We start from the raw sequence: 144,179 nt of genomic DNA on the forward strand, positions 1-144,179 counted from the left end.
GCTTCTGAAGTGATCTGATGATGGTCAATTACCTAAGAGCACTGTGGTAAGTGTGAGTGACTTTGTGTCGTCATGCTGCAGTGATATGGGACAATTCTCTAGTATCCTTAAAAGTTGGACACCAGGAAACAACTCCAAGACCTCAGAACAGGACCCAAAATCCAGGACTGTCCTTACAGATCTGGGACTGTTGCAGACAAGTAGTAAGATCCCACAGGGCCCAAGGCCGGTTAGCACTTTAGGGTCCCCCTTCATTTATCACCTATGGATGGCGAATGATGACAAAAAAATTAACTATACTGTCGCCACTGTCTAACGCCTGGGTCCTAAGCGGTACCTTATGTCATCTTATGGTTAATCCTATTTTGGGCTGTTGGGAGATGTGCAAAATGTAGGCTGATTCAGAACAACTCTCACACTCAGCCACAGTTTGTCTATTTTAACCTAGATTTTGCAATTCTTAGCCGGCTCTCCTGATTTATAACACTGACACATATGCTCTAAATCCATAGCTCTTGTTCCTGTACTATTCGCTTACAGTTTTTGTGTTGCATGTACTAACTATGTTCTATGTCTTACTACAAACAGGCACACCCCTGCCTAATACTGCGACTGTTATTTTCTTTATGGATATTAATGATTTTGTATTATTATATATGATGATGTACTTTCACTTGCAAGGACAGCAATAAAAAGCGACTTGAATTACAAAAAAAAAAAAAATCTTTTTTCATTTGACTAAATTTTAAGTGTTCAGTAAATGCACCCTCTACCAGAATTTTGCATAAACTTTTTACAAATTTACAAACAGCCATACAACAAACACAAAAATAATTGATCATACTGCAATAGATTACAACTCCAATCATGCTCAGATATCCTTTGCATTAGATGCCGCTGATCCTATTTGATAAAATGCTTTGCTGACTCTATTCTAAGGCATAGGGTTAAAAAATCCAACTGAGTTCTCCAAAAAGGCCAGCGGGGAGTGTCTTGCTTTGAAAGGAGGTGTTGGCCAAAGTTACAACATAGAAAGGCCTCCAGCTGCCAAATTCTCTCAGTGTGGGATGAGACCAAGCTGAGTTCCTGAAACCAAGGACCCTGCACACCACCATGGCTACTAAGCCGGCATATATCGCTGCAGATGTAGTAGAGAAGTACTTAGACTATCCAACTCTGATCCCACTGCTAGAGAGGGCACTCATTAATTTCTCCAGTGGCAGGGAAGGTGGTGTTGTCCAACCAATCCGGACCATTGTTCCAGTGAGTAAGCACAAGGGGTAAGCATATAGTTATACTGTAATCCATTACTCTAATGAGTCTTAACTTTTTTTTCTTTAAACAGAGAAACAAATTGCATAAACTGGTGCCATTCGGGAACATTGGGACCGCAAAATCTGGACACTGAACACCATACTGTATTTATCAATATCCAGATGTTACACTAACATGAATGTGTTTCAAATTTCACTCTGTCTGGATGCAACCAAATTATTTATTATTGCCATTTATACAGCGGCAGCTTATCCCGCAGCGCTTTACAATATTATAAAAGGGGGAATTTAGCAATAAATGAGACAAAGACAAAATGTTACAGGAACAATAGGTATATGAGGACCCTGCTTAGACGAGCTGGCTGAAACGCAGAACCAAATGTTGGAAATATGCAACCAAATTCTCAGATACAACAGAAATGGCCAATCTCTGCCTGTATATTTAGTCTGCACAGTATGGTGTAAACCATTATGATGGCTAATTCTATTAGAGAAAGGGTTAACTCTGTGTAAGTATTCAAATGCCCCAAATCTAAAAGCGTATTTATTAAGTAAAAAGTGTATTTATTAAGTATTTGTTAAAATGTATATTAAGGCACTAGTTTTTTTTTATATTATATATTTATTAACATTTCATTAATCTTTGCTGTGTTTTAACTCTTTGCTCACTAGCAGAGCAAGCAACTAGAGCAGATTTCTGTCGGTTCACTTGTAAAAAGTGCTAAGTTTATCTTGTGGTTTGTTTGTTTTTTTGCCTGCTACCTGGTTTGTTCAGAGTGAATCTGGCTGAAATCTGGTGTTTGATAAATATGCAGATTCTATATTTTCTATATTAGCCCCACAAATCCAACAATTAAAAAATGACCTAATTCAGCTATTCTTCAATGGAAATATAATGCACTATGGCTACCAAATTAGACTCTACTCCGAAGATTCTGCCCTGCACTGTTAAGGGCAGTGCTGTTACAGTAAACCAGTTTATTGTGAACATATGTCATGCTCTGATAAATAGACAGTAATAAAGCCACAATTAAAAGATTTCAAATGGACAAAGAAGGACTCTTTAATTTTAGAGGTGTGAGTGGGGATGTAGCCAAGGACAGGGCTGTTCTGAGAAGTTTTAGGTGACTTACTGATAATTTATACAACTCAAATGTAATTAAAAAAAATCTTATTTACACAGACAGATTTCTAAACACATTCATTGTTGTTTAAAGACCCATTACTGTGAGTATTATTGCTGTGGATTTCTGCTCTACACTCAGGAACACCAACAATATGGAGATCCTAGAAAAGAGGGATATTAGGATAGAAAAGAGTGACAGAGGGATTTGGGCCCATAATAAGGACTGTCCGTCCTAAACAGGGACACTTTGGAGGTCTGTAAACCTGTTGTAGACATTGGTGGACTCTTTAAAATAAAATGGGACCCAACTTTTGGTCCTGACTCAGATCTTAAGAACAACTACTGTACTCGAATTTTAGTGTAGTGTAGAAAATGGGAAATAATGCTTCCAGACTGGCTGCTGTGGCCTTTAATTTGAAATTCACTATGAATTCCCAACAGTTTTCACTTTAGAGAAAAAAAAACATCAGGGTTACATACTAATACTGAGAAGTTTTGGAAATTTAAAGTTAATTTCAAATTTAAAGGGACACAGTAGGCACCCAGACCATTTCAGCTCATTGAAGTGGTCTGGGTACAGTGTCCCTTTTGCACTTAGTGCTGCAATGTTAAACATTACAGATCCAGAGAACTGTAATGTTTACATTGCAGCACTAAGTCTGCCCTCAGTGGCTGTCTACCAGACAGCCACTGGGGGGGCGCTTCCGGAATCGTTACAGACTTTTGAGGACATCCAGCATCAGATTTTTCCCTTAGGAAAGCATTGATTCATTGGTTTACTATGGGGAGGTCTAATGCGCGCGGCATTTGCGGCACATGCGGATTAGACTCTGCTCATTGTGGGACGGAGGAGGGGGTGGAGCTTTTTACCCTGCGCCAAGGGACATCCACGCTGGGATCAGGAAAGTAAATAAAAGGTTTTTAATCCTTTATTTACCAGGGAGGGGGGGTGCGAGGGAGGGGGACGCAGAGGGATCAGCAGTGCCAGGAATACAGCTTTGTATTCCTGGCACTACAGTATCCCTTTAAGGCAAAATTAGCTGAATTGGAAAAATGTATTTCACTTTGAATTCCTGACAATTCTCTCTAGTCAATAACCCTGGCTGTGTAGACAACTAGGTTGAAATTCCTTAAAGTCTAGATTCATAGTTACATAGTTGTCTAGGCTGTAAAAACAGACTAAAGTACATCAAGTTCAACTGTGAAACCCCATTCTGTTTTGCTGATGATCCAAAAGAAGGCAAAACATTAACAAACACATAAAAACAATTACAACTTTTTCTAGTTCTGCAATATCCTTCTTTAAAATTGGTGCCCAAAATAGCTCTGTATATTTAAGGGAGAGTTTTACCATTGATTTGTAAAGAGTCAAAATTATATTTGGATCACGTGAATCAAAACCCCTTTTTATACACGAAATCCTCTTACTAGCTTTTGCAACGGCAGACCAGCATTGCATACTCTTAGCTAGTTTGTGATCTGTAATTGTTCCCAAGTCCTTTTCATTTATTATTATCCCTAACTCAACCCAATTTAATGTATAAATGGCTTGTGGGTTCTTTATTTCAAAATGCATGACTTTGCTTTGTTTCTGTCTTGAAACTCTTCTGCCACTCGCCTGCCCAGTTATCTAATTTAATTTATTCAAACCCCCTCTGTAAAGAAGGTATATCATGTCCAGACTGTATTTTGTTACCTAGTTTTGTGTCATCTGCAAACACAGACAAACGTGTTATATATGTGTTATAAATGTGTTATAACTGTAATCTATGTATAAATGATCTTCAAGATCATTTATAAATAGATTAAAGAGAAGTGGGCTCAGGACAGAACCCCGAGGCACTCCACTTACCACGTTTGTCCAGTTTGAAAATGTTCCATTTACAACTACTCTTTGCACTCTATCTGCCACTGTTCTATCTAACAACACAATTTTTGATTAAGTCGGATTATTTCAGTTTTACTATTAACCTTTGGTGTGCAACTGTATCAAAGGCCTTAGCAAAATCCAAGTAGATCACGTCTACTGAAACACCTTGATCTATACTTCTACTAACTTCTTCATGGAATTACATTGTTTGTTTGGCATGACCTGTCTTTCATTAAACCATGTTGATTCCTGCTAATGATATTGTTGCTCAAAATTATTTCTTGAATATTATCCCTTAAGAGTCCTTCAAATAACTTCCCAACCATAGATCCAGAAGTATAGAGCAACAGGATACACAGTACAGGCCTCACGGTTGGAGCATTGTAACTTTGTTTTGTCTTTTGGAACATAATTGAATATACCTTACTCTTCACCCTGGACTGTGTAGCCTTTGGCTCTATATTTCTCGTTTTTCTGTTTTTTTTTATTGGGAGCTAGCGGATCTTCAGCACAGAGCTCTGGTATATCAAAATACTAGTGTGCAGTACTCTACTACCTGATCTCAAACATAGATGTTAAGCTCATGGGTCTGTAGTTTTTGGGTTGAGCTTTTAACCCCTTTTAAAACATAGGGTTTTAAAAGGGTTTCTCCAATATTGAAAGAAAATAGTCCTAAAAAATGAAAAACAGTGGTATATATATTTCAACACTAAGTTCCCTAAGCATCTATGGGTGAATACCATCTGGCCCTGGGACTTTGTTTACATTAACTTTATTTCGTTTCTGAAGCACTTTACAATGTGTTAACCAATCACCTGTTTTCTGTAAGACTTTTGTAACAGGGATTTGCAAATCTACAACCATAGATTCTTCTTCCCTATATACCGAAGAAATAAATAACTATTTAGAATTTCTGTCTTGTCCCAATCCTCCTTGATTAACTCACCCATCTCACTTTCCAATGGGCCAACACTTTCACTCTTAACCATCTTGGCATTAACATACTTAAACTTTTTGGGGTTGGGTCTAGCCCATCTAATCACTATTTTCAAACTCTGTTGGCATGCTTATAATTACCGTATTTATCGGCGTATAACACGCGCCGGCGTATAACACGCACCTCATTTTAAGAAGGAAATTCCAGGAAATTTCCCCCCCTCCCATAGTATTCCCCCCCTCATTCCATAGTATTCTCCCCCCCTCATCCCATAGTGCCCCCCCTTTTCATAGTATTCTCCCCCCCTTTCCATAGTATTCTCCCCCACTCCCATAGTATTCTCCCCCCCTCCCATAGTATTCTTCCCCCCTCCCATAGTATTCTCCCCCCTCCCATAGTATTCTCCCCCCTCCCATAGTATTCTCCCCCCTCCCATAGTATTCTCCCCCCTCCCATAGTATTCTCCCCCCCTCCCATAGTATTCTTCCCCCCCATAGTATTCTCCCCCCCTCATCCCATAGTGCCCCCCCTTTTCATAGTATTCCCCCCCCTCCCATAGTATTCTCCCCCCCTCCCATAGTATTCTCCCCCTCCCATAGTATTCTCCCCCCCCTCCCATAGTATTCTCCCCCCTCCCATAGTATTCTCCCCCCCTCCCATAGTATTCTCCCCCCCTCCCATAGTATTCTCCCCCCTCCCATAGTATTCTCCCCCCCTCTCATAGTATTCTCCCCCCTCTCATAGTATTCTCCCCCCCTCCCATAGTATTCTACCCCCCTCCCATAGTATTCTCCCCCTCCCATAGTATTCTCCATCCCTCCCATAGTATTCTCCATCCCTCCCATAGTATTCTCCCCCCCCTCCCATAGTATTCTCCCCCCCTCCCATAGTATTCTCCCCCCCTCCCATAGTATTCCCCCCCCCTCCCATAGTATTCTCCCCCCTCCCATAGTATTCTCCCCCCTCCCATAGTATTCTCCCCCCTCCCATAGTATTCTCCCCCCTCCCATAGTATTCTCCCCCCCTCCCATAGTATTCTCCCCCCCTCCCATAGTATTCTCCCCCCTCCCATAGTATTCTCCCCCCTCCCATAGTATTCTCCCCCCTCCCATAGTATTCTCCCCCCCCCATAGTATTCTCCCCCCCTCCCATAGTATTCTCCCCCCCTCCCATAGTATTCTCCCCCCCTCCCATAGTATTCTCCCCCCTCCCATAGTATTCTCCCCCCCCTCCCATAGTATTCTCCCCCCCTCCCATAGTATTCTCCCCCCCCTCCCATAGTATTCTCCCCCCCCTCCCATAGTATTCTCCCCCCCTCCCATAGTATTCTTCCCCCCTCCCATAGTATTCTCCCCCCCTCCCATAGTATTCTCCCCCCATAATATTCTCCCCCCTCCCATAGTATTCTCCCCCCCTCCCATAGTATTCTCCCCCCCTCCCATAGTATTCTCCCCCCTCCCATAGTATTCCCCTCCCCCATAGTATTCTCCCCCCCTCCCATAATATTCTCCCCCCATAGTATTCTCCCCCCCCTCCCATAGTATTCTCCAAGACCCCCCTCCACCCCCCTGCGTGTTATACGCCGATAAATACGGTACTCTAGGATGCAATTGACGATTCTAATTTAAATGTTTTGAATGCCATTTTCTTATCTATTATCATTTAAATTACTCTTGTTTTAATTAGTTTAGTTTAATTTATTTGTTTCCCAATGGTATATATTGAGAAATGTACTTTTGTAGAATTTGTTTATAGACCTTCCATTTATCCTCAGTGAATATTTATTGTCAGTCAATTCGTTGTAGAGATCTTATTGAATTCAGATTTTTTTTTAAACTAAGGGTTTAAGTACAGCCAATAAAATGTTGGGATCTTTTTTAAATTAATCTCAAATAATACCATATTATGGTCACTATTTTCCAAGTTCTCCCTAACTTGAATGTTTGAAAATAAATCAACATTATTAGTTATGACAAGATCCAGAAAAGCATCTTGTTTTAGTTGACATTTCTACTAATTGAGACATGAATTTACTGTTTATCAAGTTCAAAAACCTGTTTCCCTTAACTGTACTACTAGTCCCTCTGGCCCTATCAATGTCTGGATAATTAATATCTTCCATGATTGACAAATTACCCAGTTGTGCAGCCTTATTAATTTGAGATAGCTGTTGCTCTTCCCTATTAGCATTAAAAGGACACTATAGCAACAAGAACAATTACAGCGTATTGTATTTGTTCTGGTGAGTAGAATCATTCCCTTCAGGCTTTTTGCAGTAAACACAGTCTTTACATAGAAAATGCAGTGTTTACATTACAGCCTAGGGATACCTCCACTGGCCACTCCTCAGATGGCTGTTAGAGGGGCTTCCTGTGGCAGTGCTGCACAGTGTGCAGCACTGCCATTCAGTGGCTCCACCCTCTGCATGGAGACACTGAACTTTCCTCACAGAGATGCATTGATTCAATTCATCTCTCTGAGGAGATGCTGATTGGCCAGGGCTGTGTTTGGCTTCTACTGCCTCTGCCCCGCCTCTGCAGTCTCAGCCAATCCTATGTGAAAGCATTGTAATTGGCTCTGATTGTGTCAGCCAAGCAGGCAGATCAGGGGCAGAGACATCAGCAGCAGACTTGAATAGAAGTGAATGTGAATGTGATTTTACTTTGTTGGTGCCAGTGTGTGTTAAGAGACACTAAGGGATGGCGGGGAGCGGCGCCTAATGGCCCCATGGTAGGGAGTCAAACTGTTCTACACTGGTTTGACAACTACTTACAATGGCAGTGAAAATACATTGTTTATATTAAAAATCCAGCAGGGACAGGTTATAGACGCCAGAACCATTACATTAAGCTGTAGTGACTATAGTTTCCCTTTAAGGCTGACTGGACTACAGGAAACACTGCCCAAAGCTTTACCCCCACCAGTCTTTTTAAGCTCCAAAAAAGCACATTATAAGTGAGGAAGACAGGTGCCTAATGGGAAATCAAGTTCTGTGTGCCGTAGTGGTCATGGTGTTTGGAGTGTTCCTTTAACCCCTTAAGGACACATGACATGTGTGTCATGATTCCCTTTTATTCCAGAAGTTTGGTCTTTAAGGGGTTAATAATGTACCAATAAAGAACAATGTGCAATATTCTGTGTCTATTCTACTTTGCTTTGTACACTAAAATTAAGTTTTAAAAGAGAAAATTAGACAATAGGATACTTTTGTGGTACAAAACAGAAATATTAATAAACGGGAAAAACAAAATAATGGAAAATAAAAACAAGAAAAACAATGGAAAAGCCAGTGAAGTTATAAATAAAGAATACCCAAATTGATCATTTACACCAGACAGAAAAAAAAGTCACAAAAAAGACTGATTATTCTGAGACACTGATAAATCTCACCGTGTCTACAATAGTGTCCCTGTAAATCTTTCTACTGTCGCTAAGGATAGGCAAGTATTTTCTAAGTACTCAAAGGTTGATCACATTAGTTTGACAAATGTTTAATGTTTGGCTAGCATTCAGACACTTATTTTACACTTGTTTGGGCAAATGCAAATGACATTATTCCGGTCTGCTGGCCAGGTTAGCTACAGCTTCTGGTTTGTACATTGAGATACAAGCAACCAGTGGAGTCCACATATCCAGATCTCTGGGAATGAGAAGCAGAATGTGACATGTTTTCCTACATTATGTATAGGAAATAGTGTCTTAAATTCTGCCCTTTATTTATTCTATGCCTGGATGTATAAGGAACGGCCAGTAGAAGTCCACCTGGCAAGCAGATCCTCTGAAGTCAGGACTCTTATGTTCCTTATGTAGGTGTGTTTGTGAGCAAGAGATTCTAATATTCTAATTATGTATTACTCTAACACACTTATCGGTAGTCATTCTAATGTCAATAGATTTTTTTGCAAGATAAACTGGGGGGAATGTTTTGGTTTTTTTTTTTTGGGGGGGGGGGTGGGGGGTGAGGGGGGGGGGGGGGAAAGTCCACTTGTACAAATAAGATAATATTAGGTAATTTTTTTATATTTTATCATAGTTGTAGCCCTCATCTTTCACACGTTGAAGGGAGAGGGTGATATTTGGACAGAATGGGGAAAAACACCCCAAAATCCTCGATACACCAATCCTTCTGTCAAAAAAGGGCTCACCCCAGGCATTCAGCAGTCTGTCAGACAAGGATTTCGTGGGTAAAACTCATACATTTTTCCAGATGTGTTTTTTGTAGTAATATGCATTCTGGACTATATATAGCCCGTATACACTTTTCTGGCTTTTGTGCTAGCTACAAAATACATTGTAAGCATTTGAAACTTTAAAATACTGACACACTGGATACATACATCTACACACAACGTATATACTGAAAGAGACTCTATAGGCACTCTGACCACTGGCTAACCGTAGCTGGCAAGCCATATAGTAGATGGAATATGCCTGTACTCTTTTGTTTGGAATTTAATTCACATTGAGGTTTATTGACATTTGCAAAGATATTTAAGGAACACTCCAAGCATCATATCCACTACTGCATACTGTAATAGTTATGGTTGAATGAGTGCCCCACCGGGATAAGTAAACTGTTTTCTCTCAGACAACTATTATTATTATTATTATTATGTTATTATTTATATAGCGCCAACAAATTCCGCAGCGCTTTACAATGGGTGGACGAACAGACATGTAGTTGTAACCAGACAAGTTGGACACACAGGAACAGAAGGGTTGAGGGTCCTGCTCAATGAGCTTACATGCTAGAGGGAGTGGGGTAAAATGACACAAAAAGGTAAGGATAGTATTAGACTCGTGACAGTTGCAGGAGAGGAATCAGTCGGGAGCTATTAACAGTTTACGTAATTGATACGCTTTTATGAAGAAGCGTGTTTTTAATGTTTTTTTGAAGGAGTGGAGACTGGGTGAGCATCTAACGGAGGAGGGAAGGGAGTTCCACAGGAACAATGAGCTGGTTGTGCAAAATTGGCAGTGCCGCTATTAATAATTTTTATTATGCACTTTTGTTAATTGTAATGAACCTTGGCCTATTGATTAGTGCTGTCTCATTACTTGATTTTTAGTTTGAGAAAGAATTTTCACAGCAAAATGATCTTGTCTATGCGATGGACATATACATATTTTTTGAGAAACTTTTTTTGTGTGTTTTAGTTTTTTAGGTGTGATGCCTGCTTATAGCGCAGCAGATGATGCTTTAACCACTAAAGTGGTGACTTTCTATGAAAATAAAACCAGTGGACCTCCTTCCCATCAAGCAACTGTTCTTTTATTTGACCCAACCAATGGAATTCTGAAGGCAGTAAGTATATCTCATGTTGCTGCAGAGATTCTTTTATTCCTCCTCTAAAGGACACTACCGAGTCAAAACGTTGACATTAAAAAAAAAAAAAAATACAGAACATGCTACTGTACTGCTAGCACTATGAGGGCTTATGATAAAGTGAATTTCAAATTTAAGGTCAAATAGCCTATCAAGAAAGATACACTAAGTCAGCTTTGCTTTTAGTTTGACTGCTCTGACCTTAAATCTGAAATTCACTTTGAATTATTTAGTAAAAATCCTGTACTTCTGAAATTCGAGGATGTGGGGTGAAATGGGATTATTGCATCGTTTAACTGCTGTCTTATAGTTTGACAGACCTTTTTAGGAAACTATGCACTGGGCCGGACGATAGCATATGTAAATTGTACCGCCATGCAGCCAGAGTGGACCAAAGTTAAATGCAAAAATATAACTTGCTCTATGCATTTGCAAGTAGTTTGGTAAATTTATTATTATTTTTTAGTTTTTTCATTTAAGAATATGACTCATATTTTCCTTTAATGTATGCATAAAATTGAGAGTGCCGCCTTACATGTAAAGTATAACCAGACTCGCTTTGCTAGGGACCTGGAATCCTATTTCACATGCTGTGTGATGTTCTGATTGTTCTTACAAATTAGGACCCCAATGTAATATTATTAGATACACTTTTCAACTATTTTAATATTTTCGGAAAAAAATTTAATATTTTGTAAATGTAAACTTTTTTTATATCATTTTTTTTTTTTTAATATTGTTATATTGCGAAAAATCCTTTTAAATGTGTATCCAAAAATATAAAATAATTTGAAAGGTTATTCAAAAATATTACACGGAGACTAGGTGTCAATATAAAGATTTCCTGCAGGAGGAGCTCTAACCTTTCTGCAAAATAACCTTTACAGGGTTCTTTAGCAAAGTGAGAATTCAACGAGAATTAAAAATTTAAGGTCAAAAAAAGTCAAATTGGAAAAATTCATTAACCATAACCTAATTTTATTCAAATCCACTTTGCATTCTCACTTTAGTGAATACCGTTAGTATTGCTTATTCATTATACTTCAACATTCACAGCCATGTTATTGATATTATTGAGTCACTAGGAGTCTAATTTTGGGGTGCATTTAAAACTGAATTGGCAAATTTGGGCAGAAACAGCTGGTTTGGAAAAATTCTCCAGTTTAACAATAGTCACATTTTGGCTATTTTTGCCTCGATTTTGCAATATGCATTTGAGTTCAGTACAAACTAGAGCAGGGGTAGGCAACCTACGGCACTAGTGCCATGCACGGCACTCGAGGTGTCTTTCCACGGCACTCAAGGCTGCTAGAGCCAAACAGGGTCTGGCCTATCAGGAGTCTCAGTGAAACTTCAGATATCTGCTAATACAAAGAGGTAGTGAAGGACAATCCTCAATTTATGCATTGCAGCACTTAGAGGAAGTGATCTCTGATCACTTCCTCCCAGCACTTGTGAATGGGAATCCACACTGTAGTAGAGCAGCCCACAGCTGATGTTGCAGCTCCTGTCCTTGACCTGTACCTGCCCAGGCTGGTCCCCAATGGAACCCAGGGAAGTCACCCACACTGCTAGATATACACAGACCTGCATAGCCATACAGTTTAGGTTCACCCACACTTTATATAAATAAGAAAGGTTAACAGTGCAAATACTGCTGTTGCATATAATGTGCATAAAATTTGAACATTTTCAACAATTGAAAATTCCCTGTGTTCTCCTCATCTCCCCTTCTCCTCACCCCCGTGTTCTCCTCATCTCCCCTTCTCCTCACCCCCATGTGTTCTCCTCATCTCCCCTTCTCCTCACCCCCATGTGTTCTCCTCATCTCCCCTTCTCCACCCCCTCCTGTGTTCTCCTCATCTCCCTTTCTCCTCATCTCCCCTTCTCCTCACCCCCTCCCTGTGTTCTCCTCATCTTCCCTTCTCCTCAGCCCCCCCGTGTTCTCCTCATCTCCCCTTCTCCTCACCCCCTCCCTGTGTTCTCCTCATCTCCCCTTCTCCTCACCCCCCTCCCTGTGTTCTCCTCATCTCCCCTTCTCCTTACCCCCCTCCCTGTGTTCTCCTCATCTCCCCTTCTCCTCATCCCCCTCCCTGTGTTCTCCTCATCTCCCCTTCTCCTCACCCCCTCCCTGTGTTCTCCTCATCTCCCCTTCTCCTCACCCCCTTCTCCCTGTGTTCTTCTTACTCATCCCCCTCCCTGTGTTCTTCTTACTCCTTCCCCCCTCCCTATGTTCTTCTTACTGCCCCATGTTCTTCTTACTCCTCCCCCTCCCTACATTCTTCTTACTACTCCCCCCTATGTTCTTCTTACTACTCTCCCCCCTCCCCATGTTCTTCTTACTCCCCTCCCACCCTCACTGTGTCCTTCTTATTCCCCTCCCTCGTGTCCTTCTTACTCCCCTCCCCCGTATCCTTCTTACTCCCCCGCCTATGTTCTTTTTACTCCCCCCCCCTCCCCTCCCTATGTTCTTCTCACCTCCCCTTCCCTGTAGCGTGGCCGAGCTCAGGGTGCACTTCCTGTCAGTCCGGCTGGGAACAGGGAACTGAATCTCCTGTACCGCATGGTACCCGGCCGGACTCACAGGAGGAAGAGGAGCTCGGCCACGCTACAGGGAAGGGGAGGTGACGAAAGAGGCAGTGCTGCAGCCGCCTGAGGCTCTCTATAGAGCACTCAGGCGGCTGCAGCTTTATAGGAAGCGCCGGCCCTGCTTGGGGGCCCAGGCCAGCTCGTGGCCCCAAGCAGTTGCTTGGTTAGCTTGCCTGGTAGCGACGGGCCTGAGGATCGGCACGCTACGGGACATCACAATCCTATATCGGCACAGTGCTGCTAAAAGGTTGCCTACCCCTGAACTAGAGTATACTTAGCCATCACTGACAGACAGAAAATGCAACAATTATCAACATTGACCATCAGATCCTTCCTGGAGTTGGTTTACAGATTAATTTAAACAAATGTTGACTTTAAAATGTAGGTCTTAAAAATCCCCCGTCATTATAGCAATGCTATGATGTCACTGCATTGTCATTGTACCACAGTTTATGAAAATGGACATTATTATGATGCTAGGTATACTGATGTACCCAGTGTGGTAATAACTCGAGGTACCGCAGTGTACCCCTACAATAGGTTTAGATGTCTAGGGATAAAGGGTTACTCCAAAAGAAAAAATCCTGCGTTTTAAGAATACACGTTTTTTGTGAGCGTAACCCTTCCTATACTGATCAAACCCCCAAAAAGTACATAATAATATTGAATATAGTTAAAACTTACCTCCGTTCCAGCGCTGAAGCATTGTTCTCCCTGAAGGCTGATCTTCCTTAGCTGATGTCACTCAACGCGAGGGGACGGATGTTGAAGAGGATGGTTGAGGGGAGGACATGGCTGCATGGATTGGGGGCCATGCCGCTATTGGCTCTCTGACACCAGCGTGCTGTTCATACTGGCGTCAGAAGCCTGATTTGCAAAGAATTCACTTTGTCCTGAGCTGACTAATGATGCAGCCAGAGATGGTGGTACATCTCCAGCAGCAAATGGTTAAACTTTGTATCTGCTCCATTTTTTTACATAACGAAATTCTACACATACAGACTCTAAACACAAGGACCACTTCAAATTAGTGAAGTGGTTATGGTGCTTGGAGTAACCCTTCTAGTTATAACTGCAGTCTAGTTCTGACAACACATTGCATTCAATGTTCAGAATGGCTGTTATCCTGTTCCTATACAGTGTGTTAGTTAATCCTGCTACTCATGTGCAGAAAAGCCAAAAATTTTTATTCACTATATTTTTTCTGTATCTTGTAAAAGCAGATCCCCTAAGGTAAAAGCGGAACTTGGCACCCAATTTAGTATTGTCACGCTGGAATCAGAACACTGGAGGTGTTTTCTCTTTAAGCAGATTTAACCTTATATGCGGAAAGTATTTTTTGAATCCAGTAAATAAAAATGGATATTACTATTAAAAGTCCTGGGGTGGGGGCGGGGCCTGACCGCCGAGCAGACTGGCCGCACAAAGCCAGAGCTCTGTACAAGAAACTACAAATAACCGACTTATTCCTAACTCTGTACACTGAATTTACTAATCTGAAGCAGCAGAGAGCTAGTGTTACCCCGAGACCCAACTGGCGGGACCGCCGGGCTCGGAGTGGCACCATAAAGCGGACACAGAGTTGCGGCCTACCAGCGGATGCAGGCGCGGGAGAGACGGCCGACCTCCCCGCCGGCGGTTCTGTGGGACAACGCTGCGGTGAATACGGCTCCGTTCACCCCCCCCCCCTTGCCGGTGAGGGATATCCCGGCATTACCAATCGACTGATAAGCTAACAGGCTCTGCCTCACGCGGGACTTACTTGATCCGGTTCACCGCACTGAAACACAGTCAAAGCCAAAATGGTGACTACCATACCTCTAACATGCGGCCTGCTGAAGAATTACGAACAGCGGTTGGACACACTATTTAAAGACCTCTGGCAGAAACTATGGCGCAGAGGGGCACAAACTACAGGGAAGACCAACAAGCGATGTCACTCACCTCCCGGTGGCCTGAAACACGAAGCATGCGGACCAACCTGACCAACCCCCAAAACACAGAAATCGGGAGAGAACAGAGCCACAACTGGCCCAGAGTCACCCAAAGCTTACTGCTGCCCTTCGGGGCTGAGAACTCGACAGGCGGGAGCTCTAGGAGGATCGTGCCCAAAAAGACCGGCCGAAGCAATCAAGCAACCACGACCCAAGCGAAGGCCCTCTCATGCAATTCCCAGCAAAGCCGCAGGGACCGCTGAGCACCTCATCGTCCGGAATGTCCGGCTGCGACACCCCGCAGGCCTACACAGTTTACCCACAGGCCTCAACCGCCCACCAACAGGTCGACTCAGGCAGGGAGATCCTCACAACGCCATTCTGGGGGACAACACTATTCCAGCAGAGGGCGTGGGTTAAGGGTCTCTCGAGATGGCCCAGCACAGGTGACCCAGCCAATGTCCCATTGCTCACGGCTCCGTTTATTGGACATTCCTGACAAACTTCGGGACTGTACCCGACTACACTGCACCTGTCGCCTGACGAAACACTGGCAACACGGCACGACCTATCTGCAAATGTAAGCCTATAGCCCAGCTGGGATAAAGGTCAAATGACTGCCTAGCTGTGTTGGCATGTCAAGCCTGCCACCAAGACAGATCATCATTTTTATTTATTTTTTCTGCCTTCTTTTTCTTTTTTTTAGCTAGCGATACATAGCAGAGCTATCCACACATCTTAACCACTAGCTGAAGTCCACAAGCTTTTGTCAGATCAGACTTTTACTTTTCTTTTTTCTATTTTTTGCTTTTTTGCATCTCTCACAATAACTTAGCTATGCACCAGATCTGACATGTTATGACAAAATCGTGATCGATTACCATTAATACTCTGTCTTATATATCGCATCTGTTGCCATGATAAATGTTGAATTATATACAGCAGTGTGACGCTGGACTAACATGTATAGGCGTGTCTATAACTATAACTCCAAAAGTCTTACTGCTCATGTTATAAGCGTATTTAAATTTTTATCTTTGGTTAGCTTGTTCATAATAGATCACAAGCTTATAAGCTGTTTCACATGTCATATAATAGCTGGTGCACTTAGCACATAGGTTATCGTTTATTAGTATTTTCTTTAATTTTATTCTGCAGTGAACTTAAAAAGCATAATGTTTCACTCTGTTATGTTACACTGCACTCAGCAGCCATGAGAGTAAGACCCATGGCGTCCAGGCAAAGTCACTGCTTCTCACATGTTATCTACACTATGCAAATCGTGCCTGATAGCTAGCAGGACCTTGAAACCAATACTATGACTCAAGCTTCCTCAGGCACTCATGACATTACCTTGTCAACCTATAAAAAAGCTCAGTATAACTCGATTGGTATATGGAACAAAAATAGCTGCACCTAACTGTAGTATCGCACGCACTCAAGCATGATGTTTTTTTCAATTTCTATTGTATTTAGATTGTTACTCTCGTTGCAATTGAATACCAGGCTAGATGGTAAGCCCGAAGGGGAACAATACATGACAAGCCCAGCATGGACCTGTATCCCTAGCCTATTGGTTAATCCTGTATTAGATACAAAGAAAATGTGCACAGTATAACAAGTCACACTGTCGTTTAACACTGTTTATTGCTCTGATAGCACCAGCTGTTGTGGCGGTGCAAATCTGTTCTGTTAACCCATGCACAACCTCCTGGGGTGGATTCCCATTTAAATTCATTATGTACAGATTGGCTTGAGTTGATATAATTTGCATGAATAGGACTGTCACAGAGGAATCATGGGAAAACCAGCAAATTTGCATAATTTTACTTGTCTGAGTGCAAATATATTATAGACATATTTACTTGTTATTTTTTCATTACCATTAACATCAGTAATGTTTGTTCAGATGAATACTTGAAAACACCAAAAACAGCCATGTGACAGTAAGTCAGTCACTCACTCACTCACTCACACGTAGCTTTAGGCAAAATTTACAAGCTAATTATTTGTGAGATTATCTTTTCTTACAGAGACCAGTTGTAATTTTTTTTTATTTAGTTTTTATACCAGGCTGTCCTGCACAGTCTGAGCATATGCCGCAAATTAACTTTACACCGCCATTGTGTTCATCAGGTGCCCGTGCCCTTCAACCCATGGGATGATGCCAACACATGCCTGGAACAAAAAGTGCCATATAGTTAAGTGTGGTTTTTGGTTATAACGTTTCACACAATCTAATGGTAAATAAGCAAATTGTGCACGTGGTGCATTAACTGCTCAAGGGTGAGTGTTACACAAAGCCCCAAATTGCACATTTTGATTATTTACCACTGCGTTGGGTCATATGATTTTTTCTTTCTGTATTTTTTGGTGCTGTGTGTTGGGAAAATCCCATATTAGTGCAGTAGCAGCTGGTTACTATTCTTATAACAATAATGCAGTTAGCGCCTGATTAGTAGTTTGGTTTGTCTTTTTTTTTTTTTATTCTTTATTTTTCCAGTGCAAAGCATAATCATTACAACATTCGTTAAAGATTAGATCTGTAGCAATTAGTGTGTAAGCAGGATCGCAGTGTATTCTTGCACTTATTTTTAATAAAATGTGTTTGTGTCGGCCTTGGTCGCTAGTGTGTCGCCCCTTCTTTCTGGGGTGTTCAGGTATAGTGTGTCCTAGCTGATTCATGGGTTAGGGTCGGTGTGCTGTGGTTGCCCACATAGGGATCTGGGGTTGGAGCGTGCAGCCTCTGGGCTTATGTTGTAGTGTGTTGTGTAGCCTCGTCGGGTACATGGCATGTGGGTTATGTTTGCGTGTGTCCCACCTTGTGCGGTGTTGGGTTCGGGAGGTTGAGGGGTGTCCCACTCCAAGCCTTGTGTTGCTCGTAGTGACTCCTGACCTTGGGAGCAGCGGGGGTGTGATAGGTGTAGAGGTTGTCTCTAAGTTTAAGTGTGGGGGGAGTTGGCAGTCTCCGTTACGGGTGATGGAGCTGTGGCTGTGTCCCCTACCTTGAATGTCGTGCTGGAGTGCTTGCATTGCCCTATTGTTTGTGTGGTTAGACAATTGCAGAATCTCAGGTATAGGTTATGGGGGAGGAAGGGAGAAACTGGGAGAACATGGGGGTATGCTTCATGAAGTCCTGATCAGACAGTCCCAGGGCGAACTTAGAGTCCAGCAGGCATGGTTAGCGGATCTCCGGCTGAGCAGTTGTTTCATATCGGGTTATCACTGGGGCTTGATCCTGGTTCTGCCGTCCCCGCGGTCCCCGATCTCGGGACGAATGGCGTTGCGTGTACCGGGTCCCAAGCTGTTGCGGCTCTCGGTCTTGTAGCGTCCGGTAAGTGTGCCAGGTCCAGGGCCGCCAGGAACTGGGAGGTGTCGTCCATGGAGGTGAGCGTGTGTACATTACCATTTCTGATCACTGTCAGGGACCCGTTCGCTCCCCATCTATAGCTTATGTTAGCTGTTATAAGCTGGCTGGTCACTGGTTGAAACGTTTTACGCCATAAGAGGGTTGCTTTGGTGAGATCCTGGTAAAACGTCAGGGAGGTGTCTTCGAATTGTAGGGGGGTTTTGCCCTTGAGTGCTGACATTATGAGTATTTTATCGTGTGTTGTGGTGCACCTGAGTATGACATCTCTCGGTACCATTGTCACTGTCCCCTTGGGCCCTGGTAGGCGGTAGATGTCCTCTCTAGCCAGTTTCTTGGCCACCGCATGGGACAGGAGGGAGGTCAGCAACCGCCTGACATAGTGAGGGATCTCGTCCACTGTGACTGCCATTGGGATGCCCCTTATCTTTATATTGGTGCGGCGGTGGCGGTCTTCCATTGCTGCGATTTTCGTGGAGATGGCTCTTTGATGGGACCAGATTTGTTGGACCGAGGACTGGAGTTCATGCATCTGTGTTTGGACGTCTGCGATGTCCCTCTCCGACGCCTGTACCCGGTCTGTGATGGCCTTCATGTCGGTTTTAATTGGAGCTAGTTCTGCAGCAAGTATTTTATGAAAGTCCGCCAACAGTACCTTTAAATCTTGTCTGGTCGTTGGTGTGGAGTCGGAGGGAGCTCCGGGTGGTTGCAGGTGAGTATCCATCGGCCTTGTGGCCCCTGTTTGCTCATTGGGGTGAGTGTGGGCATTAGGCCTGGTGCTGGCGTCGGGCCGCGTGGCCTCCGCGTGTGCGGGTTGGGACTGCACGGGTCTCTGGAACATCGTCCCGATATCTATGTGCTCCACTGCTGCCGTCTTCTGCGATCGGCGGCCCATGGCTGGCATGTGAGGTAGGGCCTCGGATGGTGTCTGGCGAGGGTTGTCGGTTACCCGCTGTAGAAGGAGCGCTTCCAGGCTAGGCAGAGATAGCGTGCGTGGGGTAGGCCCCGGTTTTCCGTCTTCGTCCGGGCTGGGCCTTTGGTTGGAAAAAAGGCATCAATCGTCTCGGGGAGCGTTGAGGGATGTGGCTGGCGGCTTTTGGGGTCTGTCTGGGCTTTTGGTTTTGTTTTATTTAAGGTTGTTTGGGTTTGTTCAGAGGACCTTGCAAGCATGGCGTCCGTTCAGGCTGATGTTCAAGCTCCGCCTGGTTTTTCTTTTTAAGTGTGGTTTATACTTACCTTTTCTGCCCTCCTCACCCTAGAAGTATATACTTTAAAGTGGTACTGTCACTTCCTTGGGAATTTTAATATGTTTACTCATCCCTATATTAAACAAATATATGCATGTTAGACAATGGATTTACAAAAATGTACACACATGTGGAGCACTACATATATGAAACACACATTATACAACAGACATTTTAACTATTTTTTTTATTTTTTTTGCAGTGTAGATAATTACAGATATGCAAGTATTGCCAAGATAGCACAGACAATCATGAAATATCAAACATGTAGTTGCCGAGACATGGCATGTGAAGAAATTGCACTGCTATTTTTAAAGAAAAAAAACATGATTAAAGGACCACTCTAGGCACCCAGACCACTTCAGCTTAATGAGGTGGTCTGGGTGCCAGGTCCTTCTAGGGTTAACCCATTTTTTCATAAACATAGCAGTTTCAGAGAAACTGCTATGTTTGTTAATGGGTTAAGCCTTCCCCCTATGTCCTCTAGTGGCTGTCTCATTGACAGCCGCTAGAGGCGCTTGCGTGCTTCTCACTGTGATTTTCACAGTGAGAGCACGCAAGCGTCCATAGGAAAGCATTGTGAATGCTTTCCTATGTGACCGGCTGAAGGCGCGCGCAGCTCTTGCCGCGCGTGCGCATTCAGCCGACGGGGAGGAGAAGAGGAGGATCGGAGGAGGAGAGCAGGAGGAGATCTCTCCGCCCAGCGCTGGAAAAAGGTAAGTTTTTACCCCTTTCCCCTTTCCAGAGCCGGGCGGGAGGGGGTCCCTGAGGGTGGGGGCACCCTCAGGGCACTCTAGTGCCAGGAAAACGGGTATGCTTTCCTGGCACTAGAGTGGTCCTTTAATCCGAAAGCAAGAGTACGTGACAGAGTGAGTTACGTTCTGAAAAAGGCTCAGGGTAATGAGAAAACAATTTTAACTGAATAAACATACTAGCTTATGTTTCAAAGATTGAAACCACTGGAACTAAGCACTTCTTAATGTTGTTGCACCATAATAAGAATAATAATTGAACAGGTATCAGCAGTGATAATAGCTGCAGGAGAAGTCACCATCACCCGATGCCCAATGCTGGGAGGCAACTGAAACCATCAGGAGGGCAGGGCAGAAGCGGCATTAAGGTAGGAAGATCCAAGTGTAGCTCTGCTGGCACGTCGCAGATAAGGACTTTCCTCCAGCCCCAGGCCAGCATCACTAGTCTGTGGACATGGGAGCCCACTGGGATCAAGTCCTTCCCATGGTCGGGGTGAGCAGAGGGTCGAGGTGGTAGGCGCCTTTTATGGCGGGTGATTATCTGCTTGAATGGTAGATGCCTGGAGGCAATGCCTCGATGGGCTCTCAGCCTAGGTAGGTAGACTACAGAGTGTAGAGGCGCTTGTGCGACATGAACGCCTTGAGGAATTACTCTCCATCCTGGCAGCGCTCCTCCCTCAGATACCTCCAGTTGCCCAGTTTGGGTAGCTTGTGAACGGTTCTGAAGCTTCAGCCAGAAGTCCTGGAATATCACATCCAGCCTCCGCAGGATAGATTCCAGGGGGTCATAGAGTGAGTTTGAGGCATGCTCTACTTATTGGGCAATATGGCAGCTGCCATATTGTGTACTTGTTTTAGGTAGTTTGCACCCAATGCAGGGTGTGTGACAGTCCAGTGGGGACCGGGATATCCCAGGAGGGGGAAGGTGGTGAGGTCAGAGATATCTACTGCGAGCAGGAGAGCGGCTCCCTCTCCCCAGCTTCAACGCCGACTGGCTGTCCAGTTCTTCCAGAGGAGTATAAGTCGGAGTGAGGCTTTTTTTTGTTCCCTGGTGCACTCTCGAACTGGGTAGTGCACTGTGGTGTTTGTGGTGACTCAGTGACCGGAGGTAATCCACAAAACTCAGCCAGAAGAACGGGAGCCTTTGCAGCAAGCGTCTTGCCAGCTTAACGGTCAAGCTCCACCCCACAGACATTTTATCTATATAAATAGTCACTCCACTACCCAAATAAAAAAGAAATCGAAATCATTGTTTCGTAGATATACCCTAAATGAAAACTTGCATGCATTCTATTATTATAAATCTAAAATCAGCTTGCAAAACATGCAGTTCTCTTGTCTGCTGCCTTTGCAAATGTTTCCCTTCTAACTCCGCCCAGACCACCCAATGCAGATCAACGAGAAGTCTTTGTAAGTCAGGTGCTCTTGGAAATTGCTGCCTCTTCAGATCAGCTGCATTGAGCTAATTAAAACAGGAAGTAACATTACTTGTTGTTGTGCTTAAAAGCCAAGGGGGTGTAACCAGGTTAATTGATCAAAGTTAAAATTTATAATGAAATCTGCACTTTATAAAAAAAAAAAAAGGGGGGGGGGGGCACGTTTTTCAAACATCAAGCTTTTCAGCAAACTAAAGTTGTTTAGGGGTCTGGAGTGTGAGCTCCTCTAGTGTTTCAGAGAAGGGGGCAACAGAAGTATACCTTGGGATATCAACTAGACCAGGCTTCCCCAAACTCTGGCCCTCCAGATTTTGCTGAACTACAACTCCCATGATTCTCAAGGCTTGAGTCACCAGTATGGATATGTAGTGTGAATACCAGGCAACTACTATGTATATAGTGTGTATACCTTTAAATCTGTCTTTTGACAGATTTAAAGGTATACACACTATATACATAGTAGTTGCCTGGTATTCACACTACATATCCATACTGGTGACTCAAGCCTTTCTAAGTGGAATTAGCTCCTGGGTTCACCCATATCATTGCACCTGTAATGATATAATTGTATTTCTACATTTTGGGGCAGTTTTTTGGTGAAATTTCTGCCTATACCCAGTTTTTGAGCACTCCATTCCAAGTCAGACTCCCTCATCCCTGAGTGTTGCTTTAGGCATACCAGACCAACCTATTCCCATGATTCTCAGCCTATCATTCATAGAATCATGGGAGTTGTAGTTCAGCACCATCTGGAGGGCACCATCTGGAGGGCCTGAGTTTGGGGAAGCCTGAACTAGACTGACAGTTGATATACACATCTGATTGATATTACCATCTTCTAATTAAAGGGACACTCCAGGCACCCAGACCACTTCTGCCCATTGGAGTGGTCTGGGTGCCAACTCCCACTACCCTTAACCCTGCAAGTGTAATTATTGCAGTTTTTTATAAACTGCAATAATTACCTTGCAGGGTTAACTCCACCTCTAGTGGATGTCTACTAAACAGCCACTAGAGGGCACTTCCTGGTTTCTAGCACAGGAAACCAGTGCTAGAGTGTCGCTGGAGGTCCTCACGCATGTGAGGACCTCCAGCGTTGCTCATTTCCCCATAGGAAAGCATTGAAATGCATTTTCAATGCTTTCCTATGGGGAGCGCTAATGCGCATGCGCGGTAGGTCTCCCCGGCCGGTGGGCGGGATCAGTCTCGCCCACCGGCTGACACAATGCAGAGGAGGAGCGACGGTGGAGGAGGAAGCAGCGACGTTTGAGGGCATTTGAGTACAAGGAGGTGTTTAAATCGTGGACCTTCCTCTGCTGCTCAACTACAACTCCCATTAAGCCTTTGCAATACACTTGCAAATGTTTGTGGGAGTTGAGGTTTGCTAGCCACTGGAGGTGCACTGTCATAATAGCCTGCAGATGAGAATATCTGATTTATATTACACATGTTTAAATCAAGGAAGCTGATTATTCATCAGTAGTAAGCCCAGAGGGAGATCTTCGTTCTCCACGCGTTTGTACCGCAGCTTTTCAGCAACATCAAAGTCAGAGCAGCATGCTGCGTTCTCTCACTGGCTTATAATACACAATCAATGTTCCTGTTCTGTTAACGTGCTGTTCCGATTCTGTCTTCTATTTAAAATTTAATTGGAATTTCAGCTGTTCTAACTGTACAGGAACGTTTACCAACAGTCGATTTGATTTAAATGGTAGTGTCAGCCAGGGCGACGGAAATTGTATGATCAACTTTAAGTTCATTTCTCCATGACAAAGAGTAGGGCAGTAAAGGCTCCAGAAACGCCGGAACACTGCGTGGAATTACCAAGGTCCCAGTAAAGATGAATCGAAGAATCAGCATAGCAATAGATTGCTGAGCTCACCAGTAGCTAACGTTTACTATTCCAATTCTAATTGGTTATTAAGTTCTGCAAGGAGAGCAGTGTGTCTTCAAGCTGTGCTCATATACTGTCGAGGGAAGTATTAGATCTGATTATATCCTGAAATTTGAGACAACTGCGTTGAAAATCAACCTTAAAGGGACTCTCCAGGCAGCCGAATTTACTCACCTGGTTCCAGCGCCGGGAGCCTCGTGAAGCCGCGCCCCCATTTCTTCAAAATGACGAAATAGGCGGGCGCGAGCAGGGAGCAATCAGACGCTTCCATTTGGAAGCGTCATTGCTCCCTTGTGCGCATGCGCGGCTTCTGAAGTCCTGAGAAGCCTCTGAAGCCCTGAGAAGCCTCTGAAGCCCTGAGAAGCCTCTGAAGCCCTGAGAAGTCCTGAAGCCCTGAGAAGCCTGAGAAGTCCTGATGGCACTACCGCGCATGCGCGCGGTGTGTGCGGCCGCGAGCTGAGCTGACTGACAGCTCAGCTCGTGGTCTTTGCCCGCCCCCCTCCTCTGCTGACAGGCTGGAGAGAGAAGGCGCGCACACAGTGCCTTCTCTCTCCTGCAGACATATTTTAATACGTCTGACGTGTACAGGGCCTTTTTAGGGCCCTGCATGATAGGAAGTCCCTCTGGTGGCCGTCTGAGTGACGGCCACGGAGGTATTCCTATCAATCAATGTAAACACTGTATTTTCTCTGAAAATACAGTGTTTACATTAGATTGCCTGCAGGGAGCTATAGTTAATACCTGAACAACTACATTAAGCTGTAGTTGTTCAGGTGACTATAGTGTCCTTAAGTTAGCTGAGAATGACAATGCTTTTATTATTATTATTTGGTATTTATATAGTGCAAACATATTTTGTAGCGCAGTACAATAGTGGGAATACAGACAAATAAGGAACATGTACCCTAAACAAAGAGGAACAGAAAACCCAGCATTTGAGCTTAGAATTTAGCAAATACAGTGCTTTTATACAAAGTGTTTAGCAAGATAACTCGTGAGCTTACGATCTAAAGGTAATAATGGGGAGTTGAAACACAAGGTGGCGGGGGGGGGGGGGGCAGGATGGGGTTGAAGCTGATGGCCAGATATCTGGGGAAAATTGTAAACATTGTGCGGGAGTTAAATAGTTAAGATCAGAGACATCTGAATGAACATCCTATAACAGGCATAGGCAACCTTCGGCACTGCAGATGTTCAGATGTTTTGGACTACACCTCCCATGATGCATTGCCAGCATTATGTGTGTAAGAGCATTATAGGGGATGTAGTCCACAACATCTGGGGTGCCGAAGGTTGCCTATTCCTGTCCTATAAGAAAAGGAGGGTTAGTGGTAGCAACATTTGTCAAATGTTTGATTTTGAGTTGTTAAAGCCATTCTAATGCCACAATTTGCTATTTCGTGCCCATTTTGTTTCCAAATTACATGACAGGTGCATAGTTACTATATGGGCAGGCGGAATAAAAAAAAAACAAAAAACATATACCTAACCCAATAAGACGCAGACACTAAGGTATATGGGTTAAAATTTCCACAGCTTTTATTAATTTATTTATTTGTAATAAATTAACATTGAAAAAGTAATTGCCCCCAACCCCGCAATACCACATTGGTATCCCCCACACTTATATATAAAAAGGCAAAGGCACATAAACACACAACAATATTTTTCAACCTGAACATAAATTAACATGCCAATGTTTTAATTAACCATGGTAATTAAATGGTTACCACCACACCCACCAGGTTCTGAGCCACCGACAAGCTCGAAACCTACCAAACTCACCAAGAACCATATCAACTGTTTCCAAAACCGGCATAAAGAAGGGCTTATTTTCCTAGCCTTCAGCTCACTATCCCGCCGCTGTGACATAACGTGATAACCGAACACCAATTTACCCACGGGAGGGAAGGAAAAACTCAAGGCAAGTTAAAAGTGATTTTTCCAAGATGGCTGACCTTTTCCACAGCAGGAAGGCCGTTCCCACTAGTGGTCCTGCAGGCTCTGATCGAGCCCCCTTCCTTGACCCAGCAGGGAGATCACAAAATCTCCCTGCCAGCTGTAACAAACTCCTTGGTGGTCCAGTGTGCTGCTTGCAGTTCCGGCGCACTGTGAGTGTCAGAGCACAGGCACCGGGTTCCCAGCCTGCTCTCTGACATCATCAAAGTGCGCTGGAACCGTGAGGGAGCGCGTCAGCCCCAGCAGCACACTGGACCACCAGGCAGTTCACTATCAGCACACTGGACCACCAGGGAGTGAACCAGCAGTACACTGGACCACCAGGGACCCACTGAACCACCATTACATTAATTATTGCCTCCCCTGCCTGCACAGAAGGTAAGCAGGAGGGGGGCAAAGCAAAATATATTAAATGTATTTTAAGTCTGCGTGTTTTCTCATCAATCTGTCACACTAACCTTCTAATCCCCTAACCCTGTCTCTCTAACCCCCTAACCCTGTCTCACTAGCCCCCCTAACCCTGTCTCACTAGCCCCCCTAACCCTGTCTCACTAATCCCCCTAACCCTGTCTCTCTAATCCCCTAACCCTGTCTCTCTATCCCCCTGCCCTGTCTCTCAAATCCCCTAACCCTGTCTTTTAAACCCCCTAACCCTGTTTCACTAGCCCCCCTAACCCTGTCTCTCTAACCCCCTAACCCTGTCTCTCAAACCCCATAACCCTGTCTCACTAGCCCCCCTAACCCGGTATCTCTAACCCCCTAACCTTGTCTTACTAGCCCCCCTAACCCTGTCTCTCAAACCCCCTAACCCTGTCTCACTAGCCCCCCTAACCCGATATCTCTAACCCCCTAACCTTGTCTTACTAGCCCCCCTAACCCTGTCTCTCAAACCCCCTAACCCTGTCTCACTAGCCCCCCTAACCCGATATCTCTAACCGCCTGACCTAATCTTAGTAGCCCCCCCCTAACCTTGTCTCTCAAACCCCCTAAACCTGTCTCACTAGCCCCCCTAACCCGATATCTCTAACCCCCTGACCTAATCTTAGTAGCCCCCCCCTAACCTTGTCTCTCAAACCCCCTTTTTTTTTTGGCGGGGGGGGGAGGGGGGTTTCCCCAGGACTTGACCCCTGTGGCTGCCTATTTATATAGCTCAGCTTCTAACCTTCTAACCCACCAAACCCTACATACCTTCGGCCTAGGCCCGCCTCTGAGCCCTGTCAAGGCCCCTCCCCACTAAGCTGTGCTTTTGTTACATGTGGCTACAAAACTACCAGCTCTTCCCAGCTAACCAGGTAACCCCTTCTTGGCTTTTGCTATGAATTTGACTGGTTGACTGAGCGTGATGGGAACTTGAGTAGTCTGCTGATTTTCGTGTAACGATTGATTTCTGTTTCTAATAGGGTTTATTCGCTAAAGTTTTGTTGGAATTCAAAGTGAATTTTAAATTTTAAAGCCAAAATAGCTGAATTGCAAAAAAATGTATTAAAAAAATCTCCCTGCTGTCTGAATTTTACATTTGGCTATTTTGACCTAACATTTGAAATATACTTTAAATTCACTTTGCATTCCTGACAGTCACACTTTAGTGATTAACCCCAAGGTATTACCCATCCCATTTTACCAGGGTAAATTCACAGAATCCCAGCAGGAGTTTGTATGGGAAGTCAGGTTTGAAATGTATTATTTGTAATCTACCGTAGTTATTTATAGCAGTACTGGCATGATCGATGTTTCAATATCATACTGGATTTGCAAAGGATGCACTGACGCCTTAGCACAGTCACTTTATAGATAATATGATATTTATTAACCATATGCTGTGTTTTGAGAGTCAACAATATAGATATAAATGTAAGCATTCTGTCAACTGGCTAGGCCAACAGTTAAAAAAACAAAGCCATACTTCCATGCTCATTCTCCACAATGTTGAATAATTTTATTTTCCCTCTCCCTACAATCATAAATTGTGTATATAACGGGCTTTGAGAAAAAAATAAAAAGAGAATGCAAAATATGTTAACTGTCACATTCTTATCTTGTGAAAAAGATAAATTACTTCCCAAAAGGAGGTAATGGTTGATCTTGTCACAGACAACATTTTTGGATTTTTTTCAAAACAAAGGGGAAATTCATTCAGGAAACCAATAGGGGTTTTTATGATATCAAATAAATTAGCCTGGACCCAAATTCTAGAAAATGTATTTTTTTTTAAATCTTATCACAGCATAGCAAGTAAAAATTACTATTTGGGAAATGTGTCTGGAAGTCCCTCATCGATGTGCGGCCACTATGTCCTAATCCTATGCAAACCCGCCTTCATCTTAAAAGAACACTCCAAGCACCATAACCACTGCAATGCACTGGGTGATCATGCATTTTCACATTGTGGTAAATATCTAATTAGAAAGTCCCTTGTTGAGAATAGTCTTAATTAATAAGATTTTCTCTCACCGTATTTTACATTTTCTTAATTAAAGGGCAATTCGAGCACCATACCCACTATGGATTGCTGTAGTGGTTCTGGTGCCAGCCAGGAGTTCCATTTCACCACTTCCCCCCCTTTGTAAGAATTCAAACAGTTTTTTAATGGTTTGACTTCTTACCTCGGGTCTGCCGAACACCGCTCTACACTTTCATTGCAGAAGCACTAACAGCTCTGCCTGTAAGTGGAGAGGCTGGTTATGTCCATCGCCAGATCAATATTTGTGCTGACAACAGACATATAGGCAGCATTTCATGTTGCGCTGTAGTGATTATAGTGCCAGGAGTCGCCTGGCTCCCTCCCACTGCCAATCTTCGCCGATATAACTAAAGCATGCATTCCCCGCCAACTCTAGAACAATCTGTTCAGTCCAAATTTAGATGAAATTCATACAGTGCATAAAAATAAACGTTAAAAAAGTGTTCACTTCCAGGCTGGCTTGTCCTTTTAACTATCATGCCTAAAAAAATGATTTGAATTGTAACTTTTGGGACAGATTGATTTTAGGACAGTATTAAACATGACATATTAAGTTGTTTGATGGCATGCTGTATTAAGTACTGTGTGTCATTATTTTTGGATTTAGGTAATTGATGGAAAAGTAATCACAGATAAGAGAACGGCGGCAGTTTCCTCAATCGCAACAAAGGTGAGACTTTTTTTTTTTTTTTTTTTTTTTATACGTAGCTTTAATCCTACATTATTTATTTATGGCACAATTCATTCATTACTGAGGATCTGTTTAGAGAAAATATCCTTGTTTTACATCCCAAAATTTTAATACAGATTATAAAAATTACATATGTGCTGTGTGGAAATTAAAAACGAGGCGCTGGACATTTTTAAGCATCCTCTAACAATGTTTATTCATGAGGTTTTAGAAATGCTATTTAGCAAGTTGTTAAATTCATCCACATATTGGAGCCTGGTGATAGACTGACCACATATTATTTTGTTTTGTGTCCGCTAAGGCACAAATAGAGAAATTTCAAGAGAATGCTCATTATTGTGAATTTTTATTTTCTCCTACACCATTCATTTTTATGATCTATTTTTTTTAATTTTCAGTAATTTTCCTGTCCTTATATTATCAGCTAGCAATTTCTTTAGTGATGGGTTTAGGTGGTCTTAGGGAAGAGGGGGGGGGGTCACTTTGAATTATTTGAGACATAGATTTTTCTATATATCTAGAATCCTTATTTATTAGACCTATTTTGGGCAAAAATTCTACTGTCCCTCCCTTTTCGATCATTGTCTTTTTAAGAGTGTTGGAGTTAGTGAATGACATCACGGCACAGAAGGGACAATAACTTTTTAAAACTACAATAATATATATGTTTATGATTTAGTTGTGTCGACTATCAATTTTAGTCATTAACAACTTTAAAGAATGATGATTTCATACTCCATTTACCTCTAATTGTTCTGTTTAGACTTTTCATTGCTGTGTTCCGAATATCAATGGCTAAAGATATCATTAGGACATTTCTAGATGCTTAAGTCAAAAAACAAAAAACGCGAGCAATCAGTATTTAGGTTTTCATAAAACAATCCATTTTCGTTCCAGCTGCTCAAGTCACCGCATGCTGAAGTTATGTGTATTCTGGGATCAGGCGCACAAGCACTGAGCCATTACCAGGCTTTTACACAACAGTTCTCATTCACAGAGGTAAATTAAATGTTAGTGGGGTCTAAATGGTTTGGAAAGTTGCCCTTTGCTTTGTGCGTGTTAAGCTCTACGTTTCTAAAGAACCTGTTAACTGTTTCACTGCGCCTCCATTAATATTTTTATTATACTGATCGTGATATAAGCTCAAATGTTGCTGTTTCTTTTTTTACATGCAGTGTGGTTTGTATTATATGAGATCCATTTACTTTTGATTAAGGAATACCAGACTTCAAGTACATTGTGTCAAGGACAGATGCCCTAACTCACAAACAATTAGGCGAATAGAACCCTCTAAACAGAACAGACGTATTAATGGACCTAAGTGTGGTTCGACTTAATGTATAGAGGAGGTAAAGGGTATAGAATAGTCAGTGCTGGTGCAAGGATATTTGCCGCCCTAGGCAAAAAGAAAATTTGCCGCCCCATTTGCTCCATCCACTCATACATACTGACACACGCTGACCCAAGCAGACTGACTCACACACACCCATGCAGAGTGATGCACGCACTGACCAATGCAGACAGGTTTACACACACTGACTCGTGCAGACTGACGCACACACACACTTACTCATACCGACACACACATACACACAGACTGACTAGTTCAGACGCACATATACAGGCACACAAACTGACCCATACAGACAAACACTAACCCATACTGACACAGACAGATCCATACAGACACACACAATGACCTATACGGACACACACAATGACCCAGATAGACACACAATGACCCAGACAGACACAGACTGATCCATACAGACACACACTGACCCAGACACACACACACTGACCCAGACAGACACACACACACTGACCCAGACAGACACACAGTGACCGATACAGGCACACACACTGACCCAGACAGACACACACTGACCCAGACAGACACACACTGACCCAGACAGACGCACACTGACCCAGACAGGCGCACATTCTCTGAAACACATACATTAACCCTCTTACCTTAATTTCACATGTCAGCACTGTTTATGTATTTCAGGCATCTTTAGTACGCCCAGTTGCCTGGCGGCAGATCATTCTCCCTGTCTTAGCCCCACTGCTATGTTCCCCCCATTTTTCCTCACTTACAGGGCTAAGGGCGGGAATGATCTAATAATGCGCTCTTGTGCTGCTTTCACAATGGATGTCTGGGAGCGGGGAAGGCATTGCGAGCTGAGGTGAAACATAGATGCCGCCGGACCAGTGTTCTACCGTGCGCTAGTCAGCAAGCATGTAAGTGCTCCCTTGCACCTGGTAACATGGCCGGCTGCTGCTCTAAATAATTAATACAGCTCGATAGGGGGGCAGCCAAGCAAGCAGTAAAGCCACTACCAGCCGCCTAATTGGCCTATAGGAAGCGCTGGCCCTGATAATAGTCAGATACTGGCTTAGGACAGAATTGGAGACAGATGGAAAATGAGTATAACAGAGTCAATTACCAGAAATACTAAGGCTAAAGGAATGCACTCTTGGGCTAACAATAACCATGGCAGAGCAATGAAGAGAGGTCATAAGGACGTTATATAGGCCCCTGTGCCTTTGATTGGCCCATGTCAAGTGTGATGTTAAAACACGACTAGTGTTATGTGGGCAAAGAGTACAAGCAGGGCACCCACACAAGACGTAGACCGCGACTTGAATAAAAGGAGAGAGACAGAGCATTCTGCCACATTGCAGACACTGGAATTGCCAGATCGGGAGAGAGCGCCCAGGACCATTGAAGGATGTCTGGCTCGCAAAGCAGGTATGTCCCATTGCAATAGAAATTAGAGATGAATAAATGGCCTTTGGTTCCGTTACAAGTATATACTTATTAATTATCATCTTTCATGTGAACGGGGGAAAAAAGGAAGTTATGCATGAATTCAGAGCAGGGTTAACCATAAGGTGCCCTTAGGTGGTTGCTTAGGGGCCAGGTACCTGGACATTACGCAGGTAATGCAACTGCAGGACGGGATTCTGAGCCAACTGATTTTAATCACTTGGATAATGCGAAATACAGTTTTCCTTGGAGACTTAACCGTTTTTCTTGTTTGTTCCATTTGGAAGTAACCAACTCCTTGATGGATTCATTCAGGGGAAATGCAAGCTTCTGCTTCTTCAAGTCTGCAAATGCACGTCTGTTGCTTCTGCTTAGGGGTTCCAACACAAAGTTCCACTAAAATTCTTTCCAGATAAATAAATGTATCCACCATCAAGGAACTTTGTAGCACTTCCATCTCACTCTCCAACAAATCTACTTGATCCAGAACATTAAAGTGACATCAGGGAACCAACAGACCCACTTCTGATGACTCCCAGAACAGCTTAGACTATCGGGATCCAAGGTTTTTTTCTGCTATTTTAGTAAGGGACCACCTGGCAAATTACCAGGAGTATTTGTGGAGAAGGAGATGAAGAGCCTCCCACTTCCGTAGCGTTGCTAACAAATAATTATTTTGCTTAGTAGCTTTATTATCACAGACTGTACAGTGTGTATTTTTTACAGCTTTTTCTACTTTGTGAATTTTCTATATCATCTTCAGTGCTGAAAATAGAGCTAAATACATATACCATAGAAATAAGTTTGTAATCAAAATAATGTTCACCTCTAAACAGATGTGATTTTCTGGATACTGAGGAGGAGGCTGTTTGGGTGCTAAAATGCAGATATACACTTGATGTATATTAAGCACTGAGGGTAGTGGTGTTCTGGAGATAGGCTCAGGCAGCGAGTGTAGTGGTATTATGGAGACAGGCTTGGAGACTATGGTGAGGCCTAATAGAAAGCAGTTTTTGGGAGATTCATAAGAGGTATGGAGCTGGACAATAGTGGTGTTATGAGATGTCTTCCCAGAGCTACTGCTCACCGAGAGCCAGGAGACGTATTTGTAATATTGTTAAGCGAGCAAAGCAGGAAGGGGAATTGGATGAACTTGTCCATCTAGGGAAAAACTTGGCTTGCAATGGGGTTTCAGGGGTTTCCACACTGTCATTCTCTGAAGTTCTGCCTGTGCATAACACTCAGAAAGACAGGCGAATGCGTGTTAGGGACTTTAACTTGTTGCTTGGTGAATAGTGTTGGAGCAAGGATTTGGCTTTATTTCTCATGGTAGCTCTCTTTGGAATGGAAGGTTTTACTACGATTATTTAAACTAGGAGGGGGGGGGTGGCAAAAGGGTGATAAAACATCAACTCAGTTGCCCCCCCAAACAAGGACAGAAGGTGCCTGTAGCAAGTGTGTTAAAAAATAATAAGCTTAGAGTCATGTCTACAAATGCTCGCTGTTTAGGGAATAAGATCCATGAACTTGTGGCAATAATGGCAACTGATAGTGTAGATTTAGTCGCTGTTACTGAGACATGGTGTAATGAGAAAAATGACTGGGACATAGCAATACCAGGGTACTCTTTATATAGAAAAGACAGGGAAGGCAAGAAAGGGGGAGGGGTGGCCCTGTATGTGAAGGATAGCATAAAATCTAGCCTAATAAAGGTTAGTGAGACGAACATAGAGTCTGTTCGGGTTACGTAAGAATTTGGTAATCACACAGTAACTCGTGTAAGTGTGATTTATAAGCCCCCATGCCAAATAGAAGAGTTAGATAATCTACTAGTTGAGGAAATAGCTAAAATGGCAATGAAGAGGGACGTTATCATCATGGGTGACTTTCATTTTCCTGATGTGAACTGGAAAACCTAAATAGCTGCTTGTGCCAGGAGCACTCATATTCTAAACTCCCTACTGGGATTGTCTCTAAAACAAGCCGTTGAAGAGCCAACTCGTAAAGAGGCCATACTAGATGTAGTGTTAACAAATGGAGATTTGGTATCCGATATTACTGTAGGTGAAAGTTAAGGATCCAGTGATCATCAGTCAGTGTGGTTTAATATAAGAACAGTGACTGAGTCACACCACACAAAAACAAAAGTTTTAGACTTTAGAAAAACAAACTTTTCTAAAATTAGAATATGTGTAAAGGAGTCATTATCAGACTGGAGTCCAAGAGAAATTGGATTATTTAAAAGTTGCATTGCTGAAGGCAACAGAAAATTGCATTAGGCTTGTCAGTAAAAGCAAAAAATTAAAGAAACCACTGTGGTACTCCGCAGATGTGGCAAAAACATAATGCTGTTCCCACCTATCTATCCTCCCTTATACACAAGTATGTCCCGTCTAGGCTCTTACGATCTGCTGAAGACTTACGTCTATCTTCTGTCCGTACTCCCACCTCTGATGCTCGCCTTCAAGATTTCTCGAGGGCTGCACCGTTCCTGTGGAACTCGCTTCCCTCCTCCGTTAGATGCTCACCCAGTCTCCACTCCTTCAAAAAAACGTTAAAAACCCACTTCTTCATAAAAGCGTATCAATTAAACTGTTAATAGCTCCTGACTGATTCCTGTTCTGCAACTATCACTAGTCTAATACTATCCTTACCTTTTTGTGTCATTTTACCCCACTCCCTCTAGCATGTAAGCTCATTGAGCAGGGCCCTCAACCCCTCTGTTCCTGTGTGTCCAACTTGTCTGGTTACAACTACATGTCTATTCGTCCACCCATTGTAAAGCGCTGCAGAATTTGATGGCGCTATATAAATATAATAATAATAATAATAATAATAATACATAGTAAAAAGCAAAAAGTTAGCATTAAGTAATTATAAAAAAAAAACAGAGTGAGGAAGATAGACAGATCTATAAGATTAGGCAGAAAGAGGCAAAGCAAGTTATAAGAGCTTCCAAATCACACACAGAAGAGAAAATAGCACAGTCAGTAAAAAAGGGGGACAAAACATTTTTAGATACATAAATGAGAAGAGGAAAGTAAAACAAGGATTAGTTAGATTAAAAACAAAAGAAGGGAGATATGTAGAAGAGGATAAAGGTCTAGCTGACTGCCTCAATCATTATTTTTGTTCAGTATTTACAGATGAAAATGAAGGAAAGGGGTCTCAGTTAGAAAAAAGAACAAATAGGTAATTTGTTACATGTGAGTTTACAGAGGAAGAGGTTCTATTTCAACTGTCAAAAGTAAAGACAAATAAGTCAATGGGACCTGTTGGAATACACCCAAATTTATTAAGATAGCTTAGTGATGTACTAGCAAAACTATTAACAGATTTAACCAAACATTGTTAACAGGAGTAGTCCCAGAAGATTGGAATATCATATATTTTTTAAAACACTGAACATTTTTTAGAACATGTTAGTATAGCAAATTTGAAAGGTTAGTATGGCCGAGTAGATATGTATATGTCTGAGTAAAGCAAGTCGTGGTCTGGTCTGAACGACCTTTGCAATTTTTTAATAGATTAAAGGATATGAAGGACATGTTTGCATAACTATATGAGGCATGGCATACAATATGAAGAATTATCAGGTCTCAAAATTACCTTAATGACCTGGCAAAGCACCACTATCAAACGAAACAAATAATGGAAAAATGATTAATTCTCCTTACAATGCTTTCTCCTTCCTGTCACAATGAAGATTAGGATTTGGAGCCGCACAAGAGAGAATGCTGAAAGGTTTGCAGAGGCAGTGGGAGGTAAAATACGTATCTGCTCAACACCACAAGAAGCAGTGACTGACGCTGATGTAATTGTAACAGCTACAATGTCCACAAAACCTGTGTTGTTTGGAGATTGGGTCAAGCCTGGGGCCCACATAAATGGTAAAATACTGAGATGATGTGCATCAGAGAATGTATCACTGATTATCTTATACTGTTAATAAGTCAGGTAGAAAATGTATTGAGTTTGTGAAATAAGTATTTTTTTAATATTAGTTGTATTTTCTGACTATGAGTAATTGTGATAATTCGTTATTTACTACAATTTGCTTTATGCAATGACATTATACATTCATGTATTAAATAGGCTCATAATAGCTCATTTTTCTTAATGTTTCAAAAAACCTTTAGAAGTAAGAATTTTGCTTTATTTCCCAATTCAAACAATAGAAGAAAAGAAAAAGACAATCCTTCCCATCGTGGATTATTGCAAATGTTTAAACCAAGGATTATTTAATAACTTGGGTATTGAGAATTGAACTGTATCTGTTTGTCCAAGCTAGCTCTTTCCGGTAAGTCCCAACTCCTATCAGCCAAGCTACTACTGTGGCCTCTTTCTGTTATTATTATTATTATTTGGCTTCTCTGGGAGGCTTCTTCACTTGTTGTATGGGGTCTTTCCAAACGTTTGTCCTTTTAAATCTTCTGTAAATTGTCCTGTACTTCCTGCGGCGTAGGTTTCTTGCGTATGACGTCTACATTGTGCACTTACGTCCAAGTGGTAATGGAACGCATCATTCAGTTCCATGGGTGGTGTTCTTCTGACGTTCCTCATCCTTTTCGGAACGCCTCCTCGTATTGACTGTGGTCCGAGTGATCTCTCCCCTACAGTGCTGGAACGCAACACTGTGTTCCACATCTGATGTTAGGAGTCCAAGGAGATCTTTAATGTGAAATGTTCTATGAATAGCTTTCTCATAAAGTCCATAATAGTGTATAAGAACAAAAGTGAACAAAGAAAAAAACACATATATATATGAATGTACAGTAATATGCATTGATATATATACGTAAAGATGTTCAAAATAATGTGGTAATAGCATAGAAGCATGCACTATAGAAAAGAAGAGAAGTCCGCCCCGTCCTATTGCTTAAAAGTCAAGTAATGGAATGAAAAATATAAAAAAAAATTAAAATATGGTATTGGAATATAGTAATTCCTTAATGTCTAAACAATCTTAAAGCAGCCTTATCAAGGAGAGTGGAATGAGGATGCTAAAAAACATACATATAAAATATTGTGGAATTCTCTTCTCATTCTAATATAGCGAAGAACTCTAAAAATAATGTCATTCTAAAATACCTAAAATTAATAAAAGTGGCAAATTTCAAAATCAGAATTGAGCCCATAAGGAATAAGGGTGTTAAAATTAAATAAAAATTTCATTTCTTTCTTGCCCAACTTTTTAATGTAGTCCCCTCCTCTCCAATCTTTCTGTACTTCTTTTATAGCGCAGAAGAAAAAGCCCTCTAGATCCTGATTGTGTAGTGCATTGAAATGTTGTGAAACCCTGTGAGTTTCTAAACCTTTTTTTATGTTCCTCACATGTTCGGCAATCCTTACATTAAGTTGTCTAATGGTTTGTCCTATGTAGAGGAGATTGCATGGACATCTTAAAACATAAATGACGCCCTTGGAATGGCATGTGAGATTATCTTTAACTTATTTATGTTTCTTGTTTATAACGTGGTCTAGATCTGTTAAATGTTATTTCTTACTTTTTCCCCCCCAAACGGTTACTTAGAAAGTGTTTAGGTTTTGTGGTTTCTATGCAAGATATTTTTAAGATTTCTTGTCCCTCTATAGATGACTTTTGGTTTGGTTGGTAAAATATTATTTTTAAATTGTATCATCCCTGAGGATGTGCCAATATTTTTGATGGCTTGATGGACTCTTCTATTGTTTCCATTATAGTTACAAATAAATGGGGCTTTATATTTCCTTTGAGTTTTATTTTTCTCTTTTTATGCAATGAGTCCTCTTCTAGGTATTTTTCTCACATTTTCCAAATCTTTCTCAAGATTTGATTTCTTGTATCCTTTTTCAATAATTTTTTTTTATAATTAGCCTATTCCGTATAGTGTGCAGTTCCTGCAAATTGTATATTTTGACAATTTTCTTCTATTGGTGTGGTTTAATGGGATACCACACAGGTGTTTAAGTGTTCAGTATTTGATTGTTACACACTGGGATTTAGTGTATTTCTGTTTCTAGTGATATTATATATTTCCCTTAGCAGTCTTTAACTATGTAGTGTAGGAATAGGAACAGTCCAAGGATGTACTGAGATCTTTTCCACTTGGAGATCAGAGTGAACACCCTTATTAAGCTTATTGTAAATGGTAAATTATTGTGATATGCTTATCTAGGCCCTAAATGTATAAATTCACACATCATCATCATCATCATCATCATCACTATCCTTCTTAATATAAATCACTGAATGATATCCTGCTGGAAGGTAGAAGGTATGATGGGATAGATGGTTTAACAGACAAACAAGGGTTAAGAGGGATAAGAGATCATGATGGATTAGGAATAGAAATGTGCACTTAGTTTCATTCCAAATAGAATTTCGTCTAAATTTAGCCCAATTTGGAAGCCTCACATTTCAGAAAGAGCAGCAACAACGAACGGATCCATAAAGCTAAGCAACAACGAACGGATCCATAACAAATTGAAACAAATAGTTTCGGAACCATTTGTTTTTATAAATATAGCAAATTATTCAGTTATTTACCACAACTGAAAGAGTAAAATTAAGTAAAGGACACTTCTTAATTTTAATCTTTCAGCTGTGTAGCAGATAACTCCCTAAATTTGTCTGATTGGTTATTTCTCCATGAAGAGCCTGAAAGTCTCTTCCAGGGTAAAAGGAGAAGACCCGCAAAGGCTGCTATCATAAGAACTGTAGCTTTTGCAAGCTTTTTAAAGATGTAGTCCCTATGACTACATGCATAAATAAAAGCATGCATGCATGAATCCATCCATCGGGATTGTGTCTACCAAACAGTGATGTTATTTTTAGAGTTGTCCTTTTTAGAGTGGTCCTTTAAGAGACACACAAGGTTTAAGGGAAGGTTATGCGATAAAGGGGTAAGGTGAAGTTAATAGACACACAATGGTTTAGGAAGTTAAGAAACACAAGGCGATAAAAGGGGTTAACCGACACAAAAGGGGTAAGATGGGGATTTGTTTTTTATTACAATTTCGGGGATGATTCCTGCAAACAATTCCATCCTGGAAGCCAAATAGCCTACTTATAACTCTGATCTTGTGGCAGGTATTTAATGCTGTTTGGGGTCGTTGTTGTCAGAAGTAAAAACTTGAGTAAATGAGAAGGGTCATTTTACATTAAGATTAGTAAATACCTTTATTTAACTGCCTAGAGAGGATGGGATATTTCTGTGTACTCCATTAACTGAAAATGGTTAAAACAATTATGATTAATAAAGCTTAATATATCCTCTAGTAGGTTGGGATGATGTGGACCATGTCCATTCTGTTAACTGTATATTAGACAGCGCTAGAATAGCATTAACCTAATAAAATGTCTAAATGTTGTAAGTTAGGCAGAGTTTATTGTTTATTTATGTAATATTTCATTACAGCTATAGGAGCTTGCCGTCCTGATTGGAGGGAGCTGGATGACACTCTGATGAAAAATAGTGTTCTCTATGTTGATTCCAAAGAGGCAGCTGCGAAGGAATCCGGAGACATTGTTATATCACAGGTAAAAGTCCATGAAAAGCATATTGATTTGACTGACATTCTCAGATAAATGGGCTAAAATATGGGTTCATACACAAAGAGTAAATCAAGCTTTCAGTCAATCCCTCCTCCTTACCTCTCATATTCATGTTGATCCTTAAAGGACCACACTAATTAAAACAAAAAAATAATAATAAATAAAGCTGACATGAGACCATGTGTACTGTAATGTGCTTTTTTTTGTATTTTAGGCAGCTATAAAAGCTGAGATTGGAGAATTACTGAAAGGAACCCAGCCTGCTCTGTCGGATAAAACAACTATTTTTAAATCAGTTGGTGAGTTAATTTGTCTTTCATGCATTTATGTCATTCAGTTGATGAAATTTACGATTTTTTTATGGATATCCTCACCTGCTGTAAATAAGGTCGAAGTCCTAGGTATTGCCGTAAACACTAACAAGGTTTTTCACTACAGCGAGAATTGTTAGGAGTTCAAGGTGAGTTCAAAGTGGATTCCACATTTAAGGTCAATGTGGCCAAACTGGTAGCATAGCGCACTTAGTGAATTTTTCCAGATCTGATATAATGGTCTAAAATTTGATGTTCACCTTGAATTACCCAAAATACTTAAAGGCCTTAACGTGAACCTGTAATCCAATTATAGCTTAATGTAGTTGTTCTGGTGAGTACATTGCCCCTAGGGACACCTCCAAGTTGCCACTCCTCAGATGGCCACTGGAGGTGCTTCATGGCTCCGTGCGGCACAGTAGGCCTTGTCGGTGTTACTCTTCGTCTAACACCCACCACTGGTCAATCCTCCCCACCTCCTCAAGTCTTCTGTGAATTTTTTCTGCTTTTGGAAGCTTCCCCAAGCAGGGCACACCTCCTGCGTGACGCCGACATACTGGCTTCATTGCCAGCATCCTGGTATCTGAACAAAGTGATATATTCCGGTTCCTATACTCTACATCCAGTGCTAGCAATGTCGTCCAGAGTGTTTACATAGCAACCACAGCTCATGTGCTGCGGTTGCTATGCTTGAAAGAACAGAAGCAACATCTGTAGGGGGTCTTTTATGCTTTCCCTTGTCAGTCAAATCTTCGGCATAATGTGTAAGCCGAAGATTTGACTGACAAGTGGGAGAAATACTTATTTGTAAATAGGTTTCTGTCCCGATCTATACATTTTCGATCAAAACTGCCAGCACAATGTATTTACGAAACTTGATGTTCTTTCAAAAGAGCATGAGTAGGTTGGGGCAGAATTGAGGTTAAAAAAAAAAATCTCCATTCCACTTTGCAGTCAGTAATAGGCTAGTGTTTTAGTGCTAAATGCTGATTACTATTTACCTTTTTTTCTCAAATGGTAGATCAGTCACTGAGTTACTTAGTACCCAACATAAATGAAATAGATAGCTGCCCACTTAATAATAATGATTAAATAGAAACAGAGTTTTAGGAAGGGCTATTTCTATTTTTTGTGTGTTAAAAAAATAAAATAAAAATTGTTTGCTTTTTAGTTGGTGTTTAGTGAGTGAGCTGGATCTTCTAACTCCAGGAATTACAATAATCTCATACCCATCTCATGTCATTCTTCCTTTAAATCCTCCTTCTATACTGCCCTCTGGAACGCACTCTCTGTTTGCTGTGTTACTAAATACACTGCCGTGCAAGACCTTTTCATATCTCGTTCCCTAGACCGGCTAGCCTTAACAGAAAAAATGGCTCTCTCCCTCTGACACCGCTGCCCCTCTCTTTATCCTTTGGTCTTCAATTTTCCCACAACCCAAGACACTCTGAAAGCAAAGGTGGTGGTGTAGGGTTTCTGCTCTCACCTCACCGTTTCTTAAAACCTCTACCCACCCCCCTTCCCTCTCTTTCTCCTCATTTGAATGTCATTCAATTCGCCTTTTCAAACCCATCTTTGCTAACATTGCCATTATCTATCGTCCCCCTGGACCTCCTCTCCTCTTCCTAACCACTTTGCTGCTTGGCTTCCCTACTTCCTCTCCTCTAATATTCCATCCCTAATTCTTGTGGACCTCCATATTCCCATTAACCTACCCTAGTCCTCAGTAGCCTCAAAACTGCTTTCAATGACCTCCTCCCTTGGGCTATCACAGTGGGCTAAATCCCCCACCCATGTAGCTGGCAATACCCTTGATCTTATTTTCTCTCATGAATGTACAATCTTTAATCTCTGTAACACTCCTTTTCCTCTCTCAGATCACCACCTCTTATCATTTACTCTCAATAGCCCCTACCCCATCATCCTCAACCCAACTCCCCTCAACTAAGAAGAAATCTGAGTTATATTGACCTCCAGCAGCTATCAGCTAATATTGATTCCCAACTTCAATCCATCCCTACTTTCTCCTGTCCCTCACTGACTATCTCCTCATATAACATTACCCTCACCTCTGCCCTGGACGCTGCAGCCATGCTCCAAACATGCACCTTGAGGAGAACACGCCCACAACCGTGGCACACTAAATCAACACCCTACCTGCAGAGATGCTCCCGTTCAGCTGAATGCTGTTGGAGGAAGTCAAGCACTCAGTCTGACTTCCTCGACTACAAATTCGTGTTGTGTTCATACAGCACAGCCCTTGTCCTTGCCAAACAGTCATACTTTTACTCCCTCTTTAGCTCATGCTCCCACAATCCAGGGCATCTTTTTAATACCTGTAACTCCCTTCTTTGCCCTGCTGTGGCCACCCCTCAAACTAACCTTACAGCCAATAGCTTTGCATGCTACTTAACCGACAAGATTGAACAGCTAAGGAAAGAATTGTCACCACCTTGCCCCTCTCTTTCTCAACCACACATGGATCATGCCTTTCCTACCCTTCAGACTTTCTCCCAGGCTACTGAACAGGAGGTGGCTGCAATTCTCCCTTCCTCTCGCCCCACCACTTTCCCGCTTGATCCTGTCCCATTTCACCATATCAGATGTTTCTCCTCTTGTCTTGTGCCTTCCTTAACATACATCTTCAACTGCTCTCTCTCTCTTCTGCTGTTGACCCTGCTGCCCTTAAACATGCTACTGTAGTACCTATCTTAAAAAAAAAATCTCTTGGCCTCTCCTCCCCTTCTAACTATCGTCCTATATCCCTGTTCCCCTTTTCCTCAAATCTTCTGGAACGACTTGCCTTTACCCGTCTGACTTGTTTCCTCAATTCCAGCTCTCTACTTGACCCTCTTCAGTCTGGCTTCTGCCCCCTCCACTCTACTGAGACTGCTCTTATTGACGTCACTAACGACCTAATCACAGCTAAATCCAAAGGGCACTACCACATACTAATTCTTGTTGACCTCTCTGCGCCCTTTGACACTGTTGACCATGTTTTTCTTCTCCAAACTCTTTGATCACTCGGTCTCTGTGACACTGTCCTCTCTTGGTTTTCCTCCTATCTTTACCAATGCTCATTCAGTGTCTCCTTTTCTAATGATACCTGCTTCCTCCGTGTTGTCTCTGTTGGAGTCTCCCAAGGCTCTTTACTTGGTCCCCTTCTATTTTCTCTTTATACTGCCTCTTTTGGCAAACTTATTACCTCATTTGGATTCCAACACCACCTGTACGCTGATGATACTCAGATATAACTCTCCTCCCCGGACCTCTCCGCTTGCGTTTCTTCCATCTCTGATTGGATGTCCTCCCGTTTTTTGAAACTCAATCTCTCTAAAACTGAACTCCTGGTATTTCCTCCTCCTAATACTGATCCTCCTCTTTTGTTCGTCCTTCAAGTGAGTGATACCCACATCAGTCCATCCTTGCAAGCGCGCTGTCTTGGCATTATACTTGATTCTGGCCTCACATTTGAGCCTCACATCCAGTCTTTTACCAAATCCTGTAGATTCCACTTAAAAAACATAGCCCGCATCTGCACCTTTCTTATACAAGGTGCTACTAAGGAGCTTGTCTATGCTCTAGTGATCTCTTGCATGGATTATTGTTACTCTCTCCTAATGGGTCTTCCCACAAGTCGTATTGCCCCTCTACAGTCTGTAATGAATGCTGCAGCTAGACTGATTTTCCTCTCCTGTCGCTCCTCTCACACCTCTCCCCTCTGTCAGTCCTTACATTGACTTCCTGTATCCTACAGGAGTAAATTCAAGGTATTAATCCACACCTGTAAAGCACTGACCAATTCTAGCCCCTCCTATATTTCTTCACTGATCCGCAGGTATGTCCCTTTTCGGTCTCTCCGCTCTGCCCATGACCTTCTCCTGTCTGCTGCTTACATGCGTACGGCCAACTCACGCTTGCAGGACTTTTCGCAGGTGGCTCCTTTCTTGCAAGACTTCTCGCGGGTGGCTCCTTTCCTTTGGAATAGCCTGCCTACAACCATCAAGCTCCCCCTAGTCTTCAATCATTTAAAAAGTGCCTCAAAAACTCTTTAGGAAAGCTTATGGCCTCCCAGAGTAACCTCTACCTCACATACCTGTCCCTTGTTCTCTCCTAAAGGGCAGCACTCTATTCTCTCCTCCAGCTCTGCTTCACTCCACCTTGTTTGATTGCTACCTCCTGTCCTGTTGTGTTCTACGCCCCACCTCGTATAGACTGCAAGCTCATTTGAGCAGGGCCCTCTTCAACCTATTGTTCCTGTAAGTTTTTGTAATTGTCTCATTTATTGTTAAATCTCCCCCTTTGATAATATTGTAAAGCGTATGGAATATGCTGGCGCTCGCTATATAAATACCAGTAATAATAATAATAATATATAATAATATTATTTGTGGATTTTGTAAGCCAGTGACTGAGCACACAAGCCAAAAACATCGTGCCACTATTTGGACTTTTTAACTATATGTATATAATATATGTGTATGTGTGTAATATGCAGAAATGACTCTATTAAGAAGGAATAACTTAGATTGCGCATGTTGGAATTTTTTTAAAACGTTTATTCACATAACATCAGGAAGTAAAGCATAATCAATACAATAACAAATTGAATTATTACAATATGTATTTAACTTCTATTTTACTGATTTCAGATTTTTATTTTGTCTTTTTTTATTTTGTAGGTATGGCAATCGAAGACACTGTTTCTGCAAAACTTGTATATGATTCTTGGACAAAAAATAATGAGAATTAATAAAGATTCAATTAATTTAGCACTCTTCAAGCTAGTAAAAATTAACGCAAAGGTTAGAAAATGACATGTGATTTAAACAGCAATTGCCCCATTAATTTTTTAACGATCTCTTTTTTTCACGCAATAAACCTTTCCCTGTTTCTTATTTAATGATGTACAAGACAAATATATAGCGAACTGCATATCAAAAAGATATCTAATTTTCTTTTATTAAATAAATACTTTTAAATAGTTTTGTAGATGAGATTTGTACATTTCATATAGAGAACTAATCATTGTTGTAGATGCGATACAATGCTAGTGAATGTAGTACCCAAAATATCAAAATTATACAGATATGTATATTAATATTAGACAAATCATTTCATATTCTTGTGTTTGGACAGATGATCTTCACACTTGCTTTTTCCTGGAACCAAACTGAAAACCGTCAGATAGCATCTGCTTTTTACATAATACAATACCTAATATAAATTCCTAGCTCAATGTCTTAATTCCAGAGCTAAACTGGGTAATTATCATAACCAGTATATTTACACAATTGTGTTAACTATACATTTATTAGTAAAGGAATACATTTTCTAAAGTATATTTCTCTATATAAACTTTATATGTATATGTTAAAGGACCACTCTAGTGCCAGGAAAGCATACTCGTTTTCCTGGCACTAGAGTGCCCTGAGGGTGCCCCCACCCTCAGGGACCCCCTCCCGCCCGGCTCTGGAAAGGGGAAAGGGGTTAAATCTTACCTTTTTCCAGCGCTGGGCGGAGAGCTCTCCTCCTCCGATCCGCCTCTTCTCCTCCCCGTCGGCTGAATGCGCACGCGCGGCAAGAGCTGCGCGCGCATTCAGCCGGTCACATAGGAAAGCATTCATAATGCTTTCCTATGGACGCTTGCGTGCTCTCACTGTGATTTTCACAGTGAGAATCACGCAAGCGCCTCTAGCGGCTGTCAGTGAGACGGCCACTAGAGGAAAAAGGGGAAGGCTTAACTAATTGATAAACATAGCAGTTTCTCTGAAACTGCTATGTTTATAAAACAATTAGTTAACCCTAGCTGGACCTGGCACCCAGACCACTTCATTAAGCTGAAGTGGTCTGGGTGCCTAGAGTGGTCCTTTAAGTAGAGCATTTTGGTGATGTGAAATATTGGATTGTATGTCCAAAGAAGGAAACCTTCATCTTAAAGGAACACTGCAAGCACCATAACAACTACAGCCCACTGTAGTGGTTGTGGAACCAGGAGTGCCCTGGTACTAAGGTAAATAGTTAGACTTATTTTAGTATGGTTTGACAACTACACTGGGTCTTGTCGGGTGCCTGTGGCTTTATACCATGCATCTGTTCCTCTCATACCAGAGTGTTGTGAGGGCTAGGTCTTTTATAGAGCCCTGATTTATGTAATTGAAAAGGTAATTTAGAATTATACAAAAGAGGACTAGAGTTCTATAAAGGAACTGTCCCTTCTAAAAAAGAATACTTGGGAGGTATGTGAATCTGCCTCCTATAACTTGAGATTACAAAAAAATCTCTGTTCTCTGTAGGTTTAGTTGATTTAAGTCAAGCACAAACTATTACTGTAAAACACTGTTTAAAAGGATGGAAAGAATAATGAAATATTTTGATTCGAATTCCATTTTCTTTATAATTGTAAATATCATCATGTCTGTTACATGTGCTGTGTAGGTAGCCACACGCTCTGCCTATTCTCCTGACATCTGTAATCATGACTATGCCTGTTTAAAGCAATTCTACAGCATAGGAATACAAAAATGAGAGTTTTGGACCTTACGGTTCTCTATTGGAAGTATGGAGTGATTCTCTGGAATTCTAACATATTTGACTACTTACAATTGGGGGAGGGGTGGCCCTAGAGGACTAATGGCACCATAATCACTACTGCTTGTTGTAGGGATTTTGGTGCTTGGCGTGTTCCTTTAAACTTGTTAGAATCAATTACATTGTTTACGGTCATCATAATATGTTTGTGCAGACCTTATGTCAAGACAAATTGTTATGCTAATCACTAAATTGGCAAGACATGGCATCTTTAAAGGAACACTATAGGGTCAGGAACACAAAAATGTATTCCTGACCCTATAGTACTAAAACACCATCTAGCCCCCCTGACTACTCCTTGCCCTGCCTAAATATAGTATACTCTTACCTTTATTCCAGTCTGCTGCTGTCGCTGCACCTGATCTGCCTGCTTGGTTGTCATCATCAGGTCCATAGGAAAGCATTGTACTGATTAAGACTGTCAAGGAGGATCAGGGGCAGAGTCAGCACATGCCTATAGTGTCCCTTTAAAGATCAAAACGTTTTGATATCATAAACAATCATGGTTAATAACGAGTTGAAATTATTATTTTGTTGCACTCTGTACCTGTCAGTTCAATAAGTACGGTAACATTTGTGACAGTTACCAGGTTTATAGGAGATTAACAACCTCAAACCATATTCATGCACAAAATAGAAGCGACAATTATGCTGACAGATACAAACAGTAATTGTTTGTTTCTTAGATGATGGAATTCTACAATAGTTTCTAAAGGACAATGCTCTCCAGCTAGATGACAATTTAGAAAAGATGTAAACAGATTTGTCTCTTGGAGTTGAGGTAGACCATTAGACTTAATGATCAGCTCTTTGCTTTAATTTTTTCTTTAAATAAATGTCTCCACATATTTGAAGAATGAATGACTGCTTGGAATCTTACATTGTTTATAGGCAGGTCATTACTCTAAATGTTCATTTTCTTCACATCATAAAATAAAAATTGATTGTGTTTATCTAATTGTTACATCTTAACCATATGACGGTTTCAATCAAAAGTGACATTTCAATAATATGCACATAATGGAGACGATGCACAATGTGCAAGGTGAATTAGTTCTGTAGGTGGTAAATCGTATTAAAATCAAAAGGCAAAAAATGAAATGTAATAATTTATATCAATATATCATATATGCCTCTAACTCTGCACTCTTATTAAATTGAAAAATTCCCCAGAAATTGAGTGAAGGTGTTTTTATTATACTAGGCTAGGAAAAGCCAATGATTGGAACTTACGCACAAATTGTTCAAATGTGTGTGCTAAGAGGTAATCATGTGCATCACTGGCATGAAGCACAGATGATGGGTTTCAATATCTAAGGGAACTCCAGACAATGGGCTGTGATATGGTCTTACATATGCAACGCTTTATGATCAACTGACACATAGAATAAATTACTGATGAGAATATATGGAAATAAGGAAGTGTGGTTTCGAAGTTGGTGGGGCATATGGTTAGGAAGAAAATCTAGGGATGTTCTGCCTTCAGAACAAAATTATTTTGTGGTATAAGTTAGGTAGGATTGAATGGCATAACAATGGAGTTTAAAGAACGGGAGGTGATGAAGAATATGAGGCATGGAGTTCTGAAAAAGAGATGGTGGCATAATTGTAAGGTAGATAATTTGCTTCTCATGGGACCTTCAAGACTGGAAATTACATTTATAGAGTTGGAAAATATGCCCAAACATTGACTAGCCACAGTATACTGAATATAATATTGGATATTTTAAAGAACATGGCAAATTGGAATGTTATAGTTTAGTGTCACTGATCTTTCCTGGTTTAGCCAGGGCTTGCTTTCTTTTATCTACTGCATTGAGAACCTTCTTTCTTGGTCCAAGCTGTATGTTAATGCTTTGCAAGTCTTCGTTAGAACACATCAAAAGTGAATCCAAGTCAATTTTGTCCCTCATGAGTATGCCGAGTAATTCAAGTAAACCATGTGATGCCAAAAAGACTTGAAGAGGAGATGTCTCCCCTTCCTCATCCAATTCCACCTCATCTTCATTCCAAGTTATGTTGAATCCATTGTCCGTGTCTAAGTCATTACCATTCTCTGCCTCATCTGTAAACAACTCAGTTTGAACTTTGAAACCAAAATCATCTTGAAAGGTGGACGTACTGTTAAAGTTAATATTAACATCAGCAGCTAGATTCCTCCGGAAAACTATATTCCCAAGACCAGGGCGATTGAAAATAGATTCTGTTGTATCTGAAGAGTCATCTCCAATCTTCGTGTTATCTTCATCATTTTCATTGAAAACATCCGTTACCTTAGTACGATGGCCACTGCTATTTTCATCCTTTTCAAAGATTATGTTGCTCGTTGTTCCTTTATCTAGTGTGTTTTTATCTTTCTTTTTTAATTTCAACTGCAGTGTGTCCTTCAATCCCTTAGTTAGGGTGGACATGGTAGATGGAGTTGGGACACGAGCACCAGTAGAGCTCGGTAAAGTTCCTTTGGAACTTAATGTTCCAGTATTTTTTTTTGTATGGTTCTTGTTCATCTGACTCTGATGTCTGTCTTGTAGCTTTTCACATTCCTTAATCTTCCTCTCGGCATCTTTAGTAGCTTGCTCTTTCAATCGTGCTACTTTTTTGGGGTTTAAGGATACTTGTTTATTGGCAGCTCCATCCAGAATCTGAACACAGTCTGTGCGTTCTTTTAAAGCAGCCACATCCAGTGGTGTACGGAATTGGTTATCCATGGTAAATATATTGGCTCCAAAATTAACCAGGAATGCCACACAGTTGGCATGACCATTGTTAGCGGCATGATGTAGTGGGCTATTTCCCCAGATATCGCACTTATCTGGATCTCCTCTGAAAGACAAATATATTGAATATAATTAATTAATTAATTAATAATCAAACTATACTTAAATTGGAAATGTTTTTTCAGATAGGCAAAAACTTTTATCTGAAAGGAGCACTTAAAGCACCATAGCCACTATAGTGCACTGTAGTGGTTATGGTTCCAGGAATGTCCTGATAAACCCACTGTGTAAGTAATCAAACTGTTTTGGAATGTTTTGACTTTTTATCTGGGTTGTGATAGGCGCTGTTCCCTAACTCTCTGTAGCCTCCAGAAGAACTGTCAGCTTCTTCTAGTGCAGGGTCTGCTGAGATCGCCAATTTATCACTCTCACCCAAAGAGCTAAGCTCTGCACCCCTAGGCTTAGCTCAGGCAGATAGCTTTTGGCCCTCCTGAAGACTGAATAGAAGCAAGAAGCAGCATCCGACAGGTCCCAGGCAAGAAGTCACACCATTCTAAAATGGTTAAACTACATACATGGGGAGCGGACATTCATTTGCTGTAGTGATTATGGTGCTTGGAATGAAAGTGAAATTAAAGTTTTATTATACAGCTCTTTATAGTGGTTATGGTGGAGTCTTTTTAAAAACATATTTTTTATTATTAAACCATTCTTAAGCAGTCTGACAAAAAACAGGGTTGTCAATATACTGTTTAGGCTTAAAATCTCTCCATGCTTGGACAACAGTGATAGTTTGTGAAGATTAGGCTTAGCCACCCCACCCCACCCCAGAGTTTGCAGTCTTCTACCGTTGCCATAAAGATAGCAGCAGAAGTTCTGGGTTTTGACAAAAACACCCCAAAACTTCTACATCAATAGTCTGTCTGAAGTTTCTGGTGATGGGGACTACCATCACATTCCCTGATCCATAACCACTTTAATAAGCTGTAGGTGTTAGGATGCTTTTTTGTCTTCTCAATTATTGCTTCATCTTGAGTGACATGCCATGAATCAGCAGATAATAAAGGAACGGTTAATATATGAAAACGAAAATACAATAGCTCAAGGGGAGACTGAGAGGTAAGGCAATATAGGTACCTCTCCAGTCTACCCTCTACAAGGAGGAGAGCAATCCTATTGTGAAATAATAATATTAAAACATCACTTTTAATCAATTATCTTAAAACCCTTCCTATCCTTGATAGCTAGTACCCTATCGTGCCTTTGAGGGCACCTCTTGAAAAAATCTAGAACTCCAAAGTATCTCCCACACACCCACAATGGGACTTTCAAACCAAAGGGGAAGCCCTACTCCCAACACCCTCAGCCACACCAATCTAAAATTGTAAACGAAAAATAAAACTGGAAGAGCCAGCACTTTGGCGAAATGCGCGTCGGGCACTTAGTCAGCGGAGGTTTTGGCACTTATAATTAGGGAGATTGTTTCTAATACCTTTACTACCAAAGCTTAGCCAACTCGCTAAGATTTACAACTATTTTATTTCTTAGTTTTATAAAAAACACGGAAAAATAACAATTCAAAAAACTTTTTGGAAAGTAGCTTGAAGGATTCAATGTCCTTGCACTTCCCAAGAAAAGACATACAATAATTTATTTTACCGGTGCTAGAATTATGTTCCTATTCTTTCCGTATTACAGTAATGGTAAATACGATTTTCCTAGAAATACTAAAATAAAGTTGCGTTCAAATGAAATTGCAGAGTCCATCCATTGGAATAACATTCGGAAAAGATGTTTTGCTATTATATGTTATTTATGTTGTTTTCTTTCTGCTTGTGTTTGAAAAGTAATTGAAGTACATTAAACTGTAACACCTGGTGCCACCTACTGGACTATACTGTTTTCACAACTACCTGGGGGAAATCCGATATACCTAATGTTAGGACGCATTGGACTCTCATCCTCTGCTCACAATATGTTATGACATTATTTATTTTGCCATCAAAATGTTTTAACCACCAACTTGTCCAAATGTATAGCCATCTCCCTGCTCCTGCATGCTACACCAACCAAAAACGTCCCACTGCCTCCCAGAGATAGAAAACCTTCGGCACTCCAAATGTTGAGGACTATATTTCACCTGGTGCTTTGCCAGCATTATGGCTGTAAGAGCATGATGGTACATGTAGCCCACAACAGCTGGAGTGCTGAAGGTAGCCTACCCCTGGGCTAAACAGATCATTAATATAATCATGCAATATTAGGCAATAATGTCTGTTGGAAAATTGAGTTTATCTTCTAAAATTCCAAATATCTAGATATTAACGTATTTAATATTTTACGTAAAGGTTTTATATTCCTATTTGTTTTGTAATATTCTGTAGTTTAAACCCCTCTATCCCACTTCCTTCGTTCTAAAATACTTCCTACTTTAAATTACAGCATCTCTTAGTGTCTTATTGTCCAATCAAATATGAGTATGTGATATTCAATGGATAAAGCTCGAGGATGTTGCTGTGGAATGAGGGAATATGTACAAAAAGAATAAACGTTGAAACATTTGATCATTTAGTGTTTTGGATGGACTTTTACCTGCAATCTTCCGGGTACAAAAACCAGTAGGTAGCACTGCTTAAGAGGTTTCCTAAATATTAACACGGGTGTAGTCACCCGTCTTCCTAATTGAATACCTGAATACACTTTATATAATTCCAATAAAACATATGTAGGACTTACTGCGTATTAAGTTCCAAATGTCAAAACCCAGTATTCCTATATGGTTTTAATATGGTAATCTGTCAGACGCAGATGCTGGGAGGGATTTAGTAGGACATATAAAGTCCATATTTTCTGTGTTTGGCTATTAGTGAACCAGCAGGATGGGTCTGCCATAAACAATTCATGTCAGCCTTATCATGATTACTGCATATTATGTCTATGAAGACATTTATAAGAATGAATTATGGCTCCATAATATTTGCTTTTGTGTAGCATTATATAGTGCCTGAAGGAAAATTATATTATCCTTGTCACACTCCTGCAGGTGGACAATTTAGTATCTCCGTTCTTCAGTATTGGTTTTGGAAGCTTATGAAAAGATATGAAATGTTTTAGGTTCATTTGCATTATTAGAAAACGAGATTCTATCTCGGACAGAATTGCATTAATTTAGATTTCTTTTTGCATAAAGGCAAGACAGGAATATATTTTCCTGAAAATTATAAAGAATATACAGGAGGCAAAATATACTTGGATTTATGTATCATAGTGAATGATGCAATGGTCCACCTTTTTCTGTCTATACTATAGTAGCATCTATTGATCATCATGTAGGTTAAATCTGTGAGCATGTCTGACATTCTTTGCGTCTCTCGTGTATAGAAATAAATATTAACAATTTAAGAATAAAATTATAAAATATATAAAAAAACTAATTTTAGAATTTTAGAACTGGTAAGTGAATCTATTATGAGCTATTTTTGTTTAGCTGCACTAGTTTAGTATAGATATTATTATATCATATTATTATTATATTTAAAATATTTTATACTATTTAAAAAAATAACAATTTAAAAAAAATGTCATAAATTATATTTATTATATATTGTTGTTTTTTTTGGTAGGGAGGGAGGGGAGCGGCCTTTTCCAGTGTAAAATGCCCTATTGGGCACTATGAAGAAGGTCACCCTCTCCATTTGCAGTACAGCCTGCTAAACATAGTGTTTTACTTTCATGAACCTCCAGGCGCTGACATCAGCTCCCCGTGCAACGTCACTGCGGCATCCTGCAGTCCAATCACATGCTTCTCATCAGGGCCGGACTGGGAAAAAAATTAGGCCCGGGCATTTTTTCAATCAGAGCGGCCCCCTAAGAAGGGGGTGGGGCCAGAGAGGGTGTGTTTTGTCATCACTAATGACAAGCACAGCCCCTCTCAAAGTGAGCATGCTAGTTCAATGCGCAGAGCCCCGCTGAAGAGCTCTGGCATTAGAAAAAGGCCCTGAATTTGTTCTGCGCAGCGCAAGCAAATTTAATAACATGCTTGCGCTGAGTTTGCTTTTAAATTGTCTCTGGTGTCTCCACAAGTGGGATACCAGAGGACAAAAGGGCCAGGAAAGTGTATGGTGCATGTGTATGGAGCCTGCTTGTGGGATTGCGTGTGTGTAGAGTGTGGTGTGGTATTGTGTAAATAGGTCAATTTCAATTCTGTTTGTGGTGTAATATGTGTGGCTAGGGGCTGTAGAGAGTGTGTGTATAGGGAGCATAGTGTTATAGGGGATGTAGCGAGTGTGTGCATACGGGTTGAAGTGTGTGTGTATAGGTGACGTAGTGTGTGTAGGGGTTGTAGAGAGGGTGTGTTTAGAGAATGTTGTATGTGTTTGCTGACAAGGAATGTAGTGTGTGTGTAGGAGATCTACTGTGTAAAGGACCCAGAGTGTGTATAGGAGATTGTGTGTGTGTGTGTGTGTGTAGAGGATTAAGAGTGCATATAGGGTAAGGGATCTAGCGTGTATCTGGAGCGTAATGTGTGTAGTGGTGCAGTGTGAGGGGTGCTTTAGTGTGTGTGTGTGTATATATATATATATATATATATATATATTTATTTGGACATATTGTATGCGTGAGGGGCGCAGTGTGTGTGTATGTAAGAGGGGTGCTGTGTGTGAGGGTGTTTTTATGTGCCGTCACATTCTAGGTTTCTAATTTTCTTTGTCTGTTAACTCACTGAGGGTTATTTTATTTATATATATATATGTGTGTGTGTGGGAGTGTGCTGTATATGTGTGAGCGAGGGTGCTGTGTGTGTCTGAGGGTGCTGTGTGTGTTTGGGTGCTGTGGGTGTGTCTGAGGGTGCTGTGTGTGTCTGAGGGTGCTGTGTGTGTGTCTGAGGATGCTGTGTGTGTCTGAGGGTGCTGTGTGTGTCTGAGGGTGCTGTGTGTGTCTGGGGGTGCTGTGTGTGTCTGGGGTGCTGTGTGTGTGTCTGGGGGTGCTGTGTGTGTGAGGGTGCTGTGTGTGTCTGGGGGTGCTGTGTGTGTCTGGGGTTGCTGTGTGTGTGTGTCTGGGGGTGCTGTGTGTGTGTGTCTGAGGGTGCTGTGTTTGTGTCTGAGGGTGCTGTGTGTTTGTCTGAGGGTTCTGTGTGTGTGTCTGAGGGTGCTGTGTGTGTGTCTGAGGGTGCTGTGTGTGTTTGAGTGCGCTGTGTATGTTTGGGTGCTGTGTGTGTGTCTGAGGGTGCTGTGTGTGTCTGAGGGTGCTGTGTGTGTCTGAGGGTGCTGTGTGTGTGTGTCTGAGGGTGCTGTGTGTGTGTCTGAGGATGCTGTGTGTGTCTGAGGGTGCTGTGTGTGTGTGTCTGAGGATGCTGTGTGTGTGTCTGAGGATGCTGTGTGTGTCTGAGGGTGCTGTGTGTGTCTGGGGGTGCTGTGTGTGTCTGGGGGTGCTGTGTGTGTCTGGGGGTGCTGTGTGTGTGTCTGGGGGTGCTGTGTGTGTCTGGGTGCTGTGTGTGTCTGAGGGTGTTGTGTGTGTGTGTCTGAGGGCGCTGTGTGTGTTTGAGGGTGCTGTGTGTGTTTGGGTGCTGTGTGTGAGTGTGAATGTATATTTTATTTACATTTAAATATATATTTTTTATTAATAAAAAATAAAAAAAAGTTATATCCCCCCTCCTCCCTTCTTACCTTTTAGCCTGGAAGGAGGGGGGGATCTGTTCTGCCTGTGGGGAGAGGGGGATCCGTTCTGCCTGGGGGGTGGGGGGTGCCGTGCAGCTTCCTTCCCTGGTGGTCCAGTGGTGAGAGTGAACTTTAGCCTGAAGGCTATAGTTCACTCTCGCGAGATCACCTCGCGAGAGGACCCAGCGGAGCTGCTGGCTAGAGCTCCGCCGGTCCTCTCGCCTGCCTACCTCCCTCACACCCTCTCCTGCCGGCGGCCGCCTGTCAGTGTCTCTGGGCCGGTGAGGGAGATCTTTGATCTCCCCAACGGCCCACGGAGACACACAGCAGGGCCGGCGCTCGGGTAGCGCTGGCCCTGCAGGGGCTGGCAGGGGAGATCCTGTGATCTCCCCTGCCGGCCTCTGCCCCACGGCCATCGCGGCCCACCGGGCATTTGCCCGGTATGCCCGATGGCCAGTCCGGGCCTGCTTCTCATAGAGAAGCCTTTAATTGGTCCATTTCACCGGCTCAGAGCACATGTGGTGATAGGTGCGAGGGAGAGGGATGTAGGCTACAGTTTCCAGTGCTTGTATAGAACCCCAGTAAACTGTACGATGCTGTGCTACCTTATTTAACCACGACAGGAAATATTATATACATTTCAATAGGTCTTCGTAAAAATGGAAATTTTTCAAAAATTTGCAATTTATTGTAAATTTTGTTAAAAAAAATAAGACAGGTCAGCATATTTATGAGAGTAAATATGCAAAGAAAACACACATTGACTACAATAGCCAAGAAAAAGTTGCAGTGCTGTTCACTAAAGTGTGCAGTATTTAGTTACTTTAGTTACACACTTGTATGCAGGGCTGTGGACTGGCTAAGCTGTCTCCTGGTCGGAGCAGCAGATAGCCAGACACAGAGGGGGACTGCAGCACATGAGTAAGGTGCACAGAGCTCCTTACTGGAGTCGGTAGCCAGAGCAGGGAAGGAGTCAGGACTGGCCAAGCAGTGGTGAGGACATGAGGAGCGGAGCTAGGAGGTAGTCCACACTCCACTCCAGCCAGATGTCACACCACTGCGGATACAGCAACAGTAAGTGCAGGGGTCAAGTCCTGGGGGGGAAAGTGTGGGAACTCACCCGAGATCCGCCCCCAAAGATACACTTGTATGCATAGACACACGCTCGCGCGCACGCACACACACATACTGATGACATTCATGCGCACACACTCTGACAGGCTCACACACAAATACACTCACAGACAAATACACACGCTCACAGACACACACTCACTCACAGACAAACACATTCACAGAAAAACAAACACTCACAGACAAACACACACTCACAGACAAAGATACATACACTCACAGACAAAGACACATACACACACTCACAGACACACACACACTTCCAGACACTCACACTCACAGACAAACACACTAACAGCCACACACACATAAGCTCACACTCACAGACACACACACTCCCAGAAAAAGATACATACACTCACAGACAAAGACACATACACACACTCACACTTCCAGACACTCACAGACAAACACACACACACTTCCAGACACACACACTCACAGACAAACACACTAACAGCCACACACACATAAGCTCACACTCCCAGACACACACACTCCCAGACACACACACACACACACACTCCCAGACACACACTTACAAACAAAGATACATACACTCACAGACAAAGACACATACACACACACACAAACACACTCACAGACACACACACAAACACACTCACAGACAAACAAACACACTAACAGACACACACTCACAGACACACACACATAAACTCACACTCCCAGACACACACACACTCACTCCCAGACACACACACACAGATACACTCCCAGACTCACACTCACAAACATAAATGTTTACAAAATGCCGTTCCCACGCGTTCCTGCAGGACTCGAGCCCTGAGTAAGTGGCATGATTGGCTGCATTGCACACAGTGTGCTGCACAAAAGAAGCCAAATTCCATCACACACAGACACACACTACATCCCCAGCACACACACAGACACACTCTGCATCCCCAGCGCACACAGACACACTCACACACTACATCCCCAGCACACAGACACACTCTGCATCCACAGCGCACACAGACACACACACTACATCCCCAGCACACAGACACACACTACATCCCCAGCACACACACAGACACACTCTGCATCCCCAGCGCACACAGACACACTCACACACTACATCCCCAGCACACAGACACACTCTGCATCCACAGCGCACACAGACACACACACTACATCCCCAGCACACAGACACACACTACATCCCCAGCACACACACAGACACACTCTGCATCTCCAGCGCACACAGACACACTCACACACTACATCCCCAGCACACAGACACACTCTGCATCCACAGCGCGCACAGAGACACACACTGCAACCCCAGTACACACACAGACATACAAGGTATGGTGTTGCCTGAATGGAATGTGTGTGAGGCTGTAATGTGACTTGAACCTTAGCACACATTATATTTTTATTATTATTGTCATTTATAATGAGTGAATTTGAATATACAATTTAATTATTGAGCAGGTTTGTGACAGAGTGCTGGTAGGGGAGCATGTGGTCTGCACATCTGGAGGATGCAGACCACAGTAAACTCTCCTATCTGGTGCACATTGATTGATCTAGAGAGTTGCCATGGCAACCCAGCAGCCGCGCTGTGACTTACTCACTTAACTCCCACTACAGGTACAGACTGCACAATCTGTACTGCCAGTGCTGCCCCTCTCCTGCCTGCCACTCCAATGACTTGACTTTGGTCACTCTGCAAAATCCAACCCAGCTTAGAGTGCATGTGCTCCTGCACTACATATCCAACTTGAAAGCTTCACAATACTAAAAGGGTCACTCCAGACCCCTAAAGCACTTTAGCTTACTGAAGTGTTTTATGTGTGAAAAGTGTGTCCTATTTTTTTGTTTTACAAATAAATGTAGATTTCAATAGAAATTTACACTTTTATAAGTTAACCTGGTTACACCCCTTTCGCTGTCAATCAGACGAGTCCTGTTACTTCCTGGTTATTTAGCTCAGTGGAGCTAAACTCTACAGGCAGCGATTGCCCAGAGTGCCTGCCCAGGGCCAGATTAAGAGCTCAGTGGGCCTGGTGCTGACAATTATGATGGGCCTAATTACAGAATCTTATCGACCAAAAACACTAAAACAGTCATACCTCCCAAGCATCATGGGGACATGCCACAGTGCTAGAGAGACCAAAGTCTGCATCACCTTAACTAATTTTATTGTCAGCCAGTCCACACAAGTTTTGTTCCCATACAACCCTCTTATGCCTCTTAACAACAAACTCTGGGAACAAAACTCTTAAGCTTCCACACTATAGTCACCAGAACAACTACAGCTTATTGAATTTGTTCTGGTGAGTAGAATCATTCACTTCAGGCTTTTTTCAGTAAACACTGTCTTTTCAGAGAAAATAACTCCACTGGCCACTCCTTAGATGGCTGCTAGAGGTGCTTCCTGGGGCAGTACTGCTTAGTGTGCAGCACTGCCATTCAGTGTCTCCACCCTCTGCATGCAGACACTGAACTTATCTCATAGAGATACATTGATTTAATTCATCTCTATGAGGAGATGCTGATTGGCTAAGGCTATGTTTGACTTGTGCTGGCTCTGCCCCTGATCTGCCTCTTTGTTTTAGCCAATCGTATGGGGAAGCATTGTAATTGTCTCAGACCACCATTTCTGATGATGTCAGCAGACAGAGTCAGTTCAGAGGCAGACAGGGGCAGAGCCAACAGCTGCAGACTTGAATACAAGTAAGATTTTACTATATTTAGGGAGGCGGGGGGGGGGGGGGGGGGGTCAGGGGGGCTAGATGGTGGTTTTAACATAACATGATCAGAAATACATAATTGTGTTCCTGACCCTATAGTGTTCCTTTAAGCAAGAGTATGTGTAGAGTAGTTAGGGTTGCAACCTTTCTTGAAAAAAAAATCCGGCCTTAATAATTTGTATAATTTATTATGTATGTGTGATATTACATGATGTAAATCACAAGGAGTGACATAAGAGAAAATTCTGTAAAATCACCAACAAACTACTCACAGTTTGATTCTGTTGTATAGATGGCTTGTTTCCAGTATCTCACTGTCTCCCAGTGTCTCAGTGTCAGTGTCCCCATGTTGCCCAGTCCCCTAGACTCCCAGTGTCTCAGTGTCCCCATTTCTTTCAGTGTCCCGGGGACACTGAGCCACTTGGGGACACTGGAAGACATGGGGGCACTTGTGGATACAGACATGGAGACACTGGGAGACAAGGAGACATTGGGAGACATGGGGACACAGACATTTGGGAACACTGGGTGAAATAGGGACACAGACACTAGGGACACAGAGACATGGGGACACAGACACTGGGAGACATGGGGACACTGAGAGATTTGGGGACACTGAGACACTAGGGACACTGGCTGGGAGACATGGGGACACTGAGACACTGGCTGGGAGACAATGGGAGACATGGGGACACTGAGACACTAGGGACACTAGCTGGGAGATATGGAGACACAGACTCTTGGGGACACAGAGACACGGGGCACTGAGACACTAGGGACACTGGGAGACATGGGGACACAGACACTAGGAACACTGGCTGAGAGACATGGGGGCACTGGGAGACATGGGGACACAGACATTTGGGGACACAGGGAGACATGGGGACAATAAGACACTAGGGACACTGAGATACATGGTGACACAGACACTGGGAGACTAGGGGACACTGGGAGACTAGGGACAATGGCTGGGAGACATGGGGATACTGAGACACTCCCAATGTCCCTATTTCTCACAACGTCCGCATGTGTCTCAGTGTCCCCATGTTTCCTAGTGTCTGCAAGTGTCTCAGTGTCCCCATGCGTCCCCTAGTGTCTCAGTGTCCCCATGTCTCCCTGCTGCCTTTCCCCCCATCCCACACTTCCCTGAGCTGTAGTCTGTCTCTGCAGGCTGGGAGATGCTGTCTGGACTCTCTGTGCTGTGTAGCTGCTCCCCCATGGATCAGTGAGTAGAGAGAGGCAGGGATATGCTGTAACTTTCTATCCCTGCCTCTCTCCATACATACAGCGACCCCTACTAATCTGTGCTGGTATTGTAGAGTAATCTATGTTTATACTGAGAAAAATATCTGCATTTGTATTGCCGGTATTACTACTATACCGGCACGGCCTAGCAGCCTCAAATTCCACCTGTGCCGGTAAAATACCAGTCAGGTGGCAAACCTACAAGTAGTGTGTAAAAAAAAAAAAAAAAAAAAAGCTGCAGCTCCATCAGCCCCTATGTTAATCCGGCCCTGCACCTGCCTTGCAAATACTTCTCATTGAGCTGAAGTGGGAAGTCTGTGATTGGACAGCCACAGAAAATCTGAACTGGGGAGGTAGGTGAGGGTTGCAAAGATTTCATTCAAGAGATCTCAAGCTGGTTTTAGATTTACCGCTAATGAAAAAATGTATAATAATATGCATGGATGTTTTCATTGGGGGTATATCTACTAAACTGTAATTGTTACTCTTTTTTTATTTGGGCATAGTGGTTCCCTTTAAGTCCAGCTATAAGCCAGGAAAGAAAATTAGCCAGGAAAATGTAAATGTTTATTTACATTGTTGCTGACCATAAACGGAATGTAAATTGAGCATCAATATTGGAAGGGATGTGAGTCATAAATCAATCTGCAGCCAATAAGAATGCTAAGCATGATTCGTAGAGCAGCTCTCCAGGCTTCTGAGCCTCCAGAAATCTATTATAAGAAACATGAAGCATGCAATATTGTATTTATATGAATAAATAGATATTTACTTTAGACATCACAAAAAAAATATAAAAAAGGTTGCAAGCATAAACAACAATAACCACTGAGCTCCAGAAAGCATTAGTCGGAATTATCAATAATTGTAGAAAAAAAGAGCACACACCGAGAAAATCAATGCAAAAATACTGTAATTACTGGGGAAGAAATTTAAGAGGACATTATTCTTTTTACAATGATTCGAGGTGCTGAGCTGGGTAAATGTGCACTTATTTATGATGATAATCAACCCATTTTTTTGATTCGATTCTCCCAGCATGTCGCAAAGTATGGAATCTGGTAAAGCAAGGCTTTAGATGCATGGAGGTGTGAAGGTTGTTCACTAAATGGTAAATTGTCAAGAATGGGAAAGATAATGTTACATAGCTGATTTTGAAAAATTCTCTGACTTCTTCTAACTAAGCTATTATGGCCCGATATTCCTGACAATTTCTTGTTTAGCTGTCAAGCCTATGGGTTTGCTGACAGTGTGGCTGCCCTGGGTGCAAATTTGGGGGAGGGGAGCGCAGAGAGGAGCAGTCCAATGGCCTGTCACAGTGGGCCATTGAGGTGGTCTGCTGGCCAGCTCAGGGTGCTCCCAAATTTGGTGCTTAATTATTAAGGCAAAGTAGACACCTGCTTACCTGGACTGCAGGTGCCTCCTCTGCCAATATTAAACGCTGGGGGAGCGCTGATGTTCTTCCAGTTCATCACTGTTCCAATGTGCACTTCTGAGATGCTGGGAGCTAGCATATGACATCACTCTGGCCCCGACATCACTAAACAGCAGTGAGGAACTAGAATATTACAGGAGCGACTGGACCCCTAGGGGATGATCCCCACAGACCCCAGTAGGGAGACCCACACCAGCTCTCCCAAAGGTAGGGAGGTTGCGTGGGCCTGAAAAAAATAAAACCACAATAAATAAAATAAATTTGTGAGTGTGTGTGCAAGAATGTGTAAATATGGGAGTGTGCCTGTATGTGTGTGTCTGTCATTAAGTGTTTGAAATAAGTGAGAGTGTGTGTTTGTCATTAAGAGTGTGAGTCTGTCAGTGAATGTGTGTGTGTGTGTGTCTGTCAGTGTATGTCTGCCAGTGAGTGGGTTTAAAAACAGTGAAATGATGTGTCTGTTATTGAGTGTGTGTGTGTGCCTGTCAGTGAGTTGTTGTTTTTTCAGTGTGTGTCGGTGAGTGTTTCAAATCAGTGAGATTGTGTGTCTGTCATTGAGAGTGTGTGTATAAGTGTGTCTGTTAGTGTCACGTCTAAACATTTGTTATGAAGGAACACAACTGCAGATTTCGTATAGTTTGAATATTTATTAAAGAAAGTAAAAGGTGAAGACTTTAATTCCAATTTACAGGTACTGTAGCTTTAAGTAATAAACGATAACTGAAGTCCACAATTACAGGCACTGTAGCTTTAAGTAGTAAATGATAACTGAAGTCCACAATTACAGGCACTGTAGCTTTAAGTAGTAAATGATAACTGAAGTCCACAATTACAGGCACTGTAGCTTTAAGGAGTAAACAATAGTAAATTGCAGACACTGAATCAATAAAGAGTCTCTTAGTAGAGTTAACGGTTTAGGCGATAAGTAATTACAATAGCTGTTCCATACTTTAACTGAAGCAAGACAGATGCAGATAACTGATATGAAGTATGAGTTGAAGTTAGCTGTAACGGGATTGTTTTTACCGAAGGACTTTTGGAGACAGGTAATAACAGCTTTTAGATGCAACTCTTATCACATTGGTTTTACTTAGCTTCCGGCACATAGAACACTGGTTCCCGAGATCTCCTCAGAGGCGTATGAAGAGTGTTTAATCTTTAGTCGTGGATGAGGAGAGGTGAAGGGAACTTTGCAGAGTCTTTCAGTCCGGTCTGGTAGCAGAGGCTTTCACAACGAAGTTGTAGCCGGGTTGTGAGTAAGGAACGTAGTTCAATAATCCAGCCTTGATCAGCTGGTGCAGTCAGATTAAATAGGTAGACCGTGTCATACAGGGGTGTGGCTAGGCTCCGTGGAACCAGGAAGTAAGAGGATACCATAGTTAATGCATGACAGTACCCCCTCTTTAATGAGCAACCTCTGGGTGCTATTGACTTGGTTTAGAAGGGTAACGCTTGTGAAATTTGGAAATCAATTTATCAGCATGAACGACAGAGGAGTTTTCCCATGTATCTTCATCAATTCCATATCCTTTCCATCTGATGAGGTATTGTAAGGAGCCACGATGGATCCTTGAATCCAGTATACTTTGAATTTCGTATTCTTCTTCACCCTGGACCAATATGGGATCAGGAGAAGTAGTGACATTTCTTTGGAAAGGGTCAGGATGATGAGGCTTCAACAAGGACAATTGATTGGATCGTTGGCATACAGAACAAGATTTGACATAAGATTCGATAGTTTGGTCTTGACGAGGCCACCAACAGTATCTTTTAGACAATTCAAGGGTCCTTTTCATACCTGGATGACCTGCCAGAGGAGAATCATGAATAAATTCAAGTACTTTAATTCTGAGAGAGGGAGGTACATAAATCCGGTCTTTAAAATAGTAGAGACCGTTTTTCTTGGATAATTTCATTGATTTAGGAAGTTCAAGAGCATCTTCACTGAGACCTTTAATGTCGTCAATAAGAGAAGATAAAATTCCAATGACTTTAGGCGAAGGAGGTTCTTGAGGAGTTTTGTGTTGAGAAAGGACAGCTCCAATTGCAAATTCCGAAGCATCCGTTTCAAGGACATAAGGATATGAAGGATTTGGAAGTTGAAGGATAGGAGCTGTTGTAAACTTTCTCTTTAATTCACCAATGACTGTAGGAGGAGGAGACTCCAGTTCGGTGTCAGAACAACATGAGGTTTTAGCTGGTTCTTTCGTAGACTGAAGAATTGGAATTTGCTGTAAACATGTTTCTTTACAATAATGTGAGTTAAAGGTGAGAGAGAAAGGAAACCATGAGATTTGAGGGTTGTGGTTCCTTAACCAGTTGATCCCTAATATAATAGGAAAAAATGGTGATGAGATAACATCAAATATAAGACTTTCCGTATGAGTATGATTGATGGTTACTTTTAGAGGGACGGATTCATGAAGTATTGGTCCCGATGAGATGAGGGACCCGTCAATCACTTTAACAGGTACAGAAGTTCTTTTACGAACACAAGGAATTTTATTCTTTGTTACAAAGGCTGAGTCAATGAATACTCCATTTGCACCGGAATCGATAACAGCCTTGGTTATGATTCTTTTATTGTCCCACTGTAATACAAGAACGATAGGGGACATTTGAGTATTTGCTGTAGAGGGAAGTACACTTAGGATGGAAGAGGCATGAGACTGCCTTCTGCCTTTTATCCATTTTAATGAAGGACAATCAGAGACTAAATGAACTTGAGAGGCACAATACATGCAGAGGTTTAACATACGTCTTCGATTTTTCTCTTCAGGAGTGAGGGGACTTCTTATTATCCCTATTTCCATAGGTTCACTTGGTAAAGAAGTTTTTTCTGGAGCTTTTGAGGGAGTAAAAGGTTTGCGGTCTTTTGAATGTGAAAGGGCTTTTTCGGCCTTTCTTTCTCTTAATCTTCTGTCAATGCTGATTGATAGGCGAATTAGAGCGTTCAAATTAGTAGGGAGTTCTGTTCTAGATAATTCATCTTTTACAGCTTCTGATAAACCAATTCGAAACTGGTTGCGCAATGTGATGTCATTCCATTGCGTTTCTATAGCCCATCTTTTGAATTCAGCAATGTAATCTTCAACGGGTCTATTTCTTTGCTGTAGTGTTCTGATTGTTAAATCAGCTGTAGCTTGTTTGTTAGGATCTTCATAGAGAAGTGACATGGCTTCAAAAAATTAATCTAGTGAATCTAAAATGGGGTCATCGTTTTCCAGAAAGGAATGAGCCCATGACATAGGTTCACCTCTTAGAAAGGAAATAACCGAACAAACTTTAGTTCTTTCTGTAGGATAGGATCTAGGTTTCAAAGCAATTAAAAGTTTGCAAGAGTTGAGGAACTCCCTGTATCTGGAACGATCTCCATAGAACTTTTCAGGGTTACACACAGCAGGATCACTAGCCGAGTGCAGAGTAGTATGAGGAGTATGAGTTTGTAAATCTCTGATATAAGTGAGAAGTCTTTCATTAGTAACTTGCAGGTCTTGCACACTTTGGGCTAGTGCATTAACTCTTTGATTCAGCGTAGTTATAGTAGAATCGAAATCTGCTGGATCCATTACAATGGCTGGATTATTTTGTCACGTCTAAACATTTGTTATGAAGGAACACAACTGCAGATTTCGTATAGTTTGAATATTTATTAAAGAAAGTAAAAGGTGAAGACTTTAATTCCAATTTACAGGTACTGTAGCTTTAAGTAATAAACGATAACTGAAGTCCACAATTACAGGCACTGTAGCTTTAAGTAGTAAATGATAACTGAAGTCCACAATTACAGGCACTGTAGCTTTAAGTAGTAAATGATAACTGAAGTCCACAATTACAGGCACTGTAGCTTTAAGTAGTAAATGATAACTGAAGTCCACAATTACAGGCACTGTAGCTTTAAGTAGTAAATGATAACTGAAGTCCACAATTACAGGCACTGTAGCTTTAAGTAGTAAATGATAACTGAAGTCCACAATTACAGGCACTGTAGCTTTAAGGAGTAAACGATAGTAAATTGCAGACACTGAATCAATAAAGAGTCTCTTAGTAGAGTTAACGGTTTAGGCGATAAGTAATTACAATAGCTGTTCCATACTTTAACTGAAGCAAGACAGATGCAGATAACTGATATGAAGTATGAGTTGAAGTTAGCTGTAACGGGATTGCTTTTACCGAAGGACTTTTGGAGACAGGTAATAACAGCTTTTAGATGCAACTCTTATCACATTGGTTTTACTTAGCTTCCGGCACATAGAACACTGGTTCCCGAGATCTCCTCAGAGGCGTATGAAGAGTGTTTAATCTTTAGTCGTGGATGAGGAGAGGTGAAGGGAACTTTGCAGAGTCTTTCAGTCCGGTCTGGTAGCAGAGGCTTTCACAACGAAGTTGTAGCCGGGTTGTGAGTAAGGAACGTAGTTCAATAATCCAGCCTTGATCAGCTGGTGCAGTCAGATTAAATAGGCAGACCGTGTCATAAAGGGGTGTGGCTAGGCTCCGTGGAACCAGGAAGTAAGAGGATACCATAGGTAAGGCATGACAGTTAGTGAGCGAGTCTATAAATAAGTGTGTGTCTGTCAGTGAGTATGTGTGTATCTGTCAGTGAGTGTGTTTAAAATCAGAGAGATTCTGTGTCTGTCATTGAGAGTGTATCTGTAAGTAACTGTGTGTCTGTCAGTGTTTATGATTCAGTGTGTATATGTGTTTGTGTATGAGTCAATGTGTGTATTTGTGTGTGTGTTTCAGTGTGTATGTGCAGGGTAGTGTGTGCACCCAGCAATTAAACACCAACTGTACATACAAACACATTCAAACACAAACAGTATACACAAGTACACCACTGGTTTCAAATAGCAACAGTACATACAAATATAAATCTGCATTCAAATGCCAACACTACATACAAATACATACATTCATATTTTTGTCTATTGCATTAAATATTGTAATGCACTTTATCAACAAATGCTATAGCCTTGTATGTGTGGAATTAGCCTTACATTCAGAGGGACAGGTTATGCCACTGAGTACATAAAGAAGGGTGGGAATGAAGAACGGGAAAAGGTGTCAAACAGTGAAGGAGATGGTTTGGAATGAGGGAATGAATATAGGTCAGGCGAGCAGAGAATGATTAAGGCAGGCTACAAGATTTGTCCACCTCCCTTCATACTTCAAATAAGGATAGTGAATAGGGCCAAGCAAATTCAGGGTTCCTGTATAATTCTTGAGCCCTAGTTGGCTGCCTCAAGTCACCTTATGGTTAATCCTTCTCTGGAGGGGACTCAGACCTAAAGGTGGGGGCTAACATGATTTTGGAGATAGATGGCATAAACTTGCAGAAAACGAGAAACGAGAACCTTGCATGAACACTTGAATTATATGAGGGGAATATGGCATCAAAAAAAGGAAGAAAAACAAGGAAGAAGGGTTATAAAATGGCTGCAGGTGGCATGGAGGGAACACATTTATGACATACAGATCCACAGTATGCTCATCCGTCACTTCCATGGGCATGCTGGTACTTGGTATTGCTGGAACCCAGCACCCTTCCTATATGGCTATTCTTTTATCATACTACGGTTTGCTTACCCCTTTCCTCATTATCTGAATAGATTGAACCATATACAAGAAGACAGCTTAGCAAGCAGTATATTGGATTCATATGAAAAAATAATAATAATATCTGTTGTAGATAATCAAAGAAGCTTTAAAAAGGCACACACATATCCACATGCATCTACAGTGATACCAGTGACCTCCAGAAAGCATTAGGAGGAATGATGAATAACGGTATAATAAAATAAAGAAATTTCACACGTGGAGAAAGCACAATGTGGAAATAATGTAATTAAGAGGGAAGACATTTATGACGTATACTCTCTACATTCAATTATTCAATATGCAAAGCAGTTGAAATAAATAAATGAGCACTAAATGCTCTACAGATCACAACAGAACTATTAATCGTGTTAAAACACATTGCAAAATCCTGGATAATTCTGAGGACGTGTTCATGGAGCTGTAGCTTTATGTAAATCAGTGCTCTGCAAGGGTCCTACTGAATGACAATATCCGAATGTCTATGGCATGGTACCATTAAAGCAACATTCTGAGCACCATAACCATTACAGATAGCTGTAGTGATTATGGTGCCAGGAGTGCCCTGGCACACCATTATTGTACGCATGGGCGTCCGCAGGAATTGTTCAGGAGGGGCATAATTGTACCGTAATCCATGCTCGGCCCCTTTTTTTGCATGGCTGGACTAGGGATACAAAGCAGCCGTGGAAAACAAAATCATTGATATAAAAACACAAGCAGGCTCACTAACAGACTTACTCGTACACACACACAAACTTAGTACAAATTCTGACACTCACACAAGATTACTACAGACAAACTCATTGGTATACGAACACAAACTTACTACAGAAAAGCTTACTGACACACACACACGCTCACTACATACATGCTCACTGACACACACATGCTCCCTACAGACAAGCTCACTGACACACACACACAAGCTCACTGACAAACACACATATGCTCACTACAGAAAAACTCACTGACACACATGATCACTATAGACAAGCTCACTGACACAAATACACATGCTTACTACAGACAAGTTCACTGACACACATTCTCACTACAGACAAAGTTCACTACAGAAAAGCTCACTGATACACACATGGTCACTACAATCTCACTGACACACACACATGCACTTCAGACCAACTTACAAACATATACACAAGCTCAAAACAGACAAGCTCACTGACACACACACAAACACACACACACACGCTCACTGACACACATACACATGCTCACTATAGATAAGTTCACTGACACACACACACACAGGTTTACTACAGACAAGCTCATTGTGGGGGCATTCGGAAGGGAGCCTCACAGTGCCTCACAGTGCAACTCCCTCCTTCTTTCCCTCGGACTGAGCTCTCGCAGTCCGAGGAAAAATTGCCTGTGGGGAGAGTTGAAAACCCGGGGTGGGGGGCAGTGCCCCCCCTTTACCTCCTCTTGCGGACGCCCTTGATTGTAAGTAGTCAAACTGTTTAAGAATGTTGTTTTCTTCTTACTTGGGGTCTGGCGGGCACCTTGTCCCACCGCTTTTCAGTATTATCCTACCAAAAATAAGTCAGTCAATGATACTTGAAGGGACAATCTACTGCCCAAATACAAAATAGATAAAAATCACTGTTTAGGAGATATATCCCAAATAAAAATGTGCATACATTTAATTATTTTTAAAATTGAGTTTATCTCCACTCAGCTAACCAAACCAGGAAGTGGTTTTCTGCTTGAAAGCCAAGGGGGTGTAGCCAGGTTAATTTATAAAAGTGTCAATTTCAATTGAAAATGATACGAAGAGGACACACTCTTCACACACAAAGCTTTTCAGCAAGATAAAGTGCTTTCAGGGTCCGGGATTTTTCGATTGAAAATGATATGAAGAGGACACACTCTTCACACAAAAAGCTTTTCAGCAAGATAAAGTGCCTTATGGGTCTGGCGTGTCCCTTTAAGCTAATTTAAGCTAAGTTTGCCACTTAGGTTGACTTGGTTCCGTCAGTCTGTATACCCATCTTGATGCATGGTTGGCTTTCTCCTGCACTTTGACTGTGAATAGCCTCATCACAGAAGTTCCAGCACATGACAGCCAAGTAATGGAACTTTCGTGTTTGGGAGAAGGCTGGTCCCAGACCTGAACTGCTGAACACATGTAATCACTGCTCCACATCGAGACAGCCTTACAAGTGTGAGTCAGTGAAATAGGTGGAAAGTCACACGTGGGAATATGCATCATCCCATTCGGGACTTCAACATGTGTCAGACAACTGAAAACAATGCCCATGGCTTGCACTGAATTACTGGATTTTTTTTTGTGAAAAGTTTATAAAAGGCATCAAAGGAGCATATGTAAAAGAGCACAATAGTATTAGGAATACAAATGTGTATTCTTAACCCAATAGTTCCCTGTTTGTCATTTAAATGACCTACAGGGGGAAAAAAAGTTGTTTTACTTACCTTTTCTCCATCATGACGCCGGTCTCTACGGCTCAGCCAATCAAATGCTTTCCCATAGAAAAACATTTGGAGACTAGTGCGTATATGCCGCAAAACGTTGCGGTGCGCCAATCGATTGGTCTCTTAGAGTGACAGCTCCTTGATACATTTAAACCCTGCGATGAAAACATTGCCAATCTGCATAACGGCAATGTTCTCAGGTACAGGATTAAAACTGAGAGACATGGCATCTAGACCACTTCATCTCAATGAAATGGTCTGGGTGCCTATAGTGTCCCTTTAAGAAGTAAAATGTGTCATTTTTCTTTATAGGAATAAAAACTAAATGCCTGTGCTGTATACTGTAATAAAAACCACATTGTAACAAAGCAGCGCTGTGCGAGGGAGCATTATAGAGAGTGTTACTGCAGTAACATGTGATTACGTTCACTTCACTAAATCTTTGCTACAAAGGTGTCAACGATCCATTAAAGGGTTAGATCTCAAATAGTAAGACAAAGCAAGCTATAATTCAGAAGCAGGTTAGGAACATGTCACTAAATCTATATAAATATGCGATTTTCCACAATAAAAACACAGCAGGAACAATTCATCATTTAGTCACAAAGGTACAGAATTTCTGAAATGAAAATTATTGTACATATTATAGTAATCCCAGTGAATTTATTTAGCATTTTCTTGGCAGTGTTTTAAAAGCTTTGTGGGGATAATAATCAACATCTTTTTCATGGTGCTGCCTTGAAGCCTTAAAGGGACAGTCCAGGCACCATAACAACTTCATTTAAATAAAGTTGTGATGGTGCAAGGAGGACTCTGGGCTCAAAGGTTAAAAACGTTCTTGAATGGTTTAACCCCAAAGTTGCCTCCACCGAGGGTTTCAGCTTCCCTCCAGGCGCCATTGACATACAGCAGACTTCCACAATCCAGTCCCTATATTACAACTCTGCTAATGAAGTAGAGAACGTCCACGTTACACCATCGATAATTGTAGGCTGCTAGCAAGCCCCAGCACTCTCAGATGTCCCAAGCTGGATGAGATAAAATGGAGGTTCACTAACGCATTAGCTGGATCACAGCAGAAGGATCAGGATGAAAGCCCTGTTTAATGTCATACTACTGAAAAATTATTTTATATAAACAATGTTTTGGTTAGAGTGCCCCTTTAACCATTGCCTTCCGGGTTGTAATATATTGAATCTAGTCCTGAAAATATGTTTGTTTTTAACTAAACATCAGCATTAAAATTGGTTTTCCGATCTAGCAATAAAATCAAAACTAATACAGGTAAGCCTTTACGTTAGGGAGCAACTTGCCTGAGTCAAAGCTGGACCTGACCTTTAATTTTGCATAGGTAATTAAATAGCAATTATGTAGCAATGCTTTGCTTCATACATAAGCAAACCATTGATACATAAGCACAATGTCCTAAACATTTATTTTACACTCAACCACGGGTGAACCCAACTAATACACTATAGGCCTTAATGCCAAGAGGATTTGTCCCCTCTCCCCCAGCCTCTACAAAATTATTTAGGGATCTATAACCCCCATCCATTGCCCTGTGAATCAAGCTTGTACACTCCAAGCACCACAACCATTACAGTGCACTGTAATTGTCATGGTGTCAGGATGGCCCTGGCACCCCACCATTGTAAGGAGTCAAACCGTTTTTGAATGGTTTGACTTTTTACCTGGGATCTGCCAGGCACCACTCCCCAACTCCATTACCTACAGCCTTCATTTTTAAAACAGAACTTCTGCAGAGAGGCACTGAGGCTAGTGGTGTTGTGCAGAGAGGCACTGAGGCTAGTGGTGTTGTGCAGAGAGGCACTGAGGCTAGTGGTGTTGTGCAGAGAGGCACTGAGGCTAGTGGTGTTGTGCAGAGAGGCACTGAGGCTAGTGGTGTTGTGCAGAGAGGCACTGAGGCTAGTGGTGTTGTGCAGAGAGGCACTGAGGCTAGTGGTGTTGTGCAGAGAGGCACTGAGGCTAGTGGTGTTGTGCAGAGAGGCACTGAGGCTAGTGGTGTTGTGCAGAGAGGCACTGAGGCTAGTGGTGTTGTGCAGAGAGGCTTGAAGACTATGGTGAGGCCTAATAGAAAGCAGTTGTTGTTGGGGGATTCCATCATAAGAGGTGTGGAGATGGACAATGGTGGTCTTGTGAGGTGTCTTCCCGGAGCTACTGCTCACAGAGACAGGAGACGTATCTGTAATATTGTTAAGCAAGCAAAGCAGGAAGGGGAATTGGATGTACTTGTCCATTTAGGGACAAATGACTTGGCTTGCAATGAGGTTTCAGAGGTTAAGGAAGTTTTTAGTGTTTTTGCCAATGATATACGGCAGGTTGCTTCCACACTGTCATTCTCTGAAGTTCTGCCTGTGCATAACACTCAGAACGACAGGCGGATGCGTATTAGGGACTTTAACTTGTGGCTTGGTGAATGGTGTCGGGAGCAAGGATTTGGCTTTATTGCTCATGGTAGCTCTGTTTGGAATGGAAATAAACTGTACAAAAAAGATGGTTTGCATCTTTCTCAAAAGGGAACAAATGTTCTCAGTGAGCAGTTCAGAGGTTTTGCTAGGATGTTTTTAAACTAGGAGGGGGGGGCAAAAGGGTGATAAAACATCAATCCAATTGTCCCCCAAAACAAGGACAGAAGGTGCCTGTAGCAAGTGTGTTAAAAAATGATAAGCTTAGAGTCATGTCTACAAATGCTCGCAGTTTAGGGAATAAGATACATGAACTTGTGGCAATAATGGCAACTGATAGTGTAGATTTAGTCGCTGTTACCGAGACATGGTATAATGAGAAAAATGACTGGGACATAGCAATACCAGGGTACTCTTTATATAGAAAAGACAGGGAAGGCAAGAAAGGGGGAGGGGTGGCCCTGTATGTAAAGGATAGCATAAAATCTAGCCTAATAAAGGTTAGTGAGGCGAACATAGAGTCCGTTTGGGTTACGTTAGAATTTGGTAATCACACAGTAACTCGTGTAGGTGTGATTTATAGGCCCCCAGGACAAATTGAAGAGTTAGATAATCTACTAGTTGAAGAAATAGCTAAAATGACAATGAAGGGGGAAGTTATCATCATGGGTGACTTTAATCTTCCTGATGTGAATTGGAAAACAAAAATAGCTACTTGTGCCAGGAGCACACATATTCTAAACTCCCTACTGGGATTGTCTCTAAAACAAGTCGTTGAGGAGCCAACTCGTAAAGAGGCCATACTAGATTTAGTGTTAACAAATGGAGATTTGGTATCAGATATTACTGTAGGTGAAAGTTTAGGATCCAGTGATCATCAGTCAGTGTGGTTTAATATAAGAACAGTGACTGAGTCACACCACACAAAAACAAAAGTTTTAGACTTTAGAAAAACAGACTTTTCTAAAATTAGAATATGTGTAAAGGAGTCATTATCAGACTGGAGCAATTTATATGGAGTCCAAAATAAATGGGATTATTTAAAAGTTGCACTACTGAAGGCAACAGAAAATTGCATTAGGCTTGTCAGTAAAAGCAAAAAATTCAAGAAACCACTGTGGTACTCCGCAGATGTGGCCAAAATAGTAAAAAACAAAAAGTTAGCATTTAGTAATTATAAAAAAAACCAGAGTGAGGAAGACAGAATGACCTATAAGATTAGGCAGAAAGAGGCTAAGCAAGTTATAAGAGCTTCCAAATCCCACACAGAAGAGAAAATAGCACAGTCAGTAAAAAAGGGGGACAAAACTTTTTTTAGATACATAAATGAGAAAAGAAAAGTAAAACAAGGATTAGTTAGATTAAAAACAAAAGAAGGAAGGTATGTAGATGAGGATAAAGGTCTAGCTGACTGCCTCAATGAATATTTTTGTTCGGTATTTACAGATGAAAATGAAGGAAAGGGACCTCTGTTAACAAAAAGGATAAATGAGTCATTTATTACACGTGAGTTTACAGAGGAAGAGGTTCTATTTCAACTGTCAAAAGTAAAGACAAATAAGTCAATGGGACCTGATGGAATACACCCAAAGCTATTAAAAGAGCTTAGTGGTGTACTAGCAAAACCATTAACAGATTTATTTAACCAATCATTGAAAACAGGAGTAGTCCCAGAAGATTGGAAGTTAGCGAATGTTGTGCCCATTCACAAGAAAGGTAATAGGGAGGAGTCGGGCAACTATAGGCCAGTAAGCCTTACTTCAGTAGTGGGGAAAGTGATGGAAACCATGTTAAAGGATAGGATTGTTGAACATCTAAAAACACATGGATTTCAAGACCAGAGACAACATGGGTTTACTTCAGGGAGATCATGCCAAACTAATCTTATTGATTTTTTTGATTGGGTAACTAAAATTATAGATCAGGGTGGTGCAGTAGACATTGCTTACTTAGATTTCAGTAAGGCTTTTGACACTGTTGCACATAGAAGGCTTATCAATAAACTACAATCTTTGAGTTTGGATTCGAATATTGTTGAATGGGTAAGGCAGTGGCTGAGTGACAGGCAACAGAGGGTTGTAGTCAATGGAGTATATTCGAAGCTTGGGCTTGTCACCAGTGGGGTACCTCAGGGATCTGTACTTGGACCCATTCTCTTTAATATTTTTATTAGTGATATTGCAGAAGGTCTTGATGGTAAGGTGTGTCTTTTTGCGGATGATACTAAGATATGTAACAGGGTTGATGTTCCAGGAGGGATAAGCCAAATGGAAAATGATTTAGGTAAACTAGAAAAATGGTCAGAGTTGTGGCAACTGACATTTAATGTGGATAAGTGCAAGATAATGCATCTTGGACGTAAAAACCCAAGGGTAGAGTACAAAATATTTGATAGAGTCCTAACCTCAACATCTGAGGAAAGGGATTTAGGGGTGATTATTTCTGATGACTTAAAGGTAGGCAGACAATGTAATAGAGCAGCAGGAAATGCTAGCAGAATGCTTGGTTGTATAGGGAGAGGTATTAGCAGTAGAAAGAGGGAAGTGCTCATGCCATTGTACAGAACACTGGTGAGACCTCACTTGGAGTACTGTACACAGTACTGGAGACCCTATCTTCAGAAGGATATTGATACCTTAGAGAGAGTTCAAAGAAGGGCTACTAAACTGGTTCATGGATTGCAGGATAAAACTTACCAGGAAAGGTTGAAGGATCTTAACATGTATAGCTTGGAGGAAAGACGAGACAGGGGGGATATGATAGAAACATTTAAATACATAAAGGGAATCAACACAGTAAAGGAGGAGACTATATTTAAAAGAAGAAAAACTACCACAACAAGAGGACATAGTCTTAAATTAGAGGGACAAAGGTTTAAAAATAATACCAGGAAGTATTACTTTACTGAGAGGGTAGTGGATGCATGGAATAGCCTTCCAGCTGAAGTGGTAGAGGTTAACACAGTAAAGGAGTTTAAGCATGCGTGGGATAGGCATAAGGCTATCCTAACTATAAGATAAGGCCAGGGACTAATGAAAGTATTTAGAAAACTGGGCAGACTAGATGGGCCGAATGGTTCTTATCTGCCGTCACATTCTATGTTTCTATGTTTCTATGTTTCTGTTAGCGCTCCCAAGATAGCCCTACAATGCAAGGCTTAGTTCATTGTATGAGACTGTCAGCTTAGGAACTTCTTGCTTAGAAACGTCCGGCTATCTGGCATTAGTAATGGAGCCAGGGATAGGACCACAGGTAAAAAGCCATGTCACTGGAGTAGTTATAGAAGTTAAACCTTTAACCCTTCAAGGATCAATGACATCTTGCTGGCAAACATTTAGTCCAAAGAATTCTATCTTTTGGTTACTGTGGAGGTTTAGAGTTTGTGAGTACATTATTCTACAGGCCTTGATACAGATTACATTTGTTTCAGCTCTACATTGAAGTTTTCAGCATTTACCACTCTTTTATTTTCTTTCAGCCCCCTTCGCAACTCAGATAATATAGAGAGAAGGCTTTCTTTCTCTTATGCCTCTTTCCAATTAATTATTGCATTTTCACATTGTGTGTTCTTGATGTGTGTGTTTTATTTATTTTCATATGTAGCTCCTTGTGATTTGTTCTAATACTTTCTGGAGGCCACTTGTGTATACTTGCATTCCTTTTTAAAAGCTTTTTTGATATATTCAATAAATATAGCATGTTTTATTTTTCAAATAAATACAATGTTCTTTTTTATGTTTGTGTAGTTTTAGAGGTCAAGAGGCTTGGATCTTGCTGTTCTAAAGGGTTCACACTTGGCTTTCCTCTTGTGTATTGTTGAAGTGTACCGTGTGCAACAATTTATGGATGCAATCTATTTATTTCCAAATTGATAATCCCAGCATGTCACAAAGTACACATCGGATCAAACCGCTTGAACTAATCTGTGCTTTGTTTCAAGACAGTGAATTCAGATTACGCCCATGCTTCTTGACATGGCACTGAATTCTGATTACGCCAATGGCGGGCAAAGATTAGCAATCACAATACAATAGACCAGGGGTGCCCAGAAGGTAGATCCCCAGATTTTTTCAAACTACAGCTTCCATTATGCTTTGTCATTCTTAAATGGGAGTTGTAAAATGGGAGTTGTAGCTCTACAACATCTGGAGATCTACCTTTTGTGCATCCTTGCAGCAGACCAACTTTGGGTTGAGGAAAATTGGTGATTAGGGGCATGAATGAGTGGCCGAATATTCTTCAGGAGTATGTTGCTGTTTAAACATGGACCAGAACCTATAAGAAATGTTTTTGTAAATTGTTGAAAACATTTCATCATAAATTCAGACTGGAAAGGGTCCGCACAGTGCTTGATGGATGAACCTAGGTAAATGGCCAATGAGTATATAAAGAAGGGATGGGATAGGGAATGGAAAGATAAAGCCTGAGAATAAATGAAAGGAAGGATAGCTGGCAAGATACATAGGAAATCTGACATTAAAAAAAAGAAATTGACAATAGAGTTAATTGAGTGAAGGGATTGTATGAACAAGGGATGGATTTGACACAACAGGAGTGAGATATGGCTTTAGAATAGGGAGGAGCGAGGAATGAAAAAAATGGGACCAAGAATGGAGAGAATGAAGAACGTGGAGAGAAACATACTGTATGTAGAAAACACAATTCCACTCGAAGCTCAGAGTTCAAACCTGGAATTCCTTTTACTGCTTTCTTTGTTTTTTCATTTTTTTTAATTTCAATTTGTTTTTGCTAATTTTAACTGTTCTTTCCTCTTTATGTTTTTGTACTCCTCTCTAAACTTTTTCTTTTTTTTCTCTAATTTGCTTTTCCAATCCTTTTACTGTCCATTTTGTTTGCTTGGTATTTTCTTATTCCCCTCTTATTACTTGTTTTGAGTTTGATCCATTGACTATCATGTTTTTCTTCCCATTGTTACTTGTTGCTGAGGGCACCTCCATGTCTACTTCGATGTTTTGGTTTTCTTTCTGGGGTATTCATCACCAAATGCTGCATGTGCCACCAATAGGGTGGACATATCTCTAGCTCTCTAAAAGCCGCTCGTCAGATCCCTGCCCATGACCTGATTCCGGAAAATGCAAATCAAGCTTTGTGTAAACCGATACTATCTGCTGCAGTATGACTTCTATCACGTTAGAACCGTGGGTGGGGGACAAACAACTTATTCTATAAAACCCATGCTGGTTTCTGATTGTTGAAGCCTTTATCTGGTCAATAAGGTGTATGTTGCCTCTGCAAAAGCAGGAGCAGTTCTAGGAAATTAAAAATAAAATATTATATATATATATATTTGTAATACAAAAAAAAAAAATGGTGGGCCATTATAACTGCATGGATTGTTTAAGCACCACTTATCAAAATTGTGCCTAAACACAGCTTAGTGTACCTTCCTCTCACTGTAATGCAGTAAGTAAAGAGCTAACATATAGTAGTAATTTATATATAAATACAAAAATACTGCTATCATCTGCATATCTCAAACTGGACTTTGTGGGGGCCTTCATTTTTGCGTCATACACGTAAAATATAAATACACTGTGTGGTTACTACACTTACTGTGCCTCTCTCTCTTTCCCACTGTCTCTATATATATTTATATACACATTTTGCACATTTTGTATCTCCACTATCTTGCATTATAACTTGTAATTTATTAATACTGCATGAATAAAATAGAGCAAATCATTTATATCTTCAGTAAATATGAGACGGTAGATGTTAACTTATTTCTAATCCCATTACCATGTTAAACCAATATTAGAGTACCTACCCTCTGTGGCAAACCAGTTCAAGGATCTCCAGATGACCGTGATAAGCTGCTAACAGAGTGGGGGTCATTCCATCTCCATCTGAATTATTAATATCCTTTTTAGTTGCTTCTTTTAAGATGTCTTCATAACCATCAATAGCAGCTTGGTGGTACCTGGTGGACATTTTCGCTGGTCTCAACAGAACGTGAGTGAGTCTCTCCAAGGTTCAGGAGCAATAGTTTACTAAGCTAGCATCATAAAACTGACTTATTAATAATTACCAGCTCAAATGCCGCACTCAAAGAGCAGAATTGGGTGCAAAGTCCTTGTAAATGAATTTAACATATGGGTGGGAACTTTGGTAACTGCATTGGCTCTGTTAACTCATCACCTGTGTGATAAGAAAAGAGAACCAAAGTCCCAAGGCAATAAGTATTATCATTATTCTTTATTAATGTAGGATATTTTCTTCACGTTCTAATAAGGACAGTGACATAAAGACAGAAGGTAATATAACTTCAAGAGTTCACGGAAGTCTAAATGTTTTGCATAATATGTTGCATAATATGTTTTGCATAATATTTTGCAGTATATGAAGCACAGTTATCAGCACTGCATAAGCTCAGCTATCATTGGGACTCCTCCTCCATCGTCATCGGAACTCCTCCCCCTTTCGGAACCCTGTGTCTGAAACAGCCGCTCGGCGAGGTAGGTCCTGCAAGGTAAACAAAGTTACTATAACATTTAGCTTATAATTATCGTCTTCACTGTAGCACTGGGACATTTAGGGTTCAAGTAAGAGTTAAAATTACGGTTAGATTTAGCCGGCATTTCTTTATTTACAGATTACTGACACCTAGGAAAAAAATGCACAATTATGTCCAGGGTTACTTTTAGCCTTACTTCTAGGATTAGAGTTAGAATAAGAATTGAGTGAGGCTAAATTAGTTCATAACCCTAATTTTAACACTCACTTTAACCCTAAATGTCCCATGTCCCAGTGATGCAGTGAAGCCCCTAACTATAAGCTGAGTGTGACAGTAACGGAAGTTACCTTGCAGGACCACAACATCGAACAGCTTTTTCAAACACAGGGTTCCCAAGGGGATGAGTGGAGAACAGATAACAGAAAATATGTGACCTTTTGATCAAGCATGATCTCTCAATAAAGATAACTCATAAATGAAAGGGATACTATCACAAACTTCCCAAGTGTCCTCATTTAGGAGGGACAGTCTCTATCTTGGGCCCACATTCCTCTGTCCCTGTTTTCTATCCTAATGTCTATCTCTTCTAGGAGCTCCATATTGTTGTTGTGTCTGAGTGTATAATAGAGCTCCACAGCAATAATACTCCATGTATTGTGTTTTAAACTCCAATAAATGTGTTTAGAAATCAGTCAGTGTAAATAAGATACATTGTTCGTGTTCTAAATTACATTTTAGTTCCATAAATTGTAATTAGTAAGTCACCTAAAATCTCTGATAATAACCCCTCCCATGACCTCACCACCCCACTCACACACCAAAAATTTAAGTGTCCCTCTTTGTCCATTTGAAATGTTAGGAAGTATGCAATCATTTAAAAGGAAACAATAGTATACAATTATTATTTTTATTATTTTAAATGCATGGTAAAAATAATTATTGGGCAAAAATAACTTAAAAATGAATAAACAGCAAAAATATACTCACAAATTGTAAAAGGATAATTGTCGTAGGCTAGTAGAGTTTTCCTTCAGGTAATTGAAGCTAAATATGATCGTTTTGTTTTATGAGAAAGTAATCAAACAATTATTTCTTAAGTAAATACGAACAGACAGTGCCTCGTTGTATTTGTGACCGTGTCTCTGACATAGGCGTGCGCACGGGGTGTGCCGGGTGTGCCTGGGCACACCCTAATCCCCGCGGCACGCCTATGTATTGAGACCGGCAGGGGAGATCTCAGGATCCCCCCTGTCGGCTCATGCAGAGCCGGCGCTATCCAAACACCGCTCTGCTCTCAGCCTCCCTCCCCACCGACCCACAGGCAGTGAGGGAGGCAGGAGAGGACCACCAGGGAAGGATGGCAGAACAAGGATCCCCCCTCCCAGGCATAAGGTAACAAGGGAGGGGGGATAACTGATCTGCCCCCAACTCCACTGGACCACCAGGGACAGGGAACAAGAATCCCCCCTCCCCACATAAAGTAAGAAGGGAGGGGGGATATTGAGTAATGTACCCCCACCTCCACCCCCCACAATCACCCACAGACATACAGCACCTACAGACATACAAAGCATCCACACACACATACAGCACCCACACACAGCACACACACAGCACACACAGACATACAGCACCCACAGACATACAGCACCCACACACATACAGCACCCACACACATACAGCACCCACCGACATACACAGCACCCACAGACATACAACACCCACAGACATACATCACCCACACACATACACAGCACCCACAGACATACACAGCACCCACAGACATACACAGCACCCACACACATACAGCACCCACAGACATACACAGCACCTACACATATGCAGCACCCACAGACATACACAGCACCCACAGACATACACAGCACCTACACATATGCAGCACCCACAGACATACACAGCACCCACACACATACAGCACCCACAGACATACAGCACCCACAGACATACACAGCACCCACAGACATACAGCACCCACAGACATACAGCACCCACACACATACAGCACCCACACACATACAGCACCTACACACATACAGCACCCACATACATACAGCACCCACAAACATACAGCACCCACAGACATACAGCACCCACACACATAGACAGCACCCACACACATACAGCACCCACAGACATACACAGCACCTACAAACATACAGCACCCACACACATAGACAGCACCCACACACATACAGCACCCACACACATACAGCACCCACAGACATACACAGCATCTACACACATACAGCGCCCACATACATACAACACCCACAGACATACACAGCACCTACACACATACAGCACCCACACACATACAGCACCCACACACATACACAGCACCCACACACATACACAGCACCAACAGACATACACAGCACCTACACACATACAACACCCACACATACACAGCACCTACACACATACACAGCCCCCACACACATATACAGCACCAACACACATACAGCACCCACAGACATACACAGCACATACACACATACAGCACCCACAGACATACACAGCACCCACAGACATACACAGCACCCACAGACATACAGCACCTACAGACATACACAGCACCTACAGACATACACAGCACTTACATACATACAGCACCCACAGACATACACAGCACCTACACACATACAGCACCCACACATACAGCACCCTCACAAAAACACACAGCACCCTTACACACATTACACAAACAGCACCCTAACACACAGCACACAAACAGTACCCTCACAAACACAAACAGGACCCTAACAAACACACACAGCACACTACCAGTACCCTCACACACAGTACATTAACAGCACCCTCACAAGTGCACACACACACACAAACAGCACCCTCACACACAGTACATTAACAGCACCCTCACAAGCGCGCACACACAAACACCCTCACCCACATAGTACACTACTAGCACCCTCACACACACATCACACTACCAACACACACACACACAGCAGTGTATGTGTGTGTGTGTATATATGTGTATATGTATATATACACACATATATATATATATATATACACATACATACATACATATATATACGCGGCGTGTGCTTGTGCTTTAGGGTGCACACCCTAATGCAATAGGCTGCGCACGCCTATGGTCTCTGAAGACAGTGTCATCATTACTGATCACGTTTTAACAAAGCTACTAAGCCTGCTCTCTAGATTCAGATTTTTAATTAGAGACGTAATAAAAAGGGAACGCAAAGTTTTTGAGATCCATAATTCATATATGTAATGCAAAGTATAAAGACTCTTTAGGTAAGGTGGATAAGAGCAAGAAAAACTAATTGACAATTTGACATAAATGGATTATGCATATATCTCTGCATTTCTCTAATTAAGTGAATTCTGAGAAAGAAAATATGGCTTTCTTGAAATAATAATTGAGCAGGATAGTTCTAAGAAAAGCTGATAGGATATTCACTGTGCTATCTATAGGCTTCATCCATCCCTCAGAATCCACTATGTAAGAGAGCAACCAGAATGTGGACTATATCGCCCAAAATGCTCTTACAGCCGTAATGCTGGCAAAGCATCAGGGGAAATGTAGTTCACAATATCTGGAGTGCCGCACCATGATTTAGTATAGTGTCTTTAATGAAAACTGTTTTCCTCTGTTACTATTGATTCCTGTTATGTCTGTAAACTGCACCAATTACCTAACCATATCTTTTGCTTCTTCCTGATGTCACTGTACATGATTTTTTGTCATGCACCCATTCAGGAAACTTTTCAAGAAACACAATATTGTTTTGTTTATCACCGACTTAGCTTATCTTAGCTTGCAATACCTGCAGATCTAATATCTGCATCTTAATAGTTGCATTGGTTTATAATGGACTTTTATTTGAAATTTTTCGGAGCTGAAAATAGAAGATTATAGAAGAATTCGGAAGGTAAATGTGACTTTTTAATTTTAAAGATATTAAATCTATTACACACGCCGAAAAAAGGGTGAGTGGACAATGGCATGTCCAGTCCCCAATTACACTAATATCCCCCACCTGGAGCCTATGGGTAGGGGTAGGCATGTGGACAACGGCCTCCCATATTATTAATAGCCCCCACTTGCTTTTGCAGATCAGAAATTCACAAACTCTTGTAGGACTGGATTAATGATGAATTATATTCACATATGTCATTCGATCACCCGCTGCCTATCAGTGTTGGCTGGGGGATGGGGGCCAGTCGCCCCCCCCCTATGTATATATATATATATATATATATATATATATATATATCATAGGCGTGCGCAGCCTATTGCATTAGGTTGTGCACCCTAAAGCACAAACACACGCTGCGTGTATATGTATGTATGTATATATATATATATATATATACACATATATATATACACATACACATACATACACTGCTGTGTGTGCTGCTAGTGTGCTGTGTGAGGATGGTGTGAGGGTGCTGTGTGTGAGGGTGCTGTTAGTGTGATGTGTGTGTCAGGGTGCTGGTAGTGTGCTGTGTGTGGGTACTGATTGTGTGTGAGGGTGCTGTTTGTGTGCTGTGTGTGAGGGTGTTGATAGTGTGCTGTGTGTGAGGGTGTTGATAGTGTGCTGTGTATGTGAGCGTGTTTGTGTGTGTGTGTTTGTTAGGGTCCTGTTAGTGTGCTGTGTGAGGGTGCTGTGTGTGTGAGTGTGCTGTTTGTGTAATGTGTGTGTGTGAAGGTGCTGTGTGTGTGAGTGTGCTGTTTGTGTGCTGTGTGTGGGTGTTGTGTGTTGTTTGTGTGCTGTGTGTGTGAGGGTGCTGTGTGTGTGTGTGTGTTTGTGAGGGTGCTGTTAGTGTGCTGTGTGTGAGGGTATTGTGTGTGAGGGTACTGTGTGTTTGTAAGGGTGCCATGTGGTTGTTTGTGAGGGTGCTGTTATCGTACTGTGTGTGTGTGAATGTGCTGTATGTGTGCTGTGTGTGTGATGGTGCTGTATGTGTGTAGGTGTTGTGTGGGTGTGGGTGCTATTTGTGTGTGGGGGTGCTGCTTGTGTGCTGTGTGTGTGAGGGTGCTGTATGTGTGTGGGTGCTGTTTGTGTGCTGTATGTGTGTGGGTGCAGTTTGTGTGCTGTGTGTGTGAGTGTGCTGTATGTATGGAGGGATTGTGGGAGTGGAGGTGGGGCCAGATTAGTAAATGTCCCCCCTCCCTTCTTACCTTATGTAGGAAGGGGGATCCTTGCTGCCATGTGCCATCCCTGGTGGTCCAGTGGAGAGTGAACTCTAGCCTGCGGGGCTAGAGTTCACTCTCGCGAGATTTGAGCGTTCGAGAGGAACCCGGCGGAGCTGATGGCTAGAGCTCCCGGGGTCCTCTCCTGCTTCCCTCCATGCTGCTGTGGGCTGGTGAGGGAGATCTTTGATCTCCCCACCGGCCCATGGAGGCTTAGAGCAGAACCGGTGCTCACATAGCACCGGCTCTGCATGAGCCGACAGGGGAGATCCTGAGATCTCCCCTGCAGGTCTCAATCCATAGGCGTGCCGCGGGGATTAGGGTGTGCGCACGCCTATGATATATAAGTAAGATTTAGCTCCTATATCGATGCCTCCCCATAAATTACTGGCCCCATCCCCATGTGATGGGGTCATTTTATCAAATGGGCAGAAACATCTTCCAAGTCACTAGTTCAAGTAACAGTGAATCTAACCTTTGTATCCCTTCTGATGTCCCCTAAATTTTGGTTATCTCTGTTTATTCAACAAATTAATTAAGCTTTAAATACCACGTTGTCCAATTTTACAAGTTTTTTTTAATTAAGTGTAATCCTTAGCTACTAATTTTTATATATTAAATAACTACCTAGGGAAATAAGGTCAAATTGTGATTTCTTTCCTTCTCCTTTTAATGTACAAAAGAGACTTATGAAACCTAAATCAGCGCACTTGAGGAAAATATTTACTCTTTGTGTCAAATAAGCATAATGTTCTATTGTGGTGTTCTTTAGTAACATAGTAAATATACTGTATATCCACTTCGGATAACACTGCAACAGTGAACAATTTAATATAGACAGTGAATAAAAAATAGTGAACAGAATTATTAACCTTGCATATTACATACAATTTATGCTTCAAAGTCCTCCTCATTGTTTTGAAGCGGTTCTGGTGTTTGGAGTCTGGAGTATAGCTGAGGGGAAAATTCGGCATCGGCGCTAAACCAGTGGTAATTTTTAGCTTTGTCTTCTTTTTTTGTCTTTAACATTAGGGGCAGCAGGGTGGACAGGATAAGACGGCTTCCTCTAACTAAAAACAGTGTTTTATTAAAACAGCGTTCTTTGGTTGGAATAACTCTTTAAGATCTATAATCATCTATTTGAGAACCCAGTATATTTTATGTATAACCAGATGACTCACAGATGTACCTAGGAGCATCCTAACTGCTAAAAGAACAACGGTATGTCGCATCCATGTTTCAAAGACATCCAAGAATAGCTAACTGTTAACCTGCTCCAACTCAACTCAGTTACTTCACATAAAATATAATAATAGAATCCAGATTTTAATTATCAAACATCACCTCTCAATATGTAAAAGACTTATGCCCATGATTGGTAACATCTCATCAATTCTAGGATCTAGGAGTCATTGCAGTCATATACAAGAAGTTGAACTTCAATTCTGTGAACTATCGCATGATACCTGATGTTTCTTGACTTACATCCCAAGTATCCCTAGTTAGGAAGGACAGTCCCTATTTTGGGCCCAAATTCCTCTGTCCCTCTTTTCCATCCTAATGTTCCTATTTTCTAGGGAGCTCCATATTGTTGATGTGTCTGAGTGTAAAAACGGAGCTCCAAAGCAATAATACTTCCATTTATGTGTCTTTAAACTACAATAAATGTGTTTAGAAATCAGTCTGTGTAGATAAGATACATTGTTCTTGTTCTAAATTACATTTTAGTTGCACAAATAGTTATTAGTAAGTCACCTAAAAGTTCTTATAATAGCCCTGCCCCCTGGCCACAACACTCATGTGTGAAGGTACTGGGGACCATATACCAAATTAACCTCTAACCCAGGACCCTTCCCAATAATTGACACAAGACATATAAATGGTGAAAATAGCCCACAGCATTTATTAACCATTCACCAATAATTTAACTTGTAACTGTGTGAAATATAAATAACAGTACATAACTTGTCCTTGCCAATAACTAACAACCCATAAATTATTAACTTAACAATTCCCCGGGTGCTACCCCTCCCCCTCGTCTTCCTAATCATTAACCACACCTCCAGGCTTATCGCCACTACCTGGCTTTTAGTTTAGTGGGCACCTACATACATTAGCCACACCTCTGGGCTTATCACCCCTTTAATGCCCCTCACTAGCCGTCTCTTTTAGCTCAGTGGGCATGTCCATTCCCTAGCCACACCTCCGGGCTTATCACCCCCTTAGTGCTGACCACTAGCTGGCCTTTAGCTCAGTGGGCACATCCACACCATTTTCAGATTCGGGGAGGGGCGAGCCCCACTACACCATTATACCCATTTAGTTCCTATCCACCCTGTGACGGACCGCCTGGCACCCCGACTGGGTGCCTCCGTCAGTCGATCCTCTTTGTGCTTACCGAGGACTCCAAGCACTCCACCAGACACCATAAGCAAACCGCAACAACTTGGTTGGGGTCTTGCCGTCCTCCACCCACCCTGGACCCAAGACCAGGATCCAGCTTCCAGTGGGTGAACGTATCCTACTCCAGAGAGCATAGCAGGAACAGCTCTTATAAGAGCTAGTGATTAGAACCAAGTGTGTATGAATATAGCAATCCCCAGTGTGAATATAGCTGTCCCCTCCCCACATGAGATGAGACTCTATGTTGAGGGTGAAGAGGAGCTGAATTTTAATGGTGCCACACTGGCCTTTTATGACAGTCCCCATGCAAGGGGTATGCCCACATGGACCTTGTTGGGGACAGGGACACAAACCAATAATAAAAGAGTTACAATGCATGACACTCCCAGATGCAATACAATAAGCCTTCCCCTTTACTTAGGAGATAATCGAGTTAAACACTATACTAAACTCAATTATCTCCAAACAAAAAAAACCACACATTTTTACAAAACCCCCAAAATACCTTAAAACACATAAAATCCCCATTAAAGTTATATCCCCTGATAACCCTGATCTTGGTGACCAACAAATCTAAAAATCACCCAGATCAGTTCAGGGGTTCAGAAATTTAATGGATGTCATAGTTTTTACCGACCGCAGGCATGGTCCCGTAGCCGAAATTAGTTCCATAGAATCGCGGCTAAGTGCCACTGGGGAACCGACCGGGAGCCGCAAAGTTTTCATGCTGAAAATAGTTCCAGGGCATTCGCGTCTATGTCCCTCTGAAGTCCATTTGCGGTTTTGGTCCATGCGAACAAGATGACCACCAACACGTGTTCGAATGCCACTTTGAATGGCTTTGGTAGTTCGGGAGTTTGAAGTGCCACTTCGAAAGTTCAAATTGTTCCTGCTACAAGACCCAACAGGCACAAATAGTGTTTTCAACCGAGGTTAACCACAGGGCCATAGTCACAGGGCAGGAGGCTGGCAAACAGACCCCTCCAAGAACCAGTGGCGAGGTTACGTTTGCCACACACCCCACCTGCTGTGACAAGAAAAAACTGTTAGAGACCAACATAACATCATAGATAAACAATTCCAAATCAAAGGGAGGCTGGGTGGGAGCTGTTGCTGACAGATTATGGAAGTAAAATAGCAGAACTAAGAACTGTAAAACACACCTTATATATCCTGAACCTAGCTCCCCCTAGCAGTCAGCGTTGCACTAGCATACCCTTAACATTAACTATTCATGGTCCCACACTCACACAAGGACCTTGTCCTGTCTAGCTTTGCTTTCCTCTCAAGGGTCACAACCCTAAAATTAAAGTGTCCCTCTTTGTACATGTGAAATGTTGGGAGTTATGGTTAAAGTGTGATACATGGTGGACATATTAACTCAGGAAACAGCAAGGTAAGAATTCAGTAACCCCTTGAGCATGATACATGGTAACATGGGCGTCCGCAATAATTTTTCCAAGGGGAGCATCATTGTAAAGTCATCCATGCTCGGCCCCTTTTTGCAGGGCTGAACTGGGGATACAAAGCAGCCCTGGAAAACAATGTATGCCAGGTGAATAAGTCATTGTGCGTTGTAGTGTGTGTGTATATATTATTGGTATGTTTTCATTTTTATTTAGTTATAAATATTAGTCCATTCAGGGTAAAAAAATAAATAAATTATACAGTAAGCATGCTCACATGCAGGCACAGACAATCTCACTGACACAAGCACACAAGCTCATTGATACACAGGCTCAAAGACAAACAATCTCATTGATACACATAAGCTCATTGACATAAAAACACAAGCTCACTGATACACACAAATAGGCTCAGTGACACACACACAGACAAGCTTACTGGTACACACACGCAAACTTAGTACAAACTCTGACACTCACAGAAGATTACTACAGACAAGCTCATTGGTATACAAACACAAACTTACTACAGACAAGCTCACTGACACACGCTCCCTACAGACAAGTTCACTGACACACACACAAGTTCACTGACAAACACACACACACATGCTCACTACAGAAAAGCTCACTGACACAAACATGATCACTACAGACAAGCTCACTGACACACATACACATGCTTACTACAGAGAAGCTCACTGACACACATGCTAACTACAGACAAAGTTCACTACAGAAAAGCTCACTGATACACACATGGTCACTACAATCTCACTGACACACACACACATGCTCACTACAGAAAAGCTTGCTGTCGCACATGCTCACTACAGACAAACTCACTGACACACACATGCTCACTGACACATATACACATGCTCACTGCAGACATGCTACTAATACACACATGCTTACTGCAGAAAAGCTAGCTGACACACACATGCTCCCTATAGAAATGCTCACTGACACACACATACACATGCTCATTGCAGAAAAGCTCACTGACACACATGCTCATTACACAAAAACTCACTGACACATCCAAGCTCACTGCAGACAAGCTCACTACAGACAGTGATGTACACACAAGTTCATTGACACACTTACACATGCTCATTACAGACAAGCTCACTGACACACATATGCTCCCTACAAACTCACTGACACATACATGCTCACTAGAGACAAACTCACTGACATACAAAGCAGCTCAAAACAGACACGCTCACTGACACACACACACACACAAGCTCACTGACACACATACACATGCTCACTACAGACAAGCTCACTGACACACCACACACACAAGTTCACTACAGACAAGCTCATTGTCACACACACATGCTCACTACAGACAAGCTCCCTGACACACACAATTGCTCACTACAGAAAAGGTCACCGACACACCCAAGCTCACTTACAGACAAGATCACTGACACACATACACATGCTCACTACAGACAACCTCGCTGACACACACAAGCTCACTACAATCTCACTGACATACACACATGCTCACTACAGACAAGCTAACTTGCACACATGCTCACTACAGACAAGCTCTCTGACACACACATGGTCACTGCAAACTCACACACACTCACTCACAAGCACACTCACTATCAGGCACACACACACACAAAATTACTGTAATGGGCTAGAGCTTACCTGTGACAGAAGGGTGTGGGAAACTGGGAGCACAGGGTGGTGGTCTTCATGTTCTGTCCTCTTCCTTCATCGGCAGTGTGAGTGCGGGAGCAGAACTTGATTGACAAGCTCACTGACAGACAAGTTCACTACAGACAAGCTTATTGTCACACACACACATGCTCACTACAGACAAGCTCAATGACACACACAAGCTCACTTACAGACAAGCTCACTGACACATATGCACATGCTCACTACAATCACACACTCACTGACTCACACATGCTCACTACAAAAAAACTAGCTGACACATACAAGCTCGCTTACACATAAGCTCACTGACACACAAGCTCACTGACACACAAACAAATGGTAAACTACAGACAAGCTCACTGACACACACACATGGTCACTACAAACTCACACACACACACACTCACACAAGCGTACTCACTATCAAGCACACACACACACACACACACACACACAAAATCACTGGCATGGGCTAGTGCTTACCTGTCACAGAAGACTATGGGAGACTGGGAGCACAGGTAGGTGCTCTCCATGTTCTGTTCTCTTCCTTTGTTAGCGGCGTGAGTGTGGGGGCGGAGCTTGTGAGGGAGTGGGACTTGATTGACAAGCTCACTGACACATACACACACACAAGTTCACTACAGACAAGCTCATTGTCACATACACACATGCTCACTACAGACAAGCTCACTGACACACACAAATGCTAAGTACAGAAAAGCTCACCGACACACACAAGCTCACTTACAAACAAGCTCACTGAGACATATACACATACTCACTACAGACACGCTCACTACAGACATGCTCACTGACTCACACATGCTCACTACAGAAAAGTTAGCTGACACACACAAGCTCGTTACACATAAGCTCACTGACACACACAAGCTCACTGACACACAAACACATGCAAACTACAGACAAGCTCACTGACACACAAATGGTCACTACAAATTCACACACACACACACACACACACACACACACACAAGCTCACTCAGTATTAGGCTAGAGCTTACCTGTCACAAAAGGCTGTGGGAGACTGGGAGCCCTGGGAGGTGGTCTCCATGTTCTGTGCTCTTCCTTCATCATCAGCGTGAGTGCAGAGCTTGAGTTTGGGAGGGGGAACCTGGATGCAGGTGCAGGGGCATAGAGGCAGGAAAATGGTGGGTATTCGGTATAACTCTGGCCCCCTGGCAGCCTAAATGCGGCCTCCAGCACCTCCTTCCAGTCCCCAGCACCTCCCTCCTTCTTTCCCTTGGACTGAGCTGTCACAGTCCGAGGGAAAATTGTCTGTGGGGAGGGGGCAAGTTGAAAAATGCTGATGACAATTATTGACAGCTAAGACGGAAACACCCAGCTGCAGGATAATGAGCTGTGAATTTCTACATTTAATTAGATTTTTCACATCTCACAAATACATATTTGTTAAAGGAACACTATAGTCACCACTACAACTACAGCTTAATGTAATTGTTCTGGTTAATATAGCCTGTCCCTGCAGGCATTTAAATGTAAACACTGACTTTTCTTAGAAAAGGCAGTGTTTACATTGCTGTCCAGGGACACCTCTAGTGGCAGTCACTAGAGGTGCTCCCTGGGTTAGTGCTGCGCAATGTGAACACTCTGATTCAATGCACCTCTATGAGGATATGTTGATTGGTGCACTGTGGCGCTTTGCCATGCATGCACATTAGCTTTTCCATAGGAAAGTACTGGATTGGCTGAGATCCATTCTGATGATTTTAGCTTAGGACATAAAGTGGGGTTGACCCCTGTGGCACTTGAAAAAGGTACGTTTACCCCTTAGTGACCAGATCATTTTTAAATTTTCTTAACATTAAGGACCAGGGCTGTTTTTACATTTCTCCTGTGTTTGTGTTTAGCTGTAATTTTCCTCTTACTTCCATTTACTGTACCCACACATATTATATACTGTTCTTCTCACCATTTAATGGTCTTTCTAAAGAAACCAGTATTTTCAACATATCATATAATTTACTAAAAGAAAAATTATGATGACATTTTTTTTAAAAGCACACTTTTTCTAACTTTGACCCCCAAAATCTGTTACGCATCTACAACCTCCAAAAAACACCCATTCTAAATAGTTTCACTGAAAGTACAATTGAACCTAGTATATATAATATATAGGACATAGGACAGGGAGGTGGGATCAGTCTTAAGCTCATTACCCAAAGAACGCTCTTATCATTTAGCCCATTTTCATGCCAGTGATTTCATCATTGCCCAATGCAAGTCATACATACACTACGCTCCACTGGATGAGTACTCACAGCATTGTGGGAGGTGTAGTGTAAACCATCACTATCTATAACACGTCAAATGCTCATCAAACTCCAATGCTTAGAATGCATGGTGACTAAGTGATTCTGGCCTTCTGATGATTAGTTCCCATAGAACCAAACTTGTGACCACGTTTGCTCTCCACCTGGTATGTTGTTGAACATCTAAAATCACATGGATTTCAAGATCAGAGACAACATGGGTTTACTTCAGGGAGATCATGCCAAACTAATCTCATTGATTTTTTTGATTGGGTAACTAAAATAATAGATCTGGGTTTTGCAGTAGACATTGCTTACCTAGATTTCAGTAAGGCTTTTGACACTGTTATCAATAAACTACAATCTTGGAGTTTGGATTCCAATATTGTTGAATGGGTAAGGCAGTGGCTGAGTGACAGGCAACAGAGGGTTGTAGTCAATGGAGTATATTCGAATCATGGGCTTGTCACCAGTGGGGTACCTCAGGGATCTGTACTTGGACCCATTCTCTTTAATATTTTTATTAGTGATATTGCAGAAGGTCTTGATGGTAAGGGATGTCTTTTTGCTGATGATACTAAGATATGTAACAGGGTTGATGTTCCAGGAGGGATAAGCCAAATGGAAAATGATTTAGGTAAACTAGAAAAATGGTCAGAGTTGTGGCAACTGACATTTAATGTGGATAAGTGCAAGATAATGCATCTTGGACGTAAAAACCCAAGGGCAGAGTACAGAATATTTGATAGAGTCCTAACCTCAACATCTGAGGAAAGGGATTTAGGGGTGATTATTTCTGAGGACTTAAAGGTAGGCGGACAATGTAATAGAGCAGCAGGAAATGCTAGCAGAATGCTTGGTTGTATAGGGAGAGGTATGAGCAGTAGAAAGAGGGAAGTGCTCATGCCATTGTGCAGAACACTGGTGAGACCTCACTTGGAATATTGTACGCAACAAGAGGACATAGTCTTAAATTAGAGGGACAAAGGTTTAAAAATAATATCAAGAAGTATTACTTAACTGAGAGGGTAGTGGATGCATGGAATAGACTTCCAGCTGAAGTGGTAGAGGTTAACACAGTAAAGGAGTTTAAGCATGCGTGAGATAGGCATAAGGCTATACTAACTATAAGACCAGGGACTAATGAAAGTATTTAGAAAATTGGGCAGACTAGATGGGCCGAATGGTTCTTATCTGCCGTCACATTCTATGTTTCTATGTTTCCATATGCTATCTTTATTCAGAATATTTTTGCTAAAATAATAGCAGACATAGTGGTGAACAATACAATGGTGCAATAGCACAATTAGTAGTGAGAAAACACAATTGTGCAAAAGAAAGGCTAGTAGTGAGCAAAACAAAGACACAATACTAATATAGTACACTGTGTATTGGTACACAGTACATACACATCCTCCAGCCCCAATACCCCCAAACATACCCTACAGCCCCTATCCCTTCAAAACACAATTTACTGCCCATATCCTCCAAACACCCTACAGCCCTCATATTGCTAAACACACACTATAACCCCTATGCAGCCTCTATTCACATAGTTGCACTTGTCCTACTCTTACCCCCATTTTACTTCCTTTTGCAGCCCTCTAGCCCTTTCCAGGATTTTTTAGAGGCATTTTTGTGCCCAAAAGTTCTGGTCTCCATTGACTTCAGTGGGGTTCAGGTTTGGGGTCAAGTTCAGGGTCAAGTTCGATCCCGAACCCGGACTTTTTTTCAAAGTTTGGCCGAACCCGCCGGATAGCTGAAAAGAGATATGCGTCCATTAAGTTCAGCCTTTCTCCCATATGTTTTTGAGGTTGATCCAAAATTAGGCAAAAACCCTACTTTAAAGCACTTTTAAATTTTGCAACAAACTAGAAAAAAAATCCTTCTTGACCCCAGAATGGCAGTCAGATTTATCCTTGGATCAAGAAGCTATTACCCTATTAATTGAAAATTATATCCCTGAATACTATGTTTTTGCTAGTATTCATTCAGTTGCTGTTTAAAGCGTTGTTAATGTGGGCAAGTGGGGCCGGCCACCTTAATAGTGTTTTTAGCACTGTAGGGTCAGGAATGCACGTTTGTATTCCTGACCATTTAGTGTTCGTTAAAGTGTATGGATAAATAAACATAATATTGAAAATAAACTTTGGATCTGACAGTTCCCTTTTAACAATAAGAAATCCGACCTGCTTTCTTATAAAAATTATTTGCTCTCTGCTCTCATTAACCTCCCTTGCTCATTTACAACACTTTCTCTGTTTACATTCTTATCCGTGAGACAAAACAGAGTTATTCACTAAACTGTGCATTGCCGGGAACAAAAAAGTAAATTAAAAGTGAATTTCAAATTTAAGGCCAAAATAGCTGATCTAAAACAGAACTGTATTCTTCAATTTGGCAGCTTTGGACTACATTTTAAAAGTGAATTTGAATTCCCATCAATTTTTACTTTAATAAGTAAACCGGAATCTAATCGTGACATTAGAAAGGGCTTGAAACAATTTATACCCAGAAATGACCACTGCTATAGAATTCCATGAAATGTCCAACTCTGATTGGCTGGCTGCCAGGCCTTTTTTGATGGACATTCTGTAATGCTGGTCTGTAGCATTGCCCTCCTCCCCTCCCCCCACACTCCCCTCCTTTTGCCCTCAAACTTATCAAATTTTAGTAGATATGCAAATAAATAGCTTATTTTATACAACAAGAACAAAAATTGGAGGACCATAATTTGAACTTTATTTTCTGCTGCTTTATTTGGTAGAGATGTGCATAATACATACATCTATTTATTATTGATTTGCATATGTGAGCTGGTAGCTTAGTTCAAAGTATGCGATTCTTTTTGATCATTATACATTTGTTCAGCCATGGTTTAATAAGCGAGCGTTTGTAACCACTAATCCTTCTTCCAGCTCCCTATTTATGTCATTTGGGGAATGCAGATCCCAATTAGCAACTTTTAGAGCAGCTACTGTCTACTGCTTATATTTATCCAATTGGCTCGGCATTTCACGCACATCTGCTTTTTAGAAGTTTTAAAAGAAACGTAATTGCGCATTTGTCAGGAACCAAAGTATCATAACTTACTTAGACAATATGCAGATCTTCCAAACTTTGTAAAAAAAAAAAGACCTTGCTCTTGAGTTTCACCAAGCTAACCATGAGATTTAGAAACGTATGTCATAAAACTATAAAACTAAGACTGAATACTGAGAATGTATACTGCTGAGCTCCTTCCTTAGATATTTTCTACCCTCCCTATCAATTTATATTGATTATACTGCAATGTTAATTAGCTATACGTAGGTATCTCAAAAAAAGGGGGATATATTTTTGCCCTATGGGCAAATATATTGAGGTTCCAAACTTGGATGGGCAGACGTCTGTAAACAACTGTAATAAATGCTCCAGATTTTTCTCCCTTGATGCTTGGTTGTATAGGGAGAGCTATTAGCAGTAGAAAGATGGAAGTGCTCATGCCATTGTACAGAACACTGGGCAGAGTACAGAATATTTGATAGAGTCCTAACCTCAACATCTGAGGAAAGAGTTTAGAGGTGATTATTTCTGATGACTTAAAGGTAGGCAGACAATGTAATAGAGCAGCAGGGAATGCTAGCAGAATGTTCGGTTGTATAGGGAGAGGTATTAGCAGTAGAAAGAGGGAAGTGCTCATGCCATTGTACAGAACACTGGTGAGACCTCACTTAGAGTATTGTACGCAGTACTGGAGACCGTATCTCCAGAAGGATATTGATACTTTAGAGAGAGTTCAGAGAAGGGCTACTAAACTGGTTCATGGATTGCAGGATAAAACTTACCAGGAAAGGTTAAAGGATCTTAACATGTATAGCTTAGAGGAAAGACGAGACAGGGGGGATATGATAGAAACATTTAAATACATAAAGGGAATCATCACAGTAAAGGAGGAGACTATATTTAAAAGAAGAAAAAATACCACAACAAGAGGATATAGTCCTAAATTAGAGGAGGCAAAGGTTTAAAAATAATATCAGGAAGTATTACTTTACTGAGAGGGTAGTGGATGCATGGAATAGTTTTCCAGGTGAAGTGGTAGAGTTTAACACAGTAAACACAGTAAAGGAGTTTAAGCATGCATGGGATATGCATAAGGCTATCCTAACTATAAGATAAGGCCAGGGAATAATGAAAGTATTTAAAAAATTTGGCAGACTAGATGGGCCGAATGGTTCTTATCTGCCATCACATTCTATGTTTCTATGTTTCTCCCAGTAAAGGCAGACTAATTTCAGAGCAAACTTTTCTCAGTGAATTGAGCCAATGGGAGAATGTTTCAGCAACTTCTGTTCAATGGCAACCCTGAGTGGGGCTGGCCAGTGAACGCTACATATCAGCACTCCAGGTTGATTGGAAGGAACCACCTTTTAGCTCTCTACTGACACATACCTTATAGCACTGGGTGGTATGAATGTTTGCATTGGAAGGCAAATGAGATGGGTTGGCATGAAGGAGTGTGCCAGTAACTCCGTTTGGATTACTGGTGACACCCAAAATAGGTGGACTTGCCTGAAAGGGGGCAGGATCTGATGTGATTGCTCACTACAGCTTCCCTGGGCAGCCCACTCATAGCACTACTGAAGTGCTCTCTGCATGGTCTAAGTGCTCTCGGTACAATGGCGGTATTTCTAAAGATGCACTCAAGCCGTGCTGGGTGGGGACAGCTCATTGGTATTGTGATGTAATTCCAGTAAAATACAAGTTTAGCAGGCTAAGATTGCCACAAGGCATATGTATGTATATGTGTTTGTAGTATCAGTTAGTTAATTACACGTAGCTAAGATACTGTTATCACTGTACTGACCAGGTGCAGGAATGTAAGAACTGGAATTACGCGTCCCTCTCCTTTGTATCAGATGAGCCACGTGGTTAGACCGGATGGATGAGTTTAGACTCTATTTATTAAATAGGTTAAGGGTATGTGTGGGTGTAGTTAATTGTGGGAGGAGCTACAGTGCTATATAAGGAATGTACTCTATGTATTCAGTACTCAGACTTTGCTGTATTTTGGTGACGCTAGTCCCTCTGAGTCCCGATCGGTGATCCAATAAAGAATCTCTTCCTTCCTGAAGAAACCTGTGTCCATCTCTCTGTGCTTGGCTTCCGTCAGTTTCTCCGGTATCATTTGGTGCGTTGGCCGGGAAGCTCATCGTTCAACGGTAGCTGAGAGGCAGAGGCGTGAGACGGTCTATCTTTGCCCACGTTCTCTACGGCTGCACCCCTGAACTTCTGCGTGGACCTCCCTTCGTCTCGGCGCCACTGGTCTGTTGTCCAGGAGATCATCGGCCTCTACGTGAGAAGTGCTGGGGTGTCCCCGTCGATGAGTGTGAACTCAGGTTCAGGAACGAGGAGGTAAGACAACTGCTGTTTTAGACGGCAGGACCCACTAGGGGTATACCGATTGTGCGGTAGGCCCAAAGGGGTTTTGAATCTGTGTATCTGCCCCCTCTGTCGGAGGGAAGGAGCGAAGGCGCACCGCTCGATCGAACGCTCTTTAGTCAGACCGTTTGATTTGGTTAGTCAGGCGGGGTCCTGGTGTAAATAGCCCTAGCCGGACACCGGTGTCTTGTCTAGACTAGCGTTCTAGGGTGTATATTACGTTCGCTAGGTCGGAGGGACCGGGAGACTAAGCGGCGCCTGTGTAAATTCGGTTCGCTAGTTCTCATCCTATCTGGGCTAAGTGGGAAGGCGTGTAAATTTGGAACCCACTAGACTTTTGATAGTGCGACTAAGAGGCGCCTGTGTAAATTCGGTTCTCTAGCTCGCTATATATGTGGTGATTGGGCAGTGTGGCTAACCAAAACGGGTGTATATAGTTTTAGGTAGTCCATTCAAGGTACTGGCCAATAGTTTAGTTGGGAATTGTAAATGTGTTAACGATTGTTTTAGTAAAGTGTATATCTTGTTAGATAGCGCGAGCTCAGCCGTCTAGCGAGAGTGTTAATAGTGTGTTGCTGTATTATAGTGCACGGTACCATAACCCTGTATATTTACTGACATTATATAATAAGTACTAATCATTGTCGTCCATTGCATGTTTAACACCATAACCACTAATAATTGTATTGTGACCTTAACTTGTGCTTTGACCTATGCTAACCGTACTGTAACCGCTATTTGTAAAAGACGATGTTACTGGGGTGTGTTATAGACGGGTAATTCGTATATAGAGAATTATAGCGTGGGTGACTGTATAGTTACGCCAAAGGGCATAATATTGATTATATAGTGACTGGTGTAACAGCTGTGTGTGTACGGGAATTCCCTGAGTGTTTATTGTTATTGTGTACGTTTCACTTGGTAACCGTACCACGTGGTGCTGTTGCCAGAGGAAACGGGTGTGACTGTTGAATAGTACGCGTGTATAGTATTCGTTGTCGACGACGTTCCATTGTTAAGTATGGGTGCGTCGCAGTCAACGATTCCGGATCCCTTAGGATGTATGGTTAAGAATTTTAAAAAGGGATTCAAAGTTTGTGATTTTGGGGTAAAGATGTCTCCTGTACGTTTGGTCACTTTGTGTACTAGGGAGTGGCCTACTTTGGTTGCGGCATGGCCGCCACGTGGCAGTTTGGATCCAACTCTGGTACAGCGCTTACACGTGGCTGTATCGGGTAGGCCTGAACTTTACGGCCAGTTTCCTTATATTGACTGTTGGAGACAGGCCGTAAATGACTCGCCAAAATGGCTCCAGACATGCCACGAGGAGCAGTGTCGCCTCATGGTAGCTAGGACTTGCTCGTCCACTAGGACTGGTGTTAGGCCCATTTTGGACACGCCCCCTGAGTCCGAGATCCCTTTGCCGCCCCCTTACTTTCCGTTAAGAAGAAGTGACGCAAACGCAGGAAGTCCTGCATCCCTCCCCTCATTACCCTCATCCACTTCCGCTTCCTCCTCCAGTACAGGATCCACCCCCCCTCGTACTAAATCTCCCCTTCCGGAACCAGAATCCACCCCCATTAGAAACGAATATCCTGATTTGGCGCCACTTCAGACTTCCGGTCAAGCTTCATCTAGCTCGGCTCGAAGTGTTTTATTTACGACCTTTTCCCAAAACCGACCTCCCACATCCCCATACCCTATCTCTCCCCGACCGGAACCCATGACTGACGCCTCTCTACGTAGCCCCATCCAAACCCGACAGTTGACTGGTGCCCAACAATTAAAGCACTATCAGATGCCTCTTCGTCTGAATCCCGGGTCAGCTTATATCGATGCCGCAGGTCAAATGGCACACGCTGACCCAGTCTTCGTATATGTCCCATTTACCACAACCGATCTTTTAAACTGGAAGACCCATAATTCCTCGTATACTGAGAAACCACAAGCTATGACTGATCTGTTCACCTCAATAGTACAGACGCATAATCCGACATGGGCTGATTGCCAGCAGTTACTAATGACTTTATTTAACAATGAGGAAAGGACAAGAATAAATCAAGCAGCCATTAAAGCATTAGAGGATAGAGCCCGTGCTTTGAACCAAGCCAATCCAGCAGCATGGGCCGCGACACACTATCCCAACACCGATCCCGATTGGAACGTAAATGGTGCTGATATGGTTCAACTCAGAGCCTATAGAGACGCTATAATTGCTGGCATGAAAGCCGGAGGAAAGAAAGCCATTAACATGTCGAAGACAGTTGAGGTGATCCAGAAAAGCGATGAAGCGCCCAGTGTCTTTTATGACCGATTATTGGAGGCATACCGCTTGTATACCCCCTTTAATCCGGAAGACGCAGACAATTCCCGAATGGTTAACTCCGCCTTTGTCAGCCAAGCATACGGAGATATTAAGCGCAAGCTACAAAAGTTAGAAGGGTTTGCAAGTATGTCCATCACCCAACTAATGGAGGTAGCAAATAAGGTCTATATGAACAGGGATACAGAAAGTAAGAAAGAGGAAGAGCGCAAGATGCGTAAAAAGGCTGATATGCTAGCGGTAGCGATCGCAGGCGTAGATAAACGGGGCCCAGATAGAGGCAATAATAGATGGAGTAGGGAGCCTTTGAGTAGGGATCAATGCGCGTATTGCAAGGAAGAAGGGCATTGGAGGAACGAATGTCCGCAAAGAGAGCAGTACGAGAGAGACCAACCCAGGGCAGGCTACGGAAACTTTAGAGGTAGAGCGAGAGGTAGAGGAGGCCCCGGAGGGAGTAATGGTTATAGAGGGAGTAATGGGAACAGAGGAAGTGTTAGGGAAGACAGGTATATTCCAGCAGCGCAAAGGTCCCGCGATAGAGAAGGTAGGGACTTTGTAGGATTGGCTGACACTGTCATGGAGGACTATTGATACCGACCGGGCTCCATCCCCCTTGGTCGAGCGGAGCCTATGGTCGATGTATCAATAGGGGGGAAAAGGAGTGCGTTCATGATCGACACTGGTGCTGAACATTCAGTGGTGACTAATCTAGTTGCTCCTCCATCTGGAAGGACTATTACTGTGATAGGAGCAACTGGAAGAAGTGCTGAAAAACCGGTTCTTAAAAGTCGACTCTGTACATTGGGAGGCCACGTAGTAAAACACCAATTCCTTTATATGCCTGAATGTCCAGTCCAATTGCTGGGACGTGATATGCTATCAAAATTACAAGCGCAGATTACGTTCCTACCAAATGGAACAACATCCTTAAAGTTTAATGGACCTTCAGGTATTATGACTTTATCCGTACCAAAGGAAGAAGAGTGGCGACTTTATACAGTGTTGACTAGCCAAAACCCTAGGAGTGATGAGACATTGTTTAACATACCAGGAGTTTGGGCAGAGAACAACCCACCAGGACTGGCCCGCAATATTCCACCAATAAAAATTGAACTGAAACATGGGGTTTATCCAGTGAGCCTAAGACAATATCACATTCCGCAGAAGGCTAAGAAGAACATCCAATCCTATCTGGATAAGTTCATACGGTATGGTATCCTAAAATTCTGTACTTCCCCCTGGAACACCCCATTGCTGCCTGTTCAAAAGCCCGGTACAGATGAGTATCGACCTGTACAGGACTTAAGAGCAGTCAATGATGCGGTTGTTAGCATACATCCAGTTGTACCCAATCCATATAACCTGCTTGCTTTAATTCCGGGCGGGGCTACTTACTTCACAGTCTTAGATCTCAAAGATGCCTTCTTTTGCCTCCGAATTGCCGCAGAAAGCCAATGTATTTTCGCTTTCCAATGGGAGAACGCTGTAACGGGCTCAAAACGCCAAATGACTTGGACAAGACTGCCCCAAGGGTTTAAAAATTCACCTACCCTATTTGGTTCAGCTCTAAGTCAAGATCTACTGGATTTCGAGTCTATCCCAGGAGAATGTGTATTGTTACAATATGTAGATGACTTGTTGATAGCAGCAGTTACAAAAGAAAAATGTCAGCAAGCAACGCACGATCTACTACATATTCTCTGGAAGGCAGGATACAAGGTGTCCAGGAAGAAGGCTCAGTTGTGTTTGCCAACTGTCAAGTATCTGGGATTCCATATCTCTGAAGGTCAAAGGATTATGGGGCCAGAGAGAAAAGAAGCTGTCTGCCAAATACCAATACCCAAGAATAGAAGACAAGTGCGAGAATTCTTGGGGGCAGCAGGCTTCTGTAGGATATGGATTCCCAGCTATGCGATACTGGCAAAACCTCTGTACGCAGCCATCAAAGGTACAGAGCACGACCCCTTCTTATGGACCCAAGAACAGCAAACGGCATTTGAAGATGTGAAGAAGGCTTTGATGAGTGCCCCAGCATTAGGTCTACCTGATCACACACGACCATTCTACTTATATGTACACGAGCAAAGAAGAATGGCTGTGGGAGTATTGACACAGTACTTGGGATCATGGCAAAGACCTGTTGCCTACATGTCTAAGCAACTGGATGCAGTGGCCAGCGGACTTCCACCTTGTCTAAGAGCCGTAGCTGCAGCCGCCCTGCTAGTAGCTGAAGCCGATAAACTCACTCTGGGTCAAGAACTTTATGTACGAGTCCCACATGCAGTACAGACGTTGTTGGATTACAAAGGAAATCATTGGTTTAGTAACAGCCGTATGACCAAGTATCAAGCAATGTTGTGTGAAAACCCAAGAGTGCATTTAGAGACTGTAAACACCTTAAATCCAGCTACCCTTTTGCCGCAACCTACTGAAAGTCAACATGATTGTTTGGAAGTAATGGATGAAGTATTTTCAAGTAGACCAGATCTTCGTGATTTTCCCATCCAGAACCCCGATGTTCAATATTACACCGACGGCAGTAGTTATGTGAAAGAAGGGATCCGCTATGCAGGATATGCAGTGACAACAATAGACAAGGTGATAGAAGCTCGGCCACTGGCGAAAGGAACATCAGCACAAAAGGCAGAATTAATAGCACTAACACGAGCGTTACAATTGGCTGAAGGTTTAAGAGTAAATATCTATACGGACTCTAAGTATGCGTTTTTAACCACTCATGCCCACGGAGCTTTGTATAAAGAAAGAGGACTACTGAATTCAGAAGGCAAAGAAATCAAGTACGCAGCTGAAATCCTACAACTATTGGAAGCAGTGTGGGAGCCGAAAGAAGTCGGTATCATACATTGTCGAGCGCATCTGAGAGGAGATGGTGATGTAACCAAGGGAAATCGGATGGCAGATAGTGCAGCTAAGCGTGCTGCTGAATCAGGAAGACAGGAGTATGTGGGGCATATAGCTGCTCTTATACCAACTCCACTGTCCCAATGGACTCCAGTTTATACAGCTCAAGAAGAGGAGTGGTTAAAGACTGAACCGGGAAAGTATTTGGAGAACAAGTGGTATCAGCTAGAAGATGGAAGAATAGTCATACCAGCATCACTAGCGGTAGAAATTGTCCAAAATTATCACAACGGGACACATTCTGGGAGAGACAGTACTGAAGAATCTCTCAGGAAACATTTCTACATACCAAGATTGTCCAACTTGACTCAGGCCATTGTACGCAGATGTGTAACGTGTGCGAAGAATAATGCAAGACAAGGACCAGTAAAGCCACCAGGAGTCCAGTTTATGGGGGGACTCCCCATGTCCGATCTACAAATAGACTTTACAGTAATGCCTAAATCGGGTGGACATCGTTACCTGTTGGTAATTGTGTGCACCTATTCAGGCTGGGTAGAAGCATGTCCTACTCGTACAGAGAAAGCAGGAGAAGTTGTAAGATTCCTGCTACGAGAAATAATACCCCGATATGGACTACCCTGTTCTATAGGATCGGACAATGGTCCAGCTTTTGTTCATCAGTGCCTACAACAACTGACTCATATGCTTGGTATAAAGTGGAGGCTTCATACTGCATATAGACCCCAGAGTTCTGGTAAGGTAGAGAGAATGAATAGAACTATAAAGAACCAGTTGGCTAAAATGTGTCAGGAAACCCAACTTAAGTGGAACGTTCTCTTACCCATAGCTTTATTGCGAATCCGCAGTACCCCTACCAGAAGGATGGGCCTCTCTCCTTTTGAAATCATGTATGGGCGACCACCTCCCGTACTTGGTAACTTAAGGGGGGACTTGAGTCAGTTGGGAGAAGGAATTACCCGGCAGCAGGTTGTAGAGTTGGGTAAGACTATGGAGGAGGTACAGAAATGGGTACAAGATAGATTACCTGTGAATATTTATCCCCCTGTTCATAGTTATCATCCAGGAGACCAAGTGTGGATTAAAGAGTGGAATAATGTACCGTTAGGGCCCAAGTGGAGAGGTCCTTATGTTGTTCTTTTGTCTACCCCTACAGCGATAAAAGTAGCCGAAGTAACTCCGTGGATACATCACTCCAGGGTTAAACCAGCAGCAGTCGATTCTTGGCAAATTACAGCAGATCCAGAGAATCCCTGCAAGATCCGGTTGAAACGCACTACTCAGTCGGAGTAACGAGGAATTATTGTGGATTACAAATTTTATTGTTACAGGTGTGAGTGAGAAGGCCATAATAAAGCCTGTCCGCTTACCAACACATAGTGTATAAGCCAGGAAAGTCTCGAAGGGACACCTGTGAAGACGAGCAGAACTCCATTCCCTGCAGCCCTCACATCCTGGAAGCTGAGGTTCCATCGCACGGACGAAGACTGAGGATGACGGCGAAAGATGTGCTTTTGATTGTGTTTATTTATATGTGTTTTTATATTCAGGAAGGTAGAGGTACCGACACTCCTAGCTGTGAGGTATGCATTAAGACTACGAGAACAGGTAACCATATTTCCCAAACCCTAATTTGGCATTCACAATACGAATGTAAAGGAGAGGTATCAAGATGTAGATACCTAAATATAGACTATAGTGTGTGCCATTTAGGAGTAGGAGAACCTAAGTGCTTCAGTCCAGAGTATCAACCTCGTACAATTTGGTTGACTCTCAGGAATGGAGATCCTCAGGGGACCCTAATTAATAAGACGGTGTTAGAATCCGTACATTCTTCGGGTGTTCTGCTATTTGATGCATGTAAGGCGATATCAAGTGGTAGAAAACCGTGGAATGTATGTGGGGATCTTAGATGGGAGAGGACGTATGGGTCTAATGATAAATATATTTGTCCCAGTAGTAAAAATAAATATGTGAGTCCTAGATGCCCCAATAAAGACTATAACTTTTGTCCATATTGGTCTTGTGTGGGGTGGGCGACTTGGGGACAGACAGTAGATAAAGACATGATAGTGACTAAGTTGCCGACTAGCCCTTATTGTAAGTCTATGGAATGCAACCCAGTCCATATACTTATTAATAACCCCGACAAGTTCCTAGATAAGTATGGAAATTTATTTGGGTTTCAGATATACGGGACGGGTTTAGATCCTGGGACATTATTGTTTATAGGAATAGAGACTGATACGGTATCCTCCCAGACTCATCAAGTATACCATTCCTTTTATGAAGAGATGAGTATAGATAATAAGATCCCCCATAACGCTAAAAACCTGTTCATTGACCTAGCTGAAAGTATTGCCGGTAGTCTTAATGTTACCAACTGCTATGTGTGTGGAGGTACTAACATGGGAGACCAATGGCCTTGGGAAGCAAAGGAGGTAATGTCCGGTTCTGAGGCAGTTGACCAACTAATATCTACACAAGCCGATTATCATTTGAGTGTTAGAGGTAAATCTGAGTGGAGATTAAAGACCTCCATCATAGGTTATGTTTGCATAGCAAGGAAAGGAATAATGTATAATACTTCTGTAGGAGAATTAACTTGTCTAGGGCAAAAAGCTTATGATGATGATACTAAAAATACAACTTGGTGGTCGGCTTCAAATGTCTCAGAACCATCTAACCCGTTTGCTAGATATGCCAGTTTAAAGGATGTGTGGTTTGATTTATCCATCACATCTACCTGGAGAGCCCCAGCAAATTTGTACTGGATCTGTGGTAAGAAAGCCTATTCGGAGTTGCCACAGGACTGGGAAGGGGCATGTGTGTTGGGTATGCTCAAACCATCCTTCTTCTTGTTACCGATTGAAACAGGTGAGACTTTAGGTGTTAAAGTGTATGATGTGAATCATAGGAAGAAAAGGGGACCCTTAGAGATAGGCACCTGGGAAGATAATGAATGGCCTCTCCAGCGTATCATAGATTATTATGGGCCAGCCACGTGGGCAGAAGATGGTACCTTTGGTTATAGAACCCCAATTTATATGCTCAACCGTATTATAAGATTACAGGCGGTGGTTGAGATTATTACTAATGAGACCTCACAAGCACTCAATCTTCTAGCGAAGCATAATACCAGGATGAGGACAGCAGTGTACCAAAATAGATTAGCCTTGGATTACCTTTTGGCAGTAGAGGGAGGTGTATGTGGGAAGTTTAACCTGAGCAATTGCTGTCTTCAAATAGATGACGAAGGGCAAGCAATAGCTGAGCTTACTAGCCATATGGTTAAACTAGTGCATGTGCCTACTCAGGTATGGAAAGGGTACAATCCAAGTAGTTGGTTTGGTAGCTGGTATGAGTGGTTTGGAGGGCTTAAGGCAGTGGTAGGTGGAGTCCTACTGATTTTACTGTTGTGTCTACTCCTACCGTGTCTTATACCCTTAGTAGTTAGGTCTGTGCAAAGCCTGATAGGAAGTATAGCAGAGAGGAAGGCTGCTGCACAGATAATGGCGATATATAAGTATAAGGCTCTAGATCAAGGAGAACCAATGCAGGAAGATGAGTGTTAAAAGATTCACATCATAAGATAAGTCTGGTCTGGTTCATGGTAACCTGAGGTATATGCAAACCAAGGTTAAGTGATGCCTCAAGTAATTGTGAAATATCAGAGGCATCAAAGGGGGGAATGTGATGTAATTCCAGTAAAATACAAGTTTAGCAGGCTAAGATTGCCACAAGGCATATGTATGTATATGTGTTTGTAGTATCAGTTAGTTAATTACACGTAGCTAAGATACTGTTATCACTGTACTGACCAGGTGCAGGAATGTAAGAACTGGAATTACGCGTCCCTCTCCTTTGTATCAGATGAGCCACGTGGTTAGACCGGATGGATGAGTTTAGACTCTATTTATTAAATAGGTTAAGGGTATGTGTGGGTGTAGTTAATTGTGGGAGGAGCTACAGTGCTATATAAGGAATGTACTCTATGTATTCAGTACTCAGACTTTGCTGTATTTTGGTGACGCTAGTCCCTCTGAGTCCCGATCGGTGATCCAATAAAGAATCTCTTCCTTCCTGAAGAAACCTGTGTCCATCTCTCTGTGCTTGGCTTCCGTCAGTTTCTCCGGTATCAGTATCTCCAGATGTCAGACCAAGGACCAAATCTGGGAAAATGGGACATAAGCCCGAAATCAGGACAGGCCCGGGATTGTTGAGCATCATGCTGAAATGCACTCTAGTGACCCACCAATCTCCCTGCACAAAGTTTTCAATGCTTTCCTATGGGGAGACTTAATGCGCATGCGCATTAGGTCTCCTCGGCCGGTGGGTGGGATCAGTCTCGCCCACCGGCCGACGCAATGGAGAGGAGGAGCGTCGCGGAGGAGGAGACAGCGGCGAGGGACATAGCCGCTGCCTCAGGTAAGTGACTGAAGGGGTTTTCACCCCTTATTTTTATTTTTTTTTATTCTTTATTTTTTCTGTGCACAAGGTAACACAAAGGCTTACGATGCCACAACAGCATAAATAAGCAATGATGTCAACGTAAAACATATACATGGCATGAGTAAGTGGCACAGTTTTTAAGTATAGTAATACACATGCTAATCGTACTTGTCTCGATAGAAGTTCCCGGAGTGGGAGTAGAGGCATGTATAAAGCAAGTAACGGTAAGGACGTTGCTTAATATGCATTAGCATAGATACACAGTTAATGAGCAAGATTATTGAGACATGTACAGAGCTAGGGTGCAAGATTTATGGGGAGACACAGCTATCAACCCATATAGGTGTGGGCAAAAAAGGGGGTTCCGCGGTATGGAGGCTGCAGCCCCAACAGGCAAATTGTGCTTAAGTAAATAGTGTATAGGCAAATAGTGCATTGGCAAACAGTGCATAGGCAAATAGTGGATAGACAAGTGTAAAATAGTGCATGGGCAAACAGTGTATAGGCATTTAGTGTATAAACAATTGGTGCATAGGCAGATAGTACATAGTTTTGTTCCAGGATCTGTTTATGCCTTTCATCTCACGCCATCTCTGGTTGGTTCTTTGTGCTCGGATACGTGGATGATGCCCATTGCCGTGGGTCATGGGGTCCACTCCGCTGTCGCTTTTAGGAGGTTTGCCGATGGGGTGTTAGTGCCGCTGATCTCTCCGGTTCTCTCCCCTCAAATGCTGCATAGAGTCGATCCAGGGTGTTTACTGATGGGGTGTTATTGCCATTGACCTCTCCGGTCCCCTCCACACAAATGCTGAGTCGATCCAGGCGTGTTAGCAGCCTGCCGCCGCGTTGTACGGGATCAGCATTGCCTGTTGTGGTGCCTGCAGCCGCCGTCTTTGGTAAGCGGAGTTTCACTGCTGCCTCGCGGCCTTGCCCATCTAGCAGGGCTTGTGTATGTAGTAACAAGCTTGTAGGGATGCCGTGGTGGACCTGGATGAGCCCCGCCGGTCCAAAGGGGGGGGGGGAGGATTCGCAATGCCCTACAGGACTTCAGAGCTGGGAGACCGGCCGCATCTCCCGCCTCGCATCAACTGCTAGGCCCCATGTCGGACCTACGTCGGCGAGTGCGCCTGGAGAGTTCATGATGCCCCAGCACCAGTCCCACTGGATGCCCAGTGGGGTGGGTAGGTGAGGCATCCATGTAGCTCGGCTGGGTTGCCACAAATAAGGCTTAAAGTCGGCCACTTGATCAGAGCTCCAGGTGGATGCGACTTCTCTGCATGGCGGTCAAGCTCCGCCCCCCGGGTTTTCACCTCCTCAGTACCTGGGGATTGGTGGGTGGGAGGGAGAGGGACCCTCCAGTGCCAGTAAAACGGATTGTTTTCCTGGCACTGGAGATTCCCTTTAAGGACACATGTAGGGCCGGTGCAAGGAATTTTGTCTACACAGGCAAAGGAGTATTTTGCCCCCCCCCCATACATTTTTCTTGCAGTTTCTAAAATGTTTTAGAGGTGTGACAAAACACTAGATTGTAAAGATATTTAGATAGATAAACACATTCACACTTTTTTTTTAAGAGATAAAGCCATTTGACAGCCACTAGAGATGTCCTTAGAAGCAAATGTAAACTCTGCCTTTTCTTATGAAATGCAATATTTACATCTGTCAGACTGCAGGGACAAGCTCTTTTCACCAAAACCACTCCATTACGTTATAGTTATGTTATATATTTAACATGTGTTTTTTTTTCGTTTGTTTTTTTGAGAAAAATAAGAACAAATTTGTGGTTTTGTAAAGTATATTTTATTAACATTTATTCAACAAAACAAAAATTATAAAACAGAACAAAAATAAAGAATGAATTCAAGTGCATGTAAACTGCAGTAACTATTACTCAAACTGCATGACGTAGTGCAACTAGTATTAAGGTGCTTTAAAATTAACATAATTACTATAAATAACTTTTATACAATGAATAAAACTGCTTTAGGTTTCTGCAAGTGCAAATTCACCTAAAGTGCAAAGTGCTTTAACAGATATTGCACACAAACATATATGTACGTAGTGGGTAATTACGATGCCACGTACACATAACTAACCCCATTCAACCCCCCAATAACGTTAGACAACGTAGTATGGATGAACAGGCCACAGCATTTATCAAAACATAAATAAATTACTGTATAACACATCCATAACTTCCTTTATTAAACTCTTCTTTTCTGTAACAAATTGTTAGAAATAAATAATCATAAATTAACATATATACATATATAACTCAACACACAGTGTCATACAGAAACCCAACCGTCCTTGCCAATAAACATCCAGTGGTTCCTAAAAACCCCTTCCTCTCACCTCCCCCCTCGTCATAAAAACATAAACTTCCAATGCCCGCCAACTTCCAATGGCGACCAAGATATTTTACTATGCCTATAAGGCGCTTAACAACATCTTGCCAATGTTGTGTTTCAGTTGCCAACAATCTCTGGGAAGCTGCATCTATTGTTTTTCCACAACCAAATCTTCTTGAGAGTTCATTCAAGTCTCTTACAGCGACAAGATGAGAGTTAGACTTTTCATGAATGGAAAGATTTTGAGATAAGTTTTTCCAGTCATCATAACCTCCACGTGTCAAACTTGTAGTGACTTTAGTTGCAAATAGCTTACAACAAAAGCAAAATACTTTGTCCAATTTGACAGAATAAACCAGCCAGTTTCTAAAGGTTTCTTCTCCGTTTGGCAGCTGTCGCTTGTAATTTGCTTTAGTGTAACGTCTATTCACCACATCTTTGGGGAAAATGAAATTAGTTTTTTTCTTTGCAGGACCTTTCCTGACAAGAGCATCCCTTAGTGAGGTGGTGAGAACAGCTGGCCAATTAGCTGGATCAGACAAATCCAGTATTGCCAAAGAAGTAGATTGTTCCTCCTGCTGCAGTTCCTCTCTTTCTGTCAGGGTACCTGAGGTTTCTACCTCTAAGGGAGGTAGAGACTTGGTGGTTTATCCGTCCAGGCGAGCTGTTTCCTCCGTTCCTCGCGGTTCATCCAGCCACTTAAACACCGGCCGCGAGGAATCCACATCCTTTTCTAGCAGGACGCTCAATACGTGACGTCATGACGCTATCACGAGCGACCTGTCACTCAAGTGTCCGATATCCAATCGGCACTTGTCAGAGGCGTGCTTACCATCCGGAGCCAGGGTATTTAAGCTTACTCCTCTCTTCAGCTCATTGCCCTGTCGTGGTTCTAGCTTGTCTAGTCACTCAGTGCTCTGGTATTCTAGTTTACTCTATTTGGTTTTGACTCGGCTTGTTGTACTACCCTGCTTCTCTGTTCTCCCTTGACCCGGCTTGCCTCTCGCTTATCTGTCTTCCCGTTCCCTCGACCTCGGCTTGTCTCTGACTATTCTCTATTACTCTCGGTACGTTAGTCCGGCCATTCTAAGGCCCGGTATACGTACCTTTCCACTCTTTGTACTCTGCGTGTTGGATCCCTGTCCCGATCCTGACATTACGACAGGGCCAATGGATCCTGCAGGTACAAACAGTCAGCTTGGTTCTTCTGATCCCAGGTTTGACGCCATGGAGCATAGGATGGATCAGATGGCTCTAGCACTACAGGCACTTTTGTCTCGTGCTAGTAACCCACCTGAGGAGACACGTACTCCTTCTATTTCTTCTGCAGTCTCAGGTCTAGAGGTAGCCACTGTAGGTGCTTCTTCCCGTATTACCCCACCAGTACGTTATGGCGGGTCACCGGAGAAGTGCCGTGGTTTTCTGAACCAGATTAGCATCCATTTCGAATTACAACCCCGCTCTTATCCTACAGATAGAGCGAAGGTTGGATTTGTTATTACTTTACTCATTGAGAAAGCTCTGAGATGGGCCAATCCTTTATGGGAGAATGATAATCCTCTAGTCTATAATTATAATGCCTTTGTAGCTGCGTTTAGAAGAACTTTTGACCCTCCTGGTAGAAAGGTCAATGCAGCTAGATTACTGTTGCGCCTTAGACAGGACAATCGAACACTTGTGGACTATGCACTAGAGTTCAGGTCCTTGGCGGCAGAAGTTAAGTGGAACGAACAGGCTTATATAGATGTGTTTCTGAATGGGTTATCAGATGTAATTCTTGACGAGGTCGCTACTAGAGAACTCCCTGAGAATTTGGAGGATTTAATTTCTTTTATATCTCGTATTGATGAACGCATAAGAGAGAGGCAGAACACTCGAGATAGGACCCGTAGACCCTCCTTTAAACTAGCGCCTACCTTTCAAAATTCTGAGTTCGAGGACTTACGTGTTTCTGAACCTATGCAGATAGGCAGTACTCATCTCACAGAGAGGGAGAGACAGTACAGAAGAAGGGAGGGTTTATGTATGTATTGTGGAGTCAGAGGACATTTACGCCTAAATTGTCCTAATCGTTCGGGAAACGCTCGCACCTAAGTTTCTCTAGAGGACAGGCCTTGGGTGTTTCTACTTTGTCCTCTATTCACAATTACAAAGAGTTCAGGCTTCTGTTACCCGTTTCTTTGAGGTGGGAGAAGGGAGTAGTAAAGACTATGGCACTAATCGATTCTGGAGCTGCTGAGAGCTTTATAGATCAGGGTTTTGTTGCCAAGCATGCTATCCCATCCCAGTTAAAAGAGACACCACTGGCTGTTGAGGCCATCGATGGTAGACCGTTACTTGAGCCTGTTATTTTCCATGAGACCATACCGATTAACTTAACTGTTGGCATCCTACATAAAGAGGATATATCCTTAATGCTCATTTCTTCTCCGTCTATTCCCATAGTCCTGGGGTACTCCTGGTTGAGGAGACACAACCCTATTATTAATTGGGAGTCAGGGGAGATAGTTTCGTGGGGAAAGAATTGTCAAGAAAAATGCTTGCGGAAGGTCTTACCTCTCGGATTAACTAACACATCGACTACCTCTGACAATCCTACAGAGACACAAATTCCGCCTCAGTATCTAGATTTAAAGGCAGTATTTGACAAAAAGAAAGCCGATACCTTACCCCCACACAGGTCCTTTGATTGCAAAATTAACCTACTCCCTGGTACCATGCCTCCCAGAGGTCATGTATACCCATTATCTACAAAAGAGAACTCAGTTCTAGAGGAGTATATTCACGAGAATTTAGACAAGGGATTCATCAGGAGGTCCTCCTCCCCTGCCGGGGCTGGATTTTTTTTTGTTAAAAAGAAAGATGGTTCTTTGAGACCTTGTATTGATTATCGAGGCTTGAATAAGATAACCATTAAAAATGCCTACCCGATTCCCTTGATCACCGAACTCTTCGATCGTTTGAAGGGCTCTACAATTTTCACCAAGTTAGACCTCAGAGGGGCATATAACTTGGTGAGAATCCAGCAGGGACATGAGTGGATGACGGCATTCAATACTCGATATGGTCACTATGAATATACTGTTATGCCTTTTGGGTTATGCAATGCGCCAGCTGTATTCCAGGATCTGATAAATGAGGTTCTTAGGGAATTTCAGCAAGATTGCGTCATTGTATACCTAGATGATATACTCATTCATTCTAGTGAGATTGAGACTCATCACAAGCAAGTCAGGAGGGTTTTGCACAAGCTTCTCCAGCATGGCTTGTACTGCAAGTTGGAGAAATGTAGCTTTGATCAAACCCAGGTAACCTTTCTCGGCTATGTGATCTCTGGGGAGGGATTTAAGATGGATCCGGATAAGCTCCAATCCATTCTAGAGTGGCCTTTACCCAAAGGTCTTAAAGCCGTACAGAGATTTATTGGTTTTTCTAATTATTACAGGCGCTTTATTAAGGGCTATTCTTCCATTATCGCACCTATCACTAATATGACCAAACAGGGGGCTGATACTAAGAATTGGACTACTGAAGCTCTCCTTGCGTTCAAAACTCTCAAGGAGCTTTTCGCTTCCGCTCCAATTTTAGTTCACCCCGACACTTCTCTGCCTTTTCTACTTGAGGTAGACGCATCAGAGACTGGTTTAGGTGCTGTCCTATCTCAAAGGTTGGGGGTTGATAAACCATTACATCCATGTGGATTTTTCTCTAAAAAATTGACCGGTACTGAAAGCAGATATGACATTGGTGACAGAGAATTACTAGCGGTTATCAAGGCTTTGAAAGAGTGGAGACATTTATTGGAAGGTACATTACATCCTGTTACCATTCTAACTGACCACAAAAATTTGTCTTATATCGGAGAGGCTAAGCGGTTGTCCTCCAGGCAGGCTCGTTGGTCGTTGTTTCTTACCCATTTCAATTACGTTCTGACTTACAGACCTGGGTCAAAGAATTCTAAAGCCGATGCGCTATCTCGCCAATATGAGCCCTCTGCTTCAGTTGAACCACTTATGTCCTCCATTGTACCCAAATGCAATATTATTGCTAATACCAGTCTCAAAATTCATTCTCCGCTACTTGACCAGATCTTGAAGTCACAACATCTAGCTCCCGGAAACACTCCTGAGGGAAGAAACTTTGTTCCTCCTGAACTTCAACTGGAGCTCTTACAATGTTTTCACGAAAGTAAAATAGCTGGTCATCCTGGTATTCGCAAGACATACTCTTTGATATCCAAGGATTTCTGGTGGCCTTCACTTCGAAAAGATATTGAGGAGTTCGTCGCAGCTTGTGAAACTTGTGCCAAGACTAAACTACCTCATGCATCTCCATGTGGCCTGTTACACCCCTTGGACATTCCTGAGAAACCTTGGTCCTGTTTGTCCATAGACTTTATCGTTGATTTGCCTGCTTCCAAGAGACAGACTGTTATTCTCACGGTGGTGGATAGATTTACTAAGATGGCCCATTTCGTGCCATTACCTAAACTTCCGACTTCTCCTGAATTGGCGGAGATTTTTGCAAGAGAGGTTTTTCGCCTACATGGGATTCCTTCGGAGATTGTTTCTGATAGAGGCTCTCAATTTGTCTCACGTTTCTGGAGATCCTTTTGTTCTCTAATGGGCATCAAATTGAACTTCTCCTCGGCCTATCACCCTCAGTCTAACGGAGCTGCTGAACGTACCAATCAAAAGATCGAACAGTATCTGCGTTGCTTTGTTTCCGAACACCAGGACGATTGGGTCGGTCTGATTCCTTGGGCAGAGTTCGCACACAATAACCTTGTTTGCGATTCAACTCGCTCTAGCCCTTTCTTCATGAACTATGGCTTTCATCCTTCGATTTTTCCTTCGGTTTCCTCTTCTCAGGGGATACCGTCGGTTGATGATCATGTCGCCAACCTGAAGAAATTATGGGATCAGACTCGGCAAATTCTGTTACATAGTTCCTCGTTGTTCAAGAAACACGCTGACAAGCATAGAAGAGCGGCTCCTGTTTTTGTTCCTGGGGATAGGGTATGGTTAAGTACTAAGAATATTCGACTAAAAGTTCCATCTATGAAATTTGCTCCTCGCTACATAGGCCCTTACAGGGTTCTCACTCGTATCAATCCGGTTGCGTATCGCCTTGCTCTGCCACCTGCCTTACGCATTCCTAACTCTTTTCATGTCTCCTTGTTGAAACCTCTTATTTGCAACAAATTCTCCTCTAAGGTCTCCTCGCCTCGTCCTGTTCAGGTGGAGGGTCGGGAGGAGTACGAGGTAAGCTCCATCGTTGATTCCAGAATTTCAAGGGGAAAATTGCAATATCTGGTCAACTGGAGGGGATATGGTCCTGAGGAGAGGAGTTGGGTACCTCAGGAGGACGTTCATGCTTCTCGCCTTCGCAGAGCATTTCACCTCCGCTTCCCATCTCGCCCCGGTTCCTTCCGCCCGGTGGGCGTATCTGAGAGGGGGGGTACTGTCAGGGTACCTGAGGTTTCTACCTCTAAGGGAGGTAGAGACTTGGTGGTTTATCCGTCCAGGCGAGCTGTTTCCTCCGTTCCTCGCGGTTCATCCAGCCACTTAAACACCGGCCGCGAGGAATCCACATCCTTTTCTAGCAGGACGCTCAATACGTGACGTCATGACGCTATCACGAGCGACCTGTCACTCAAGTGTCCGATATCCAATCGGCACTTGTCAGAGGCGTGCTTACCATCCGGAGCCAGGGTATTTAAGCTTACTCCTCTCTTCAGCTCATTGCCCTGTCGTGGTTCTAGCTTGTCTAGTCACTCAGTGCTCTGGTATTCTAGTTTACTCTATTTGGTTTTGACTCGGCTTGTTGTACTACCCTGCTTCTCTGTTCTCCCTTGACCCGGCTTGCCTCTCGCTTATCTGTCTTCCCGTTCCCTCGACCTCGGCTTGTCTCTGACTATTCTCTATTACTCTCGGTACGTTAGTCCGGCCATTCTAAGGCCCGGTATACGTACCTTTCCACTCTTTGTACTCTGCGTGTTGGATCCCTGTCCCGATCCTGACACTTTCTTCTTCTTCGTCATTTGATTCTTCTGGGTCAATAGTCTTCTCAAGGTAGACAGAGTGTGATGATGTGGAAGGTTGCTCATCATCTTGTTGTTCTGGTATTTTTCCAGTATTTGCATCATCTACATTAACAGCCTTTTGGACTGTGATGGGCTGTTTGAATGATGATGATGATGAAGATTCATCGATATCGATTTGTATGGGTTCGCTTGCAACATTGGAAACGGGTTCTGATGCAGCAGTATCTTGCTTTCTCCTTTTGTGAGAAGTCAAGTACTCCTTTAAAGCTTCAGACATCCGCTTCCCAGCTTTCTCTTTTTCTGCTCGTCTTTGTCTGAACACTGCCCCTGATGATTTTTTTTCCTTAAATAGTTTCGGCATTTTGATTATACTTGTCCAGCTATGTAAAGAATAAGAATGAAGTTTCATTTCACACACACAATTAGGAATTTTAACATTATAAGGAAAAGTGAAATTTCATCCATAGCTCAACCTGCCTTCCTCGCTCTGGTCATGTTCCTTGATGCAGGTTCTTTCCTTCTCTGCAGCAGCCAGAACAGGCCAGCCTTGTCCAAACCGTTCCTTCCTTTCATTGTGTTCCTCTCAGAGTATCTGCTTTGCTTCTCCACCAACTCAATAATTCCTCAAAGTTCAAACCTGCTTGTTGCAGGGCTTGACAAATTTGTTTGCGATCTAGGAGCCAGCTAAAAAAGTTGGGAGCAAGGTTTAAAAAAAACAAAAAAACAACTATAGTCACCAGAACCACTATAGCTTGATATTCTGGTGTCTAAAGCCTGCCCATGCAGGCCTTTAAATGTAAACACTGCATTTTCAGAGAAAAGTCAGTGTTTACATTGCTGCCTATTAACACCTCTAGTGACAGTCACTCAGTTGGCCAGTAGAGGTGATTCCTAGTTCAGTGCTGCACAGTGTGCATCTTTAGATTCTTGCAGTGCAAAGTTTTGCAGCACATTTACAATAGACTTCCAATGCTTTCTTACGAGAAAGCATTGGCTTGGCTGAAATCATCAAGATTGATTAACTCAGTCATGGAGGCAAGGCCAACCATGGTGAGACCAGCACGGTGTTGGAAAAAAGTTGATTAAAAATACCTGTCCCATGAGATGGGAGGGGGGCGGTAACCTAAACACACACACACATATTTTTGTCATACACTCACAAATTATTATTATTATTATTATTATTTTAATTGAAGCACACCCAGCCTCCCTACCTTTGGGAGAGCTGGAGTGGATTATTTCACTAGTATGCGGTGTGGCTGCTCTCTATTCTTTTTGCTCTGCTCCATTGCGTGCTGTTTAGTGATGCGGTGGCTGGAGTGACATCATAATCCAGATGCATGCATCACTAACCAGCATGGGAAGAAACAGAGCAAGCACTGCAGGAAGATTACTGCTCCATGCTCCTTCGGTCAGCCGCCAGGACAAAATTCCTAGTCTAGTCCTAGGATTTGTCGAGCCCTGCACTAAGTGATGTACTATTTCCCAACATGGTTTGTGTTGTGATTACAATGAAAAATCATTAAACATTTACAAAAATAAATAAAAAAAAACTACAAACTACAAAAAAAATTAAAATTTTACCACATGACAGGAGGCTTCATATTTGCATATCTTTCTTTACTGAAAACTCCAGCAGCATAGAAACAGTAACAACCAATCAGAGAAAAGATATGGTGCCCATAAAAGGCCCTGTCTATGACATCACTTCCTCTTTCTTTGCTGCTCCAGCCTCAAACAGGTCAGAGTATTTTACCTCTCTGGTATACTCTTATTTGCTTTACCTTACACTTGTACTACTTACTTTTATCCCTACCACTACCTAGTCCTCTTATGCCTGTCCCTTACACCATATTCTCTATTTTCCCCCTTTTGTGTTTTACATTGTTATTGCATGGCGGTCCGCGGGCGTCACGACGGCCCATGTCGCGCTCGCCTCGCGGACCGGCCCTTCACTTATTCAGGGGGTTGTATGGGGACGGGTGGAGGGAGGCTAGGTAAGTTTCTGTATTTATTGTAATTTTTTTTCCTTCGTTTTCGCCGCGCGACTGCGATCGTCGCACTCCTCCACACGCGGGCGGCGGCCATCTTGTATCTCGCGGCTCGCGAGATACCCGACGGCCGCCTTCCCCGGTCGCTCGGCGGATCGGGAATCACCCGATCGCCGGGCTCCCTATATAATTCAATTCATCATCCTGATTACAGGGTATTTCTAAACGTCTGCCTTATGGTGCAGATGCTCATTAGTTATATCCCTTAGACTTTGAAAGTTGCACTGCTTTCACACGACTATACTAGATTTCTGCCTGGCACAGAGTGCTGCCATGATATTCCTGGATTATATGTAGACAAGCCTGCTATTCTTTAAAGGAGAATGACGGATTTTTCCTGTAAACTAAAATGGATCAAGCAAGACATGACATATTGTATGGTAGCTCAGTGGTTACACTGGGAATTTTTCTCATTGAGTTCAACTCCCCTGTACAGCAAGAGTTCAATCTGCTGTGTAATTACACACTGCCTAGAGGGTCATGTGTGCTGATATTCCTTAACGTTTCCCTGTTGCGATTTTTTGCCACAGTGTCTGCCAAACAAATATTTACATGCAGGCATTAAAGCCCTGCAGCTGGATTAACCCCTTCAGGGTTTCCCCTCTCTGGGCACATTCATTTATTGATACAATTGTAATTTTTATTCTCATGGATATATCTCTCATGGTGCCTTACACTGGATGATTATATGTTGAGCACGCACACAATCTATGTATTATTGTAAAGCCATACAATATCACAGTTGTTATACAAAACATATACTATACCTATAACAAGATCAACTATATCATTGTACCCCACAAAGGGCATTTGTATTACTGTACCCTACAAAGGGCATATTATATTATATTATTGTACCCTGCAGAGGGTCATATTATATTACTGTACCTGACGGTGCAAATTTATGTGGGTGTCCTCTGGGTATTTTTTCATGGCACACCACCTGGGGTGACCCCCCAGATATGCATGCAAGGTCATTCATAGACCATTACATTGATGTGGGTGTCCTCTGGGTATTTTTCATGGCACACCACCTGGGGTGACCCCCCAGATATGCATACAAGGTCATTCATAGACCATTACGTTGATGTAGGTGCCCTCTGGGTATTTTTCATGGCACACCACCTGGGGTGACCCCCCAGATATGCATGCAAGGTCATTCATAGACCATTACGTTGATGTGGGTGCCCTCTGGGTATTTTTCATGGCACACCACCTGGGGTGACCCCCCAGATATGCATGCAAGGTCATTCATAGACCATTACGTTGATGTGGGTGTCCTCTGGATTACCACGGCACGCCACCCGGGGTGAACCCCGATGGAATGTACAAAGTCCTACGCCTCAACTTTATCACTGATTACTGCATACATATATGGATGTTTAAACACTGCCTGGCAGTTTTACATTAAAGTAACAGTACCACCTTGCTGGATACGATTTGCAGGCAGGATCACGAGTGAACTGAGTGTATTGCGGAGTACCCTTCACAGGGATACATATCTGTACATTTACTGTACCTGGCGTACATATTGAACGTGGGTGTCCTCTGAGTAAATTTTCATGGCACACCACCTGGGGTGACCCCCAGACATGCATGCAATACTTGTAAGGTGCCAACAATTATAATGTGGGTGTCCTCTGGGTTACCATGGCACACCACCTGGGATGACCCCAGTCGAATACACGTGGGCCCTGCGGCTGCAGACCTTATGGAGACAGGTCCCACGCACTTCTATAATAAGCCTGTATAGTTACATCCGTGCATACAGCTCTGGCGTGCATTTATGGTGAACCCGGCTAACCGGACCAGTACTACCGGTCAATCGCGCCTACGCCACAGCTCCCTATAACCGGATTAAACTAATGGAGGTGACCCCTCTACACTTGACACGAGTATTTCATACACTCAGACAATCTGATGCAGGCAATTCAAGCCGCTTTACCTGGGTGACCCCCAGTGCTACCAGGAGTCTAGCACCCCTACGTGCTGACCCTCAAACACTACTCCCACTGACTACCACTATCTCCCAACAGGACGAGAACGGGTCATGGAGAACACTCTCAACCCCCTGGGACTTCCAGGCATTGATAAACGACGCAGTAGCGGCCTCAGTGGAGAAGGTTTTCTTATTATGAACTCTGCCCCAAACTGCTTGCTGGAGACCTCAGCAGCAAGGTAGCGTGGCCGAGCGGTCTAAGGCGCTGGATTTAGGCTCCAGTCTCTCTGGAGGCGTGTGTCCGAACCCCAGCCCCACGAGCCTTCATGTCAAAACGGCAAGGGAAGGGCTCCAACCCCCCTGCCACTAAGGTCTAAGGCAAGTCGCCCTTCGAACAGACCAAGTAGACGGAACACCGGGAATCCGCGACCCTGTCCACCACAATCTTCCGACAAAGAAGACTACTATCCACCATGCACGTTGGACATAATAGATCACTCACACAAAGACAACTCGCCATCTGAGGAAGTAGAACGTGAGAACGACTAGTATTCGGCCCAGAAGCACAAGTCCTACTATTTGACGGCGGGAACTTACCCACCACACTAACTTTAACCCAAACCTCGCTGAAGCAATTCCTCCACACCCTTCGGGGAAAGGTGTTTTTGGGAGGACTGGTCGGTAGCGGAACCGAACCACCAACCGCTTCATCTACGAGTGAGTCAACCTATCACCAAGGGAACTCCTACGTGGTATGCAAACGCTTCAGGATAGAGAAAATCAACCTTCTACTAGACCTCCTGAACGATAACGACTAGTTTACACATCTGGACCCCGAGGGCACATACTTGTCAATATCCGCTACCCTAAACTACCTAGTTTTTCCTCCAATCCCAGTGATGAGGACTAACACAGCAGTTTACGACTCCGTGGTACCCACGAAGCTACTGAAGCCGGTGAGGGCTCACATCCGCGAATTTGGACGTGCGATGTCTCGTGTTCCTGGAAGACTTGCTGACCCTTTGCGAATGGCACACCACCTGGGGTGACCCCCCAGATATGCATGCAAGGTCATTCATAGACCATTACGTTGATGTGGGTGCCCTCTGGGTATTTTTCATGGCACACCACCTGGGGTGACCCCCCAGATATGCATGCAAGGTCATTCATAGACCATTACGTTGATGTGGGTGTCCTCTGGATTACCACGGCACGCCACCCGGGGTGAACCCCGATGGAATGCACAAAGTCCTACGCCTCAACTTTATCACTGATTACTGCATACATATATGGATGTTTAAACACTGCCTGGCAGTTTTACATTAAAGTAACAGTACCACCTTGCTGGATACGATTTGCAGGCAGGATCACGAGTGAACTGAGTGTATTGCGGAGTACCCTTCACAGGGATACATATCTGTACATTTACTGTACCTGGCGTACATATTGAACGTGGGTGTCCTCTGAGTAAATTTTCATGGCACACCACCTGGGGTGACCCCCAGACATGCATGCAATACTTGTAAGGTGCCAACAATTATAATGTGGGTGTCCTCTGGGTTACCATGGCACACCACCTGGGATGACCCCAGTCGAATACACGTGGGCCCTGCGGCTGCAGACCTTATGGAGACAGGTCCCACACACTTCTATAATAAGCCTGTATAGTTACATCCGTGCATACAGCTCTGGCGTGCATTTATGGTGAACCCGGCTAACCGGACCAGCACTACCGGTCAATCGCGCCTACGCCACAGCTCCCTATAACCGGATTAAACTAATGGAGGTGACCCCTCTACACTTGACACGAGTATTTCATACACTCAGACAATCTGATGCAGGCAATTCAAGCCGCTTTACCTGGGTGACCCCCAGTGCTACCAGGAGTCTAGCACCCCTACGTGCTGACCCTCAAACACTACTCCCACTGACTACCACTATCTCCCAACAGGACGAGAACGGGTCATGGAGAACACTCTCAACCCCCTGGGACTTCCAGGCATTGATAAACGACGCAGTAGCGGCCTCAGTGGAGAAGGTTTTCTTATTATGAACTCTGCCCCAAACTGCTTGCTGGAGACCTCAGCAGCAAGGTAGCGTGGCCGAGCGGTCTAAGGCGCTGGATTTAGGCTCCAGTCTCTCTGGAGGCGTGTGTCCGAACCCCAGCCCCACGAGCCTTCATGTCAAAACGGCAAGGGAAGGGCTCCAACCCCCCTGCCTCTAAGGTCTAAGGCAAGTCGCCCTTCGAACAGACCAAGTAGACGGAACACCGGGAATCCGCGACCCTGTCCACCACAATCTTCCGACAAAGAAGACTACTATCCACCACGCACGTTGGACATAATAGATCACTCACACAAAGACAACTCGCCATCTGAGGAAGTAGAACGTGAGAACGACTAGTATTCGGCCCAGAAGCACAAGTCCTACTGTCAGACCTTCCGGCATCCGTACTCCGGGGACTTCCGGGTAGACGGAGCGCGGCCACTCCCCCTCCTCTGACGCGGTCACTCCCAGGATACAAAGGGAGACCGCGGCAACACATCAGTGCTGGATCAATTTGAAAGCCTCCCGCGAAAACTTCAAAACTAAGTGTATCTGTGTTTACCTCTACTGTGTATCGGACCCGGACTGTTTATCGTTTTCCTGCCTTCTCCTCTCCTCGACCACGGACTTGCCTTTGGATACTCTTTTGTCTGCAGCAACTTTAATCCTCTCTGAGAAACATCTCTCATCAAACCGGATTACCACCCCTACAAAGCTAAGTAGAACTCATCTGCCTAAACAGGAGTATTGTTATCCTGCATCTCTGCTTACCTTCTTTTGCTTCAACCTAACTAATTGTTCTGCTGCCATTTAACAATTCTACATTGGAATCTCATCTCTGTTCAGACTAATAATTGCCTCAACCTAATCTTCTTTGCAAATCCTGCTGCTGCTTAATTTTCTGACAAGGAATTAAAGAGACAGCTCAACTTGAATTTTACTTTATTTCAATTATAACAATTTAATAAACAATTTCAGTTATCTACAGTTGTGATCCATATTGTCAATAAGTGACCATTACAGATTGATCCAGCCCTCTTAATGGATCCAGTAGATCTCACTTCTGAAATCACAAGATTGAACCAAAGAGTGGATACGCTTACTCAAGGCATGCAAGACCTACAGGTCACCAATGAACGAATCCTTACTTATGTAAGGGACTTACAAACACACACTCCTCATACCGTTACACACTCGGCTAGTGATCCTGCTGTTTCCAACCCCGAAAAGTTTTCTGGAGACAGGTCCCAATACCGAGAATTTATCAATTCTTGCAAATTGTTGATTGCCTTGAAACCTAGATCATATCCCACCGAAAGATCTAAGGTTTGTTCTGTTATTTCATTTTTAAGAGGCGAACCCATGGCCTGGGCTCATTCCTTCCTGGAGAATGATGACCCCATATTGGATTCCCTGGATGAATTCTTCGAAGCCATGTCTCTCCTTTACGAGGACCCTAATAAACAAGCAACTGCAGACTTAACCATTAGAACACTGCAGCAAAGAAACAGGCCTGTCGAAGATTATATTGCTGAATTCAAACGATGGGCACCAGAAACTCAGTGGAATGACATAACTCTACGTAACCAGTTCCGTATTGGGTTATCTGAAGCTGTCAAGGATGAGCTCTCCAGGACAGAACTACCTACTACACTGAATACTCTTATCCAATTGTCAATCAGCATTGACAGACGACTTAGAGAAAGAAAAGCTGAGAAGTCACTCACTAGCTCCCTATGGAAAAAACCCTTCACTTCTTCACGAGCACCAGAGAAACCTGTAATTCCCACAGAACCTATGGAAATAGGGGTTTTGAGAAGTCCTCTTACTCCAGAAGAGAGAACCAGAAGAAGACAAATGAACCTCTGCATGTACTGTGCTTCACAAGAACATGTGGTCCCAGAATGTCCCCTATTGAAACGTCCTAGAGGCGGTAAGCATGGTTCTACTACGAATGTAATGAGTGTACTTCCTCCTAAAACTCTCATCTCTCCTCTGTTTCTCTCATATTACAGTGGGACAAAGAAAGGATTACCACTGATGCCATTATCGATTCCGGTGCTAATGGGGTTTTCCTGGACTCATCCTTTGTTACAAAAAATAAAATTCCTTGTGTTCAAAAACGTAATTCCGTCTCTGTCAGAGTTATTGATGGCTCCTTAATATCCTCGGGGCCCATTCGTTCTGAAACTATCCCTTTAAGAACTACTACCAATCATATCCATTCTGAATTTCTTGTTTTTGATGTTATAAATTCTCCTCTTTATCCAATTATATTAGGAATCGACTGGTTGCGGACTCACAACCCATATATTACATGGGCTCCTTTCTCTCTCACCTTTAACTCTGCATATTGTAAGGGAACATGTCTACAACACATCCCCATTCTACAAGCTACTAAAGAAACCCCCATACCTTCCATCTATTCTGAGTTCGCCGATGTATTCAGTAAAAAGGAAGCGGAGACACTTCCTCCTCATCGACCTTATGATTGTCCGATTGACCTTGTTCCTGGTGCTCCTATCCCTTTTGGACACATTTACCCTCTCTCTGAATCAGAGTTAAAAACCCTCAAAGAATACCTGGATGAGAACCTCCGTAAAGGGTTCATTAGACCTTCCTGTTCACCAGCCGCTTCCAGCATGTTTTTCGTAAGGAACAAGGATCAGACTATACGCCCAATCATCGACTACAGGTCATTAAATAAAATAACTATCAAGAATCGTTACCCTCTTCCCCTGATCAATGAGTTGATCGAAAGATTAAGAACAGCTACCATCTACACTAAACTCGACCTTCGTGGGGCATATAACCTTGTTAGAATCAAGGCCAATGATGAATGGAAAACGGCGTTCAGGACCCGATATGGCCTTTACGAATATCTTGTCATGCCCTTCGGGCTCTGTAACGCCCCTGCAACCTTTCAGCATTTCATAAACGATATCTTCAGAGATCTCCTAGATGTTTGTGTCATTATCTACTTAGATGATATTCTCATCTACTCCAACAACCTTGAGGAACACAGAAAACATGTGAGATGGGTATTATCCAGATTAAGAACACACAAATTATATGCAAAACCAGAAAAATGTATTTTTGAAGTCAATGAAATCACTTTTTTGGGATACGTTATCTCCCCTCATTCCATAAGTATGGGTACCTCAAAAATAGATTGTATTGTCAATTGGTCTACTCCTGCTAATATTAAGGACTTACAAAGTTTTTTGGGATTTGCCAACTTCTACAGGAAGTTCATTAAAAATTACTCCAATGTAGCTCATCCGCTTAACCTGCTCAATAGCAGTAAACGTTCCTTTGCTTGGAACGAAGAGGCTCAAGCAGCCTTTGATGAATTAAAACGGAGATTTACAAGTGCTCCCATTCTCCAACTCCCTAATCCTGATTTTCTCTACGTCATGGAAACAGATGCTTCTGACGCAGCTATCGGGGCTGTCCTTTCTCAGCAACGATCGCCTCAAGATCCTCTCCATCCAGTGGCTTTTTTCTCACGATCTATGTCTCCTGCTGAACGAAATTATCCTATAGGAGAAAAAGAATTGTTAAGTATTAAAGCAGCATTCGAAAACTGGCGACACATACTTGAAGACTCACGCACTCCTGTAATTGTTTACACTGACCACAGGAACCTTGAATATCTTCATTCGAACAAAACTCTCTCTGCCAGACAAGTAAGATGGAATCTTTTCTTTGCCCGATTCAATTTTCAAATTATTTACAGACCTGGATCCAGAAACAAAAAAGCAGATGCTCTGTCCAGGATTCAACAAGATCTTCCTGTGATTGAAACTCCCCCACCTAAAATCATAGGTATCATTTCGTCATTAATAGATGATATTAAACATCTTAAAGAAGAAGATCTTGAGCTTCCCAAACAAAAGAAACTATCAAAAAAGGACGGTCTCTACTACTTCAAAAACAGGTTATACATTCCTCCCTTGTTTAGGAATAAAATTCTCACCTTAATACATGATTCCCCTCTGGCTGGTCATCCTGGTACAAGGAAAACACTGGAGCTGTCTAAAAGATATTACTGGTGGCCTCGCCAGGACAGAACCATAGAATCTTATGTCAAAACCTGTCCAACCTGTCTGAGATCAAAATCTGACCATCATCCACCATTCGGTCAACTATTAAGCCTACCGATCCCAGAAAGACCTTGGCAGTCCATTTCAATGGATTTCTTGGTGGAACTCCCTCCTTCGCAACATCATAACACCATTCTAGTAGTGGTAGACCGTTTCACCAAAATGTCTCATTTTATTCCTTTAAGGAAATTACCCTCTTCATCTGAGCTTGCAAAAATATTCATCGACAACATAGTGAAACTCCATGGACTTCCTGAGGAAATCATTTCAGACAGGGGAACACAGTTCACCTCCAAGTTCTGGAATGAGATGTGTTCCTCTCTCAGTATTCAACGTAAATTGTCTTCAGCCTATCATCCCCAAACCAACGGACAAACAGAGAGAGTTAACCAGTGTGTTGAACAGTACTTGAGGTGTTATTGCTCTCACTTACAAGACGATTGGATCACATGGTTACCAATGGCAGAATTCTCATATAACAACTCTGTACACGCTAGCAGTAAAATGACTCCATTCTTTTCAAATTACGGATTCCATCCCTCTTCAATTCCTGATCAGGGACTCCCTTCTTCTAATCCATACGTCTCCAACCACAACGCTTTCATGTCTGCCCTCTTCCTCAAGTTGCGTGATAACCTCAAAAATGCATCATCTGCTCAGAAAAAGTTTTTCGATACTGGCAGACGACCTTCCCCTGCTTACAACGTTGGTGATCTCGTATGGCTCTCTTCAAAGAACATTGTCACAAACCGTCCCTCAAAGAAACTGAGTTCTCTCTTCCTTGGCCCTTTTCGTATATTGTCTCTTATCAACGAAAACGTGGTCAGATTGAAACTTCCACCTACCATGAAACTTCATCCTGTCTTCCATGTGTCTCTGCTTAAACCACACCGCTCCGACCCTTTTCTAAGGGATGCTCTTACCACTCCTGATCCCCTTCTTGTACAAGGTGAGGAAGAGTACGAGGTCCAGAGGATCCTGGATTCGCGAATCCATCGTGGTTCCTTACAGTATCTTATCCGGTGGAAAGGCTACGGAGTTGACGAGGATTCCTGGGTGTCGTCCTCCGCGGTGCATGCTCGTCGACTCATCAACGCGTTCCATGCTCGCTACCCTTCCAGACCTCGTTGACAGCATCCGGTGGCTGCTTCTTATGGGGGGGGTTCTGTCAGACCTTCCGGCATCCGTACTCCGGGGACTTCCGGGTAGACGGAGCGCGGCCACTCCCCCTCCTCTGACGCGGTCACTCCCAGGATACAAAGGGAGACCGCGGCAACACATCAGTGCTGGATCAATTTGAAAGCCTCCCGCGAAAACTTCAAAACTAAGTGTATCTGTGTTTACCTCTACTGTGTATCGGACCCGGACTGTTTATCGTTTTCCTGCCTTCTCCTCTCCTCGACCACGGACTTGCCTTTGGATACTCTTTTGTCTGCAGCAACTTTAATCCTCTCTGAGAAACATCTCTCATCAAACCGGATTACCACCCCTACAAAGCTAAGTAGAACTCATCTGCCTAAACAGGAGTATTGTTATCCTGCATCTCTGCTTACCTTCTTTTGCTTCAACCTAACTAATTGTTCTGCTGCCATTTAACAATTCTACATTGGAATCTCATCTCTGTTCAGACTAATAATTGCCTCAACCTAATCTTCTCTGCAAATCCTGCTGCTGCTTAATTTTCTGACAAGGAATTAAAGAGACAGCTCAACTTGAATTTTACTTTATTTCAATTATAACAATTTAATAAACAATTTCAGTTATCTACAGTTGTGATCCATATTGTCAATAAGTGACCATTACACCTACTATTTGACGGCGGGAACTTACCCACCACACTAACTTTAACCCAAACCTCGCTGAAGCAAATCCTCCACACTCTTCGGGGAAAGGTGTTTTTGGGAGGACTGGTCGGTAGCGGAACCGAACCACCAACCGCTTCATCTACGAGTGAGTCAACCTATCACCAAGGGAACTCCTACGTGGTATGCAAACGCTTCAGGATAGAGAAAATCAACCTTCTACTAGACCTCCTGAACGATAACGACTAGTTTACACATCTGCACCCCGAGGGCACATACTTGTCAATATCCGCTACCCTAAACTACCTAGTTTTTCCTCCAATCCCAGTGATGAGGACTAACACAGCAGTTTACGACTCCGTGGTACCCACGAAGCTACTGAAGCCGGTGAGGGCTCACATCCGCGAATTTGGACTTGCGATGTCTCGTGTTCCTGGAAGACTTGCTGACCCTTTGCGAATCCAGGCTACGTTTGCAATCAAATTTGACGTTCACGTTCTGGACTCCACAGGTTTTTTGGTAGTACGCAGACAAATCGCTCCCCCATCTGTGTCGGGTCAGTTCCTCGGTTTCGACATCAGCTTGGAGAACCACGTTCCGCGTCGGTCCCCGACAGGATCCCCCCTATACGGATGGATATCGGACACGCTCTAAGGTTGGATACGATTCCTCTCAGAATACTCACCGGATTGTGGGATTCCTCTCCTCCTCTCCTCCTCCATACAATCAATATTCCCTGGCCCACTACACTACAGGGCCATGCAACGACTGCTGGCTAAGATACGTACACGCCGGTCACTCATGCGACCACTGGATCCCACTGTCGGCAGAAGTGAGGACGGAATTCCGATGATGACTACTCCACTTGCAATCTTGGATCGGCAAATCAATCTTTGACTCTTCCTCCGGATGCGTAGTGGTGGATGAACCCATACAAACGGACCCAACCGCTCTCCACAATGGCAAGGGTGCTTCGATACACACACACACACAGGATATCGCTCCTGCGCATGACACCCCTCGGACAATGCCAACCGTGGTTCCCAGATCGACTGGGGGCGTCTCGCGAAGATCCTCTACCACTCCCTACCTTCCCTCTACTTTTGACGGGACCTCAAGGGGAAGCCCACTCCTTTGTCATGGAAGGACGACTGGCACTAGTGGACTGGACGATTTCAGGGCCTCCTGAACTGTCCACGACCCATTGCACCAACTAAGACCTCTGATGGGACTCAGGCTCCCGGCACCAGGAAATGCTATATTTCTGCCTGACCGGCCTGGAGTGTTTGGTGGGTGGAAAGGGATTCCGATCCCTTTACCGCACCTGCTCCACCGATCCTTAACTATCTGTCTCACCTGGTCTCGTTGGGGCGGTCATATCGACCCCTCAACGTGATCGGATCCGCCATATCGGTGGCGCACGTTCCGGTACAGGGCGGACCAGTAGGTCAAGATCCACTGGTTTGTCGACTACTACGGGGTGCCGAATTACCGAGACCCGACACCCAAGTATTCACACCTCTGGCAGGTGGATGTGGTGCTGTGATTCCTTGGGGGAATAGCAGAACATACCTTGTTTGTCACTGAAACAACTTTCAGCCAAACTAGCCCTCTTGTTATGCCTCGTCTTATTTAGACGGGTGACGGACGTTAGGGCTTTCGATATGGATGTTGTTCTCTATCACACCAGACGGGATTACCTTTACCATATCGAGACGAATTAAGTCCAGTTCATCTTCGGTGTCATACCCATACTTTGCGTCAGACACCGAACTAGGTGTGGTCAGAACGCTAATGGGGTATACCGAAATCATTCCCCCTTCGTATTCATGCGACGGGTCTACTCCTGACTTCTTACGTGGAACCTCATGGAGAGGTGTCTACCGCTACACTGGCCAGATGGATCCGCTGTCTATTGCATCTAGCGGGCGTCGAACCTTGTTTCGGAGCCCACTCGGTTAAGGGAGCGGTGGCCCCACAAGTCCTTTTCGGCCGACGCTTCCCTACCCGACATTATACGATGCGCGATTTGAGCGCGAGAAGGTACGTTTAATATGCTCTATTTCGGCAAACATCTCATACTTCCTTCACACTGGTCAATTCTAAGCTTTAAAAATGCAAATATGAAGCCTCCTGTCATGTGGTAAAATTGAAGATTATACTAGCTTTAGTGTACTAATAATCTTAATTTTAGTAATGACAGGAGGCGAATATTTCCCACCCTATTGGATCCCTCCCATGTTTTGTCTCGTGTTGAACAGAATATGCCCTCTATGTTCAGGAAGGTAAGTACGTTATGGTTGTATGTTTGCTACTTAGATATGTGGCTTGAGAGACTTGTATAGGTTGAATAATTAGACATGTACCTTGAATTATGTTGTGTTTACAGATTCTTAAATGTCATTGCTTTAGAATTAATATATATTGATATGTTACTCATTCTAGTATCCATTGGTATATCAAATTCTTAATGTTTATGGTATGCGGACAAGCTACCACGCCAGAGTCCTTTCACCTTTTTCTTTTTCTTACAGCGTGAACGTCTTCTCATCAAGACAAAGACTCACCTTCCATAACTCTACATCACGGAACTACTGGAGTTGATCATTCTAATATGTTGTGGAACTGTTGACGTAATATGATTATGTTTATTATTGCTATTTATTGTTTCGCTTCAAAGAAAGAGGAAGTGATGTCATAGACAGGGCCTTTTATGGGCACCATATCTTTTCTCTGATTGGTTGTTACTGTTTCTATGCTGCTGGAGTTTTCAGTAAAGAAAGATATGCAAATATTCGCCTCCTGTCATTACTAAAATTAAGATTATTAGTACACTAAAGCTAGTATAATCTTCAATTACAGACATAAACATACTAAATTAATCCCTGTGCTCAAATTCTCACTTATCCTGGGCAGTATCAATGACCATAGTACACATCAGCCCCAATACAGACAATAAAAAAGAAGAAATTACTTGAGCACTATCCTAAATCACTATGTACATTTAATATAATTTTAACAGGCAGATGAGCTAAAATACTCACACTAAAAAAACTCCAGTTATTTTAATGTACATAGGGGTTTTGGAATTATAGGCAAGTAGCTTTTTTTTTTTTATTGTAAATTACACACACATTTACTGCAATGTTCACAGTGGAATGAATAGCTTAGCTATGTGTAAAGTACATAAACATTAAACAACCTACCCACCCTGAGAATGCAGCGAACAGAGTGGCAAAGGATTGGGGGATAAGGGATTACGTTGAAAGACTGACACAGGTTGGGGACAGAGTAACTAGCGGGACAGGGTATTAGTGGCAGAGGCTAAGAGAGGCATGGGATTACTGCAGCACTGTCGTCATCCCCCCTGGACCACCCGCCCCCATGAAATTAGTATTTCATAAAGATAGAATCTTTATAAAATATTCTCACTGTGTTGGAATTCCACTGAAATTCCAACTCAGTCAAGAGATTAACAGAGACAAAGAATTGACTACTTTGTCTATGTATTTCTCCTCCTCCTGACTTTCTTAGACTCAGGGTGGAGTCTAATCGTTTATCCTAAAAGCAGTCACCAGTAACAGCGGCAGGGAATTGGCATAAACTTCAACGCAGTACTCTTGCGCAGGGACATCGGAGCAGACTGAACAAGATTGCTGCACATATGAGAGACACGTTAATATAAGTAAATATCACTCTTACCTGGGTCTTTGCAAATTCGGCAAAGTCCCTAGATGGTGACAGTGCTGCTTTAAAGGGACACTGTAGGCACCCAGACCACTTCAGCTCATTGAACTGGTCTGGGTGCTGTGTCCCTTTTGCACGTAGTGCTGCAATGTAAACCATTACAGTTCCAAAGAACTGCAATGTTTACATTGCATCACTAAGTCTGCCCTCAGTGGCTGTCTACCAAAGGGGACGCTTCTGGAAGTGAAACAGACTTTTGGTCCGTTATCTGATGCTGGACATCCTCAAGCTCTGCATGAGGACCTCCAGCGTCAGATTTTTCCCCATAGGAAAGCATTGATTCAATAATTTCCTGTGGGGAGGTCTAATGTGCACTCCGCATTTGCTGTGCGCATGCGCATTAGACTCCGCTAGGCGCTGCGCTGAGATAAAGCAAGTAAATAAAGGGTTTTTAACCCTTCATTTACAGGTAGGTGGGGGGGAGGGAAGGGGTAGGCAGATGGTCAGTAATGCTAGGAACACAGCTTTGTATTCCTGGTACTACAGTATCCCTTTAAGGAGATACAGCGAATCAAGACTAAACAATTAGGGAACCAAGTGAAATGGGGCTTGTGGGATCCAGTGACAAAGGAGTGAGAAATGGGATGCCGAAGAACAAATGATGATAGTTGATTTGGGGACAGAATGACAAGGATTAGGAGCCTGTAACCCCCTGTCAATCTGACCCCTTAGTGCCCTGATAGGGGGTTACAGTGTACAATTAAAAAATTAAATATAAAAAAAATTAAATATAAAAAAAATTAAACAAGTCTGAGGAGACTGCAGTCGGCACTCCAACACTATGGGGAGCAATCTTGCAGAAGAGGCAGTTCTTCCAAAGTAAGTCTGCTGCCTGCAGGACTTGGACAATATGGAGTCAGGGGAAGGGGGAGGGGGCGGTCGGCGGAAGTCAGGTCACCTACTCACCATATTAAACTGAAGTCCGCCTGGGCCTATTTGCCTCCCTCCCCTTCCCTTATCTTCCTGTTCCAGTTTTCTCCGGGCTGGCCTGGCTCCAAACGCGGACGGCTCCACTCTGTCATGGGCGCCGCCATATTGGAGCCAGCAGAGGGAGCCTGGCCCTGCATGATGCGTCTGACGGTGGACCGCAGGGGACTCTGGGGGAGGTGTAAGTCGCGCCCTCCTCCTGACATCATCAGGAGTGGGCGGCACGGCAGAAACCTCCGTCAGTAAGGGAAGCAGCCTCAGCAGGGCAAGGTAGGCTGCAGTATTATCAAAATCCGAATCCCTAGCCGATGGCTGGGGATTCGGATTTTTGCGCCCCCCCCCCCCCCCCCCTGCTCGGGCGCCCTAAGGCGGCCGCCTGGGCCGCCTTATGGACGCACCGGCCCTGGACACATGACATGTCTGACATGTCATGATTCCCTTTTATTCCAGAAGTTTGGTCCTTAAGGGGTTAAAGAAAGGAAAACAAAGCAGGAACAAGTGGTGGTGTGATGCATCCGATGCAACTCTCTGCATTAGGGAGACCCCTACTGCCTATTGTGCTGGGATCCTATTTCCAGGCCTCTATCTGAGCTTCCTATTTTATTGGATGTTTTTTCTTTTTGTATATTTTCAACGTTAATGTATTGTTTTGTAACTGATGCATAGACTGATGTTTGGGTATATGGAAGTTATAATCACTACTTCCTACTCCACTAAGGGACCTGGGAGAGACTACAGCGGTGGTACCACTCTGGTTACAGGTGCTCCGTTACACCTGCTGTACCTCTTTTTGTGATTGTTATCAATGGTAAAAATCATCTAGAGGCAGAACAAAGGAACAAAAAATCTGAAAGAGAAATTAAATGTGACAGAAAGACAAATTATAATGTTGTTCTACAGAAAAGACTAAAAAGTAAAGTCACTAATACAAAAAGGAGTAAAAGTATTACGCCTAAGAAAAGGCCACATGCACACCAAACTGGCACAAACGTGAAGGTGAATACGACAATTTTAAGCATACCTTTCTATAATGACCCATTACTTCAATGCAAAATGTTTAATTTTACCACATGACAGGAGGCTTCATATTTGCATATCTTTCTTTACTGAAAACTCCAGCAGCATAGAAACAGTAACAACCAATCAGAGAAAAGATATGCTCCCCATAAAAGGGTCTGTCTATGACATCATTTCCTCTTTCTTTGCTGCTCCAGCCATCAACAGGTCAGAGTATTTTTTACCTGGTACTTTATATCATTTATCCACTGTTCTTTTGTATGGTGCACTGCATCTCATTGGATTTCTCTTTTCTGTCATTGTGTACTGCTTTTATTTTATTTAATTACCTTCTACCCTGACTTCCCGTTCTTTATCCCCTCTCTACTTAGCCCCTGTTCACTGTACTCTAGCTTACTGTTTGCAGACGATCCGCGGGCGGCGTGGCTGCCCGTGCCTCGCTCGCCGCGCGGACCCGTCTGCCCTCAGGGGTCGGTAGGAGCGAGTGGATGGTAGCCGGGGTTGTATTTTATGGTGTTCTTGTGTTTTTTCTCTCCTTCCTTTGCCGCGTCCCGCGGGTGATTAGTGGCCGCGATCGGGAGCTTTCTCTCCTCGCGGCCGGCGGCCATCTTGGATCTCGCGGTCGTCGCGAGATCCGCGACGGCCGTCTATTGTACCTCACGCCGGCTCGGTATTCACCCGACCGCCGCCACGATACCGGGAGTCACCCTCAGGGGGACTCCCCACTCTCTCCCCTGCGTCCTAAGGTGCAGGGAAAGCAGTTTTTGCTCTGGCAGTCTGCCCCTCAGGCTGCTGGTAGTGTGACACGTTTTTTGGTGTATATCTGCCTCTGTGAGGCACAACAGTATGCATGCATATATATATATATATACTTTACACTGGTATTTGAAGGCTTATATGATACATGCTATCCTGAATGTTATACAGCAATTTAGGGGACATACCCCTGTTTCCCCTCCCACAGGAGCCTGTGTGTGATTACTTTACCCATCCAGGGTTTTAATATTTGGTTACCCTTACAGGGCCATACCTCTATACTGCACCCAAGGGTGAAAATTATGTGGGTGTCCTCTGGGTATTTTTTCATGGCACACCACCTGGGGTGACCCCCCAGTTACGCATGCAGGGCGATACGGCCCATGTTTTTGGTTGATGTGGGTGTCCTCTGGTTTACCACGGCACACCACCCGGGGTGAACCCCGAGAGTATGCACTAGGGCGTACCTAATTCTAATACTTAGCCCTTCGGATAAAATACGTGCATAAAAGCCTTCTATACACGACAATATTGTCTATATTTGCATACGATAGACCACCACGGTTCTCCCCACTGAACCTCGTTCTCGCCCCACAGGTCTGACGCTACATTTGGTCATGGAAGATACGCAAAACACCGACTTTCAAGCCATGATCAATGCCGCCGTGGCGGCTTCTGTGGAAAAGGCCCTCTTGCGAGCCCTCCCCACAACCATGGTGATACTAGCCCACCGGAACGCATGGAAGCGTCGGGCTCTGAGGCGTCCAAGGCCAAGAGACTCAGGAAGCCTTTGAGCCCCCCATCCGCCAAGGCGAAGGGCAAGATACCCGCCAAACGGGTCAAGAGCGCGGACCAACAACCCGCACCCTTCGCACCCCTGTCCTCGGACGAGGACGACGCCTACGATCCACATCGCCTGAATGTGGTGGATGAATGGCAACGGGAGGGTTCACCCTCGGACGACGAGGAATGGCAGGACCTGCCACCCACTTCCTCGACTTATGTCAAGGAGACCTTTTTGGACAAAGAGGCCGATGACAGCCACACCGCCGGTCCGTCCGGAGATGGTGTCTTTATGGACGAACAGGGGTTGCCGTTGTTTGACCCGCGCACCATCCGACACCCTCGCTCCTCGGAGTGGACACTGCCAGAACATCTGGCAAAATTTATACATTACTGGCTGCGCAAGCCATTGGAAAAGGAGGTACGGACGCGCCTCCGGGCCGAATGCCCCAGGCCACTGATCCCCGACAAGGTGGCGCTAACGCCAGAGTTTGATGATACTATGGTAGCCTTTATGTCACGCTCGGGCAGAGACCCGCGCAAAGGGGTTGAAAAGGGCATAAAGGCAGCACAAGACAAAGTGCTGGATCTGCTGGGTCCCATAGCTAAGATGCTCTATCACGCTGACATGGCCCTCAGCCAAGAATCGCTACTGGACCCTCATATCATACGCGAATGGGCCCAACGCGCAATATGTCTGCTGGGCAACGCCAACGCAGCGCTTTGCGTCGAGAGACGCAGATCGGCTCTGATCAGGATAGACAGCAAGCTCCTGGAACTGGGAGCCAAGGAATTTGGACCTAAAGCCAAGGGTCTACTATTTGGCGATGCCTTCATTACTGAGTTGAAACGTCATGTGAACTTATTCACGACATTAAACAAGGCCCAGACCTCCCTCAGACAAGTGTTCCACACTCCTCCTGCAAGGGGTGTTTTTGGAAGGGCTGGCCGACAGCGGAACCGTGCCGCCAGCCGATTTTGGACCTCGGGTTCAGGGCGTTCCCACAGACGCCAACCTTCTTCCCGTCCTCCTCACAAAAGCCTTCTACGTTTCGAGGCGCAGGAAGGTCCAGAGGTTTCAGGAGCCGCGGACGCGGCCGCTTCAATAATGGTGAGTCCCCCCATACGAACAATTGTCCCAAAGTTTATTGCAGGCAACCTGTCTTCTTTTTTCCAGAACTGGGAACGGATCACCAGAGACGCCTGGGTTCTCCAGACGGTGCGCGGTTTCGTAATAGACTTTACCGCGCAACCTGTCCAAACCGCTCTCCCCCTCCCGATACACATGTCGGCAGAACAAGACCGACTGGTGGACGAGGAGATCCACTCGCTCTTCGAGAAGGGCGCGATTCAATACGCGCCAGACGGGGGAGGCTTTCTAAGCAATATCTTCTTGGTAAAGAAGAAAACAGGCGAGTATCGGCCGGTTATCAACCTCCGACAGCTAAACGCCTTTGTGGCCTACAGACACTTCAAGATGGAAGGCATCCATCTTCTACAAGACCTTCTCGTCAAGAACGACTGGTTTACGCGCCTGGACCTCAAAGACGCGTATCTCACGGTTCCCGTGGACAAAGATTACCGTCAGTTTCTCCGCTTCAGATGGAGAGGACGGGTATGCCAATTTACTTGCCTGCCATTCGGCCTCAGCTCGGCTCCGTGGTGTTTCACGAAGCTATTGAGACCGGTGATGGCTCACATCCGTACAAGGGGCATACGCTGTCTCGTATACTTGGACGATTTGCTGATTTTCTGCGAATCAGCGTCCAGGCTACGATCGCAGATGAACTTTGTAGTTCACTTACTAGAGTCCCTGGGATTCGTAGTGAACATGCAAAAATCGTCTCTCACTCCATCCCAGTCAGTGCAATTCCTGGGCTTCGACATCGATTCGAGGGAATGCGTACTACGCCTCCCCTCGAAAAAGATTGCCTCAATAAGGAAGGAAATCAGGCGAGTCTTGAAGATGGACTCAATACCGCTCAGGATGCTCGCCCGGATTGTAGGACTCCTGTCCGCATCCATTCAGGCGATATTCCCGGGCCCTCTACACTACAGGGCCATGCAACGGCTGAAAGCGGGATACCTGCGCACCGGACATTCCTACGACCACTGGATCCCACTCAATCGGGAGGTGAGATCAGAACTACGATGGTGGTTGCTACACATACAAGCCTGGAACGGCAAGGCGATCTTCGGCTCCTCCCCGGACTTCATCGTGGAATCGGACGCCAGTTTATGGGGATGGGGCGCCCACTGCTCAGAGGCCTCCACGGGGGGCCCCTGGCAAGGAGAGGAAACCGGTCTTCACATCAACTGCCTGGAGTTGATTGCGGGTTCCTTCGCCATACGCAGCCTGGCCAAAGACAAGTCGAACTGCTGTATCCTGCTCCGCATGGACAACATTTCGGCGGTACAATACATCAACCGCCTGGGCGGAGCGAGGTCCAAAGATCTGACCGAAGCTACGAAGGACATTTACAGCTTCTGCATGCAGAAGAACATCACGTTACAGGCGGAATACCTCCCAGGGGTTTCCAACCTGACGGCGGACTGGTTCTCCCGGCACTGGAGAGACACCAGCGATTGGACGCTCAACAGAGAGATATTTCAGACACTGCGACAATGGATGGGTCCGCTATTATTAGATCTGTTCGCCTCAAGGACCAACCACCAACTACGGAGATACTACAGCTGGCTTCCGGATCCGATGAGCGAAGCGGCGGACGCTTTCCTGCAGGACTGGCCCTCACACGGAGCCTACGCTTTCCCTCCATTCTCGATGATCCCACGAGTGCTACGGTACTTACGCACCCACAGGACTTCGATCCTACTCATAACGCCACTCTGGCAGAGTCAACCGTGGTTCCCGGACCTCCTGGAGATGTCCCACGGCACTCCCGTGCTGCTCCCGACTTTCCCACTCCTTCTGTCGGGACCTCGAGGGGAACCTCACCCCCTCGTCCTGGAAGGCCAATTGGAACTAGTGGTTTGGACGATTTCAGGGGTTCCTGGTCAGTCCACGGCCTATCGCAGTCTACTAAAGACCTCCTTTGGGATTCGTGGGCCCCGGGCACCAGGAGATGTTACGTTTCCGCATGGTCAGCCTGGAGTGATTGGTGCGTGGAAAGGGATTCCGATCCCTTTACTGCCCCTATCCCGCTGATACTCAACTATCTTGCCCATCTCTTCTCGACTGGTAGATCATTCAGATCCCTTAACGTGATCAGATCGGCCATTTCAGCGGCACACATCCCAGTACAAGGCAGACCGGTGGGTCAAGACCCACTGGTATGTCGCCTGCTGCGAGGCGCTAGAATGACGAGACCCCCAGCACCCAAATATTCCAACCTCTGGCAGGTGAATAGGGTGCTGGACTTCCTGAGAGGTTGGCCGGATAACCCGTTTCTATCTCTGAAACAACTCTCAGCAAAATTGGCCCTTTTGTTATGCCTTGTCTCTTTCCGACGGGTGTCTGACATTAGAGCCTTTGACGTGGACGGTTTCTCTCTCACTCCAGAGGGAGTCACTTTTTCCATTACGAGACGGACTAAATCAGATACACCCTCTGTATCCTATCCATATTTTGAATCGGAACCCAAGCTATGTGTTGTCAAGACACTTAGGAGATACGTAGAAAGTACAGCCACTCTCCGGCATTTTCCGACGGGTCAACTGTTGATTTCCTACGTGAAACCTCACGGCCCAGTGTTTACGACCACCCTGGCCAGATGGGTTCGCTGGTTATTACAACTGGTGGGAATCGAATCTAGCTTTGGAGCACATTCAGTTAGGGGGGCGGCGGCATCCCAAGCGTTCTTGGCAGGCGCCTCCCTAACCGACATTATGCGTTGCGCGGACTGGTCTAGGGAAAGTACTTTTCGGACATTCTATTTCCGCCAGGTTTCGCATGCTTCCTTCACACTGGTTAGGCCTAAGCTTTAAAAATGCAAATATGAAGCCTCCTGTCATGTGGTAAAATTGAAGATTATATTAGCTTTAGTGTACTAATAATCTTAATTTTAGTAATGACAGGAGGCGAATATTTCCCGCCCTAGGGTTTTTTCTTTCCCCCCCAGATTACTTTGTTTTCTTCAGGTTTAAGTCCTAGTGTTCAGGTAAGCATGCAGGTTATTACCGTATATGTTAGCATATGTTTTGTTTGCATTGTTCATTGCTATGCATGGATTATATATATTATCAGTTTTTCCTTTGATTTAATGGTTATGCTTCTCACGTTCCGTTTGATGACCTAGGTTTAAGTATAATACTTTGATGTCTTAGGTTTAAGTCTTCACATCTTAATTTACATTATGGCTCAGTTATACATTTGGTTATGATATGCGGACACGTTGCCACGTCAGAAACCTTTCACCTTTTTCTTTTTCTTTCAGCGTGAATATCCAATTTATGGGACGAAGAATCGTCTTCCACTCCGTCACTTCATGGATCTACCAAAGTTCTTTATCGTTATATATTGTTGAATTGTTATCCGTATTGATATTTTATGTATTGACTGTTACCTTTTTTCGCCTCAAAGAAAGAGGAAATGATGTCATAGACAGACCCTTTTATGGGGAGCATATCTTTTCTCTGATTGGTTGTTACTGTTTCTATGCTGCTGGAGTTTTCAGTAAAGAAAGATATGCAAATATTCGCCTCCTGTCATTACTAAAATTAAGATTATTAGTACACTAAAGCTAATATAATCTTCAATTACTTTGGATGTTATTCATTAAACACCAATTTGAAATCCAAAAGGCAATGTTTAGGCTAAAGCAACTACGCTGTGACTATAGCAGAGTTAGAGGATTTTTCAGATGACCTTTTTTGCCCAAGTTTTGCTTTTATGATTTTAATCAACAACAGTCAGAGTTTAGTGGATAATCCCTTTTTATAGCTGTTGGATTTGTTGCGGGGAAGATCATAGAGTTAATCATTAAATTCTGGATTTAAGCAATTTAAATGTTAAAATTGAGTTTTAATTCGCCACGCTGGTACTAAAACTGAATATTTTTAAATCAGTTGTTCTAGCCTCATTTTTGTAATTTTGATTCAATTCGCTAGAATTCTGAGTTTAGTGAATAACCGAGAATGTGTGTAATTAGAATGACTAGTGAGAAAGGGTTAATTCAATTAACTGCAAACCAGTTAGTGGCTTAGCCAGGTGTTATACACTATATAAATCAAAGGTATTCAAGTGGGAGTGTTATATTTCTCATGAGGTGGGAGGAATACTAACCAGCCTTGAGCCCTGTGTTTGGATTTTTACAGATGGCTCATTCCTTAGGTGGCTCAATGAAGCCCAAGTTGATGTCAAATTGTGTTCTTGGCACCTGGTAAATCTTGTGGCAGATATGTTGACTAATTTGCTTTATTTCTTTCTTTCTCAGAATCTCCTTTCTATAACTCTTGCATGTGAGCGTCGCATTTTTATTGTTTTGAAACTTTTATTCCGTTGTAGGTGTTTACTGCTTATTTGCTTACTGTGTAAGCTTTCTGATGCTGCAAAGACCCTGGATTTCCCAGGTAATCACATTATAAAATGGTACATGCTTTGCTATTAAAGGAACACTATATAGCACTTGGATTACAAAACTAATGCTGTAGTGATTATTTGCATCATCGGTTCCTGGACACCACCTGTAAGGTGCAAAACAGCCATTTTAGTTACCTTCTCCATTGCAGTTCTAGTTTCCAGCAGATTTGTAACATTTATAAATTGGGTTAATATGTAGGGGACATGACCCCCAAACCACTCCGCTTAATGGGAGTGTTATGGATGCCAATATTGTCCCTTTAATTATGTATACTACTAGTGAACCATTATCCTGTTTAAAATGACTCAAGTTGTGGGTTTTTGTGCTGTTAGGTTATCTGTGCAGTTCAACAGGATTTTGTGAAACTCTTGCCTTTCTTCAAGAAAACTGAAGGGTTCCTGGCAGTGGCATCCATTGCCAGCATGAAGTTAGATCGCCATGCGTTGTGCATGTTTGCATGGTTGTATTTAGCACTGAGCAGTGTTTATGAAACTTGATTGGAAGTATAATTTGCTATGTGAGTGGCTTTTTTAAATTTTTTTTTTATTTATTTTGGCCATTTGAAAGCAGAGATTTACGTGTATGTAGGGTTGGTGCAAATTGCTGCCCCACCCTGTGACATCACAATGCCCCACTCATTAATTTGCCATATGGGCCAACGCCAGTTCTGCACAAAGTGTCTTATCAGTGTTTTTAAATTTAAAAAGCCTGCAGCCACAGGCTATAGACACCAGAACCACTACATTAAGCTGGTTCTGGTGACTATAGTGCCCCTTTTAATGTGAGGTAAATTGGAGATTAGTGCCACTAATATACATTAGCTTGCCTACTTACCACTGGATGATGGGCTCTGGCTGCAGTCTGATGTAGAAGAGACTCTCTGGAGACTGTAACAGTGCTCACAACAATTTAAAGTACAGGAAGAAGCTCCATTTTTAGGGGCCACTTACACAGCTCAAGGTCTCTGCCCCAAGGGCCTGACCATGAGTATCCCTACAAGTCCACCCGTGAGTTTGCTCACATGTAGTGTATAGGGATACCAATTTGTGTAAGATGCATTGTGAAGTGTAAAAGAGGGTTTTTCAGTTAAACTCAACTGAAACGCAGTGTAGGCAGATTATAAAATAACCACATTGCATATGAGCTAGTTACTTCTACAGTAGGATGGTTTTGCATTCAGTATAATTCTGTCTCTAACATAAACACAAGTGAGGTGAATTAGTTTTATAGTTGACCTGAAGTATACATTAACTTTCAGCATTTATGTAAGCAAGACTAGTATGTGACAGCTGAACTTCTGGCACAATATCGTTCTAGGATCTGTCTCCTGCCTTAACGATGGACTGCAAATTCAAAAACCCAAAGGAATTCGCCTGACACAATGGAGAAGTCTCCATGTTGTAGGTAAGACTGTTTTGATGCAGGTTTACTAACTAAAGTGAGAACTCGAGGTGAAATAAAACTGAATTTTAAACTTGTGCTCAAATTGCAAGCATAGCCTCAGGTAGTTTGATTTTAAACTTGACATTTCACTTTGACTTTTCACTTAATTGACTAACCCTGATAATCTCAATGGGTGTCTCTATTGGTCTTGTCTGACCCTTCTGGATTTAATTTTTTTTTTTTTTCTCTCTTCCACGATCTCATAGATCTTGCTGGAGATGACTCTGCAGGCTGTGATGTTTTCATGGAGGGTAAAGTTGCAAACATTCCTGAAAACTGTATTGAACATGAGGCAAGTCTAAACTTACTAGAACAGAAATGTCTATAGTCATACAACTACAGAAACAGAACCCATATAAGTCTACCAGTTTCCTGCTCCCAAAGAACTATAGATGATTTAGTCCAAACATGGCAAAGGACCTAGTTGAATGTCCCTGACTTGGGCGCCAAGCAATCAAAGACCCTTTCAAAATTCTGTCTAGGCTCCTGTGAGATCTTAATTGTTTCAGAGCTTCCAGAGTCTCTTGTGGCTGTGTCTGGACTGGGTCTATGCAGAAAAAAAATACTTTAAGATTAAGTGGTTTTTGGTGTCCCTATAACTATTGTGAACAAAGTTAATTGTGAGTGTGTACATGGTCTCTTTGAGCACTTTGAAAGTGCAGGTCTGTCATTCTTACAATGTACTAGAAATAGCAAGTAGGACACACAGCCTCGCTCTCTGGGATGGTTTCATAGATGTGTTGTGTAGGGTTTTGTCTTCTAGAGGGAGAAAAGGGACATCTGCAGTCTAGTGGCACCATCTTATGGATGCTGTCTGTACATAATGAGGGTCCCACAAAAAAAAACTTGGTCTATGGCAGGGTTTTCCAAACTCTGGCACGCCAGGAACTAAAATTCCTATGATTCTTTGAATATGAAAAAATACAGCCAGAAAACCATAGGAGTTGTAGTGCAACAACATCTGAAGGGCCCGAGTTTGGCTAATGCGATGAAATAACATTGCGTACTCCCACACTATTGTGCATGGCTATGTACGAACCTGGGTTTCATCTATTGGGGTAGACATTAAAAGCCATTCCATCAATAAAATTACTCTAAAAATTTCTTAACCTGCTTCCTGTTTTCTGTAGTTGGAAAAGCGTGTCTTGCATATAGCCTTCAAGGACTTTACTGGACAGGAGAGAGTCACATACAGGGTAGTCTGCAACGACTTGCAGGCAGATGAGGCAATAGAAGGGACAGTAGTAAACTGCACTCAGGACTTCATGATGGTAACTACATCTTCAAGTTCACTATCCCATCTTTATGTTGTATTTAATGTTCAATGTGTCTTCTGAGCCTAAAGATCTACTACACTTTTCCTCCTCTCTCCTTATGCTTATTCAGATCAGGTTTCCAAGGACACTTCCTCAATTTGACGGGGAGGTAAGTGAACACGAAGAATCTTGCCTTGGCACAACAGATGTCTGGCTATCTGCTCACTTTATAATATCAAATAACATCTAGTAACTGACTCAAACTTATCTTGATTAGATATCACAGGCTGTACAAAGTATCCCATCAAAACTCTTCTGGGACATAGGAATTTCTGATGGGACACACTACCGGACTGTTACTACAGGCCAGGCATGGCAGATGGGCTACGTTCTGAAAGCTGAACCTGACTTCTTGGTAATCCAAGCTTTCTTCAATGCATCTGGCCTCCAAATATACAAGGTAACTACAAATACAAAATGGATCTCGTTTCAAAATGACAACTTGGAAGTTGCTATACCGACATGAACAAAACACTTTCACTAAACTGTGATTAAAATTCCAATGCTAACACTGAAAAATAGAAAAACTTGCCTAAATCTATAGCTGGCTTTGTTAGACTAAACCTTCCCACTCCTGCATTTTATCTTAACCTGTATCTGTTAATACATTCATGGTTGTTAACTAAAGTGAGAACATGACAACTTGGGCCAAAATAACTGTAAACTGTTTCAGTCTGCTTTAAAGCTAAAATTCCCTCTTGAATTCAAAGCAATCTTCACTTCACAAAGTGAGATCTAAAATGCCTGGGACTCATTAGTTGCATAGTGTACTAGATTTTGCACACAAGACTGAACTATAGCAAAAAAATGTATCTATAGTTGAAGGCAACTCTGCTTTCCCCTCACAGTTCTTATCAGTACCCCATTCTGGAGTCACTGAATGTCAAAGTAGGTATAAACTTTAGTTTCATGTGGCCCATGCTTCCTTTCTCTTCTCTCTTAAGGAGAGTTTGTCAGGTAGGTACTATAGTATGTTCTACACTAAATGAGACCTGGAATAATTGTCCAAAATTGTCTTCCCTTTGCCAGATGGAAAATCAGAATCTGTATGTTGGAGCTGTTCGTCTGAGTTCTAGATTGGGTGCTCCAAAGATTGTTGTCGATGTCCCGTTGGTTTGTGTTAGAAGTAAGTGATTCTCTTAATTAAGCTAATACAATGTGCTAAAATTTTTACAGCTCATGTTGTTTTTGTCTGGTAGGTCCCCCCACCTGTAACAAAACACACATGATCTTTGTGATTCCACAATTTGACGGGGTCCTAACAAGTATAAACTTGAATGGAATGGACATCCCACTGGATACCCAAGCACTTCAACAGTACGGAATAACTTTAGACCGTCTGAATGGCCTTCGTCTATATATCAAGACAAATTCCCTAAAGGTAACAAAGCTGATGGCTTGTGTCGGTCACTGCAAAATGACCGATCTCCACTCAATATGGCGAAAATATTGCTTAAATTAGCTGGGTTCTCTAAAACTATTTCTTAAATGATTCTCTACATAGAAAGTGGAAAGAAATATAACCACCAATAGAGTATTCAAAACAATCCACTAGTTTACAATTCTAAACAAATTGTAAGATTCCCGATAAACGGGATCTATAGTGTCCATAGAACCTTAGATAGGGGATAACCCTTGAATATATAACAAATATTTAGGCTGAAGGTGATCACAAGCCTAAGTTAAGCCTGGGAACACCAGAAAAAGGTTCTATGAGTCTTGCCCATTAAATAATAAAAAGACCTTTATTATACGGTATAAATTCCCCACAGAACAAAGGAAACTTATATAAAATACTAACACTTCTAATAAAGTATACAGGGGAAATTGTGATCTTGTATCTGGAATAGGAGTAAGCAGGCATGTATGGAGATTGTGTATTGAGTACAACAGTGCACAATCTCCATACATACCTGCTTACTCCTATTCCAGATACAAGATCACAATTTCCCCTGTATACTTTATTAGAAGTGTTAGTATTTTATATAAGTTTCCTTTGTTCTGTGGGGAATTTATACCGTATAATAAAGGTCTTTTTTTTTATTTAATGGGCAAGACTCATAGAACCTTTTTCTGGTGTTCCCAGGCTTAACTTAGGCTTGTGATCACCTTCAGTCTAGTTTACAATTCTCCAGACTACCAGATTTTCAGATTGTAGCACCGTCTCTGATCTTGCGTGGTATCAATACTGTCAGTGATGGCCCATTGTGTCTGGAGTGCTAAGATTTGATTCTCCAGGGAGGTTATTCTAGAGTTCTGAGTAGTTGAGGAGGCCTCCAGCAGGGTTATCCGGGAGGTA

General features: G+C 42.9%; 3 protein-coding genes and 1 long non-coding RNA gene across 4 annotated transcripts in view; 3 read left to right on the forward strand and 1 right to left on the reverse strand.

Annotated features, from left to right (window-relative positions):
* The first annotated feature begins 1,043 nt into the window (after positions 1–1,043).
* On the forward strand, positions 1,044–44,476 carry CRYM (crystallin mu). The gene is made up of 8 exons (XM_063430373.1): positions 1,044–1,280; positions 10,365–10,512; positions 28,780–28,842; positions 29,761–29,862; positions 35,343–35,526; positions 39,037–39,158; positions 39,388–39,472; positions 44,167–44,476. Exons 1-8 carry the CDS (start codon positions 1,114–1,116, stop codon positions 44,235–44,237), a joined length of 942 nt encoding a protein of 313 aa, XP_063286443.1. The 5' UTR covers positions 1,044–1,113; the 3' UTR covers positions 44,238–44,476.
* Positions 44,477–44,583: 107 nt separating this feature from the next.
* On the forward strand, positions 44,584–46,896 carry LOC134571787 (uncharacterized). The gene is made up of 2 exons (XR_010085208.1): positions 44,584–44,850; positions 45,349–46,896. It is a non-coding gene; the product is annotated as an uncharacterized LOC134571787 (long non-coding RNA).
* A 622-nt stretch (positions 46,897–47,518) lies between these two features.
* Positions 47,519–77,427, reverse strand: ANKS4B (ankyrin repeat and sterile alpha motif domain containing 4B). The gene is made up of 2 exons (XM_063430374.1): positions 77,244–77,427; positions 47,519–48,898 (listed from the first exon to the last, which is right to left on the reverse strand). Exons 1-2 carry the CDS (start codon positions 77,405–77,407, stop codon positions 47,827–47,829), a joined length of 1,236 nt encoding a protein of 411 aa, XP_063286444.1. The 5' UTR covers positions 77,408–77,427; the 3' UTR covers positions 47,519–47,826.
* Positions 77,428–138,807: 61,380 nt separating this feature from the next.
* Positions 138,808–144,179, forward strand: part of ZP2 (zona pellucida glycoprotein 2) — an 11,750-nt gene continuing 6,378 nt past the window's right edge. The window contains exons 1-9 of the mRNA XM_063429491.1: positions 138,808–138,920; positions 139,046–139,110; positions 140,439–140,525; positions 140,771–140,856; positions 141,695–141,835; positions 141,951–141,989; positions 142,098–142,280; positions 142,910–143,006; positions 143,080–143,261. Coding sequence (XP_063285561.1) covers positions 138,856–138,920; positions 139,046–139,110; positions 140,439–140,525; positions 140,771–140,856; positions 141,695–141,835; positions 141,951–141,989; positions 142,098–142,280; positions 142,910–143,006; positions 143,080–143,261 — 945 coding nt within the window. The 5' untranslated portion in view covers positions 138,808–138,855. The remainder of the gene's footprint in view (positions 138,921–139,045; positions 139,111–140,438; positions 140,526–140,770; positions 140,857–141,694; positions 141,836–141,950; positions 141,990–142,097; positions 142,281–142,909; positions 143,007–143,079; positions 143,262–144,179) is intronic.

This window comes from Pelobates fuscus, chromosome 8, assembly GCF_036172605.1.
Source record: "Pelobates fuscus isolate aPelFus1 chromosome 8, aPelFus1.pri, whole genome shotgun sequence".
NCBI classification, from domain to species: Eukaryota; Metazoa; Chordata; class Amphibia; order Anura; family Pelobatidae; genus Pelobates; species Pelobates fuscus.

Excerpts from the sequence above, each read along its gene's own strand:
- CRYM (XM_063430373.1), top strand. The coding sequence starts at position 1,114 with ATGGCTACTAAGCCGGCATATATCGCTGCAGATGTAGTAGAGAAGTAC. Across the intron at positions 10,513-28,779 it reads CCAATGGAATTCTGAAGGCA|GTAATTGATGGAAAAGTAAT; the intron begins GTAAGTATATCT and ends TTTTGGATTTAG. Across the intron at positions 39,473-44,166 it reads AACTATTTTTAAATCAGTTG|GTATGGCAATCGAAGACACT; the intron begins GTGAGTTAATTT and ends TTTATTTTGTAG.
- ANKS4B (XM_063430374.1), bottom strand. The coding sequence starts at position 77,407 with ATGTCCACCAGGTACCACCAAGCTGCTATTGATGGTTATGAAGACATC. Across the intron at positions 48,899-77,243 it reads GAACTGGTTTGCCACAGAGG|AGGAGATCCAGATAAGTGCG; the intron begins GTAGGTACTCTA and ends TTTGTCTTTCAG.